The sequence below is a fragment of the Neolamprologus brichardi genome, chromosome 17 (assembly GCF_056152115.1).
Source record: "Neolamprologus brichardi isolate AB-2024 chromosome 17, ASM5615211v1, whole genome shotgun sequence".
Taxonomy (NCBI): Eukaryota; Metazoa; Chordata; class Actinopteri; order Cichliformes; family Cichlidae; genus Neolamprologus; species Neolamprologus brichardi.
In genome coordinates, this window is record NC_142120.1 from 1,436,918 (window position 1) to 1,581,096 (window position 144,179).

Below are 144,179 nucleotides of genomic sequence, written 5' to 3' on the forward strand. Positions count from 1 at the left end.
TGAAAGCAACAAGAGGATGCTGCTTTTAACACTGCAGGGGTAACGCTGCCGCACATGGATCTGGTTTCAAACCTGCAGGACCAGGATGTGGTGAAAAGTGGCACAACAGTGATGCAGCATCAGCAAAACTCACACAGGCTCTTTACTCACTCAAAGGAGACTCCTCCTCAGTCGCCTGAAAGCATTTGAGTTGAAACCAAACTGCTGGAAGAGGGCGTGCACACAACAAGTGAAATCCAGCCAAGAAATCCGTCTAAAATTAAACTTGTATTCCCTAAACTGTGGAGGAGATGTGAGAACAGCACAAGGAAACTTAAACCCTCCTCCACTTCTGCAAACGCTCGCACGTTCTACATCATGTTGCTATGACAATTTAATTATAGTCCATCATGACTGCATTTTTGTTTATGTGTCTATCTGAGGCAGTTGGAAGATTATGTGTGAATGTGAAGTGGCACTCTTTGGCAAAGTACCTAATATTCGGTTGCAGGGAAAACAGCTCTAGCTTGTGGCGAGCGAGCGTGTTGGTTTCACAGCGCGGCCAGAGCCCGTTTGTTGTGAGTCACAGCATTAACTCATTCAGCTCCAGAGGAAGGAGAATCGCACATGTCAGGGCTTCTCGCATGAATGCATATAGAATATCGACGCGCCGGTAAAACAATAGACCGCCCTGACAGCTGTAACCTTTGCAAAGTGTTTTGTTTCACGCTCGCTTCACCGAAAGCCAAGTCAAAGAAAGGGAAATTGGTGAGAATCAGAGGAGAAGTGACTCATTCCTCATACGGTCGTCTGAAACTGCTGCTTTTAAAAAGAAACATAAAACAACCGCAAACACGAGTCCCGCCGGGCAGACGGGACACATTAACGTCACACCGACTTCTCCAACGGGGGCTGTTCTCATGTCGTACAAAACCTCAGCACAGTATCTACGTCTCATCGAAGCCGCGGCGTGCACACGCAGCTCCGTGGCTCCGTTCCAGAGAGCAGGGGGTCCGGATATGAGTCCAACCCCAGATCATATGGAGAGGAAGTCGGTTATTACAGAGCGTGCTAGTGGTTTATGAGTTTGGTTTTAAAATCCAATATGAGAATTTGATCCAAGGGCAACTTTCGGTCTGCTCTGGTCAGCCCGGCGGCTGCACACGTGAACCGTCCAATAGCACCTCTTTCTCGTCAGCACCGAGCAGCAGACGAAGACAGCTGGCCTAACACGCAGCTACAATACGCTTAAGTGATCGCCGACTTATGAGCAACACTGGATATGGATGTGAAGCATGGGTTACTCGGTTTCCCATATTCAGAAAAAGGTAGAAGCCGATGTTGTTCTTCAGCGGCTGCAGTCGTTTCCCAGGATAGTCCCACTGCAGGAATGTCTGACCGCTGCAGAGAGCCCAACAGTTAATGCAGCCTGCTGACCCGAGCACCGTCTTTCTCCAAACAATCCTCGTGGGGTCACGGTTGCCAGAAAAATGTCTACATTGGTGAACTCGTGCAAATCTGTCAAATAAATGAAGACTGTACGACGCTAACAGTACGACATTACAGCTGCTCCCAGTTTCACTTTTACAGCCAAACCGGGTCATGACCTCCTCTCGTCCCGAGGATCTTGACAGACTAAACTCTGAATCACATAAAACCAAAACCATAATGAGCACCCTCATTGTTCAAGTCTGGACTCATGCAGGAGTGAAGTGCCTGCTGTTACTCCAGCGTGTTTACAAACTACCCGCATCACACACGGCGTCCTTACTGCGTTACAATTACTGCTGTTACAAACTGAGAAAAAACGTCTATATCAGAAAGCAGAAGACGACTTTGTCACATGTCGGTGAAATGACCGTGAATTCTCATTTTCCAGCTAAGGTCGTCTCTTTGCGTGAGCCCACACACTTTCTCTAATTTCTTGTTCCATCGTCCCACAGTATCTGTTACTTCACAAGAGTCTGTGCGTTTGACTCTCGCAGGAGGCCTCGGGGTCGGCACGAGACGCAGGGATCCGAAGATTAGCAGACGGGACTGGAACAGTTTAAAGGTTCACTTGCAGAAAAAAGGAATCTGCAAGTGAAAGAAGACTATTGAGGAAGACCCTGAAAGCAAACTTTCACTTCCATTTATGTACTTAGTGATAGAGCTGGGGGAAACTGCACTCAGATAAAGTGCAGTATACCTGAGCTTCATTGGAGCAGTACAAATGTGCATCCTGCGTGCGTTTATTAAGTTAGGAAATCAAAAGGCATACTCGTCCTCTCAGTGGCTGGAAACCAAAACTGCTTCTTTCTTACAGAAATGAGCTTCACTGGCATTTTGGTGCAGACATGTGTTTAAACTGAATAAAGTTAGAAGTTGTCCACGAAATGCCACGTCAGGCTTTCATTAACTCAGCAGAAAGGGAACAAATAAGTAAGCAGTTCATTTATGTTGTTAAACAGGAAATTAACAGACTGATCATTTGATCACAGCTCTATGAATCACGCACAACATTAAAGTTTTATTAATAAGTTGTGCGCACACAGGCTGAAAGTTATAAATAGAAGATCACCTACCCTCATTTTCAGATGTTGGACACGCCACCTGCACAACCAGATCAAATGTTCTTTCTGGATTCTCCCTGAAAAGAACGAAACAGTGTTTACTGAGAGGTGAGGGGGGATAAAAGCAGGTGTTACATCCACAATGCGCGCTAGGACGCACAGCCGCTGGGTCACATTCCAGTGCACAGGTATGCAGGTGTACCCACTTGTGCCATCAGAGCTTTGGATTGAAAGAAAGACGGGCTCTTTGATCTCTAACGTTATCGAGCTCAGGTCACGGCTCGTTCACGGCACCGAGCGACCGGTGTCCGCCTGCTCGGCTAGCGGAGCTGCTAATTGGTGGTCAGCTAGCAGACACGCCGACAGACTGACCCAAATGCTGAGCAGCCAGCTGGCCTCGCTGTTAAAGCCACTGCTGGAGATGATGGCTCAAATTACGCCAGACATTCCTTCGCATTTACGCACGCAGCTCCCGTTTAGCGTTATTGAAGCACGCGTTAGCCTTTAGCATAGAAACGACAGCGCAGAGGGCAAACACTCGGAGGCTCTTACTTTATCCTGCTGTCCATGGTTTGGTTACAACATCGCGGCAGCTCCGTGCTGTCGGGGGGCTTTGCTCTCAGGGCTGTCCGACAGTATTTCCACCTCCTTCTTTCAGCCTCAGCCCGTCTCTGCTTCGCGTTTATCGGACACTGCTCGGAAGGTGCCGCGTCCGCATGCCTGGAGGTGCGATATCGTGGCAGTCGGTGCCGTCTTTCCTGCCGCTTATGTGGCCTAAATCCACGATTCAGCGCCGCCGCGGCTATTTCCCACAACAAACACCATCCAGGAAGTGCTGTCAAAGATTTGGTGACGTCAGCGCGTCCGACGAGCACCTTGGCTGCTGCAGTGAGCGGCTGCTGCTCGTCTGCCTGCCGGCGGCTCCCCGCGCTTACGCTGAGTAACAAGCGCGATGTGTGATTCACGGTTTTGGTATTTTTTCATTATTATTATTATTTTAAACGGCTTTCCCCACGAGACTGTGTTATTAGTTCAATAGCTGTGGCAGCAGTAGCTTCAGCCGCGGCTCCCAAAGTGCGGCCCTAGGAGCCGCTGAGGGGGCTAAAAGTAGAAAAACAACTGATTTTGTCCAACAAACACGGACATAAGCTACAAATAGTCTCTGTTTTATTTCTAACTAAATGTGCTTAAAGATTTTTAAAAAGTCTTCAGTACCTTAAGATAATAAAAACAGTGAAATAGAGTCCAAGTTAAACACACACACGGTTAATAAATGTAAGGCTGAGAGAATAAAAAAGTCTGTTTTAAACTGACCTCAGGTCAGCGGGCAGCTTACTTCAAGACCAGGACCACCTGAAAGTAGCCTCAGCACGGAGGTGTGACTCTGAGAACAGTTCAAATCTGCACCTGATGACCTGAGATGACTCATCGAGTTATAAACTGTGAGTCAGAGATACTGCAGGGCCAGACTATTGAGAGCTTTGTGAATTAGGATTAATTCATAAATTCTGTGTTGAACTGGGAGCCAGTGGAGTGCGTTCAGTACTCGGATAATATGTTAACATTTCCACTTTTGTTTAAGGACTCAAATTGAGCGTTAACACAGTCAAACCTGCTCGATGTGAATGCACGAGCCAGATTCTCTGAATCAATTTGAGATAAGAAGAGACAGAGATGAGACAGAGAGAAATATTTCCTCAGAGAGGAAATATAACAAATATTTCTGTCTTGTTTCTGTTCAAGAAAACTTTCTAGATCTCCAACAGTGAATGTCATCAGTGCTTATTAGTTTGTGAACAAGTGTTAGATCATCAGTGGGAAGCAACAAGTGCAACGTGGTGGAATACATCATGATTCGTTACGACAGAACTGAGCAGGAACATGAGACGGTTAAAGAGTAATGGACCAAGAACTGATCCCTGTGTTGTTATGTGTGCATATCTAAAGCTACTAACTGAAGCAGTAGCTGCAGGTGTTTTGGTTCTCGAAATGTGCGCTGCTGCTGAGCTGGGACTATTCAGCATATTTACTATATTTGTAGACAAGAGTGACTTAAACCAAAACGACTCACCCAAAACCACAAAAGCCAAAAATGCTGAAACAGTCAGGAGAGCTGAGAAGACGATTCTCTGTGGGTTTGTTACATACGATAAACCTGTTTCACATCATGCATACAGTGACTGGATGCATTGTTACTGTATTATTATCACACCGTGCACTGATAAACTGTGTGCTGTGTTCATAACACCGGAAATGCTGTATGTTAGTCCAGCACAAGAATCACATGGTTCTCTAAGCTTATAATGAAGCTGCCATTTGTTGTCTGCTGTGTGACAGGATGCATACAGGACGCACAGACGGCAGCCTGTGGGTTTGGGCTCGACAGAAGCAACGTGACAATGATAACATCTTAATCTGTGCTAATGGCTCCTAAAGATCCGAACAGACTCTGAACCCTACAGCTCACTTACTGTTGGGTTCAGTCTAATCCTGCGACCCTGTCAGGAATAATTAATAGTTAAAAATGTAAAAACTAATGTTATCAGCACCATCTGCACTGCAGGCTTGTAACTTCCTACAACAACTACATCAGCAAGCATACCTTCAGCTCTCTTTACTAGGGCTGCCACAAACGATTATTTTGATAGTCGACTAGTCACCGATAATTTTTGCGATTAGTTGACTAATCAGATCATCATCCATTGGACATAAAACTTACAGCTTATTACACCAGCAGCATCTGCTCTTATATAACTATCATTAGCTTACAGCTTTAAGTGTTTAAGGTATGTGCTAACTAAAAATAAAGACAAGATGATAGTTTATCATCAGTGAGAACACCGGGAGTCCGGTGTTCTCACGGCTCTAGTGAGCCTAGCCCCCGGCTAGCTATCGAGCTAGTGGCTAACAGACGTCTCCGAAAACGTCGGAGCGCTTTTGAAAATATGTGGCGTCTTGATAAACTGAGCAGATATTTGAGGTTTACACAGCTACATTCTCGCCCGAAAACATGTAAAACGTTTATTTTGTGACCCAGAAAGAATAATAAGAGTAATATTAAAACTAACCAGCCGCCGCCATTGTTGGAAACTGAGCTGGGCCGCGCTATGAATTCTGGGACACAGCTTCTTCTTCTTCGGGGTTTAACGGCAGCTGGCATCCTTGTACATGCAGTGCTGCCATCTTCTGTTTCAGTCCATTATTACACTCTTAAATCCTACTACTTATTCCTGCGTCTTTTGGGATCTTACAAAGCTTCAAACGACGCGTCGACTATTAAATCAGTCGTCGACGATTTTGATAGTCGATGTAATCATGACTAGTCGACTAATCGTGGCAGCCCTACTCTTTACCATTTTTATCAAACCCCTACGACAGTCTGCTAATTCTCATCATACCTTCCTGCACGCAGGTCCATGTGTCCACCTCTGGAAATGCAAAAACTGCATCTTTTGAGTCTGCTGTGGAGCAGACGTATGGATTTATGGTTTATGGTCATCAAAATGTCTAAATTAGCCATCACATTGCATCAGCGATCTCTTACTTCAGGGTTTATTTCACTATTTCTTGCCAGGAGCTCTCTGTTGGTAAACCTACCGACTCTAACATGAGCACAGACACCTACGCACATGTATGTTTACAGTTAACACTGGAGCCCCGATTATTAACAGGTGACTCTTACTCAGCGTGTAAATGAATCCTTGGCTCATTAAATCCACATCCACACAGTTTTTTCTTATCTGGGTCTGTGCAGCATCACAGTGGAGTTTAACTAAAATAATTAATATGTGACCAACTTTCAGGTTTAATATGTTTTAATATGTTTTCACACAAGGTTTGCATTCACTTTAATTACAGCCTGTGGTGATGGGCTGTGTGGTAGGCAGAAAGGTGGACCCAAGAGCAGGACTCAAAACCGGGAGGTTAAACTCAAAACGCAGTTTTATTGCTAGAAAAAGATCCTCAAAATCAAACTCACAAAACTAAAACTCTGAAGATGGGAACTAAGGAGCGAAACTGAGAGACTAACAGGCAACAAACACACAGCATGCGGCGGGTCGGACACATTAACGATGCCACAGAGAGCAAAGGCAAACACAGGGCTTATAAACACAGTGGCGTAATCAGGGAACAGGAAACAGGACGGAGACACAGCTGGGACAAATTAGGGCTAACAAGACGTGGAAGTAAAGCTGACACTGACATAGGACATGGCCCTTCAAAGTAAAACAGGAAACCAGAAACAATTTACAAAGACTTGACACTGAGAGACAGACAAAGGCTATAACAGAGGGAACCAGTGAAGACGGCGATTTAATACTTGGACAAAAATCCTTTGCAGTCAACGAGTGCTGAAGTCCCACAGACATAGACATCACTTCCTCCCTTGAGATGCTCTGCCAGGCCTTTACTGCAGCCAGTTTGTGTTGCTGCTTGTTTGTGTGTCTCTCTGCATTCAGTTTTGTGTGTCTGTAAAGCTCTCCATCATCCAGGTCATTGGAGTCTAAGGGAGCATCTGGACTTCTTTGGGTTTCTAGAAGTTGAGTTTTCAAGATGCTTTTCTTTCCAAGCTCCTTGGATTCAGTTTTGAATAGAATCCTTTATTGGGCTGAGATCAGGTGACTCGACTTGGACACTGAAGGTTATCTTTGCTTGAGAATGTCTCGGGTTGCTTTTGCAGTGTGTTTTGGATCCATCTGCACTGAGACGTGGAGTCCAGTCAGTTTTGCAGCATTTGTCTGAATCTCAGCAGAGAGTACAAAGCTTTGCATGTCACAATTCATCCTGTTACTTCTATCATTAATAAACACATCAGAGCACAAACTGTTTCCCTCCTTCCCCATATTTCTCCTGCTGTTGTGGTTCAGGTTAACATTTGTTTCAATGGAAAAATGAAGAATAAAGAAAAGAATCGGAGCAGTTATGTGCCGTTCTTGGGTCTAACTATTGGTTTGAGCCTTATTTTTTTTACTTGCTGTATTTCTATTTCTGAAGGCATCTCGATTGTAGACCTTGACAGTGTTACCTCCAGAGTCTTCCTGACTTGGTTAGATGTAAAAAACTTCTTAACTATAGAAATAATTCTGTTCTCCAGTCCCGTAGTTGTCTTCTGTGGTCTTTCTGGCCCTTCGGTGTGTCGATTAGGCTGCTCATGAGGTGAGTTTCTTTTGTGTTTGTTGCTGTTGGTGGTTTTTCTTCTTCCTGATGAGCGCCTTTATCTGTCGCCCTGTTTCCTTGGGTCTAATACGTAAGATTACAATGAAAAAATCTACTTCAGATATTACGTCTGCCTCACATGAATGTGTCAGTCATTTCTCCAGTTTGATGGATTATGTGTTTTTTAAATCAATGCATCATACGCGCTGGATTCTAGCGGCAGAGAACACACGAGGACTTCTTCCGTGTTGGAGGAGGTGCTGGAAAAAGGCTTTGCCTGACGCTCTGTGGTAGCGGTGAAGTAAAAACCGTTGTTTGTATGATTGATCTGTGTGATGAACATCAAAGAGTGGTGTTTGCGCCTCCCACAACTCCACTGAAGTGTTTGTTGGTATGCAGCAGGTGCAGCGTGGGGTTTGGTGTTATTGTGGAGAAGAGGCTGCGATGACTGGACTTTCAACTGCATAATTACAGAGTGTCACAAGTATGTGCAACAGAATAATCAGTGTTGGGGAGTAACGGAATACATGTACCGCCGTTACGTATTTAAAATACAAAATATGAGTAACTGTATTCCGTTACAGTTACCGTTTAAAAAGGTGGTATTTAGAATACAGTTACTTTGTTGAAATAAATGGATTACACGGCGGTACTTCCCTGTTTCATATTGTGGCGGGTCAGGACTGTTTGGGTTTTGTTTGACAGCTACGTTCTGTTGTTCCAGGCAGCGTTACGGTTACCATGGTTACAGGGTGACGCTCTCTCTGCGTGTTTCCTGGGTGAGAGAGGGCTTTTTGTTGTTGTTGTGCTAAGCTAACAGGCAGAATGCTACAGGTATAGCTCTAAAGAATGTAGCATCATGGGCAGTGTAGTCCGTGCTGCAGGGAGAATGGACTGCCATACCCGTTATGTGTCTGTGAGCGAGGGAGGGAGAAAAAGGAAAAGTACAGCTGTCATCGAGCAGAAACGGGAGCTGGAAGCATGTAAATATAATAATAACCACTGCAGCCAAGAAGAGAGCCTGACGAGCCCAGCTGTAAGTAAGCTATTAAGACTCGACTGTACACCGTGTTCGTGTTTTCCTCTGAAACAATAAGTTCTGTTGGAGCAGCCTTTCAACGCCTCTCTCTGTCTCTGCTAGCAAAGTTGACCCAGACAACAAAGTAAAGCTAGTTTTCAGCTACGAGCCGACACAGAACCCACCGTATTAGCCAGAGGTCCCTTTACTACGGTTCGGAGCCGCGGACCTTCAGTAACAGTAATAAATCACAGCAATAGTACATTCATGTAGTTGTAAACAGCATGATAATATATTAAGTAATCCAAAGTATTCAGAATACGTTACTCTCATTGAGTCACGTAACGGAATATGTTACAGAATACATTTTGGGGCATGTAATCTGTAATCTGTAATGGAATACATTTTAAAAGTAACCTTCCCAACACTGAGAATAATATCAATGTCTCAGTGCACAATGATGTTACTGTTAAACTAGTATCAAGCTACTGAAAATGTCCTCAAAGTGCCACAGTAATATAAGCGAACCGTGTGGAGTCCCTATCCTTTTATATGACCACCATAATCTTCTCCAGAACTCTATATTAAAACAATGCTTGTGAAAGAGATGAGTCATTGTCCTCTTAAAGGGAAATGCTTCTGTAATAGCACACGAGCACTATTTTCCTTCTAATGGGACAGGGTTTGTTCGCTGCTGTAAACCTCGTGAGCTGAAGCTAATTCACTTGTAATATCTCAAACAAAGCGAGCCCTCACACTCGATCACTTACTTGTCAAAGGAGCAGCTCTTGGCACTTGATGACACAGTAAATTCAGAACTCGATGCTACTATCTAAAATCTTGAGACACGTTTAAGCCGTATTTGTCTGATGGTAACCTGGAACCAGCGGCTTAGATACACCTTCTTCTCTCCCCACGAGAGTGTGACGGGATCAGAGGCAGATATCCTCAGGCTGACTGGAAGGTAATTAAATGGCAGCAGCCTGGGCCATGCTGTTTCAGGCATCCGTATGAAATGATCGTGGAAATGGAAATGTTGCCATAACATTGTGATTTTTTTAAAAAATGCAGAAATTTGTGAACAATAAAACAATAAATGCCCAGATAATATTCATTTAAGAGTTCCTGCTACTGAAAAAAGGACCACACACAGTTTCTCTGTCCTTCAGCGATCCCAGTAATCTGTCACAGAACGTCTTCAAACATGTTTTATCTACCTGAGGAGCGAGCGATGTATCTTCTTGAATTGAAATGTCACATAGACGAAAAGAGACAAGCAGGGTTCATGTTGGGACGGTGCAGCAGGGAGTAAATGCAGCCTGCAGCAGAGTTAAGATAAAATCATTCTGGAGTCTATTGCCAAGTGAATTTATAAAGCATCTGTTACATTAATCAGGTCGCTTTTACAGCATGAGATGATGCGCCAGAACTGCCAAATATAGAAAAGGTTTCGATGGAAAACAACAGGCCTCGGAAAATCCATCATTTGTTTGGCTTTTGTTTAAATATGTCTTCCCTTCCATGCTGTGCGTGCAAATATTTTTATCAGTGATGTGTAATTGGTCTGAGGGTAAATTGACCCCACAATGTCAGTCAAAAGACACTTGTCAGGTTTCATTACCCATAATTGTGAAACAGGGGCATCATCAGAAGTGGCTTACAGCAGTGGATAACCTTGAAAGGACTCATTAATGTCCACTCACCAACCTTGCAGTTATCCGTCCAAGGCACCATGTTACGTTATTATTATGGAAAGCTGTCTGCGTTTGTTCTGCAGCGCAATCACGCAAAGAAAGACAGCATGCTTCACCACCCACATACACACAGAAGTATATGTGTGGACAAACATTTTTGTTAATGGCTACAGAAATATCTGCTGGTGGCTTTCATGCTGGTTAGCACTCACAGCAAGAAGGTCCTGGGTTCAGTTCCACCACAGACCTGTCCAGGGTGTACTCTCTGTCTTGACCTAAGACATAGGGGTTCGGGTTGGATGAGTTCTTTAATAGAAAGCTAATTGTAGTCCCAGGAAACATATGTACATAAAACATGTTGCATGTTTACCCCCATGAGGCTACAGAAAACAAGGCCTCAGTTTATCGCCACTTTTTCATTCAGTATTTGTGGGGTTTTGGTGATTTTTCTAACAGTGGACTTGTACCTCCGTGCAGTGGCAGCTTTCAACCAGCAGAGGCGCTGCATGAGCCGCTGGGTCAGAGTTACGTGACGGTCACATTGGTAGCACGTGACCAGGGGCCGACGAGGAAGTAAAACACATTTCTGTGCGGCAACATGGGGAGAGGCTGGATTTGAACAGTGTAGATAACATGAGCGGGGAAAGGCGCGTTTCTTTCCCTTTCCCACAGAACTCGCGTGTTTCCTCACTCAGTGTCACAGTTGTTCTCTTAATAAAAGCCGCTCCCTGCTTGTAACTTGCAGATGTTTTTTCGCAGAAGCATGTTTCGCAAAAACTACCCGAGTCAAGCGTTTGTCAGCAGACTCGTTCTTCTCTGTTTCCACTTGAATAAACGACTCGTGACGATGTCGATGCCAAAGCTGTCGGGAGAAAGCTCCGAGCCACCGGCGAACAGCGGCGCGTCACAGATCGACGAAGGCACGACAGCGGCAGACGTCAGCGACGCGGGGGGCGAAAACGACCCCTCCTCCGCGGGAAAGTTCACAGAGGGCGAGATGGCCATCCACAGAATCCATAGACAAGCGTGTGCGGTAAGATGCATCACTGAGACCGCCAATCGTGTCATGTAGCACAATCGGACCGCAGATCCACGGGTGATTGATTACACGCGCTTTACAGAGAAATGATGATAATTCTGGGGCTGGACGAACTGCAGAGCTGCAGAACCGACGCAGGCGCTTTACTTCAGACCAAGAACGGCAGAGTAACAGTTGCAAACTTGGTTACAAAGTACAAGTTTACAAAGTTTACAAGTGTGTGACAGGTGATCAGCACCGGATGGAATAATATGTTAGGTGATTGTAGCAGCTGATAATCTATAAACGTTTTGTCTGTTAGATGCACTTGGCTAAATTAAGATTAAAGCACCGGTTGGACGTCCTTTGCCTTTGGAACTGTCTTCATTCTTCATGGCACAGATTCAAATAATTCCTGGAAATGTTCCTCGGAGATTCTGGTCCCTGTTGACAGGATAGCTTCATGCAGTCACTGCAGATTTACCTGCACATCCTTGATGTGGCTCCTGTTGCACCACATCCTAAAGGTGCCCTGTTGGACTGAGATCTGGTGATAAGGCAGTATGGATGTTTGTGCCAAATTCCAACCCCACGATCTGAATGGCACAGCAGAAATCAAGAACGATCATTTTTCCAATCTTCCCGTTGTCACCAAAAATTCTTCAGTCACTTAAATCAACCAGTTTCTAATTCAGCAGGTCATCTCGACCACATCTACACACCTTAAATCGTGTGATTTATAACTGTTGGACAGTCCTGGGCGTTTGCTGTACTTTTCATTTCACGATGATCCAGATGTTTCCAACAGGTGAAAGGTCTGGACCCGGTCAGCTCAGGACCTAGCCTCTTCTTCTATGAAGCCTGCGGTCATAATAGATGCTGTACGTAATTCAGCAGTGTCGTATGGACGGCAAGCTGCCGCTTCCATCTGGACTAATGCCTTCCCAGACCATCAGAGATGCTTGCTTTTGAACTTAGCTCCAGTTAGTCTGGAGTTTGCAGCGTCCGTGTTTTTCAAAACGACTTTCAAATTTCATTCTTGGTCTGACAAAAGATTCCTGCTTTCCCTCAAAGTAGGAAAGTGTCACCTGCCATCCGCAAATGCAGGTGTCCAGAGAAGACGGCGGCGTTTCTGGATCATGTTCGCTTATATCTTGTTCTTTCACCTGCATTTGTGGGCGGCAGGTTGAACTGTGTTCGCAGACAGGAACTTCTGGCTGAGGGACAGAAGATGTCGGGCATCTATTATTGATTTTCAGTGTTGTACCGTGCACACAGAGATTTCTCCAAATTCTCCAAATATTCTGCAGATGATGAAATATTCACAGTTTTCGGCGTTATTCTGAAAATGTTTCACAATCTGTAAACATGTTTGTGCAGATTGATGAAACTCTGCCCGTGTTTGATTCTGAGAAACTCTGACGCTCTTTATACCCACTCACGTCACTGAGCTGGTGCCAGTTGACCTGATTACTGATAAAATGTTGTTTCTTTGACGTCAATAATCTGGAACAATACCAGCATAATGTTTTCAAACTGGCCACCGTGTGTTAACAGCACGATAACCTGGCAGCTATGATGCATCTCCTTCCTGTTCCCAGGGCGGCGCCCCCAACCCTCCTCCACGTCCCCCGAGCCCTTAACCAAGTGACATTTAGGAAGATAAAACCACTTTTGACTCAGTCTTTCCATTCTAACCCGAGATAAACATCTGAATTATTTTGCAGTGAAAGCGTAGGTATTAGAAAGAGGTACGAAACAGCGCCTGAACGTAGGAGGTGTCTGTGTCCACCTGTTATTGTTGTGAACTTTCACATAGAGGACCATACCTGCCTGCTGCCCCAAAGAAATGATGCTGATTGTTTGTGCTAGATCCATCATATTCACCAAACCTCACTTGCTCTTCCGTGGAGCAGAACCAGCGAGCTGTGCTGATGACGGCGGTGAATAGGTGTCATCTGCATGCCTTTAGGCTTATCTGTTGTAAATATTGTGCTTCGGAGTGTGGATGAAGTTGAGGCAAGTTGGCTGCGACCTGAGGAGAGCGGTAGGGCCTGGGTGGGAAAAGTACAATACAGAGGGGGCCCAGCTATGCCAGCTTCACTATGTGGCCTTGCAATGGCATGTGAAATGACAAGCCGTGTCACCAAAGGGCCTGGGGCCTTTTTCCCTTTGTGGCCTGTCAAAGCTCACCAACTAGTGGCTCTCAGTTTGAAACAGACTGAGAGATGACATTTTGGAACTTCCTAAGGGATGGCAGAGGAGTTCAGGGTTTTTCCACTTACAGAAGGTGTTTTTGTGCCCATCCAAGACGAATAACTGCACCAAATAAAACAACGACTGTCTGTAAAGTTGATTTTTCACCGTCCTGAAAATTGTCAGCCGACGTGCAGATTGCAGGGCTACCAGCGGATTAGTCATAGCGTATTCTCACCTACTGAATTGCACGCTAATTAATTAGTAATATCTTAAGAATGAGGGTGTCTTACATCTGTTTCTATGCTCAGAGGTCACCCAGTCCTTCTTCTCCTCGAACCACAGCAATCTGTCTCTGTATACGTTCTTAGGCACTATTTTTCTTGCAGGCGTTCTTGTGTTTGGGTGAGTATATGTATCGTATGTATTTCTGTGTGCACGGTTCACATCCCGCCACATGTGTTTGTGTGTCGCTCTAATTGAATGATAATGTCTTCATTATGCTCAGGCAAAGAAGCAGATGTACGTTGACCCTTCCAGCGGGTATAAGGTGTTCACAGAGTATGCCCACCTTCAGAGAGGGAAGTGCTGCGGCAGCGCGTGCAGACACGTGAGCTCTTTGTTTTTACTGGTTTTTCTCCCTGTTTATGTCCTCTGCTGTGTTTTTCCCACCCTGCACGTTTGATCCTGTCTGTTTCCAACGGTAACCGACCTCATTTGTTAACCGTGGTTCTGCCAGAGCAGTTTTGACCAACGTTCGTCATTTATTTTCAGCACAAAACATGAAACAAAAGCAGGTTTGGTGGGTTGGAGCTTCCATGGTGTTGAAGAGGATGAGCTAACAGGGCTAATGACGCTGTGTGTTCGTTTCCAGGCTGCTTTCTGTACGTGCACGTGGATGGAACAAAATAGAAATAAAACAAAATAGATCAAAATATGAAAGGGCACAAACATAGTAAGTATGTAAACTGTCTTTATAATAGCACCTTTCAAGATAAGGATCACAAAGTGCTGCACACCAACAATCAACAAAAAACACAACAGCCTATACAAAGAAGGATCGATGTTTTAAACAGTTAGTGCCGTCTAGGGCTGCCACAAACGATTATTCTGATAGTCGACTAGTCACCGATTATTTTTGCGATTAGTCGACTAATCAGATCATCATCCATTGGACGTAAAACGTACAGCTTATTGCACCAGCAGCATCTGCTCTTATATAACTATCATTAGCTTACAGCTTTAAGTGTTTAAGGTCTGTGCTAACTAAAAATAAAGACAAGATGATAGTTTATTAAATTTTAATGAAATTTGCAGATTGTTTCGGTGAAGTTGAATAAACTCCTTGCTATCTAAAATATAACAGGACACCGGAGAAAATTCTCGAGCATCTCACACTTCTGATAATCAGCTGTCTGCTTAACGTTTATTCAGCTGTGTAAAAACTATAACTTTAATCTCAGCCAAACCGATTTACTCAGGAACAAATAAAATACTGAAAAAAGCCAAACAATAACATTTTTAAGTTATCTAAGTGACTTATATATCATGTTTAACCTGAGTAGTGAAAGACGGCGGTGGGTTTGAAAACGATTAGCCGGGAGTCCGGTGTTCTCACGGCTCTAGTTAGCCTAGCCCCCGGCTAGCTATCGAGCTAGTGGCTAACAGACGTCTCCGAAAACGTCGGAGCGCTTTTGAAAATATGTGGTGTCTTGATAAACTGAGCAGATATTTGAGGTTTACACAGCTACATTCTCGCCTGAAAATATGTTAAACGTTTATTTTGTGACCCAGAAAGAATAATAAGAGTAATATTAAAACTAACTAGCTGCCGCCATTGTTGGAAACTGAGCTGGGCTGCGCTATGAATTCTGGGACACAGTTTCTTCTTCTTCGGGGTTTAACGGCAGCTGGCATCCTTGTACATGCTGTGCTGCCATCTTCTGTTTCAGTCCGTTATTACACTCTTAAATCCTACTACTTATTCCTGCGTCTTTTGGGATCTTACAAAGCTTCAAACGACGCGTCGACTATTAAATCAGTCATCGACGTAATTGTGACTAGTCGACTAATCGTGGCAGCCCTAGTGCCGTCTATAGTCACCTTCAGTCTTCAGGTTAGAGCGAAGAACCACCGACGCCGTCAAAGACCTGCGCGTTTTATATGGGACAGATCTATTTTCTCAGCATCATTTCTGACCTCTGCTGGTTTAAAGTTTCCAGACTAAGGATCGGTGATGGTGAAATGCTGAGTGGTTCATCAGTGTGTAACAAACCAACTACACAGACGTGTTGTGGGTTTTCTGACGGTGTCAGCCCCGCTCTGCTCATATCTGCTTTGCTCTGTCCCACCGAGTCTCGTTGTCCACTCTCCATCCCTGCTCTGGGTTTTGCTTTCGCCCCGTCCCATCCCATTCCGTCTTCCCCCCCGTCCTTATCCGACTCGTCCTTTTTTTTCCTTTGCTCGATCTGCTTCTCATGTGTCGTTCTCAGTGTGACTAAAGCTGTGCTCCACATGCAGCTGTTAACCGGCGCTAATTTATCTCTCGTCTCCCCCAGTGTCCATATGGCCAAGTCAACGTGAAGGACCCCGCCACGAAGAAGCGGTTCAATTCCCTGTTTTACGTGTAGACCTAACAGACTCGTGCCAAGGTAACGCACTAGCAGCCTGTTTGGAATGGAACCCACCACACGGTGCTTGTCTTCTGCCTGTCGTTATTTGGACTACTTGAGTCATTTTTTTCTTTTAGCCGTGTAATAAATGATGAAATATGGGTAGTGTCTGTGCAATACCTATCTCTTATGAATCACAACTATTCTTAGGATTATTTTCATTCTGGCAAAATGGGAAAGGAGGAGAACGGATTTGTTCACTAGACCCTCATGCAAAACAGTCTTTTATCACATTTTTGTTTTGTTCTGTTTTGCAGATCCTTGTTTTTTCCTCTCAGTGTCCAGCGAAATGCCTTTGAGCCTCATTTTTTCTTTTCTCTTCAAGAGTATTTAATATTTTGTAGTATTCGGCTCTTCTGATGCATTTACAAGGGTTGTGGGAGTATGGAGATGAAAAACTGAGAGTGCATTTTAGATCTTTGCCCTCCAGATAAAGGGCATATAAGCGAAAGTAACTGTAAGACAGTCAGATGGAGTCTTGTGCTCTTTTGCTTCGCATCGCTTGTTATTTTTTTTCCTCTCCCAAACGTACGACTGCATGAATATTAGCATCATTTACACACCACAAGTGCTTGACTGAACTGTCTACCTTTGACTGAGATGCTGTGTTGTTAAAAATAGGAAGGTGCCAGGGGTCAGCCCTCACACTTGGCTGCGCTGCTTTTACACCACTTGATGGAATCAGGCTGTTAGCAAACATGCCACGGACATCAACAGCAGCCCTCCCCACCGGACTCGCAGCTCAGCCTCCTGGCAACACTCGGCTACAGTGCAGCTCCCCGCGGCTGCTCTCCTGAGCTGCAGCCTAATGAACTCCTGGGCCCTCTCATCCCAGGACTGCAATAGATCAGCTCGGTGCTCACCAGCTCGCTTAGACGCACACATGCACAGGCAGGCTCGCTCCATCGCAACACTGCGTGGCTCCTAATAGGCCAATATAGAATAAAGGTTGCACTTGACCGTGCGCTTCGTAGCCCTGAGCGATAGCGCTAGGTAAGGTCAAGCGCTCGTATAGAGCTACCTATGCCGTGGAAAGATGCGGCGCTTGATTTGCGAGTGCATGTGGGTAGGCGGCGTGACGCCTCCGGGCACTCGCCGCAAACCCGACGCGCACGCTCGTCCTTCTCCGCCCGATTGGGCAAACGGCGTCGCCGTGAGAGGACGTGTCTTTTCCTCGGCAGGTGGGTCCCAAAGGCGAGTGCTTAGCGATCGGAGCAAAGCCCTGTGAGCGGCTACAAGGAGATCGGTGATCCAGACAGTGCTGGGGAGGACAGGTTCTGGGGACGCGTCGTCAGGCGGGATGAGAGGCGAGTTTATTTGGTGTTATTCTAAAGCGAGGCAGCGGAGCGTGCGGCAGCAACATTTCTACAGCGGGACGGCGAAGGTGTCACACTCATCAAGTACCTGGGCCCGCTCGCCTGCCGCGGCTCTGCCGGTTTTGCCTAGGGACTCGTCTGTCACATTAAAGTAGATGCATTGCCATTCAGGGCCTCGGCGGTCCCGCAGCCTGACCATGAAATAGGCCAACTTTCATGTCTGCCTCATCCCTCCACGTCTTCCCGATCCAGTGATGGCACAGTTTGAATTTTTCCCCCCTCCATCGTCTTCCAGCCCAGCAGTTTGTGACTGAGACACAAACAGCACACCTTCCACAGATTAGCAGAGAAGTGCACTCGTTTACTAATTCATCCTTAATTCATCCTTAATTCAACCTTAATTCATCCTTAATTCATCCTTAATTCAACCTTAATTCAACCTTAATTCATCCTTAATTCATCCTTAATTCAACCTTAATTCATCCTTAATTCATCCTTAATTCAACCTTAATTCATTAGCGGATTGATCGAGTAGCCTGTGAGGTGCACTGGGACAATGAGTGAGAGCGTTCAGCTAGTTTCTGTTTAATCACTGAAACAAATTAATTTATCTAACGTTGATTAAAGCCCCGCCTTTTATTTGGTTGTCTCTGGGTTGAGCTGCACCACGATCACTTTCTCTTTTACCCACAGTGCACATGTGCTCCCAGCAGCCGGTTAGACACGTGAGGCGTCTCTTTCAGGCGTTTTGGACTGAACATGTCCGACCCTCAGCTGGAGCATATGCTGTGCTGGAGCAGAGTGGCAGCTCTACGCCGCGTGCCTTTCTGCAGGATGATGGCACTAGCTGCAGAGGAAGAGCGAGCTGTCCAGTTTGGATCTGTGACCAGACGTGCTCCAGTCACAACCAGTTGACAGGCCGAGCAGCAGCCCCCACCCCCATCGCACCCCATCTCAAAGGGGCACAGCAGCCCCGCGGCCAGTGGCCCCGACCACAGTCGGTTACAGCGTCTCCATCATTGCTGGCCAGAGCAGCCAGGAACTGACACGAGGTTGGCGGGGAAAAAAACTTAAGTGTCAGCCATATGATGGCTGAAAGGAACATCAGTCTCAGCAATTGGCCGGGCACCGCTCAGTATGCCTGCCTGTGTGTGTGTGTTTGTGTGTGTGTGTGTGTGTGTCTTGATATTGAAGCAGCATTTGAGCAGCCCCTACATCAACGTCTGGTCGTTCTACACAGACAATGTCAGCTCGCCTCGGGGCAGCAGCCTCCACAGTGGTCATATGGACAACCGCATCCCTGTGGTAGAATTAGTGATAAAAAACACACATGGCCACTGAGTGACAGTCAGCACACCAGATTCCTTTGGACAGACAGGGCTGCAAATAGCACAGAGGAGCAGTTTCTCCCTCAGACCGCAACTGGTGGTCAGGCTCCTGCCAGGCCGAGCCGCGGTCGCCAGATGAGCCCGGATAAAAGGAGAGTCGGGGGCAGTCAAAGGCACTTAAGCGCCCAAGGAGCACTTTGGCCTGTTTATTTCCCTCCTGCTTTCGCATCGCCGCAGTCGTTCGCGATTTCTCATCTGCGCTTTGGACGTGTCGCCGCTTTCTTCAGCTGTCACGCCGTCTAACCTCCAGCTCGCTTCACATTACGCCGTCTTCTGACTCCGTGTCCTCGCTCACTGAAGTAGAAAGACGGCGCTTGTTTGACAGCAAAGCGATATTTACTAACCCTCTCCTGGCAAACGCTGCTCTGCCCCGTAAGGTTATGTAGTGATAAATAACATCCATCTATTATGTTTCCATGTCCTTTCTAGTGTGTCCAGATACGCACTAATACTCGCACCATTCCCCAGAAGGATACCGTGTCCCCAGAGGTGCTGGGGGCGGGTGGGGTGCATGTAGTGGTAGCTGTTCTGGAGGCAGGGAGGGGAGGCAGGCAGCAGTTGGTGTGCAGAGAGCAGCGGCTCAGGCTGGCTAGTTAAGAGCTTCTCTTTCCTATCCTCCATCTGCCAGGGACCGGGGTTGTGATTTGAGCTCCAGCAGAGCAGAGCAGGGAGGAGATCGAAGGAGGGGTGGATGGCGAGAGGGAGGGGGGGGGGGGGGGTTGCTTGGAAGAGACAGAAAAGGGAAAGTGGTAGAAGCAGGATGAGGCGGGGGAGAAATGACCAGCAGGAGGAGACGTGGAGATTCTCGTATTCTCCTCAGTGTCGTTATTTTCTTAAAATCGCCGTTCAGCATTTTGCCTCTTTACCAGACGCCGCCGGGGCGGGCAGGGGGGGCGTTTCCCCCGTTTTGTGCATTTCTGATATGGCCTCTGCTTCAATCATTACAAAGTCACGTCCACTGTGTGTTTGTAAATATTTCCAGGATGTCTCACCATCCAGCCACCCAGGCTCATGTGACTGGGATTCAGCTTCACAGTGCTTCACTCCTCCCTCTGTTCCTCCGCCTCACCCTCTCCCTTCCCTTCCCACCCCTTTCCTTCATTCTGTCAGCGTTTAGCCCGTGGTTCCCTGCACCTCACTGGATCCTGGGAGAGCCTTCCCACCGCCTCCTCCTCTTCCTTTGCTTCTCTCCTACTCCTCGCCTCCTCGCCTCCACCACCTCTCCTAGGCTCCTTTCCTGGCCATGCTTTGGGAGTGACTGAGAGCTCCCTCTGTGAGGCTGAGTGTCACTTGAGGTGACCCAGAAATGATAACTCCAGATGAACCCTGGATGTGTGGTAATCTAACCACCGTGCCCTACAGCAGAGAGGAGCCAGGCACTCGGGGAGGTGCGGGGGTGGGCGGGGGGACAACCAGGCGACCTGCTTGGCGCTGTAGCCGCGGTTTCGCCGATTTAACCAAGCGCGCTGCAGCGCCTGTCTGGGTATCGTGCTCCTAGCGCGCTGTGTGTGCGCTCCGTGTTGTGCTACGCTGTGAAATAGATCTCAGTGTTGTTGCATTATTGATGAGATACACTGTGATGTCAGCCCAGGCTGAAGGAGCAAAGCAAAGTGACTGTTAGCAGCGTGCCACGTGATCGTTTGCAGAGGTGTAATTAACTGCCACCCTTTGCTCGTTCACGCAATATTCTATCCACTCGTTTTCAATTGAAACGAGTCCATCCGTGCACGGCGCCGCTCCGTGGGGAGCACGAGCACGTTTGGGTTCTCCTGTTGTTTTTCTGGATGACCTCCGTTTCTCGTGTTAAAGATGAACGCGCACTTCAGGAGGAGCTAAGTGCTCTTTAAACGCTTTTGCACTCTCGTCCCGGTGATACCGTTTAATGCACGATTGTCAGTTTGTATTTCAGGTGCAGAATAATAAGAAATAAACCTCGCGCTCCTTGTGTTTACCTCTTAAATTGAGAAAATACGGTCTCATTAAGAGAGACACAACCAAACCGTCCTCACAACATAAACACTATTAATATTTACGAAAATCTTGACATTATTAATTATTGGTGAATTTTTCATCAGCGTTTCTTTTTTTCATTAGATGTTGCAACACAAGGCCACACAAGGCAAGTGTGTGAGTCGACTTCCTGGCTGCACACACTTATTATTGCTTTGAATTTGTATGAAGTTTGTCAGCTCAGTTCCTCAGAAAAGGATCCGGGCGTGCAGTGTGCCACACATATGTCTTTTTTTTTTTGTCTTATTTGTGTTTTTAATGAAATGCATCAATAAAATTAGACTAAAAAGTCTGGTAGGAGTCACGTGTCGTCTTGTATTAATGGATCCAAACCCTCCTGAGGTCGCACATTTTTATTATTCGTTTGTCGTCACGAAAATATGAAATCAAGGAAGTCAGAGAAGGGGGGAGGCGGGGGGAACAAAAAAAACTGCGACCTTTCCTAATAGGCAACCCTCCGCTGTTTTGGTCCAGTACCCACATGATTAAAATGCGCACAATTCGTCAATTAATGAGCACTTTTATTTTGAAAATGGCTTCGATTTGGTATTTGGTTATTCAATACCAAAACATTTTCCCCTCCAGGCGTGTGTTGCTGCGCTCCCTATCTTTGTCAGATTTGATTGATCCGGTTTGACTTTACACCCTAATTATTTATTCACACAAACCTCTCCAGCCAGTGAGACTGTAACCGCGCTCAGCTCACGTCAGTCTCCTATAATACGATCGGTGTGTGTGTTTATATTTAAAAATAAAAGGTAAAGAAGCTATGATGGGATTATAACTGTTTAGGCCCAGATGTGCTTTCGTTTCTGTGCAAACGCTGGTTTATTCATATTAGGTGCGTAAAATGAATAATAATAATGGTAACCATGCAGGAGCTGGATTCATTTACAGCACAGGCTGAGTTGGGGTGTTTAAAGGACAAATACATATTTAATTGCTACATTTTATTTTATACAGTGAGAGTTTTTTTGTTTCATTTGGCGACCACCGACTTCACCGCTTTAATTCAGAAGCACATCACAGATTATAACCTACATGCTGAGTAGGCCATTGGCTCATGGCTCCCCGTTTTCTGTGTGCTGCGGTGTGTTGAGGGCCGTCTGCCTACGAGAGAGGAATATTTAAATGTCTTGTGTTTTAATTGACGCCCGAACTAGAACTGTAAGCTCAGAAACGAGGAACAGCCCCCCATCTACCGGCAGCCTCTCCTCTGTCTCCTCTGCACACTGCGCACAGTCCGGAGCGGCTCAGTCTGCACGCTGCACAGGGATCTCACACACTGCACAGCCGCAGGTAAGACTTTTTTCCATAGCTATTTATTCTTGAGGGCAACGCTTATAATATTAATAATAACAACAACAATAATAATACTATTAGTAACACAGAGAGGGCTTTGGGGGGGAAACGAAAGGAGAAGCGGGGAGCGTGTGAAGCAATGCGCGACAGATCTGATGCGTGATAAAGACAGTGACATGGGTGATTTTGTCCAGGATAAAAGCGCAGATTTTATCGATCGGTGTGTGTTTAAAAAAAACCTTATATATATTTTTCTTATTATTAATTTTTCTGTTTGCCTAAATCAGTCTTGATTATGCACATAAATAACAGATTGGAATTTGCACGCCAGTAAAATCGTGCGAAACACAAATGTATGCGTTTTATGAAAATACAGGCAAAATGTCGCTGTGTGCGTGACTGTGATATTATTATTATTATTATTATTATTTTTATTATGTATTTGACAAACGTCAGTGGCCCACTGAGCCGACTCTCGCCATGTCAAACAGAAATGCTGACACTGTGGATTTTTGTGCTTTAGTGCTTTTCCAAAGCCTTAAAATAAATTCAATTCCTTAAAAAATAATAATAATAATAAATTAATCTTTAACTTGGATAAATCACTCTCCCTGACTAAAGCTGGAATGACACACAAAATCACTGTTTTATTTCCTACCGTTTTTTAAAGTCACTTTAAAAATACTGAAGGTGTAACAGATTTTTTAAAAAAGATATTTCAAAATAAAAGTGACTTTTTTTTCGTTTTGTAAAAAAAAATATACATTTAAATAGTTTTGGTCAAAATCCGAAGTGAAATAAAAAGACAATCAGACAAATAAAAAGCTTCAAGAATATTTTTTAAATACAGAAAAAAACAAAATAAACCAAACAGCAGCTACAAAGACCCCCCCCCCCTCGCCCCCCCAGCCCCTTGGTGTTCACTGACACATTGGTAAACGCTCTTCAGTCATATTAAATGTCACTGCTGGAGGCAACGGGCCACAACAGCGTTATTTATCGACAATAACGCTTTCATTAAAAAACAAATAATAATCATATTTTCTTTAAAAACTTCTTCATATTTAAAACACCCTTCTGCCTAATCCGCAGAGAAGACGCAGAATGGCAGGAAAACTGCAGTCAAGATTAAAAATCGCACACAGAGCTGAGCTTATCGTTCCACTCGGGGCGTCTTTGTCCAGGTGAAATGAAATCCTCGTGTCCTTTTTGAGTGGCCCTTTCCCCCACCACTCTGCGGCTGGTGCCGGGACACTGCAGAGCGCAAATGAGCGTCATGGGTTTGACAACAGCTGCACGTCCAGCCCGTCCAGGAGGGTTCAAGCCTCGTCTTATAGCGCTGCTATCAAGGGGCCTCCAATTAAAGCCAACACAACTTCGCTTGGTGCTCACGCGCGTGTGTGTGCGTGCGCGCGCGCGTGCGGTGAGGTGGATGGGTGGTGGGAGGTTCACGTGATAATGTAACACGTCTTGAGATGAAGCATCCACACCTGCAAACCTCCCCGAGCTTTGCTAAATCTATTAACGGGACTGATGTTTGTCTGTTTATGAAAATAATGCCGTCATCGATCTTACAAAGACCACAGCTCGCTGGCGTGGGTCCAGCTGGAAGGTCACGCGGCCAAAATCTCCAATTAATGAACGAATTAATTAAAAAAATATAGTTTTGTTGTCACCAAGTCTGCAAACTGGAAGCTGAGCGCGTTTTATTTCCTGGCTTTATTATTTGGGCAACAAAGCTTTCCACACCCTTTTAAAACTGACACAGATCGTTACTGCAGCCCCCACTGCGCCCTGCGTAAAGCAGACCATCTTTGGAGATAGGGATGGAATTTTAAAAAGCATGAATTTCTAAAAATATGCAATAGCTGGTTGAGGTTTCCCTGTGGCGACCACCAACTGGAGGTCTCTCTCTCATCTCGCCTTTACTTCCACGTTGCTTCTTATAAAGCCCGTAAGAAGAAAAGCGGAAAGAAAGAGAAAAACACAAACAAATGAAATGCGGAGACTACACAGTTCTCGGCTGCTGTCAGATCAACTCTCCAGCAGGTAAACAAGGTTTCGGCCTAATTCGGCAGACAGAGAAAAGACGAAGGGCCGCGTTAATGAATCCTTGACAGTGGATAATGACTGCTTCAAAAGAGCGTTTAAAAGAGGGAGAGAGAGATTTCTATACATGTAAGCGTGCTCGGCTTGTCTGAGTAAGGAGGCTGTTGTTACCTGGATACATTTGATTCATTAATTAATTCAGTTTTTAATCAAATCTCATTCATTTGGGCTGAAAACAAATCACATTGTTTCAAAAATGTTCAATTGAATCTGTCCCCGCCCTCCAGCCTATCACTGATCACTGCCCCGCCCAGACAGAATATTTATGTCACAAACACAGTGTGTGTGTGTGTGTGTGTGTGTGTGTGTGTCGGTCTGGTCCAGCTCACACTTCCCAAAAACTCTTCCAGTCTGACCAACTGAACTTTTATTAGAAAGCGTCTTTAAGCGTGAGACACGAGTTTATTCCCACTCGTGAGGCGTCCGGTGGAACCACAGAGGGCCTCGGTCGCCTGCTTGCGATGCAGATGCTTTCATAAATAAATCTAATATATTTGCACCGACTTTGCGCAGCTTACGTTCCCGTCGTCTCGCCTTTAAATGGCAGAACAAACGTAATGAAAATGTCAGTACCATAAAGCAGTGGTCCAGAGTCGCGGCTTTTTGAGGGGAGAGTGACATCTCTTTGTTGCTGAATAGAAATCAGCGGCGATGCAGGGAGAGAGAGAGGTGGGGAGAGGGAGGGAGGGAGGGAGAGAGGAACTCCTCCTACCAAATTATTCAGACTGGGCCGGCTCTGCTCTCTTCACAAATAGGACACGGTTCTCAAATCCAGGCAGTCCCAACCTGACCTCCAAGCACCGAGGAACCCCGGACTGGGAAACTGGGAGAGAGAGAGAGAGTCACCAAAAAGAAACAACAACACACAAAAAAACTTTGTGTCATTATTTTGGCCAGTGTTCACACTCCCTCCCCTCCTCCCTCCTCAAACTCCACTTCCACACCGGCCTGTCGCATCATTTGGACTATATGTTTTTTTTTTTTTGGTTTTTTTCCTGGAGGAGAGACATTCACAGGAAGAAGGAGAGCTCCTCCTGCCCCACTCATGCTGTAGTTTCTTCGTTTTGTCCTTTTTCTTCCCGTTGCTTCTGCTGAGGAGGTGATCTGAATCTCTGGGGTTGTGTCTATTTTTTTCCTTCTTCTTCCTTGTGCCTCTTTTTAGAGCCTCAGAGCCCATTTGGATGCGCTGAGAGAGCGGGGCGCAGCGCTGCAGTGCATTATATGGAAGTTGTGGGCTGCAAGACAGAGGCAGGCAGTTGCACGTTGCGTCCAGGACCTGGAGCCATGCTTTTCCACGGGATCTCCGGGGATCACATCCAAGGAATCATGGAGGAGATGGAGAGAAGGTCGAAAACGGAGTCTCGCCTGGCGAAGGGCATGCAGCTGAACGGGAGAGAGTCGGTAAGAGCCAGGCCGAGCCGTGTGTGAAATAATGGCTAAAAAGTCGCGTTAGTCTCACTTACCGCAAGACCGAAAAACGGCACGTTAACGTGCCCGGAAACGTGCCGTGGTAAGTAGGAGGCCAGTGAGGAGGAATCTCGTCTTTATCCATATTATTCTCTCGGATATGATCGATTTCATAGCAGCACTGTTCTTTTAATGGCTGCGTCTTCTTCTTCTGCAAAAATAATTGGTGAACGACAGATTTTAATTCTGCTGTCATTATTTGTAAATCGATTTAAAGCACCGTTTTAGTCTCGTCATCAAATAAAACGAACATTAATGTCGGCGTATTTTTTCTCCGACAGCGTTTTTGAATTTTTCATATTTGCAAACTGAAGCTGACCTGATTTTTTTTAATTAAAAATTATTAATTTTAGCATTTTAAATTTATTCGTAAATTTAATTTTAAAACACGAACATCATCTGTATTTTTCCTTCTCGATGCTAAAATAAATTCATACGTATAACAGGTAAATAGGCTTAATTCATAGATATAATAAGTCAGACCTATTTGCACATTAAGCTGCTGAACCATAACTGAAGCTTTCCAGGTTTAAAAAAGAAAAGTTGAATTTTATGGCCAGCATTTCGTTTTTTTGCTTTTCTTCTTTTAAGCACAATGTTCTGACCATTTTCCCAGCAGTGGTTTGAAGCGATCAGCTGCCATGAGCCTTGTTTTCCTTCTTTGTCCCAGAACATGCCTTCTATGAGCCCAGAGAAGCCAGCCCTGTGTGCCGGCTGTGGCGGCAAGATTTCGGATAGATACTACCTCCTGGCCGTGGACAAACAGTGGCACCTGCGGTGCCTCAAATGCTGTGAATGTAAACTAGCGCTGGAGTCGGAGCTAACGTGTTTTGCCAAGGATGGGAGTATCTATTGCAAGGAGGATTACTACAGGTAAGAAAACTGAAAGTTTTACGGGCTTGCTCCTAAAATCGCGTGTCCCTCTTTCCCCTCTGTAACCTAAACCCAAACCCACTGACCCAGTTAGACAGTGACCTATTTATATGTGATATTAGTTTCCAGCTCTTAAATAACCATTTCAGCAATCACTGAGCAGTCAGCGTTAATCAACAGGCTGCAGGCCTCGGACTGAAAAACATCCCAGCTGTCACTAACGTGAGCTGCCTGCTGCTAACCGGGGATAAGTTTGAACAATGAAACGGTGCTCACTCTGTAGCCTGGTGTGTAATGCAAACACGGACTTAATGCACACGTCACCTTCTTATCCAAACTCTTATTATTATTTAATTATTATTATATTAAAGTAATGCGAGTGTAGCTCCAGACAAACAGCTGGACAAAAATGTCTTATCCTACATTCTTAACGCACATTTTTACGGCACTGCTTCGGCTCAGGCTGTTAGTTACGCTCTGTAATTATTACCTGTGTATTTACCTGATAGTGTTGCTGAACATATGCTTGTATTATTCGTGTGTCGGGCTAGCGTTCGTGGGTTTATTGTGAGGTTGTGTAGCGACTCTGCGCGCACATGTACACACCCAGTTCTGGGCCAGATGTGGCTCTCAGAATGCGACCTCAAAATATAGGCCTGCGTTAGTGGACGCTGGAGCCGCGTACAGGCCGCTTAAATAAGGCAGGCCTTACTCTTAGCTCGTGACACTGCGGGTTAGATTTTAGTTTTTAGTACCCCCCCCCCCCGCCTGCTGTTTGTCCACTCTGGTCTTTACGGATGAGGAGTCTTGACTGTGTGTCTGTTCCAGAAGGTTCTCCGTGCAGAGGTGCGCGCGTTGCCACCTCGGGATATCGGCCTCGGAGATGGTGATGCGAGCGCGCGACTCCGTGTACCACCTGAGCTGCTTCACGTGCACCACTTGCAACAAGACCCTGACCACGGGCGATCATTTCGGCATGAAGGACAGCCTAGTGTACTGCCGACTCCACTTCGAGACGCTGGTGCAGGGACCGGACTACCACCCCCAGCTCAACTTCGCCGAGCTGGCAGCCAAGGGAGGCGGCCTCACTCTACCCTACTTCAACGGCACCGGCACGGCACAGAAGGGAAGGCCACGCAAGAGGAAGAGTCCGGCCATGGGGATAGATATACCGAGCTACAACACAGGTGAGACAGCTGAGCTGCTCGGAGCTTCATTTCACAACAACAACGACGACACAGACACGCTCACAATAAAATCCCCTTTTAGTTTTGGTGTGGAACGAATCGCTCACATCTGCTGGAAGTTTTAGTGCAGGGATGTTTCCAGCAGAGGAGGACAGTGAAACCAGGAAAAACACGCCGAGCTATGATGTTGTCATCACACACAAAAACCTATGAAATTAAACATTAAGCAGATTCTCGCGAACATTAACGAAACACCAGTTTAGGAAGCCTCCGCTGCACAGTGAGTGCCTGAAATGATAAAGGCTGTCAAACGGTGTTACCTTAATTCATCTTTTTCCTCTTTCCATTTATTTCCTTAAAAAAACAAACAAAAAATCGGGTGAATCAGAAAAAATCCAGAGAAATCTCACAAATTTGTTTTTTGTTTTTTTTTTGATGGGCAGTTGCATTTTTTCTGTCGCTTTCTAGTTGTAGTCGGGCCCTTCAGTATCTCCTCTATAACACCGATTATTTCAATAAATGAAATGGACGCATTCGTAACGCAGGCCTTGTTGTAAACGCACGTGAACGTCTTGCACCGGCGCTCGGAGCTGCGGGCTAATTGATCCGTCCACGCGTCTTTTACGCACCGTTTCCGCCAACAGAATGATCGAAAGTTGACCTCGCCGACAACCTGCTCATCGACTTTTATAATTAGAGCGAATTTAGGTCATAACACGTGAAAAACAATGTGTTTGAACGGAGTAAACGTAACATAGAAAAGAAATCGTGGACAAATAAACGTCCGAATATTCCGCGTGTTTCACTTTTATGGAAGGAACAAAAAAAATAAATTTAAAACACCGCTGGAAAGCAAATGAAGCCAGTGTTAAACGTGTTGAAAATGCTGCACTGGATCGTCGAGTGTTATAACCCGACCCCGGCCCTCCCTGCAGTGTCCCCATTTTGTTCTTGCTTTCTGCGAATTAGTGCGCGGTTGAGAAAGTTTGGCATTGTGCGCCAAGTTTCCTGTGTTCCCAGTGAATGGGTAGGAATAGGGGTAATCTGCGCGTTAATTGTTCTTTGTTAATTGAAGGTGACGTTGGAATCCCTGGCCTCCCGTGCGGCGGTCAGCACAGTTCTCAGGGACAGAGCAGCGGCGCGCAGAGGGGCCTGCTGCAGGGAGAGGCCGGGGGCTGAGAACGCAGCGCCGTACAGTCAGCGCTCCGGTTAAACGAGCTTCGGTTTGTTATTCCTGAACACAATTCTAGGGGATTATGCAAATTCCAGTTTCTCACTGATGCTCTAATAGGAAAAAAGCCATTGTAGTCCCGTGATTTTGTTTCTGCAGTAAGAATAAGAGATTACGCTCATTCTGCCTTATAACAGGACGAGTTCAAATAAAATAGGAATAAAATCCACGCTCGCAGAAAAAGGCCCAAAGCGCAGCTACAGTGATGTCCATGTGAATTAATTGGTATGCTCCGCAGACACAATAAAAGTCCCAGAGGGAATATAATGTGTTCATTTGGGACTCTTCAGAGAGTCGAGTGGAAACAGCATCAATTTTTAAAAGGATATTTTTGTTTTCAGCCACATGTAATTAATTTAAACATTAAAATGTTAAAATGACCTCACAAATGAGAGATTTTATTTTATTTTTTAAAATTAAATTAAAACGGCATCAACTGAAATAAATATATATGCACACATATTTATTTCAAAGCTCTTTTTCCTCCACTCTGCATCACCGACACACTTTTATAGCATCACTGTGTTGTTCGTATAAATGGCTGCACAGATCAGCAGCCTCTTATTCATAACAAATAGGAAGAGGTTTTGTTTGAGGTTTTTGTTCCTGCTTTTGCAGCACATCCATGTTTGTTTTCACCAGGGAAAGGTGTGTGAGTCTGCTGTGGATTCCACAGCAAAGCTGGGCTTGTTTGGATACAGAGACCCCTAGTGGGTAATGTCTAGTTAAACACAGCAAGACTGGAACAGAAGAGCACAAATGTCAGTGATTGTTAGAATAAAGCTGGATATTCAAACATAATTAAAGCCTTTCACACGTATCGCTGTTCTTCTTTTAAACGATGTGTAATTTAGCCCAAAAACAGCTCAACAGGAAACACTTTAAAACTGAGAAATCCTATATTTCTATATTTTTGCTGCTTTTGCAGCGACGTGAGAGATTCAGATATTTTAGACGTGCTTTCCTGAAACACTTCTTCTATGTGAGGATCAACATAAATCCATTTTCATTGTATGTTTTTAGACGAAATCTCATAAATTCTGGGATAATTAAAAAATCAAATTGTGTTTGAAAAAAGCTTTTTTCTTGCAGTGACAAGCAGCACTGCTGAGCAGCGCCTGCGTTTAATTTACTGGATCCGTTTTAAGTATTTTACACACTAAGCTACTGACAAATGAGGCCCATTAGGCCTATTAGTCTTTGCAAACACAAGCAGAAAGGATTCAGCCGCGTCCCAGCGTACAGTTAAAATTCATCATTTTGCTGTTTCTTGTTTCAGATCTGCTCACAGACACGAGCCACACACCGCGCTTTATTTCCCTTTTAGCCGCTTCAGTCAGCTTCTCGGCTTGTTGAGGATTTTAATTGTTATCAGCGCTTTGACGAAACGCCGTGACGACACAGAACAGCTGTTTCTGCCTCAGCCTGTCAGTGGAAATCTTTTGTCTCTTTTTTCATCGGCGTCAGTTGGAAATCACCGGAATGAAGCTGTTTTCTTATCGTTACAGCGGCGCTAGTGGCCTGGGGCACAGTGCAAACGAAGTCTGACACACGGGGCTGTTTATCCAAATGTAAACTGACCTGCCAAAGTTTCTTTTTCAAAGCCCGCCTCACGCTCTGCCCTCTCTCCAGGCTGTAACGAGAACGACGCCGATCACTTGGACCGGGACCAGCAGGCCTACCCTCCGACGCAGAAGACCAAACGCATGCGGACCTCCTTCAAGCACCATCAGCTGCGGACAATGAAATCCTACTTTGCCATCAACCACAACCCCGACGCCAAGGACTTAAAGCAGCTGGCCCAGAAAACAGGCCTCACTAAGAGAGTCCTACAGGTAAGCAGAGTCATCGCTACTAACGCCGCTCACCCCACGTGTGTGTCTGCACGCCACTCCTCCTCCTCATTGACACCAAAGTGATCATTGATGTCGTCATCTTTTTTAGTTTTGCTTTCTTTTGTCGGTCCATTCAGTCATTAGATGTATATCCAAGGGGTTTATCTATGTAGATGTTGTTTCTTTCTTCCTTTTTCTTTCTTTTGGAGGGAAAGAAAGGAGAAAGTAGTTAACTCTTCTATTGCTAACTTTGCTAGTAGCCAGAGTGCACTAGGTGTAATGAAACTGTCACAGTTAAAAACAACCAAATCAAACAAATCAGTAAATTGTAGCATTTTGTTTTGATTTATATAAAAATCCACATTCTTGTATTGAGTGTTCAGGACAGACTCACTGGTTCATTGTTGCCCCTTAAGCCCCGACTAATGTATCATACAGAGATTCATATACTTGAGACAACTTTGAAACAGTAACAGCTGTGATGACTTGTAAGCTAATGTACACATGATCTGATACTTTAAAAAAAGAAAAGAAAGTTCCTTAAAGCACTAAAAGTAAAAGCCACATTGGGATTGGTTTGCAGGTTTGGTTCCAAAACGCAAGAGCCAAATTCAGAAGGAACGTTTTGCGACAGGAGAATGGAGGTGTTGATAAGGCTGATGGCACCTCACTCCCTCCGCCCTCATCCGACAGTGGGGCCCTGACCCCCCCCTCCAGCGCGGCCACACTAACAGACCTGACAAACCCCTCTATCACTGTAGTGACCTCCGTCACCTCTAGTTTGGACAGCCATGATTCGGGGAGCCCTTCGCAAACTACCTTGACAAACCTTTTCTAACAAGCTAGCAGACTGATTCTGTTTGGGTTTGTTTCCCTTTTTTCTTTCTTTTGCTTTTCTTTCTTTGTTTGCTTTCTTCAGTTTCACATTTTATTTTTTTAAAGTGACACCTTTAAGTCAAGCAGAGACAGCTCCCTGGAACACAAAGTGCTGCGCTGTGCAAACAAGAGCAACAAGAGCAACGAGCAGCAGCGGCCGCATTAAGACACGAGGAAACCATTTTAATGTGTAGCATTTGAAACTGCGGATGCAGAGATTGACTCGGGACGGGACGTTTTTGGAGGCGAAGGCTTTAGGAAGGAAAAAAAAGTTTGCCTGGAAAACTTAATTTGTACATTTGTCTTGATTCTGGTTAAAAAAAGAGTGAAAACGAGCCCTCCTTAATTTATGCTTAATTGGTCAAGTTTAAAAACGTGCCGCTACTCTGCCCTCAGACCTGTACATGTATGCACTGTGTTCGCACTATCCGATTTAAATATTTTCTTTCTGTTTTGGACTCATTTGGGAAAAATAAACTTGTAGAATGTTCTGTATATGGGTAACTCCAGAAAACAGGCTTTAATTATTTCCGAATGTTTCGGTCTTAAAGACTGAGTTGGATGGAATCAGAGCTGCACGCGAGAGAAAGAAGACGAAGGAGAAAAACGTGCAGATAGGAAACTTTACTGTGACGAGGAGAGAGAAGCGAATCCCTCGATCTGTACAGTGGTAACTGTTCAACGTGCGACGTCGTCACCTTTTCGACAATTAGAAACCGGCCGCAGAAATCCTGATTGGAGAGCAGTTAACGATTGTTTTCACGACAGAGCACTTTTTGGTTTTTTGCCTTTTTTTTGTCGTCGTCTCGTCGCAGATTAACCACGGAGAAAAAGCCTGGCGAGCGTAGATCCACAGCTAAACTCGATTGCACAGTGACGATACACTGCCCAGTGAGAAGTGCATTATTGTTTTTATCATGTTGCTCAGGGTAACGAAAAAAGAACAGAGCAGGGCGAGGAGCGAAGCGGCCGCGACGTAGATTTGCAGAGCTGACATGAACATTCAGATGACCTCATAGAGGTGGAGTCGTGAGAGGCGGCCAGCGGGAAATCGCTGTCCGTGCGTTCTCCTTTTCGGCCGTATACTTCTGCTTCGTTTAACGACACTTGCCACTGAACAGACCAAAAAAAGGGAAAAAGAAAAAACCACGTTTCTTCTGGCTGAAAGGTAGAGAGCGAGAGGAAAGGAAAGGGCGAGCAAATCTTCAATGGAGTCGACGCATTTCGTCGCGAGCGGGCGTCACGGTTCGTTCCGTCGGGGGGCAAAGGTGGCGCCCCCGATCTACTCGATGAAGTAGATACCTAACTCAGTTCTTCTATGTGCCTTACGCTATAACTTGGGAGAAGTTTGTGAAATTCAGGATCTATGTGTTCTTTGTTAACTGATTCACATCCTTTTTGGCGCCTCACTAGTTTTGTACTGTTTTGCATCTTATCTCCGAAGATCTTTTTATGGTGTATCCTGTTAAAAAGGGGGCAGCGATGTCACAGGAAGCATTTGTGCACTCTTTCAGATATAGTTGGGTAATCCGAGAACCTTATATATTGATCTTCGTGTTAATAGTTGAGTACAGTAAGTGTTCTATCAAGATTGTCCATGTTTCCCTGTTTCTTGACAAAGATGGTGTATAGAAACTATTTCCCCTTAAATATTTATGGACCAAACGGTTGTTATATATCTTATTAAATTTGTGTGAATAAAAAAAAAATACTTTGCTTTAAATGGGTTTTTATTTTTCATTACACTCGCCATTTTTCTGTTCTTTCTTGGATACAGTTTTTTTTTTTTTGAGTTTTGTTTCTCACATCAACAAACGAGAACGCATTCAGTTATTAATGACCAGTTAAACGTCCTCATTTTTGCCTCCATTTTTAATTTCTACTTCCTCTTTTATGATGTTTATGGTTTTAACGTAATGCCCCATGGATTTGCATCTAAACCCTGCAGTCGAAAATATGAAATTGCTTTTTAATGCATGAACATGGCTTTAAATTTTAAATTAAAGGAATGCTGCAAAGCATATATTGATTTCTATCTATATTCGTATATATATATATTTATGCATAACATATTGGTAAACCTAAAATGAAGTAAGAGTAAATGCAGACCGCGTAAAGCCAGGTTGCTCTGTAGTTAATATATTCTTACTCTATCATTTCTTTCAGGGAGAACAAATCTTGGGGCATTACAGCCATACATCCCGACGTTTGAAAATTCCCTAAAGTATTAAGAGAAGGGGAAAACTTTGATGGGAATTCCTCACCATTGAAGACAAAGACAATATTAGCATAAGATTAGAGCGTAATGAGAGCGACAGGGCAACCGACAGCAACAACAACATAAAAGATTAAAACCCTCAAACCCTGTTTCAGTTGCAAATGTCCAACAGGTGATTTTTGTTTTGCTTAAAGTTTGTCCATCAGCGGAGGAGACCCCCCCACCCCCGACCCCCCCACGTGTATGATATTTATGATGTGAAAGCAAATCTTTCTGTGCTGGAGTGGTTCGATGCACAAAAGTGATAATAAAATGTAACATAGTGTAGAGAAAGAGAAACCGAAGAGGCAGAACGTGATTCGACGCACACACCTGCACACGCCACAGGGTCCACACTCACATGCACACGCACGTGCGCGCGCGCCGCTGCCCCCGTGCACCTCATCCAACAACCAGCTTGCTAAATAGAAGTTTTCTTTTGTCACGAGTGTCATTCGGTAAACACGCGGCCTCCTTGAAACTCGGCAGCAGCGGGATGCCCATCAAACATGACGAGTGTATGAAGAGGACTGCAGAGCTGGAGCTTTGCCATCTGGCTGCACCGAGGGAAGGAAGTGAACAGGAAAAAGAAGAGATTCTCATTTTGCATGCACCTCGTCATCTTGTTAACATTTCTTTTCCTTGAGATGTATATTATTATTATTTCCTTTGATTTACTGTATGATTTATTGTCAGCTGCAAAAATAAAGCATATGAAAATCAAGTCCCCGAAGCACATGCAGTACCTCACGTGGGAAAAAACACTCCAAATGTCACAGTGAGGACGTTGATAGCGCTGCTTCAAGCTCATTTGTTCTTGACATTCAGCTTGCTGTAAAGGGTGAAGCGTCGCTGCTTTCTCACCTCGTCGCCGTGGATATTTATGAAAGCGCCACATCTCCAGTGTCTCGCAACATTCCTAAATATTTCGCTCGGACGCCTGAGATTCCTGCTTTTCATGTGTGTATGTCTAAAAAACCCATATTTATGGTGTACTGCCGTTGTTTCAGTGATATAAAATTATTTATTCATCTGAACACGTGATTGTTTTTGTAATAAAGGATAAAAGCAACCACTCAACCTCATACTGACCAGTGTGATTTACGCCACATGAGATATCGTGTGGAGCGTCTAATATAGGCAAGAATTCCAGCTCATAGGTGTGCTGTGTGCGTACTTTGTGTAGAAGGAGGATACACACACCATATAAAGAAGGTATGTTGTGGAAAGGGGGAAAAACATGCACAAAGAAAGGAGGAGGAGGAGGAGGAGGGGAGAGACTGGAGCCACATGGGGACCAGTAAACAGGCTGGTGTTGAATTCCAACAATGTGGAAAACAGCAAACACTTCAGTCAGTCCAAGAGGAAACCTCAGTCGCTGGGGTGCCTGTGCGGCGCTGTGGCGGCGGGGCTGTGTTCCACGGCTCTGACGGGAGGACGGTGGGCGGGTTGACGCCGCAGCGCTACAGGAAGCAGGGCTGGAGCAGAAACAAACAAACACAGCCAGCCCCGCTCGGCGCTCGGAGCTGCAGGATAAAAATTCCGGACCAAATCGCGGCCCTGCCTCGACGAGAATTTCAGGGGTTTGCTGCCGGTGGCTGCGATGCATCTCATCGGTAATGTTTGTGTTTGTCAGAGCAGAGGCAGCGCTGCTGCTTCAACACGGAATATTAAAAGGTGCACATGGATATTTGCATGGAGATAAATCTATAACAGCAGTACACTGTAAGCGTTTGTGCACTAAAAGTCTTTTCTTTAAATCAGTGAATGGTTTTAAATTCAAATAAAATATCCTCAACATGCAAAGGCAAGAACGAGGTTGTGCTCGCAGCAACAGGTGATGAATGCAGGCCCTCCTGCTCTGCCTTTCTTCTGTTAAATGACAGCTGTGTGCTGTGATGATAGAAAAACAACGCTGACTACAGTGTGTGCTCCCGACATATGTGGCGGTCCAAAAAAAGGGGGAAAAGGTTCATTTACAGATGAACAGATGGGTTTCTGCTCAGCATATAGCGCTTTAGTTTCAGTGTACATCCATTTAATTCCACTTATCCAATTCAAGGTCACGGTGAGGCTGGAGCCCATCCCAGATGGTTGCAGGTTGGCCAGTCCAATGGATCATGATGCACAATGCAACAGTGCTTTGATCAAACATGTAAAGCCACAGACGCCGTCGTGATTTTAGCTGTAAAAACCTGCAGAAATGCAACTTCCTGTGGTCAGAGCCGGCTCGTTGGATTTAAAAACATGCATTTGTGCAAATTTTGAAGGCTTTGGTTTTTAACGTCGGCTTAAGCTCGTGACATTTGCAACCAAGGTTTGATATTTGATATGTCTGTCTGAAAAATATGTTACACGGAAAGGTCGAATGAGAAACCAGCTCCAAGGATGAGGATTCTGCCTGTCATCACAGGAAGTACCCGGGGAAAATCTCCAGTCCCCGCTAACCAGGTCGACGTCAGATTCAAATGAAACCAGGAAAAATAAATACTTTGCTGAGCGTGCATCAAGTGCAACAAGTGCAAAACCCAAAGTGTGTTTCTGCAAGCGCACATCGCACGAGGTCGCACATACATTATCACACATTATCGCACGCGCGGTGACGGGCGACAGGGTCGAAACAAAGTATGGAATAATCACCGAGGCACAGGGCGCACCTGCAGTTTACATGTTGCTCTGATAGTGTTGTTTCTGTTGTCACTGCTTGTGTGTGTGTGTGTGAGATATTCTGCCAGTTCCGCCTCAGTTGCCTCCTCTCATTGCTAGGCACCCATTTAACCTCACCTCGCACACCAACCACCCTGCTAACTCAGACACACACCGGCACCGTGACACACACACAGACAGATGTCAGAAGGGTGACGATGTGAATGAAACACAGCTCAACAGCTGTGTGTGTGTGAGAGCTGCACGAGTGTGAGACTGAGGCCGGCCCCTCTGGCTGCTGCAGAGCAGGCGGAGAGATCCAGCGCGCTGGGTGTTTGCCAAGAGAAAGGACCACACCAACAAACACGCAGGGAAACGCAACAGACACGGCGAGCAGACGCGCACAAACAAAAGCAGCTTTTGTAAAAGCGATATAGATAGAAATATTATGCCTGTTTCGTCCTTCACGTTATCACAAACGATCTCTCCTGTGCCTCGTTTGCACGGCGCTCTCCACACGCTGTAAATCCTCCATTTCTCTGTTGAGCTGTTATTCTATATTTACACCTGTTTGTTATGTGACGGCTCACATCTAGACAACCTTGAAAATGCTGCGATCAAGGCCGATAACTACAGGTTGCAATTGCACTTTGAAGACAAAACAACATTAATTAGCGAATAAAATGGAAATGCAGGCATCACATGCACGCTGCCTCCAAGTTCGCCTGGGTATTTGGGGAGAGAGAGAGAGACGGGGAGATACAACATTTCATACATATTTCCATCTGTAATCCCGCTCTCTTTTCCTGTGATAGCTGTGCTCTGTGAGGTACATAAACAGGATGCTCGTCTGCATTGATAAGGCATGCTTCAGCGTGTGACAGGTCATCTTTGTACTGGAGGAGTGTAACCTCTCAGTTCTTGCTAAACCTTCAGGATGCACGCAGATCCTCTCCCCTCCATCTGCTGGTCTCTATGAAGTCTGCACCCGATCACAGGAGCTTTGACTGCAGCTTCTGTCTCTACCACATTGCAGTCATACCTAACCCCTGAGCCAGATCAACAACACGCAGGAAATAAAAAGACGCCAACATTTTTTTTTCTTTTTAAGTGTTTAAAATGTGCTTTCAGCCTCTGGGTGCAAAAAAAATCTGCAAATTTAGCAGTGAAAAGCTGGAACGCACTGAAAGCTGCACACAAACAAAAACACTGTGTGGGTCTGGTTCACAGCTGATACTGCTGTTGTGCAAATTATGTGAACTTGACCATGTTTTCTTTATTGCACAATGTTTGAGTTTGGCCTAAAGTGCATCATGTTTACAAATAATCAGATGAATTATTGTCTAATTGAGTTGGTCTTTGTGTAAACGACTTCATTGTTTTAATGTAAAAAACATTGCAAGTAAACTAATTTTAAGCTTTCTGTAGTCTTACATATCTACCCTCAACAATGCAAATTTCCACATTATTTCAGGTGGGAGTGTTCGGAGTTACGTTGTGATGGCTGCACTTACAGCCACACAGTGGTAACACCCACCATGTTAGTGTAGAGGCTTATAAGTAACATCGCATTCACATTTGTCTTTCTTTAAATATAGGAATTAATTTACAGGACAATAAATAACTGGTTTTTGTTTAGAGTTAATTCACATATCCACATGACACTGCATTCTAAAATAAGTGCGCACATTTTAGTTTACACTGTTATGTGTGATTAATCTTTTGTTTTCTGAGTTACCTTAGTTGCAGCTGTTCTAGTCCCTTGATTAAGGAGCCAAGAGGTGGAAAAGGGGCGGAGCCAGCTTTAAAGGAAGACTACAAATTGGTTCATGCCATAACTCGGGACCATGGGGGGAATTGGAGTTCATTATGTTAGGTTTAGTTAGGTTTTGTGTGTTTTACCCCTTCTCCTGTTTTTGTGGGCTGATCAGCCACTATTTAAGTTTCCCCTTTGTCTCGTTAAGTTAGGTCAGTTTGTTTGAGTTATCAGTCGTGTTGTCAACTTTGAGTAGAGTTCTGTTATTTTGACCTCTTTTATGGGCCCCAGATTTTGATTCTTTTTACATGATTTAACCAATTATGTTTTTTGGGTTAAATAAAAAATCATTTTTTTGGACTTTAACCTGTGCCTAAGTTTCCTTCACTGCTCGGTCCATCACATACGTATAACTGAAATTCCACTCTTTTTTTGGGAGTGACCAGTATCTGATCTTCCCACCTTAGATCACTACTAATCTTGTTTTACATAAACGCCTTCGCAACCCGCTGCACCAGTGGTGTCACAGCTTAAGCTCTCTAACATAATAATGATACAATAAATGAGTATAAGACCACCTGTTTTAGCTAACATCCATTCCTAGCATGCTTCCCTGGAATGCTACAGGATTCATGGGCAAGTGTAAAGTACGGTCAGCAGACAGATGTTCATCCAGTGGTTCTAAAATTCCAGGTGGCGTTAAATAATATGGAATATGTTATGGATTATGGAAACTTCAGCTCATCCACTCTGTACAAAGAATTGATACAGATCAATTCAGAACTACAGCACTGTGCAAAAGTCTTGGGCCACCGCTCGTTTCCTTATATTACTTCCAAGGAGTCAGACCTTTGTAAAAAAAATGTAAGCGATATGAGTGATAGTCATCCAGGCTTTATGACGGTCTTTCAGGCTATTTTTGTTTGCAAAGCCACTTAACGCTGACTTATGAATAGAATATTATTTTATTCCAATTTCTTTAGATCTCTGCTAATCTGCCACAAGTGATCAGGCTTTTGAACTGCTGACACACCATGACACACTCACTACAACCACTGGACTCTACACTGTCACTTTAAATCTTTACTGCACAAACTGTAAATACCAAACAGTCGTCTTACGTTCTATAATATTTAATACTTTAGTATTTTGTTATTTTTATTATTATTTTCCTCTTTAATATAACTGCACGCTTCTATATGTTCATGTAAAGCTGAGGAGCACAAGCCAAAGAATTTCACGTGGCTACACTGTTTGTCTGTACGTGATAATAAAAGTTGAAAAATGCCAGTGTGGCAGACATTAAATAGTATTTTGCTTTGCAGTGTGTTCTATAAGGTAATCTGAGGAAACTGAACAGGTGGAGGACAAAAGATGAAGCGCTGTGGCTGATGAACAGTATGTGATGCAGATTTCATGTCCTATAGAAAACAAATCCAGCAAAGACCTGACACAGCGCATGCAGGAGGCATCTCGCCATTCAGCTGATCCACCTGCTGTTTGCTTCATCAGAAATGGTCAAGAAGCCATTTTTAATAAAATGCCAAATTACAGTAGAACTGGCTGAAAAGCAGCGGTAGTAGGTTTCATGGAGTGATGAATCCAAATCTAAATGACATCAATATGCAACACTCTCAGTCATGGATGGGGCTCCCCAGAGCCTAGACCTCAGCCGTGCTGAAGCAGTGTGGGATCATTTTGACAGGAAATGGAACAAAAGGCAGCCGACATCTAAAGCAGACCTTTGAATGTCTTTCAATGAGCCTGGAGAACTATTCCTGGAGACTACTTAAAGAAATGAGAAGAAAGCTTGTCTAAAAGAGTTGAGGAATAAAAGTGGTCATGCCAAATGTTGACGTTCAGAAACTCTGGTTCGGCTCTGTACTGGATTTCCATGTGTTTTTCCAGAGAAATTGGTTGTTGTTTTTATTGCCATCGCTTATGGAATATCGTAACATTCACACTGCGGCCAAATTCTTGTAAATTCAAGCTCGCTGTCATCAGATCTCATTTGTGGGAATATTGTTCAGCATGTGTGTTCAAACACATCAGAGTTAAATGTCACACTTACAGTAAAAGGTCTCTGTAAACTCAGCGATTCAACCTACTTCATTTCCCCTGGAGGAAGAACCTTTTCCATGCTGGTTACCTGCGAGCGACACCTGAAAGTTTGGAAAGGAACAGAGCGAAATAGATGAGAATGCTTCCCTTTCTAAAAAAAAATATCCCCAAATCAAAAGGAGATCCTCTCTGTTAAATAAACAATAAAAAAAGAACACAAAAAGTTTGCCATTGGTTTAAAGCGCCACATCAGTGCAGAGAGCCACTTTTAGAACAATGGAAACCCAACACGATTATTAAACAGTTTTCTACCAAACACGTGGAGGCATGCGTGTTGAACTACAGGAACTCGGGGTGCAGCTCCCCTCGCAGACTGATGCATTACTTTTCATCCATCCATCTAATTATTCCCTTAGAAACCTGAAATTTGAAGATACAAAAGACCATCCCTATCTGTCACTGAGCGGCATTGATCTTATTGAGAGAAAATGTGGGTGTAGAGGAAACCCAATATAACTCATGCCATTAAATTCCACACAGCATTATTCACATACAGAATTGACAGATTTCTGTGAGACGTTTCTTTTAATCTTCAACTGTTGTTGAAGAAAAAGGGGGAAAAAAAATCCCACACTCCAGGCATCTCTCCTTTCTCCATATTTGCAGTGAGGTTAACAAAAAAGGCGATTGAAGTAGGGAGAAAAAACACAGCCCCACCTAACTTGTTGATTATTAACAATGGGGATGGGAAGAAGACAGATGTGTTTCCTGTGTATCAGCGCTGTTTGAATTGTCAGTCTGAAATCACTGCTGAAGCTCTTATCAAAGCAAAGTAAGCTGATCAGTTCCAGTTGCGCTCGCTGTCCACGCGGCACCATTTTTTGCCAATAAATTCTCTTAATATTCCCAATTACAGACTCTGCGCGTGTCATGTGTACACGTGCAATGATGGCAAGCAAGACTGCGAGCAAATAGCCGAGAGTGTGCGTGTGGATCAGTGGATTCAGCGCAACCTGGCTGCTTCTACACACTTGAACCTTCTTACACTGCCTCAACAGATTGTCATGCAAATTCTGAGCAAAGTTGGAATACCAAATGTTTTAGTTTTGTTGCAACTTAAGAATGACATCCTAGACAGTGGTGGGCGGTATAAAGAGAAACGCAACGATTCTGAGCAAAAATTGCCATTAAAAAACAAACAAAAACAAAACCCAAGTCGAGATAATCGCGGGAGGCTTGGACAACAGGCCCACTTGAAGTGCGCCATCTTGCCCTATGAAAGCTAGGATCATCTTCTGTTCAACCACAGAAGTGAACTGGAGAGGTGGATGGAATTTGCAACACTAAGGTGCAACTTTTTGGTGTAATTCAACTTCTTTAAACTAAACACAGAGCGATAACTGTAAATCTATTTATCCATCTAAATTATTCGGGTGTGAGCTGCATAGCTTTTGAGGTGCCTGCTATAGACATACCTGTTTTTCCTATAATATAAGCAGATGATGTTTGAAAAACCCAGCAGCAATTGAAAGTGAAAAGCTCGAGAAAGAGCCGGTACATGCACCGTAAGTTGAAACAGGAAACTTCTCCTGTGTCCGTAAATAACACGATTCAAAGTAAAGACAGCGTGAGGTGGTGAACAGTGTTGCCAACTCCTCAGCAAGGAAAATCGCTATTGGTTGTCCTAAAAGTCGCTAGAAGTCGCTAAATGACGTCATCACCTAATTTGCATAATTGGTCATGCTAATGTAATTGTAACCTACGCTGCTGGAGAGAGAAATAACATCGTGGACGAGACATAAAGTGAGCAAAAAACGTCCTAAATGCATTTAGAATTTATTTAGAACTACAAATTAAATTTCTTTTAGCAGTTATTGTTTTTTGTAATGTCTTTCACGTCTTTTTTTAGCGACTTTTTTTTTTTTTTTAGAAAAAAAGTCGCTAGGGGGTCTGAAAACTCGCTAAATATAGCGACAAAGTCGCTAAGTTGGCAACACTGGTGAAGTTGCTCCTTTGAATCTCGCGGTATTTGACAGTTTGCCTTCACTCTTTGACACTCGCCCCGCCCCTGAGCTCCGGGAATGCTGGGTTGTTTACATTACAGTCACACGGGTCAGCGTTGTGGTGATGAGGGGGGCCTAGTAGTGGAGAGTCTGTCCGAAAACACGTACACATCTCGCCTGGCTGTGCGGCACAGGCGCTCTCTGCGAGACAACTTTCCAGCTCAGTCACGGTGCCACGCAGGAACAGAGGCCCACCGAGTCCACTTCTCGCAGCGACCTTGGAAAGAAAGGGAAAGGCAAAACAAAGATAACCGCCATAACCATCAGGAAAAAGCCTCAGCGTGAAGAAGGAATAGCTTAGCAACTGTCTCCCACTTCCTGGTAAGAACTGACACGGCGTTAGCTGACAGTGAACTTTTTGAAACTCAACTACTGCTAATGAACTCCTCGTAAGCTGTTGCCCTTTAAGCTTTAACTTCTTCGGAAAGTGACAGAAAAAGTTTGTAGTAGTCACCAGTTGCCCTTCAGACACAAGTTTGTCACTCATTTGAAGAAGTTTCTCGAAGTTCGCTAGCTAGGCTAGCTTGTTAGCTTCCTAGCATGTCGCTTTGCGGACTTTATCTTTGTAAAACCGGACAGTCCAAGGTGTCAGTAAACGCTTCCAGCTGCTTTGTAACGTTTATATTACAATGTGCGCAAAACGGCTTTGTGCTAAAGTGCTAAAGCGGCTAATGCGGTGCCAACATGACAGTGGACACTTGTTGCTACAATGTTACAGTCATGTTACACGTACTACACAACAGCTTTCAAACAGTAATCACACACAGTGATGTAGAAGAACACGACTGTCTTTACAGAGTTTCTTTACATCCTTGATTGTCAGTAGTTTGTGATGTGAAGCTATTTTTCATGTCAAAGGCTTATTTTGTATAATGTGTCAATAGTGATGTGTTACGTGTCTGTCAACGTCGCTTACTATACTTTGGATCTGAAGTCTCAGCTGTGGAGGAATTCCTAGTCGAGTAGTATAACATCCATGAATTTATTTATTTATTTATTTAGGACAGTGCATGTTAATGAACATAAATGTAAAAAAAAAAAATTACATGAATGTAAACATACCAGATTATAGCCAAGGGCTAATTTCCATCTGTTGTCCTTAAGCATAAAAAATAGACATAATAATTCATAAAAATTCATCATTCATAATAAAAACTCCATCACCAAACTTACACATACACACCATTCTGTTCCCAAATAAAACATTAAAACTATACAACTCATACATGATCACCATGAACATGACTGCAGCGGGGCCAAGGGTTGGATATGGAGTGGGTGCCTTTCATGAACCTCTGCTTGGCACCCATGCTCTGTAAATGTAAACCCAGTAGTTTACATACATCCATACTGTAATTTTCCCCTGGATGGAATTTTTTTTTTTATGTGTGACAACCAAAAGACATTTTGATAGAAAAAAAATTGAAATCAGGTAAATAATTTTGAGGTTTGGTCTGTTGGTCTCACATTCAATAACAATGTGTTCTGATGTTTTATAGATCTAAATCTAAATTGATTTGTCTTAGAATTAAATTAAATTAATAAATTTAATAAAAAATGAAAAATTTGAAGTGAATCTGCTTTAGTTTAGTTTCTTTTAGTTGTCATATGTGGGCTTGTGTTATTAAACTCAAGCCAAAGTAGCTGTCAGACAAATTGCAAATATGTTATTATATGGAAGTTCAAAAAACAAACCCACCTCTGCATTTTCTTTTTTTTAAATCTAGGAAAACATGTAAAGGCGTATTACAAAACACTTGTTTCTTAACCTTTTAGTAATTTTTGGGAAAGCCATACGTGCTTCCAGCTGTCTTTTTGTTCCACGCTGCCAAACACAATAAAAACTATACACTTGGTAGACGAGGTTTATTTGGAAGAGAGCTGCTAGTCGTTACAAAGAAGTAATTTATTCAAATAAAAAATAAATCGGAGATCAGGCCTTTCTCGTTTTACTTCCTTTGTTGTGAGTCACAGTAATTACTGCAAAACCTTTACACACTCATGGCGTCCACAGTTTTGTTGGAACTTTGTAATTTCTCATCTTTAATTTTGAACGTATTAATATTAAAAATACAAATTATAATAATAATGGCATGAGTAGAAAAACAAGTTGGGGGAAAAAAGGAGTGGATACAAGCCAAAGGCACAACAAACAAAACAAATACCACCAGATTTCCCTGCACAGGTATGTGGGCGGCTTCATCTCCGCTAAGCCTAATCATCTCGGGGTCAGATGTAGGTTGAAAGCAGTATCCCGTGCCACGTTGCTGTCGCTGCCTATCACAGCCAAATATTTCAGGCGTCGTACTATCACGTTTGGCTACGCTGCAGAGAGATGATTCAAACCAGAGTTAGTGGGAGCTGACATACCTTGTTGACCCAATTATTACTCACTTCTCTGTTGCCACATCCGATTATCGTCAGACAACAGGCTCGAGTCTGCCAGCGTCATCAGGTGATTGAGATGAACACTGGCTGGCTCTGTGAAGTTGACTATCAAGGAATGTGTCATGAACCGGATGATCAGAAAATGGCTGCCAAATGTTTGCATCAGTCTCTGTGATGAGGGATTTCTGCCAGTAACATCCCACTTTGAATGTGAGCTGATGAGAGGGGGATTACTTTTGACAGGCTCTGGCAAAAATCGGCTGTTTAGCCCCTTTCTGTTGTTTGGATTTAATAAAAGTGTTACTGAATGGCAGCTCGGGGGAAGTAGAAACTGAAAATTGTTCATATTAGAAATGATTTAAGTCATTATTTATTGTAAGAGGCACTGACGATGCCATAAATTGAAGAAAAAGTTTTGTTTTAGAAGCACAGACATGGATATTTGATGGCGCCCGGGGTCCCATGCATACACATTGTCTGATAGCAACACGACCTTCAGAGCGAGGACTGAAATGCCATTCATCGGTGTGGAGAAATGTGCGGCACTGCAGCGGTGATTTAGCACAGTGGAATTTACCAAATAGCTCAATCTTGTGTGAGTTTCCTGTTTTAGCCCTGAAGCCGCCGCCCCCCCCCTCCTGGATTAAAGATCAGATGAGACATTTGTCATCTGACCACTTTTAACAGTCATCTTGCCTTTGGGTTTTCACAGAGAACAAAAAAAATGTTGGCTCTTTTCTTTGCTTTCACAGAGCATATTTGAAGGAAGATGCTTCCCGAGGCCATTTCGAGCTACATTAAACGCTGTCTTTTGCATGATGTCAAAGACCTTGGCCGAGCATTGTGCAGAAAAAAAGCTGGCAAAAGTAGCAGATCACTGTATAGGTTTCTCTGCTGCTCAGGTTTTGAGATTATTTGCACATAAAAAAATAGAAATATAATATAATGGCGAATATTTCTTTAAAAAAAGAGCATTTCAGTGTTGAGTCTTTCATTTCCAGGCTTGGAGTTTAAAATAGGTTCTTTGGCAGTGAGAGTGGGATGTGTGAGCAAGCTTCACACTCCTTAAATTGCCTGCTCGTCAATATTTTTCATATCCATCTCCCCTCTTTGTTATCAGGGGTCGCTGATGTTTCGAGTATTCAAATATCCTTGGTGGATGCCTCGCAGCTCCTTACGTCACGGGAAAGTTCTCAATTTCACTGATGCCTTTTCTCATTGGGTTGTGTAGTGCTCTGGGGGAAACCCACTACAAAGACATGCAAACACAAAATTACTGACCTAGGACCTCATTCAAAGTTTCTGAAATGCTTTCAGTGCCCGTGGGTCAGCTGATGCTAGGACCGTGGAGTATCATTGAAATGAGAGGAAGGGTTGATTCACATCTTTGCTGTTCTCTTTTTTTAAACAGTCTCTGAAACGCTTTATGAAAGAACTGTGTTTTTATATAATCGCTCTATTAAAGTAATTAAGTAACTAAATGGTGCAATTATGTAAAGGTTTTTTCAGTGTACGTCGAGAAAGTTAAACAAGACCTGTTTTAAAATAATGCTCATGTGCACAGCAGACAGAGCTTTAAATGAAGACTGAATAATTTCAGCACAGTTAGCAGTTTTGATTTGGAAATTGCTTTTTAATAAAGCTGCTGCAGGAGGTAAGCGTGGCTCACGCTGCACACTCGCTTTCGTTTTGCACAGTTTTGCCAAATTAAGTAAGTTGTGCAGGATCAGTAACTGACAGCACGTTTGCATTTTAACACTCTGTTTAGATGTTGGTAGACTAGCTGCTCATGCAGATACTGCAGATGTTAAGTAGATGAACAGGTGTTTTCACAATGTATATTAGCTGGTTATCTATACACCTAGATATATTACAGTAGTCATATACAGTGCATTATTGCATTAATACTCATTTGTTTTACAGTACCCCCAAATTGTAAGCATAGTAAAATCCACTATTGATCAGGGCTTAGCCTGCAGGTTAAGTCAGTGCCAAAGCCATCTCGGCATATTGTGAACTGTGCTGTAAAGATGGTTCTCCAGCAGCACCGTCGGATTTTTATCGGTGATCACTCCGCAGTCGTCCCCTCTCCCTCTCTATCGCTTTTGATTATCCACACACAAAAATAAAAAATCCCTCAGGGTACAAATTCACTTTCACAGAATAATTACAAGATGCTATATGCCACAGTAAACAGCACATCAGTGACAGTGACAGTATGCATTTGTCATGAGATGAGACAAAAGCAGAATGAATTTGCACTTATGAACAGAAAGAGAGGAGGCTTTTTGTGTGTGTTGCATGCTGAGTGTGCTATGGGCATTTGTTCCAACCTCACCACAAATAAGCCTTAATGTTTCACACGGGATTCGCTGCCGAAGAGAGGAAATTTGTATTAGAACATTTTGTTTTGACAGATTGTCTGTTTTACCCTTCCCCTTTTTAGTGTGAAAATCTGGGGACATTTTTCGCTCTCTCTTGCAGTCTTTGTTCTTTTTTTACAGTTAGTTTTTTTCCATTTCTAGTGACGTCAGAGATAAAACTGCAGGATTCATTTTAGGGAACTTTTTTTTTTTTTTGTCGTTGTGATCAACCATAAAATAGATGATTTGCACTGTGTTCACTGCTCCAAAAGAAAGGAAGTAAATGCCCCATTCAAATGCTGATACTACCCCATTACCATGATATCGTCAGAGCAGCAAGGAAAAGGAAATTGCTGTGACCCGTTGCTCTCTGGGTCAGAAATAGGGCTGTTGGATATAACGATATAGATCGGATGACGATATGAAAACGTCTGTTTGTTTCGTGGTGTCGCAAAATAAGCTGTTTATTTGATGGTCACTGTAGAATTTCTCTCTTGTATTTAATATCACCACACTACGGACGGACAAGCATATGTTTTATGCGTTGTTGTTAGCAACAACGACGGTAACACCATCGCGTGTCCGCTTGTTTATTTTCCACATAAACCTTTCACAATAAAGCTCAAGATCCTGTTGAGATTTTTCAAAGTAAACGGAGTCACATGAAATAGTATGCAGAGTGTTTATGTATGAGAAACACAAAAAGAGCCGTCAGGTGCTTAAAAATAAACCTTAGAATAGGGCAGGGCGATATGACCAAAAATATTTATCACGATATACATTTGAAAATTTGCGATAACGATATAACTGATGATCTAATTGACACAAGACAAAATACTTTACAACTCCACAACTTTAGTGCAAAACCCCATCAATGTATTTTCACTTAAACAAGCAGCTGTTTTTTATGTGCATTAAAGTTATATAAAAATTTAAAAATGCAAATTCCTCGCTGACAGTTTAACCAAAAGGCATTTCCAGTGGAAACTGGCCGACATATCCTCAGCATAACCATGTATAACATCCACACAACTTAAAAAGAGGTTATACACACACAATACGGTAATATTATGTTGAAGCACAGTACGTATCACTCCGCGAGGCTCCGCCTACGATAGCCGTAATGCTCCGACAATCCATCAAGCGGTGCGGCTTCGTAGCTTAGCAAAGTCGTACTGAAACATTTGACAGATTTTCGAGCGCCGTGAACATAAAATCGTTTCGAGGTCAGTAAACACAACCAGAGTTCATACATAAGGCACACGGGATTATAAGGGGCGCTGTCGACTTTCAGAAAAATTAAAGGATTGATTTTAAGTGCGCCGTATTTTCCAAACAACACGGTAATAACGACGGCCCGCTAGCATGCGCTACCAAAAATAGTGCTTTGTTGTGTATCTGACGGACGAAAGCTAAACCAGTTCCACCAGTGAACCTGCAGCATTTTTACAAACCAGTTCAGGTTCATTGTTTCATTCAACGATCCACTTTCGCTCTTCTCATTCTGCGTCGCCGCCATGTGCGTACGTAAACAAAGGCACTGCGCATGCGCGTTTTACCCATATTCTATCGCCATATTTCATTTTCCTATCGTTGCCCAACATTACACCGGTATTACTGTGAACGGTATGATATAGCCCAGCCCTACCTTAGAAGAGGCTTTTCCCTGCAGCACGCCGAGTAATAAATGCTCACAAACTCCAGGTACACGACGCCCAGCTGAAAACACTTCACGCAAGTCGAGTTGTTCGAGTTTGACAGAATTTACAGAAAATGTAAAATGTTTGCGATTATATATCGTTGTTGGGACGATAAATGTCTGATATGAGATTTTAGTCATATGGCACAGCCCTATTTTAGAAATGTGTCCCTGTGCTCTGTTAAAACGCTGGAACCACCATCAAAGTATTTCTAATGAGCCGAGTTGTGTACAAATGTCTATAAAGCTGTTATATTATTTACAACTTGTAACGTAATGTATGCTTATTTTATCATGGTCAGGTGGTACATGTTGCAAATATAGACTTGTAATAATTAGGTATAGATAAATATAGGTAGGTGACAGAAATCACTTGTGTCGTAGCTAAAATGAAGAAAGGGTAAAACCATACTCTTTTATTTGAATCCCTGTTTCACGACGCTTCATTTACATGTGGGAGACATCTTTCTTCTGCCCCTCCTCCCTCTGTGTTTGTACCCTGACTCAGTCCTCTGTGGTCTCCCTGGTCTCTCGGTTTGGCTCGGGGCTTAGAGGCTGTGGTCAGTGCCTGAGGGCATCGAGAAGGAAGAGGAGTCGTAATGAAAAGGTCCCCTTAACTCCTGCTGCCAAAACTGCCCTCAAGCCCCTTTGTCTCACTCTCTTTCCACTTCCACATCACCCATTTCTTCGATTTGTCCCATATTACTGCTTCTCATTTCAGACGCTCTCCCTGACCTTGGCTTCTGTGACTCCTAAGCCTCTTCCGTTAATCCTCGTCAAGTTGCGGGCGTCCGAACATGTTGGTTTGATGGCTTTTCATAGTATTTACTCTGAGCCTGTTGCTAGTTATTATTTTAATAACACCATTTGAGAGGATTTATTATCCATTCATTTATCACATGAGTCTCTCACAGTGAGGAGAGACTCATGTGATAAATGAATGGATAACAAATCATAGCTTAATATTAGGGGTGCAATGATACACAACATTCACGGTTCGATACTTTGGTGTCACGGTTCGATATTTTTTCAATACAATTTATTAAAATTATAAATATATATTTTAACTAAAAAGTACAGTTTTTAAATTTAATGTTGCTGAAACAACAAAATAAAAAAAAAAATTATCTGATTGAGGAATCACTCATCTTTGGAAAAGAGAGTTTATTACAGAGAAATGTCTCTTTCCAAAATAAAAGCTATACTATACGCTTCTTCTGGGCTATACTCTCAGCAGCATATTAAACATATCAGGTCCCCATAAGGAGAATCATGTGCTAACGGCTGTCTAAATGACTCGGCTAAAGTTTGTAGCATGCGTGCTTGTTGTTTTTGTCTGCTTCCACTTGTCTTTGCACTAGGATGACGTCGGAGTAAATGTGCAGTCATATTCGTTGTGTTCCCACTAGTGCTGTCAGCGTTAATCTGACATGACGTTAACGCCACAACACGGCAAATCTCCCTTAACGAGTTACCGCGGATCGCCCCGTGCGTGGAGCTGGACGGTCAACACGTTAACGAGCTAACTGCGCTAACGCACTAGTTCCCACCCATGTAATTGAGCATTGCTGGCACATCGACATACTGTTTTACTTTAGTCCATGACGCGCTTACCTTCAGGGTCATACGTCACATGAAGACCAAAATAGTTCCAAACGCCAGATCTGAATGAGGGTGGGGGAGGTTCAATTTGCCATGTTGCAACGAGCTTAGCTTCTGTCTTGCTAGCTTGCGATCAGTGGATCTGCGCTCGACAGTGCAGCCTAGGCGGAGTAGTCGAACGCAGATCCACTGAGCACTCAACACAGACAGCATCGTCAGAAGAAAAGTTGATAAAATAAATTAAAAATGTTGTATTTTTCGATACATATGCTACCGAACTGAAAGCACTGTATCGAACGGTTCAATATCGATACGAGTATCATTGCACCCCTACTTAATACTGGTGTTCGGTTGGTCAAAGTCAAGGTAATTTTTTATAAAGGAGCAGTTTTGTGGCTTCAGTGAGATTAATCTGGGCAGAGTGAGACCGTGACACAAAGTCTGGAAGTGAGTTTTTGCGCCAAGACAGTTTTTTTTTTTTTTTCTTGCTCAAAGAGTTTTTATGGCATTCTTCAAAACAACTGTGGCTTTGAGTTTGTTGAGCAACTCGCGATACAGGAAAGATACAAAGTTACAATGTTTGACGTGCCCCTGTGTAACGGCGTGCTGTCAGATGTGTGCCATGTTGACAAATGTTAGCGGGTCTGACTTGGTGCAGACAATCGACTCAGGCGCACATTCAGACATGATCGGTCCGAGTGCATGCACACACAGAGACCCTGCTCTTAATGACGGTGAGAAGTACACATTTAAAAGCATGGTGGTTTCACTTCATGAGGGTTGTTAAACCACAACAAGTCCTATGCGTTTATCCTCCCCTCAAAAAGCAACCTGATGTCTGAGTAAAGCTAACCTCTGTCAGGATGTTGTCACTTTAACAGACTGATTAAGCCAGCAGTGCTACACATCTTAACTGGAAAGGTCTCAACTCTGTCCTCTTGTTCTTGCTTTACCTCTCCTGGGAGTCCTTTCTACCTGGGGCCTCGCCTCAGTCTCCTCCTTCCTGCCCTGCCTGGCCCACAGTCTGGGAGGCTCGCAGCCTGACTCCCTCAGAGCAGCAGGAAGCTGTAGCAGCAGGAGTTAGGCCTGCGTGGCACTGCCGGCTGGCTCTGTCAGAAGTCCTGCCAAGTCAAGGATGAGAGACCTTTGCCAGTGTGGTGTTGGGGCATCAAATAAAATATTTTACAGATGTCTGATGGCAGACGTCGGGAGACAGCAGAGGCTTACTCAGGCCTAGAGTACGGGGTCTTTAAAGTACAAATGATGAGTGTTAATGTATATGTGTTTAGTATTTATGATGAAGAATATGTGTTTACTTATAAATGAAGGAAAAGGCTGAATAAAGTGGTCCCTGTAGGCTGAGGCTATCAGGAAGTAGGCGTGTGGCAGGAGGAGGGAGGTAACGTGATCTGATTTTTGGTTTGGCTGCAAACAGAGTGATTGATTTGGTTTGGTTATGTTTGAAGAAGAGGAGAATCCGATGCTGCTGAACTGTGAGCGCTTGGCTGGGTTCCCAAGCAGTTCTGGCTTGACAGTTTAACAGTGAATATTTAACATTGCACCACACTGCGAGGCTTGGCTGTAAACAGCAGCCAGCAAGCAGCATAGCAGGAAAAGCTTGCGTGACGCTGGGCCTTGGTTGTGAAGCCCACCTTAAAACAACACACAAGCAGGAAGCTCATCTTGAAGTTGTGATTTTAGAAAAAGGCAGATGGCATGGGCTGGTGGTGTCAAACTGTAAAAAAACCCCACCAGGATACCCTGATGAAAGCAGCTCCCGCGTGCTTTGAACAGCGAGTCTGTCATGGTTGGTGTCTGCTGTGTGGCTCCAGGTCAAACTGTGATACGCAACTCCTGGAATTTGCGCTTTTTAAGTTTTTTTTTATGTTCAAATCATCTGAGGGAGAAAAAAAACAGGTGGGAAAAACAGGAAGTCTCATTAATATTAATATTGTAATGTGTGAAAGAAAGAGGCAGGAAAGACCTATCTGATTTAGCTGCTTTCAACCCCTGTTGGGGATCTTCTCTCTTTCCATCTCTCCCTTTTTTCCCCTCCTGCTTCAGTCTTTCTATGCAAATATCGGTAACTGACATTTTCATTTTCTGAATATTGTCAACTCTATTCTGATATAAATAAACCTGACTTTGGTAAAGTATCAGATATACTTCATGCAAAAGAGTGAAAGATTGTGCCAGATCTGCTAAACACCTACGCAATTTATACTTTTAGCTTGCTAACAAAGCTTGATTGCATTAGCAGCCCAGATGTCGCACCCATCTTTTATTTACTGTATTTTTCAGACCATAAGCTGCATTAAGCAAACCTCGTATTGTGGATGGATTATTTCAGTTGTTCTCCTGACTGATGTTTGGTCCGTTTACAGCATCCTGCCATGCGATTGCATTTGTCCCTGACCACCAGAATCCGTCACGTTAACTTTTATCGAGTGGAAAAAGGTTAGCGTTCATCCTCCAGCTTCACTGTGTTTATGCTAACATAGCTGTGTAGCTAGTGGTCACGTAGCACATCATTATATAGCAGCTAGCCCAACTTCAGTAACCCTACAAACATCTCTGCTGTTTAGTTTTCTGTCTTCATTTATGTTGAAAGTGATAGCAGAGCTGTACGTTTAATTTTTTCAGAAATCTCTCAGTCAGAACATGCTATATCATGTTTAGGTGGAAGCTAGCGAGCTAACTTCCTGCTAACTTCCTGCTAACGTCTAACTAAATTTAATACATTATGTTTTCATGGATGCCTGGATGTTAAACTTAATTGTTACACCTGGTAAAGCAGCAACGCTGATCATTTTATTAGAGATGAAAGAATTTAGACAGTTTTTAACTCTCAGTGATGCCGCAGTGATCGTTTGACTTTGGGACCTGAACCTGACGGAGTTTAGGACCCAGATTACTCCGCGAGGCTCCTGACTATGGTAGCCAATCAAGCGTTGCTGCTTTGTAGCTTAGCAAAGTTGTAAAATCGGTTCGAGGTCAGTAAGCACAACCAGAATTCATACATAAGGTCGATTTTTGAGAAAATTAAAGGATTTTAAGTGCGCCTTATAGTAGGGCTGTTCGATATAACGATATATATCGGATGACGATATAAAAACATCTATCGTTTCATTTTACGCTATCGTTTGTTTCGTGGTGTCGCAAAATAAACTGTTTACCACAATATTTTTTCATGGTTTTGATGGTCACTGTAGTGGCTATATTAATTTATTAAAGTTCTCTCTTTCTCTTATATTTAATATAACCACACTACAGACGGACAAGCGCCTGTTTTTATGCGTTGTCATTAGCAACAACGACGGTAAAACCATTTTCCACATAAACCTTTCACAATAAAGCTCAAGATCCTGTTCCAATCTAATGTTAAAGTGACCAGAGTGATGTCTGAAAGACCTCCAAACCTGGAGCTGTGTGCCTGTGGTTGTGTTTGTGCAGTTAACATACATGAATGAAAGCACTCACAGGAAATTTGCTAATAATTTGAAATGTTAGAATAAAGTGACCTTTGTCAGCCTTTGTGTAACTGTGATCCTGGACAGGACCACGAGGTGATGCTCATCAAATAATCCCAAAATACGCACATGCGCTCAGTTTTAGAAACGTTAAAGATCACATTACATATATTTATGTTGCAGTGTGATAGGACGCAGCTCTACTGGCTAGTAATTAATGTTGAGTGGAATCCCAAACAAAACAACAGGAATTCCTAATTTAATCTCCACACAGTGGTATCGTGTGCAACAGTTCATAACTCCTGCATGTGACGCTCGGTGTGAAAAGTAATCGGATACATTTGTTGCATGAAGATGAGTCGAGGGCATTTCGATTCAGCTGTCATTCTGTTAAGCTCCGCTTGGCTTTGATTTCCAGAAATGAGGCTGATTTGTGGAGTTTTACAGATGCTGGGTAAATATAGGGCACAGTCCAGCCTCCGTGTGAGGGATGGTGGAACAGGTCTGACATCTCTCATGAACTGAAAAGGGAAATCCCTTCAGGCACAGACTAGAGAGGAGGGATAAGGGAGGAGGGCGAGAACGGAGAGAGGTGCGACCCCTTAGGGGTAACGGTATTCTCCGATCGTCAGATCCTTACACATACTCGCATACAGCGATGCTCTGTCGGCGTGCCAGGTAATGCGCTCATGCAAAGAAGGACGAGTGCCTTAGGAATAAAAATAAACATCGAAATGTTTGTGTGTGTAGTTATGCTTCTGTGCATGTTTTATTCTCATGTGCAAGTTTATGTTTTTATATGATATCGGGACCAAAATTGGGAGTTTTTGCCGACTACAGTCGGTGTACTGCAGCCTGCTCACAACACGGGACAAATGGCGTTACCAGGCTTGTTTTACTTGATTGCATTGCTGCATTAAAAAAAGGACAGAACTAGGGCTGCCACAAACGATTATTTTGATAGTCGACTAGTCACCGATTATTTTTGCGATTAGTCGACTAATCAGATCATCATCCATTGGACGTAAAACGTACAGCTTATTGCACCAGCAGCATCTGCTCTTATATAACTATCATTAGCTTACAGCTTGAAGTGTTTAAGGTCTGTGCTAACTAAAAATAAAGACAAGATGATAGTTTATTAAATCTTAATGAAATTTGCAGATTGTTTCGGTGAAGTTTAATAAACTCCTTGCTATCTAAAATATAACAGGACACCGGAGTAAATTCTCAGCATCTCACACTTCTGATAATCAGCTGTCTGCTTGACGTTTATTCAGCTGTGTAAAAACTATAACTTTAATCTCAGCCAAACCGATTTACTCAGGAACAAATAAAATACTAAAAAAGCCAAACAGTAACATTTTTAAGTTATCTAAGTGACTTATATATCATGTTTAACCTGAGTAGCGAAAGACGGCGGTGGGTTTGAAAACGATTCGCCGGGAGTCCGGTGTTCTTACGGCTCTAGTTAGCCTAGCCCCCGGCTAGCTATCGAGCTAGTGGCTAACAGACGTCTCCGAAAACGTCGGAGCGCTTTTGAAAATATGTGGTGTCTTGATAAACTGAGCAGATATTTGAGGTTTACACAGCTACATTCTCGCCTGAAAATATGTTAAATGTTTATTTTGTGACCCAGAAAGAATAATAAGAGTAATATTAAAACTAACTAGCTGCCGCCATTGTTGGAAACTGAGCTGGGCTGCGCTATGAATTCTGGGACACAGCTTCTTCTTCTTCTTCGGGGTTTAACGGCAGCTGGCATCCTTGTACATGCAGTGCTGCCATCTTCTGTTTCAGTCCGTTATTACACTCTTAAATCCTACTACTTATTCCTGCGTCTTTTGTGATCTTACAAAGCTTCAAACGACGCCTCAACTATTAAATCAGTTGTCGACGATTTTGATAGTCGACGTAATCGTGACTAGACGACTAATCGTGGCAGCCCTAGACAGAACATACATGTCTTCCCTAAAATACTTGCATGTAATGGAGAAGTTGTGAGGAGAGAAATGAAACAGGGCAAAATCGCTAGCCCGACGTCCCGGGGCTAGCGATATCTCCGGTCGGGCGACCGAATCGGCGATTTTGGTCGCCCAACCGGAGATATCGCTAGCCCCGGGATGTATTTTATTTTGAGATATACACGGGCAGAAATGTGGTGCTGCTTTTATATAGTTTGATTTATTCCGATTTATTTTCTGTGCCAACTTGTTGACACGGCTGCGACCGAGTTAAACCTGGTTTTCTAACTGCATCCCCGTTTTTAATCATCTCACAGTCTACAATCGTCATATTCAGAATCTGTTGAGCTGGTAGAAGCAGCTTCAGCTTAAAGAGTCGCCCTCCCTGGCAGCTCGATAACAAAGCACTCACATGCTGGTGAAGCAACAGAGCAGTATTTGACCTCTGATTGAGGAGCAGCGCTCTGGATCTGGTTAAAGATCGCAGAAGCCACCGCAGAAGCCGCAGCGGGCTGAACCGCAGCCAGACCAAAGCTTGATTTTTGTGGAGCCGTGTTTCCTTGGGCCCACTGTTACTGCACGCTCGGTGTAGGCTTCCAGCTTCATATTCATTCTCTTTTTTTTTCTGCGTCTGTTTGCATGAGATTACGTTTATGACATTAATGTGTTGAGTGAACCACAGTTTGTGTTTGTGCGTCTCTTTCTTTCCTCATCGAGCGCCAGGATTGAGTAAAGGTTGTTGTGGGTTCAGGGTCTTAGATGTTTCCATTACAAACTGTGGAGAACAGATGCTGGTGCAGAGCATGGAAGAAGGCCTGGGCCCAGAAAAGTCCCAAACATGAGCTCTTAGCAGTCAACTATGTAATGAGACATGCCTGGGAACTGCTCCTCTCACGTTACTAATGATTTGGACATCTTGTGCTTGTCATTTCCTCTTAGACAAACTTCTTTGCTTACACAGGGTAACTGCATCAAACTATGCAAGTGAAAGGGAAAAAGCCTGCGTTGAGGGAATAAGAGAGGCTGCTGGTTTTTGTATGATGGGCAAAGTGGACTCCAGATGTTTTCTGCTAAAGTTTAGTTCTTAGGAAAACGACGACAGCCCCCATCTCCAGCTCACAGAGTCGTGCCTTGTCATCTAAGAACCAGACAGTGGCAGACTAAAAGGTAAAGATCATTTTATTATTTGGTCACATGGCTGCTCAGACACGTTAAATATGATTTAGGGCCGCTGCTCACTGATGCTGAACCAAACTGCATCTTTGTAAAATGGATTAAGGGACAGGACTGTTTCAGCTGTTTTATTGTAATTGCTAGAAGCCGAAAGTGTAATGAACATAAAGCGCGATTAATCCACGTCTTTTTATTACGTTGCTGTTTCTCGTGTTATGCTTGATTAAGAGTTTCGGCCAAAGGAAACACTACGAGGAACACTCGACTCTGTCAAAGCTAGATACTGGTATTTTATTAAAACCAGTATATTTGCCAGTTCTATTGATTGTGATCATCTTCGACTCAAACGACTCAAAAAACAAATGAGATGGGCTTAAGCAGGGTTTAAGCCTTTATTTGATAAAGTTGTGCACAGTTTCCATTGGCGTGAGTTTTATTCGTTAATGCAGGGTGCACTAAAAGGAAGTGATAAACACATAATCCTGAGTAATTGGTCCCATCGATTCTTGTGATTTAGCACATAGCAGTAGTTAGCACGGTATTCCCTTGTTTAATTTTTATTTTAAGTCCCTCGTTTGCCCCCGCTGTGTTTTCATTTCTTTATTTTTTAATGTCGGCCCCGTGGTCTGGCAGACAAACACAGCCAGAGCCCCGTGGAACAGAATGTCGCATCCAATATCCTGGTGCCAGAGGTGATGCAGCTAATTTGGTGGTCAGTCAGTGACATGGCTAACAAACAAAGCCCTCGTTGGTCCTGGAGGGCAGGAAGCTCTGCTCGGCTGCGCAATACTCTGTTCTTCATTGTGAAAGACCAGGAGTTGTTGCCACAAGGGACTAATGCAGCCTAAAGCTTTGGGATCTTCACCTTACTGCGGTCTGCAACTCTGGGTGTGGATATTTTGGTGCACATGAAGTGAGGGTGTGCTTATAAAAACAAATCTGTCCTCCATCCATTGTTTCATGGATTAAATGCTTTTTGCATTTTTAATAATATACATGTGAGATTATGGAGTCAGGTTTGATATGCAAATTTAAAAAGTTAATGATATTCAGATTAGTCAGTGTCGCTTATAAAAACAAATCTTGATGTTGTGTTACATAAGTTTTGATACGTGCACAGCCCCGCCCCCTGCGGTGATCCAAGTCACATGTTAACCTACTGTTTAAATTACACTAAATAATGGAAACTAAACTGTAAGACATTTTTATTTAGACATTTATTTCTGACTCCTTTGAGGAAACAGTCATTTTACTTTCCTCTGGTCACTTAGTGAGACTTTTGCATTTTAGTTCAGATCCAGTCTCACAATGGCATTAACTCAGCAGTAGGGCTGCCACGATTAGTCGACTATTAAAATCGTCGACGATTGATTTAATAGTCGACGCGTCGTTTGAAGCTTTGTAAGATCCCAAAAGACGCAGGAATAAGTAGTAGGATTTAAGAGTGTAATAACGGACTGAAACAGAAGATGGCAGCACTGCATGTACAAGGATGCCAGCTGCCGTTAAACCCCGAAGAAGAAGAAGCTTCGTCCCAGAATTCATAGTGCAGCCCAGCTCAGTTTCCAACAATGGCGGCAGCTAGTTAGTTTTAATATTACTCTTATTATTCTTTCTGGGTCACAAAATAAACGTTTAACATATTTTCAGGCGAGAATGTAGCTGTGTAAACCTCAAATATCTGCTCAGTTTATCAAGACACCACATATTTTCAAAAGCGCTCCGACGTTTTCGGAGACGTCTGTTAGCCACTAGCTCGATAGCTAGCCGGGGGCTAGGCTAACTAGAGCTGTGAGAACACCGGACTCCCGGCTAATCGTTTTCAAACCCACCGCCGTCTTTCGCTACTCAGGTTAAACATGATATATAAGTCACTTAGATAACTTAAAAATGTTATTGTTTGGCTTTTTTTTTAGTATTTTATTTGTTCATGAGTAAATCGGTTTGGCTGAGATTAAAGTTCTAGTTTTTACACAGCTGAATAAACGTCAAGCAGACAGCTGATTATCAGAAGTGTGAGATGCTCGAGAATTTACTCCGGTGTCCTGTTATATTTTAGATAGCAAGGAGTTTATTAAACTTCACCAAAACAATCTGCAAATTTCATTAAAATGTAATAAACTATCATCTTGTCTTTATTTTTAGTTAGCACATACCTTAAACACTTCAAGCTGTAAGCTAATGATAGTTATATAAGAGCAGATGCTGCTGGTGCAATAAGCTGTATGTTTTACGTCCAATGGATGATGATCTGATTAGTCGACTAATCGCAAAAATAATCGGTGACTAGTCGACTATCAGAATAATCGTTTGTGGCAGCCCTACTCACCAGTTGAGGCGACGTTAAAAAACACGGCGTAACTTCCTGGTGGTAAAGAGCCGTGTCCTAAAATATGCAAATAACGATTTCTATTGGCTCCAATCCGGCCACATGAGTGTTTTTAACTTTAAACGGGACTCAAAAAGTTATAATTCTCCAATTGTTTACCAGTCACACTTGGAAATATACCCATAATTAGACCATTCTTGATGCAGCGATACGAGGGGAAACGCTTGAAGATAGACAAACCAGTCTAAATGAAATCTCTTGATTTCCTTTCACACGTTATGCATTCGGTTTCTAAGTGATTTTAACCGAGGTGTGATGGCGGTGCAGCGTTTTGAAAGGCTGCGAATGTAGTGAGCGTGCGCCTAAACCCCCAGGGTCCCCTGTGCTGAACGCCTGGGGGGTTCTCTCCTTCACACAGCCTGCTCCCTGACACACTGAGCTGGTTCTGAGGGATCACACAGCTGTCTTAAATGCAGCTCTGTTTTTGCATACTTTGCCCACACGGTTTTGTCTTTCTTTACACACTCAGCAATTTGTCAATATACCTTGTTTATTCTCAGTGATTGACAGTATGAATTGGTTTTACTTTAGAATGGGGGGGGGGCAGTTTCTTTTTCTGTTGGTAGCATGAATGTCTGTCATTCTCCTTTTATCATTGAAATTGGAGTTTATCTTTTACAAGCCTGAGTGGAATGTATTTGTTTTTCAAGTGATTATTAGCATCCTCCTCGGCTGCCGTCTCCGGCTGATGAGACGAGCACATCAAACGGTGCTCTGTGCTAACGAAGCCGTGCAGGCTGGATGGCTGGCTGCCTCCTGCCTCTTACTGTAAGGCACCTGCTGAAGTGACAGACTGGCAACAAAGGGTCCCTCGCCGTCAGTACCGCTGTAGAGTGGGTAGGACAATGGAGCAGAGAGGTGGCCTGGGCTTTTAGCCGCGTGCCAACTCGTGTCCAAAGCACACGGGAGCGACGGAGCACGAAGGGGAGGAGGTGGGGAGGAGGAGGAGAGCAAGGGACATGGATAAAGAGGAGGAGAGTGGCTGACACCTGCTTGTGCTTGAGCTCTTTCCTCAATGGCGAACATCTTTAGACGGTGGTGGAAAATGAAAACGAGATGCGCGGGTATACAAACGCACAGGTGTGCGTGCGCGGGGAGACGCACAAACAGGAAGACAGAGGAGAGTCCCGCGTTGTTAATGGGATTACTGGGTCATGGAGGTGATGAAAGTGTGCTATGTAGAGGCTGAATTGTACGTGTGAAGCAGAGCGCTGGATTGTGGGGAAATAAATCAGATTAGGCCTCACATGAAGCCCGGCTAACCGTGCTGTGCTATTTACTTCTGCAGTGAAATAATCATGAGGCTATAAAAATCTGAAGGTGAGAAATGTAAAGCGTGACTATAAATAGTTAGCAAGCCGCATTATGGATCACCGGCCTTTGTAGCGTCTCGGCGGACCGACGCGCAGTTCTTCGTCTTAATTTCCTTTTTTAAATATTATTTTTCTGTCCTCGCTCCACCAGTGAGAGGGTGGAGGTTTGTAACAGCATTACAAGCACACTTTTCTACGTATAAAAAAATGAGGATTATTATTATTATGGTTGTTATTTATTTATTTTTTCCATCGATGGCTCGTAGATGTGAAGCGGAGCTTAAACCTCTGCTTGTTCTTGAACGGCGATGTGGTTGTTTTGGTTTGTTGCCTGACTGACTTTATGCTTTTGTCACCAGATATGAGGAAATGGAAATTTCTAGCATGTAATCTGTTTGGCTGCCTTTTCTCCATAGTTTTCCTTTTATCACACTGTTGATTTTTTCAGGACAATCTAATGTCCTAACTTCATTTTTTTATTCCATCGAGTCTTGGACCGTCTCACTCGAAGACCTCAAAGCCCGGCTCACACGCTGAGGTATAATTGGTCTTCTACCCCTCTCTGTCTGTCTCTCAGCTCACGGTCCAGTGAACACGAGTGCCTGCACATTTGTGCTAATGATTTTGAATAGTGATTAAAATGAATTGGAAAGTGTGCTGCTTCTGTAGTATCTGGACCCCTCCATCATTAGTGGCTCTCTTCCTCTTCTCCTCTTTCTGTGTCATCACTGTTAGTGGAGCGGGGGTTTTGAGAAGAGGCCCGGGGTGGGCTTTCATGAGCGCAGACTCAAAGGTTTCTCCATTTCTTGTAATCATGGACACCACTCTTCCAGCACTTTCGCTGTCGTCTTCTGGCTCCTCAAAGGTGCCTTTGATTCTCTCACATCGTGCACTCGGGCCGGATAGTGTCACGTTATATTTTTCCTCTTCACCCCCCCAGTCGCTTTCCTCTTCTCCTTAAACCCGAGGTCATCGGTTTGTGTTCGTATTTATTGTCCCGGGATGGAGAGCTGATTGTGCACTCTGCTCTTTGAGGCTGCTAAATCTCAGGACCCTTCCCCTTCACTTTTTCCTTCATCCCTCCTCCATCCCAGTTTGCCTTGATCCACCTTTTTATAATCATCTCCCTCCCTTTAGCTCTCTTTGTTTTCGCTGTTCTCCTGTTTTAAATGATTTATGCAGAAAGGAGGAAATGAGGATTAAAGAGGAGCTGAAGCCAGTGCCAGTGTCTGTGGCACACACCGACTCTTTCAGGACCACGAGCACATCAGGGCTAACAAGCTGCTTTTTTCTGTCTGCTGGCACTTTTCATAGTTTTGCATCTGTCCCTCTCTTTCCTGCACAATCCCGGCTTTATCCCTACTCAGTTTTCCAACTTACCCTCAGCTTCTTCCCATTTGAATGAAGATGTGCTTTTTCTTATCAAGGTTGGGAAAGTTGTTGTCAACTATGTTACAGAAGCTTTCTCTCAGCCTTTTGGTAAATGGTTTACATGGTTCATAACTCCTTTTGCACAGTTTTGCACGATTCTTCGAGACGGTCAAGCTAGGGCTGAGCGATATGGCCTAAAATCCATATTATGGTATAATTTGAAGCACGTGCAATAACGATATACATCGCAATATATTCTTTTCTTCTGTACATACATGTCAAAATGACTGAACAGTATAGGATGCCATTTTTTTTTAAACTTTTTATTTTGTACTTTTTCCAATTTTATAGTACATGCAAACAAAAATATGAAAAAGGAACACAAAAGAAACAAACGAAAAGGAATAAAGGACACCTAACCTGTGGAAGAGGAAAAAAACAACAATGAGGAGAGGTCCCTGCCTTATGGGGCTGAATGAGTCTTATAGGCTATCTATTTTGTCCACTGTTTTCGGTGTTTGTCAGATTTCAGTCTCAAAGTGTAGGTCATTTTCTCCATTATATACATGTCCTCGATTACATCAGTCCATTCTTCCAATTTTAAAGGGTCACCTTTCAGCCAGTTTTTTGTTATTACCTTTTTGCTTGACAACAACATAATTTTAAAGTAATGGTCCTCCTTTCTTATATTTTCCCATATTCCAAAATACATTACTCGTGCCTCACACGGCACGTCATACCCCAGCACTTTCTTCATTGTTACCGCAATGCTTTCCCAGTAAGGTTTGATATTTTTACACTTCCAAAACACATGAGAATGATTGGCGTCCCAGTCTTCACATAATCTCCAGCATCGTTGGGGTGTTTTCAGCTGCTTGCTTTTTATATAAGGAGTAATAAAGAACCTAATCACATTTTTCCAGCCATATTCTCTCCATCGTCTAGAGCTGGTGGGATTATGCTGTGTGAGACATACGGATCGCCAGTCATCCTCTGACAACTCAAGATGTCATTCAGATTCCCACTTTTGTTTGATATAATGTTTCATTCCTTTTCAAATTTTGCAGGCCATCATATAATTTCGATAAAATTCTTGATGGAGGATTTTTATATGCACCTGTTATTATTTCTATTATATGGCTTCCTTCTCTCAAGAACTTCTTCCTAATTTCTGTATTGTAAAAGTGTCTTAATTGAAAATACCTAAATAAATCTGATTTATCGAGTCCAAATTGTCTCTGTAGATTCTCGAAGGATTTGAATGTTTTCCCGTCTATTAATGTGCATATTATTGGATGCCATTTTAAGAACATTTACTGTGCAAAACGTTTCTTAAAAATTTGTAAAATTACAGAACTTTTCAAATAATTTTTAAGATGTAACAGATCTTTTTCCAAACAATGTAACACAAAATTCTTAAATACCAAATAAAAACGAAGATAGTCCAAGGCCTGCCCTGACTAGTATGACGTGTCTGCTTCAGAGCAGCTATTCCTTTTGTTTGTCGTGGAAACTGCATCGTCGGCATATCTGCTGAGAGTGGACACAAAGTGCTATGCATGCACATGACTTACAACAACACAATCACTCTTTAAGTATAAGCAGTAATCCAATGTTAACAGCAGGTATTGTAGCCAGTTCATCATCAGTGAAATGTGTTTGTACACGGGTTAAAAGTAGGCTGGGGCAGATCTCTGCCCCCTCTGAGCTTCCATACTGACCAGTCTTCAAGCTCCAAAATTCAGCCATGTTTGTTGACACAAAGAGTCCAAAGTAGGGCTGCCACGATTAGTCAACTAGTCATGATTACTTCAACTATCAAAATCGTCGACGACTGATTTAATAGTCGAGGCGTCGTTTGAAGCTTTGTAAGATCACAAAAGACGCAGGAATAAGTAGTAGGATTTAAGAGTGTAATAACGGACTGAAACAGAAGATGGCAGCACTGCATGTACAAGGATGCCAGCTGCCGTTAAAGACCAAAGAAGAAGAAGCAGTGTCCCAGAATTCATAGCGCAGCCCAGCTCAGTTTCCAACAATGGCGGCAGCTAGTTAGTTTTAATGTTACTCTTATTATTCTTTCTGGGTCACAAAATAAACGTTTAACATATTTTCAGGCGAGAATGTAGCTGTGTAAACCTCAAATATCTGCTCAGTTTATCAAGACACCACATATTTTCAAAAGCGCTCCGACATTTTCGGAGACGTCTGTTAGCCACTAGCTCGATAGCTAGCCGGGGGCTAGGCTAACTAGAGCCGTGAGAACACCGGATTCCCGGCTAATCGTTTTCAAACCCACCGCCGTCTTTCGATACTCAGGTTAAACATGATATATAAGTCACTTAGATAACTTAAAAATGTTATTGTTTGGCTTTTTTTTAGTATTTTATTTGTTCCTGAGTAAATCGGTTTGGCTGAGATTAAAGTTATAGTTTTTACACAGCTGAATAAACGTCAAGCAGACAGCTGATTATCAGAAGTGTGAGATGCTCGAGAATTTACTCCGGTGTCCTGTTATATTTTAGATAGCAAGGAGTTTATTAAACTTCACCGAAACAATCTGCAAATTTCATTAAACTTTAATAAACTATCATCTTGTCTTTATTTTTAGTTAGCACATACCTTAAACACTTAAAGCTGTAAGCTAATGATAGTTATATAAGAGCAGATGCTGCTGGTGCAATAAGCTGTAGTTTTACATCCAATGGATGATGATCTGATTAGTCGACTAATCGCAAAAATAATCGGTGACTAGTCGACTATCAAAATAATCGTTTGTGGCAGCCCTAGTCCAAAGCTTTTAAAAACCTGAGTGGATTCATTGTTTTTCTCCTGAAATGAACGACCTTCTTCTTGGAGCTGTGTTGATGCCACCAGGCCAATCCATGACTGATAGTGTTCCTGTTTGTCTGCTTGTTTATTTGTTTCTTCTTTCTTTGTCCTGTACAGGTGTGTGTTACTGCACTGCCAACGTGTTTGGGATCATTGTCATGCTGAAGCCTTCCCAATTAAACACCTGCCAGATGGCATTGCATGGTGGATCAAAATTTCCACCATATAATCCCATCTGGTACTTTCTGCGTTGATAATTCCATAAATTTTGACAAGATCCCAACACCACTGGCTGAAATCCTGATTTTCAGTCCAGTTCTTCTGTAATTTAGCAAAGCTTTGCTCTTTCTTCTTGTTTCCTTTCCTTAAGAATGGCTTCATGACAGCTGCATTTCCACTGAAACCTCGCTAATGAGTGAAAATTTGTTAAAAACCAGCCAGAGGACAGAGGAAAACTTTGAAAGATATTTAGAAATCTATTGCTCAAGACAAGCGTAGGAATGAAAGAAGCTAAATATAAGGAAACGAGGCGTGGCTCAAGACTATTTCACAGCAGTGGAAAAGCAGGAAACGGGGCTAAAAATGCAAAAAACAAAATCAACAAAAACAAGATTTGAGATGGGAATAAAAAAAAAAGGCAAATCTGTTGTGCTGGAAGTGTGAGAACAAATAAAACTGTTCAGTCCGCCTCGCTCTGTTTTTCCTTTCTCCTTTTTCATATAATTACCTCGGTGTGATGGGCCCACTGTGAGAACGCTGGGCTGGAGTCTCACATTAGATGGAACGCAGTCAGAAAACAGTGTTTGTTTTCATTGAGTGGTTGGTGGTCTGCGTGGAGACGAAACTGAAAACACCGTCGGTCTTTCGGATGGACTCACGGCGTCTCAGAAACAACATGTTTGTGCACATTTACATTTCATAGACGATCTATAGTGGTGAAAATGTTTGTGCGGAAATAATTGTAATAAAGTCAGCCTGACAGGATATCAGTGTAAAAGTAAAACTCTTATTCCAGGCAAACACCAGTCGTATGTGCGTCTACATATTTAGCATAAAATGTCTCTGCTCATCTGTCCTGTTGTGTATTTGCAGCTGTCTCTCACCAAAGGTCCAAATGTGACTCTGACATGCATCTATGAATAGGTAGGGGATTTAGCTTTTAGCTGTTACCAGAAAGGCAGCCACCATTTCTCACCCGCATGACAGAAATGCAAGCGAGAGTGGCACATTGAGCTTCCGTGTGTTTTGGAAGTCAGGAATTCCCGTCTGTGGTGAGCAACCTTTCGGCGATATCGAGACAGCGAGAGGAACAGTTAAGAGGAATGTGTGATGAAAGGGATTTAGGAGATTTAAGGTCGGCGTGATGAAGCCAGTTGTGTTTTTGCGCAGTCACTGTCCTCCTGATCGAGTTAGATTTGTTAATTGTGTTATTTCCTCGTGTGTGTTAATCTAACGTGGCAGTCTTAATTGATCTTGTTAACGTGGGATGTAGGAGGCGAAAGAACGTCCTCTGATGCCCTGCGGTTATTTTGACACTCAGGCGGTTAGAAACACGATGGTTAGGGAGCGAAGGAAGGGTGCCAGCCTCAATCTGACACAACGCGGGGCTGAAGTGCAAAGATTCACGGCAACAGCCGCGAAGGCCGGCCGGGCGGGTGACTCGAAAGTCCACTGTGACCGCGAAATCCAAATGTCACGACACAGAGCTCGTTCAAACGAAGAGGCCTCGACTTCACCTGGTTTTAAAATATCCTGTAATAGCTCAAAGCTCTCGAGTGATGATTTTAAAGTGTGGGTGATAGATGCACAGAGGAGCTCTTCACACGACGCTTGAACATTTTGCAAAATTAATATGGAACAACAAATGACCGTTGGATATTGATATTGGTATTTGTTCTGGGTCAATATTCTGATACCAATCAAAAAGAGCAACATATGATGTAGGGCTGATGTATGGGTGCGGCCTGAGGCTCTGTCCAGATGTTCACGGGGATCTTAGTAAATGCAGCCTTTTCTCTGTTTCGTTAATGCTCTGTTAGGACCTCCAGGGTGATTTTCACCTCCTTTTTCAAACGACCTTGAGGGCGTCTGTCTGTTTAACACCCAGTATGACCCAGTATGAACCTTCCAGATCCCTCAGGTCATCTGGATCCGGTCTTTTATCAGCTCCCAGAGTCAGAACCAGACACGGAGAAGCTGCATTCAGCTTTTATGCTCCTTATATGTGGAACAAACTCCCAGAAAGCCTCAGATCAGCTGAAACACTCAGTTTATTTAAATCCAGGTTGAAGACTCACATGTTCTCAGCTGCATTTGAATAAAGCACCAAATCCACACTTTTAAGCTTAAATTTCAAAACTTACATTTAACTTCTGATTTTATCTGTTTTGATTTTATATACTGTTTTGTTTGTTTGTTCGCTTGTTTTAATCAATTTTAAATCATGCTTTTTATTTGTTTTTGTTTCTAATGTCTCTGTGAAGCACTTTGAATCACCTTGTTGTTGAATTGTGCTATATAAATAAACTTGCCTTGCCTAACATATTGTTGCTGCACGTTTGTGGCTTGAAATGTTGACGGTCAAACAGTCAAACAACCTTTCCAGCTGGTTGTTTTCAAAAATACTTTTTCTGCAGCAGGTTTATTAACGAGTCAGGATCATTTAGCATTTAACGCTGTTCTGCATTTAAAAATGTCAACCTTATTAATAAATGATCATTAACCATTACATAAGTAAAGAGAATCATCAGTATAGCCGATGTAAAGCCGAGTAAATAATTTTGTGATCTTTCAAACTTACACGAACATCAAGAAAAAGCTAATCTGTGATTTTAGCACAGCAATAAAGTGCATAGACACACATCATAAAAGTATTAAACTGCCCAAAGAATCTGTGTATCAACCTATTAATCAGTTATATGGTTAGATAGCTATATAATTGCTCTATTGATCAGATGATTGATTGATATACACACAGAGACTGCTTTTCAGTGTTATTCTCATCTACATTACACCGGCACATTTTAATTGGCCCAGAGAGGCTCAATGCAACAGAGACGAGAGACTGTGACCAATACACGAGTGACACACCAACAGATCTGCAAACCGGCTTTAGAGGAAAAACATGCAAATGGCCCACTGTGAAGTGTGCTTTCTTTCCCTCCTGTGTGGAACTTTTCTTTTTACATGTTTGTGCGCTTGCATGTGTGTGTGTGCGTGTCTGCTTGAGTGCTATTCCTGTGAATAAGTCCCTAAGAAGACAAAACCATGGTTGAGTTGTAATTCCTGGTATTTCTTTTATCCTCTGTTCCCAATCATTAGTCATTTGCTTCCTATCAACGAGCAGTCGGCATGAGTGCACGTGTGTGTGCACGTGTGTGTGCACGTGTGCGTGCACGCTCGTCCTTGGCTACGTTTCTGTGATGCTGAAAACATACAAATATCTCACCTCATGTGTTGCCTCGTGGATGGCACATGGTTTGTGTTAAACAGGCGGGTATCTCGTGCAAATCACAAGTAATTCTGTGTTAATTTTGAAACGGGGAGTGTAGACGGGAATCATAAGCTAATTTCAAGTGTGAATATAATTGTGCATCATAATTTTTAAAGCTGTAAATTATTCATTCAGGTGATTTTTTTCTATTATTGCATTGTCTGTGACGATGAGGCAAGCAACTTGTTGTAGCTTCCTTCTAAGCCACATGCCAGGACGTGCAATTAAAGAAAAACATGACATATACACATACTGCACCTCGTCACCCTGAGGTGACTTATATTTTCTTGGAAAAGAGAAAATAAAGTGGAATTGTTTAAACCAGTAACTGGTGTAACCTGCAATTCCCGGGAAAGGTTCCTTGGGAGAATGCCAAGCAGCTTTATCTCTGCCGAAGCTCGGTCACAGCGCAACTCGAGAGGGACCCAGACAAAGAGTATCACATCCAGAGACGTGACCTAGCTGAAACTCAACACCTGCAACCGTCACTCCTCAGTTTGATGCTGCAGAACGAACATTGCTCCACATTTGAATACAATTTAATCGTACTGTTGAAGGGAAATGATTGACTTTGTTGACGATCAGCGTTGCATCGTCTAACCGCGAGTCCTGTTTTGTTTGTGTGATTCGCAGAGGTGTACGGGATCAAGCTCCTAACACCATGGATATGGACACGCAGCCACAAGGACAGCAAGCAGCTGTGCCAGTGTTTCAACCCCAGGTAACCCCACACACAGACGCACACTGCAACACCAGCCAGAAGGACTTAGGATCTGAAGTAGGATGCAGACTAAGATAAAAATGGAGTTACTCAGCCTCGGCATGCTGCGGTCAGCACCTGTCTTAGCCTTTATTTAACGGATGTGTTCAATGCCGTTTAGTTTGATTATAGATTGAAAAATGATGGGAAATCCCTTCATCTGTTGTATTCCTCCTAATTCCTGTTTCAAACTGTAAATATTTCATGCTCATCTCTTCTCTCTGCATCAATCGAGATGTATCGTTCAGCCTGATCTTCATTCAGACCTCTGTAGCCTGTGTAAGACAGACAGTGGATGAATGTCGAGTTGTTACTATTGATCAGAGATCTGGAGGCTGCCGCACCCCGGCCTTTCGGTTCGATACAACTCAAGTTTGCTCCGTGCAGATCGGGCCGTTGTTGGATTTTAATATCGTCTTCCAACTTCAGGCGCATTGATTTCTTTACAGAAGGATGTTTTTGCCTCCATAAGTATCGAATAGACTTTAAACAAAGAAGATCATCCATATGCCCCTGAGTAAACGTGGAGTCTTTTTGAGAAAGAAGCACTAAAAATAGGCTCCGTACTCGTTGTTGTTTTTGTTTCTTTTTTTTTTAGCTGTTTATTTTTTCAATGCGTATGCGAGGGCACGGCAACATTAACACTGGAACTGCCAAGGGGCTCGATTATTCTGAGATTTGTAATTGCAAAATTAAGGATAATTGGGTTGCACACAGAAGAAAGCTCTAATAATTAATTTGACTTAGGCAACCGTCCCCCCACGCACACGCACACATACAGTAGATCTCCAGCTGATCTCCCAGCAGTTCGTTAGGTGCTGTTGTTCAGTCTTAATGATCTCTTTCTCTGTGTTGTTCCATCTATTTCCAGCAGTTTACATCAGTGTTAATTCTAGGCTCACCTCTTTCACTTAGGTACTCGGGTGCACGGTGAACTTTCCATATTGCATCATTTTTTCAGTCTCACAGAACATGTTTGAACCGATTCCACATTCAGCGGGAGATGGAGTCAGATTATGCAGATGACTGTCTAACCAGCATCCAGATGGGTGTCTTTCAACAAGTCCTGTATCCGTTTCGCAGTTTTCCTAAGGTTCAGTCTCCTCGGCAGCAAAGGGAGAAAAAAACCCTACCTACTCTTCCTGGAGAAATCTGAATTGTATATGTGATGAAGGATATTCTGTATCACTTGCAATATAATTTCTCTTGGTCCCGGAGGTATGATGCATATGCATTAGTTAAACGAGATGAGCTGGTAAGATGTGCATTTTTAATGGTGCATTTGCTCTTGAGTGAGTGGGAGGGTTAGTGGGGACCCCCCCCACCCTCCACCACCATCCCCCCGGAGTTTGATCGTCACTGCAGAGTTTGACAGACACAGATCTGTCTGTAAGCGCTGAGACAAGGTGGTGTGGAAGCAGAAGAAGAAGCACCTTTGGGGTGAATCCTGCCTGCCTGGCTCGCTGGCTGACTGGCTGAGGATGAATATTGCATGGTGCCTTCTCAAGGGGGCTGGTGACTGGTGAGAGTGGGAGTCGCCCCCCCTCCCCTCACCGCAGGGCTGCTAGTTGCCGTGTCTGTCTCTTCTTGTATTCCTGGCTGTCTTATCGTATATCCGTCTCTGTCTGTTTTGGACTACAGCCGAGCTAATTCCACATATTTTGTAAACACTGTTTTCACGTGAGAACGACGTCTGTCCACAGCTCAGTCTGATAGCATTTTGGTCGAGATCTCTCGAGACCGTGTTTCTTCCTGTTTATCCAGTTTTGAGATTAAACTGACATTACTGACGACAACGCTCTGCATCACAGCCAACATCTGGACAGGGGTGAGAAAGAAAGTGTATTCGTCGAGTCTTGGATTAAACATCTGGAGAGCTTAGCTGATCATTTAGTTATTTTGATATATGCACTTTTTATTTTTGCATTGCTGTTTATAAATATCATGTTAACAAGTTTTGGTTTTATAATTGTGAACTGGTCTTCTTCTACTTTTCCACTGGTGTCCACGTCGTAGGTCATTTTCTTCTTCTTCCCTTTTTCGTCTTTGATTTTTCTGGTGTTAACTGTTAAGTCTCCACATCCACAACAAACAGACGTGCACCCACTGATTATTAACTCTGGAGTCTATTTTTGAAAACCTCTGCTGTCTAAAAAGCTGTTCACTGCAGGATAGCACGCCAGAGCAGAGTGACGAGCTTTCAACTTTAGCCTTCCTCGTACGTCTGTGCCCCGAGTTTCTCTTTCCTGGCGTCTCAGTCTCTCTCCGTGTGAGACATCACCTCTCTGCTGCCGCCGGCCTTTCTGTGGCAGCCGTCGGCACTGCTGGGCTGTCACGTCGGCCCTCTCTTCTCTGCCGCTCGTCCCCCACTGCCCCCCACCCTATCTTTATCCCGTCTTCCCTCTTCCACTCTCCATGTGTCTTGTCAGTTGTGTTTGGCAACGGTGTCATTATCGGGCAGCCCATATCACACCTCCTCCAATGAGCTGTCTGTCTGCTCCCCGTCTGTCTCTCGCTCTACTTTCCTCTCTCCTTTTCAGTCCCCCTGCTAGCTCGCGGTGGCTGTGTGTCACCTTTATACCCGAGACGTTCTGTCCCTCACCCACGTTACCCATAATGCCTTGCACAGCTGCCACTTTATCATCATGTCCTGCAGCTTGTCCTCAAGCTGGAATAATGTGAATGATGTGAGCGTGCTGTGAGAGTTGACCAGTATGTTTTATTTTATTTTATTTTTTTTAGACAACAACACTGATGTTGCTGATTGTCAGTAAGTGGAGACACTAAACGTCAATATTTGGAAACATTTACAGTTAAAAATCTTTGGGCCAAAATTTAGAAGAGCTCAAAACTTAGTTTCAGGTTTTAAATAACAACAATAGCGAGACATTCAAAGTCAGGCTGCTTTTTATTGATAACTACTGTAGTAATATATGAACTCATTGCAAAAATAGCTATTTATGATTACACTGCCGATTCTGGTTACATTGTAGTTAGGGATGCACCGATACCGGTGGTATCGGTGGTATCGGTACCGATACTGGTATCGGTATCGGTGCCGATACTGGTATCGGTATCGGGGCCGATACTGTGAAATGTGTGTGTACTCATACTCGTAAAAGTTAACCGATACCATCAACCGATACCAACTTATTTCATTAGTCAGAGGGTGGCTTGTCATTTCTGTTGTAGTTTTTTAGATTGGCCACTAGGGGGACATCCCGCGCTAAACAGGCACAGGGTTAGGCGAGTGAGACTGGCAGCTCCAGATAAAAAAGAGAAACTGGAGGCTGCTATAGCTAGGCTAAACAAAATGTCAGTAGTGTGGAACAGCCAACTTTAACTCAGGTTTTGGAAAAGCAATGAAAAATGTCAAGAGAAAATCCACGGGCAGTTTAAATAACAGAGGCTCGACTCATTTTATCGCTCTGGATGACCAGCCAATGCCGGCCGTGGAAAACAGAGGATCGCACCGTCTTCTCAGCATACTCGAGCTGCGATATGAAATATAATAAATGAACAGAAGTGTTTATTTATTATTCTGAAAGCTCGAGACAGTGCCAATAGTTCAGTGATATTTTGTTAAATTACAATGTGGAGACTCTGCAATAATTTAACAGAAGTGCTTATTTTTCACTTTAAACTTTTTTGTGGTCATTTTTATTAAGATTTTATTTTTTATCGGCAGAGAATAAAATAAAACCTGTCTTCCAATTCATTGCATTTGTGTGTGTGTGTGTGTGTGTGGTAGAAGTATCGGTTTTTGTACTCAGTATCGGCAAGTACTCAGATCCAAGTATCGGTATCGTATCGGTTTGAAAAAATTGGTATCGTTGCATCCCTAATTGTAGTAACTGTGGACCCAGATGATGATGATGATGATGATGATGTGCAGTAGCACTAAATAAAAATTTAAAAACATTTACTTTAAGTTTTTACTTGGATCTGAAGTTGTTCTATTTTGACGAGTTAATTTTCGTCTTTGTAAAACACCTCACCGTCTCTCCTGTGCACACCTTCCCCTTCGCTCTTCGTCGACTGCACCGGGTGGGAGACGTGATAAAAGAGCCTTTTCCCAAACGTGGTGACATTATGCTCTGTTTTTATTTTTAACATCCATCCTAAAGTGAGAAATATCCTCTTTCTGTTTCCTCTCATCTGACGATGACTGTGAGCGATCGGTGTGGCCGTGCGACGCACAAATGTAGCCGTGAGCCTCTGTGCACGCCCGTGTGTGTCCACATGTGTCGCTGTTACAGGTGTTTGTTGTATGTGCAGGTACAACATCAAGCTATGGCTTTGCACAGTTAATTAATAATGAATCTCAGCATAATGACTTTTTCAGTGCATCACTGAGGAAATGGGATCAAAATCGCTGCGATCGCCAAGCTGTCACCATCCCTGACGTCGTCGTCCGTCAGCACAACCCCGACACAGACTACCCAAAACAAACAGACATTCAATGACCTCCTTTATCTGCACAGACCCATGTCTGTACGACTGTGTGGGAAGAGTGTTTGACACTTTAGGCACCAGAAAGCTCCCGCCATCGAAATGTTTCGGTTCGGACAAAGTCGCGCCCTGGCGCTACGGAGAAGTGGAGTGTGAAGAGGACATTCAGAGTTCAGCAGAAAGAGTTGTATTAACTTGCAACATGTTGAGGTCGCAGGCTGTGGATTCATTATGTGACTATAACAGCTCATTATCTCACAGAGGACTGGCGACCGCTAACGTCCAACACTCCTGTAATCGTGGATTAGTGCTGACAGTTAGTGTGGGCCGGGCTGGCAGGTGCAACATTCAGGACCGTGATGGTCAGTCTGTGACGCTTTGATCCCACTTTGCACCAATAAAAATAAAATAGTAACAGACAAAAAGATAACATTGTATCTATCACACTATTTGTTCATATTAAACGTAGGGCTGCACGATTTTGCATAAAATGAGAATCACGATTTCTTTGCTTAGAATTGAGATCACGATTCTCTCACGATTTTCTTTCCCAGTATAAATATTTATTGCACTTATTAACTGCACATCAACTTCGTAACAGTTGAGACTGAACATAAAAACAATAAATAAACATAAAAACAACAAATGTCTCACGTTTTGTCGTTGCCGCAAAATGTTGTACTGCTTGAAATTGCGTCTCCACCGTTGCTCGACACTGCGTGTATAGAGCAGGTAGTGCAACAATAGAAAAATAGTTGCGGGACGGCACTGTGTAGCGTTTGTCTAGGGTGTTGATCATTTTCCTAAATCCCTCGTTTTGCACAGTGTTGATGGAGCCATATCTTTGGTCAGGTGATAAGTAACAGCCTCCGTAATTTCTTTGTGCCTGCGGGAGTTCGACGTGTATAGGGAAGCGCTGTATAAGGTTCCCGTTATTGATGTTTGGGTGGTTGACCGGGACGGATTTTCTCCTGTCACTTTCTCGTCATCCCTGACGTGCTCTCCGTTGTTTTTCCTGCTAATTTTAGCAGCTAGCTTCTGTATCACGTGGTATAAGCTCCGCCCTTGTCATTTGTTGAGCAGGAAGAGTGAGCGCTTGTTTTCATGCAGATTACGTCCCGGATCAAAATGCGGTACAATCGTCGTCTTTTTTTTTTTTTTTTTTTTTAAATCGTTGTCATTTGGAAATGAGATCGCACATAAGTATGAATCGAGATCGCGATTTTCTAACGATTAATCGTGCAGCCCTAATTAAACATATTGCAAAGTGTTTAAAGTTGCAGTAATGGCTGCTGCTTTACCTCAGTGGTTGAGGAGGCGACCACAAGCCGTAGAGCCAAATGCATCGTCTTCCACGACTCCCAGCTGTTCGGTCTCCTCTTCAACATAACTGTCGAAAAAAGGATTCCCACCTTTACTTTCACTGCAGACTCGTGACCTGCAACCTTTCACAGAGTGTGGGTCAGACATCGATCGAGAGCGGTGACTGCAGATGGAAAGAGGCAGTTGCATCAGAGCCATTTTTAATTTATTTCATCAGAAGTTTTATAAATAAGAGCGGAAGCTACTGAATCACAACTTCAACAGAGAGCCAGGCTGTCAGTGTGACTGCTGCACTTCATGATACAAAACATATATAGGAGAGAAACCTGTAAGTATATATTTTGAATGAGATGGTAACAGTATGTGTTGGATTATTGATATGTGAACTATTATTGATATAGTTCTGGGTGTGGGTAAGACGACACGGCCTCCACATGCAAAAACATTTTGGGATGATGATTTTTCAGGGGAAAAAGGAAAACTGAGTGTTTTATTTATTTTTTGCTCTTCATGTGAGTCCAAGCTGGAAAAGCACAATTTGGATTGTGATTGCGATGCAAACATTTAAATCCAGGATGTACCATGTGTGTATAAACAGAAGGATAAAGTGGTTGCATGGTGGGTCATATGGGTTCAAAATTAAATCGCAATAATCGTATTTTTGACCACATGGAAGGAAAATGCTGAAAATTTATTAATGCTTGCAGCTTGCAAGCAGCAGCATTTATAAGTGCATGTGAATCCATGGCACACTTCCTAATTCAAAGAGTGCCTGCATGGAAATTATAGTACAGTAGTCCTAAGAGCATTATATCCAGCAGCACACAATAAGTCGAGTGTAAACAGAAAAGTAGTTTTACCTGGAAATTTGACATAGAAATGTAACTTTTCAACACTTCATCATTTCTTTAGTTTACTCCAGCGGTCCCCAACCCCCGGTCCGTGAGTCGTTTGGTACCGGGCCGCGAGAGTTGAGGCTCAGGTGTGAAATGTATAGTTTTCAGGGTTTTTATTGGTTTTCAGCGTGATTTTTTTATCGTTTACTCGGTTTTCCTGGGTCTTTTCACGTGTGTTATGAATAAATCTTCTTTTTTTCGGTACCAGTACTAGTTTTATGTTGTTGTATTTATCCGCGACACCTTAAAGGCCGGTCCATGAAAATATTGTCGGGCATAAACCGGTCCGTGGCGCAAAAAAGGTTGGAGACCGCTGGTTTACTCGATGGTGTGTTAGCCTAAAGCGGCTAAACAAGTTTGTCGTTTCCATGTTGAGCAAGAACGATTTTCTTGCATATTTTGCAAAGTGCTCTGCTTTTCAAGAGGCCGTTGAAGGAGTTTCCTTTCTAAGCACTAAATTGTCACCGGAGGCTTTTGCCCTCAGACATGCCTGGGCCTGAGCGTCGCGGTGACGTTGTGTAGTGAGGTTTTTATATGTACAACTTTACAGTATTATTGCAGCTCCGGTCACATACCAATGTTTCATCGACATAATATTGGTCAGTTTTTTAGATTGAGTGTTAACAGTAAGAGAAGGATGGAGATTAATTCATTTCCCACTCCCAGTATAAACCCGCCTCTTCAGGTAAATTTCATAAACACGTAACCTGATTGTTATTGCTTTTTAAAATGATTTCTTTTTCAACGTGAATATGTGTAAAAAGAATAATGGGGGCAGTTTTTTTTAACGTGGTACTTATATTAACGTAACAGTTGCACCATTTGCATTAGAAAAACAAAAATGGACGGTGCTCAGGCGCGGTCGGGGCTCGGCTCAGTCGACCGGTCTCGGCATTCTCTAGCAGATGTTGCACTCAAACGCATAAATACGCGAGCCCTGATTAACAACCACGTTTGTGTTTGAGGTCGTGATATTCGTCCGTCACATGAACAGTCAGATTTAGATCCGTCCAAAATCCTCCTCTCCCGTTTTTGGCTAGACGGTGACCTCTGCGTCACTCGGGGACGTTCCTCTGTGACTTCCTTTGTAGGTGTGCGTGTGTGTGTGTGTGGCCTTGTCTTTCAGCTGGGAGCTCCTGATTGTGTGACACCCATGTGCGGCAGATGAGACGGCCTGTCAGTCAGCTGTGGCCTGGCTGCTCTTTGAAGGCCAGGCCAGGGGGCGAAGAGGTGCCGCAAATGGCCTGTGAAGTTTACATACACTGCCCACTGCTAAACAGATTAGCTCTAATGAAGTGTCTAATGTCGGGGCCACTGGCTGACATAATCCTGCCTGGCAGCCCGGCCCCTTGGCTGCCAGAAAAGCCGCCCTCCCTCCAGCCCTCTCTTCCGCCCTCGCATGGCCTCTGCTGCCACCCAGGGCGACTCCACACGGGGAGGTGCCCACTGTTAATCACGCTGGACAGTGTGCGATCTGACATGCAAATGTAGGTCATTGCATATGTAAATGTGTGATTACGAGGCTGGCATGCCAGGACACATTAGCGAGACTGTGCTCTCAGCAGGCGGTTGTCACAGCGCTTTAGAGGCTCATGCTAACATTTGTCAAGCTACCACGCAGCGAATGAAAGCAATGCCCTCTTGTCCTCCCAGCTCCATCCTTTGCTCTCTCTCCCTCTCTGTCCATCCAACTGCAACTTTGCATCAGTGCTTCTGTCACATTATGCGAAATCATCCCCCAATATGGTTGCATTTTCAGTGCAACACACCTTGGAGATAATAATGAGTATGTGTAGGTTTAATTTAACTAACTCTTCATAAAATGTATGGATATAGATCTTTCAGTCATCTGTCAGTGTTTTCCGTGTTGTCGTAGTGAATCCTCGTAGTCCCTCCTTCAGACGTACGGTTGTGTTGAAGGGTTTGTCGTGGATTGTGGAAGAGTGCATCATCTGTGAGTCCTGACAGCTCGGGATGACGGCGGCGTCACGCTGAAAAATGCACACACCTCAGCGGTGTTAATTGGGCAGGGCATTTGATTGGCTCGCGCCTCTTCCTTTGGCTGTCAGCTGCAGAAAAACATTGAAACGCATGAATCGGTGCACCCCCCCCTCAAAAAAAAAAAAAAAAAAAAATCATCCATTCTAGTGTTAACAATCCAGTTTGATATTGTGCTTCTCATTGTCTGAATTTCATGCCTTTTTATTCTTATTTTACTTGTTTTTTTGCAGAAATGTTATGATTTGAATAAATATTTCAGGTCATTTCTTCCTGATATATTCGTTGGCTTTAAGTGTTTTTACTTTAACGATACCTCGTGCCTCTCTCAGGTGAGTCAGCTGCATCGTGTATGTTTTTCAGTGGGTGCCCACTGTAACTTTGTAGAGCGAACAGCTGTAATGACACACCCTTCCTGTGTGTTTTAGCACCCAGCAGATTCATTTTTGACCCTCTCCACCTTTTTATTTCCCTCCCCTCGATCCCAGGTCACTCGCGCCCCGAGCTGCTCCCACAGCAGCGCTGGTGACATACAGCATTCTGATATCTGTCACCTTGTGTTTGTTCCTGCTGACGCCTTTTACAAGTTTACCAAAAGGCTGGAAAGGTCACACAGCACGCTATGTGTATTATTCACACATTATATCCAAGGGGCTCATTCTGGTTTATTTTTGAGTGTTTTTAATTGCAGAGGTGAGTGACTCAGTAGGTACAATCACTCACGCAGTGAGGAGAGGTGTGGAGCACTTTGTTCTGTGGCCCAGTGCCAGACTGTCAGTGATGGGACTCGACAGATGAAGGGAGAGGATTTCGCGGGTGCCGTTTGATCAAACACACAAACAGAAAAAACATTAAATAATATGAAGCCTATATTTATTATTTCCCCGTCGTCATGCTCTGCTCTGTTTTTGCTACAGAACAGCGTGTTAGCCTCCCTAGATGTCGCAAGGTGTAAGTGCACGCTCTAATACAATATCATGTTACTGTAGCAATAAAGCGTTACATTTGGCAACATGTTACCGTTTTGCTACCTGCAAAAAGTTGAATTGATTAAACAAAGCATTTAATGTGGCAGATCTCTGGGGATTTGTGCGTACGCGTGTAAATAAGAAAGTAAAGATTATCCTTAGTTAACCCTTTAAAACCGGTCAGAGCAGCACGCTCTGTTTTGCGTAACTATTTTTAAATCCCAGTAGCTCTGCAACCACGTGAGCTAGCGCAATAATTTTTTTTGCATATGAAACCGGAGGAGTTGTACTTACATCTTATGCCATCAGCTTGTCCTCGGTCACAGTTTCCTTCCACATATAGTTTTGCAAAAACTGCATAAAAACCACTTGCAGCAACAAAAACATAATATTCCAGAAACACGCTTTGCCGATCCGATCAGCTGTTCATAACACTTCCTACGTCCATCAGCGTGAACTATCGCATGTCCGCCATGACCTGCCCGAAACCGGAAGTGACGTCATTTTGCAGAAATGTAGTTTTTTACCATCAGGGCCTCATGAGCCTATACTGGTGTTTTTAAAAGTTATCTTTGACTTTATGACTTTCTGTGTGGTTTCTGGGATGCTTAGGACTCATATTGCACTGCTGGAAATAGTTTATTTTGATGCACATGCTGCTTTTTTGCAAATTTGCATTATAATATTTATTTTCGTTTTTCCTGCAGTATATAAAAATTGGTGTATTTCAAAAATAAAACTATGAAGACACTCAAAATAAATTTCCTGTGGTGGGAAACTATTTTGTGCAACTTTTTTGTATTTACAGTTTTGAGGGATAAGCCTCTTAAATTTCTCTAACTAGAAATATATGTTAAAAAACAAAAACGATTTTCAATTTTTTTTGTAGTTTATTGCACTTTTTTGCAATTTATGTAATTACTATGCACTTAATGCAGACATATTCTTAAAATCTGGGCTGTAATGGTTGTATTGATGTATAGCAACTTGAAATGCTCCCAAAAATGGCTCCACAGCATGTAAACATATAATATAACCTCTGGCGGACTTGGTTCTATGGTCGGTCTTAAAGGGTTAACAGTCTTCAGTGTGACTCTGCGAATGATCGTCCTTGAAGACCTTTATGAGCATCTTTGGCAGCGTCTAACCCACGTCCTCCAGCCCTCGTTTTTTTAATCTTTCAGTAATGCACAGATGGTTTCACCTCAGTGACAAACTAGCGGCAACAGCAAAAATCCTGCAAACACTTTGTTTTTTATTTGTTTTTCTCTTACACAGAGAAAGAGAGAGTGTGTGCACGTGTTCATGGACTGATATCATGCGTGAGTAGTTACTAGTTGCATTTTTCCTGTTTCCTCCAGAAACCGTTGCAGCCAGATATGGGCCATAATTCACTGGCTAACTTCCAGATTGAGAAGAAGATCGGACGCGGCCAGTTCAGCGAGGTGTACCGAGCGAGGTATCTGCTGGACAACACGTCTGTGGCCCTGAAGAAAATTCAGGTGAGGAGCGTAAAAGCAGCGACACGTTTAGTTAAATCTGTCACGAGGCCAATGCTGATATATTCACACCAGCGGGTGTTTCGGTCCTTGAAGCTCACCTCAGCCGTACACGGAGCATTTACAGTAGAAGCTCACATATAAATGCTGCGGCTGTTTCTGGACAAACACAGCTCGGCCACACTCGCTGAGCTCGACTTGTCACGATGTGGAGAAATTAAAGAGAATGTAATTGTGATTGTGTTAGTGCCGCCAGAGCGGTCAGCGTTCAACAAAGTCACATTTGTGAGTTGTTTGCCTGTGAAGTGCAGTTTGACTCACAGTGTGACTCTGCACTTGTGTGACTCTGCACTTGTGTGACTCTGCACTTGTGTGACTCTGCACTTGTGTGTATCTGCACTGGCAGTATCTGTGGTATTCACTGCCTTCTACACTCGCACACACTGATAAGAGGACACGTTGTGTACACACACACACACACACCTCAGATATGCGGGCTTGTTACTCAGATATGAAACACCTGTAGACACTCCAGCGCCACCCTCTAGATAACAGTAACCGTGTTCTCTGTTTAGTGTTTTTTTCCACCCGTAGTTTTCTGCATGTCTCCATCTTACATTTTTTGAATATGTCATAACACCTCCTCTCTGTCCTCTCTCACCCTCTCTCTCTCTCTCCCCTTTTGATCTCTTGATAGATATTCGACTTGATGGATGCCAAAGCTCGGCAAGATTGCATCAAAGAGATAGATCTCCTTAAGGTAAAGAACCAGAGAAGAGGGAGACGGCGCCATGCGCTGCGCTCTGTTCTCTTAAGGTGCCTCAGCTGAGACCTTCTACCACATGAAAACAATTGATCTGCACCAGACGGCGTGGATCTGTGTGTGCGTGCGTTTCCTCGGATTGATACAAATGCAGAGGGGTGTTGGAGCATTTGTGCACACGAGTGAGAATGTGAATAAGTGTGTGTGTGTGTGCGTGCAGAGGTACAGCAGTGTTAAATCCCCCCAGGCGCACATCGGCTCCTTTTTAATGCCAAAACTATGTTTTTTTGTGTTGTTGTTTTTTAACAATCTTTTTGTAATGTTTAAAACCAGCCAACAGCGCATCAGCACGGAGATGCAGCAGCGTCTCTCATGTGTCTCCTCACTTTGCTTAATTTAGCTTTACTGTTTTCTCTTTGTGCAATGAAGTTTTTGTGCTTATTAAACCACCTTTAACACGTGTCAGCCGGGCTGCTCTTAAGCACTAATGAACAAACTAACGACAGCTCCGATGTCTTTCCTGTCGGAGAGATCCTAGATGTGTGTCAGAATCCTGCCTGTGTTATCTGTGTGTGTGTGTGTGTGTGTGTGTGCAGCTCTGGCAGCCCTATCTGTAGCTTTCCTTCACGGACGCGTGTGCACTGCAGGCAGTTTGGGCTCATATGTACGCTCAGACGTACACATTAGACAGAAACACAAAACACAACCAATTAGTTTGTGCCACTCAGACTTCATTGGAGCTCCCGGGGCTTTTTGGGCCAATCAAAGACAACGATACTCTGATGCAGACGAGACCGGGCTGTAATCTGAGTAGCAGACTGTGGAGTCGATGGCAGAAGACAGCAGGGTTTTCCTGTTTGTAGTCCTGACCTCCTAAAAGGGGTCAGGACAGAGTTAAACGTTACACTGACCCCAGTGACCGTGTCTCTCGTTTCCTGTATGCAACGCCTACATTTCTGCTTCCCTTTAATCGTCTTTGAATCTATAGAATTTATTTCTCCCGTCTCGGCTGCTTTTGCTTTTTTTGATTTTCCATTTTCTCCTTCGCTGCCTTGTTTCCTTCATCCGTTTTCTTTCCTTCTTTTTTATCGTACGAGCTGATTCTTGGTAAACACGGAGCTGTGCCTGGCCCCGGCTGCCCAGCCAGCCTGATAATAAAGGACTGAGTGAGAGAGAGAGTCCTTCTCCCTTATCCTCCACTAGACAGGCCAACAGGAGACAGAGCCAAATCAGAATAATGAGAGGCACACTGGCATGGTTCGACTGGAGTGACGCACAGTCGCCCATGATCACGCACGCACACACACACACACTCTGCTGAGACCTTTCAACAGTATGTCTGTTTGTTTGTTTGTCTGTCTGTGTTTGTGTCTGCTCATTCATCTGTTATTTCTCGCTGTGGCATGATGACTTCAACTCGAGAATCTCACTTCTCCTTCTGTCCTTTTGTCTAAATTTTTCCTGATGGGAATGTTGGTTGTAGGAAGAGCCAGCGCTCTGCCGCTCTGATGATTTCACCATTCTTGATATCTAAGAACGGCGTATTCCTCTTACTTACGGTTACTGTCTTGGGTCGTATTCTGATTAATTGTCTTCCCTAATGAGCAGTGAAAGGCTGTTGTGATGTCAGATTTATCAGATTGTGCTGTTGGTGGACAGTTCAGTGGAGGACATGTTATCAAACCTCACGTTTAATTCTCCACCGTGTCGTGATCCAATAAGGCAAAGGCAGCTGAAGCTCTTGTGCTATACGCTGCCATATTTGAACAATATGCCCGGGTTTTATCTTGTTCTCTGTACGAGCAATAATATATTCTTTAACCCTTTAAAACCGGTCGGAGCAGCACGCTCTGTTTTGCGTAGCTACTTTTAAATCCCGGTAGCTCTGCAACCACGTGAGCTAGCGCAATAATTTTTTTTGCATATGAAACCGGAGGAGTTGTACTTACATCTTATGCCATCAGCTTGTCCTCGGTCACAGTTTCCTTCCACATATAGTTTTGCAAAAACTGCATAAAAAGCACTTGCAGCAACAAAAACATAATATTCCAGAAACACGCTTTGCTGATCCGATCAGCTGTTCATAACACTTCCTACGCTGGAATAGACGTCAGCGCGAACTTTTGCATGTCCGCCATGACCTGCCCAAAACCGGAAGTGACGTCATTTTGCGGAAATGTAGTTTTTTTTACCATCAAGGCCTCATGAGCCTATACTGGTGTTTTTAAAGGTTATCTTTGACTTTATGACTTTCTGTGTGGTTTCTGGGATGCTTAGGACTCATATTGCACTGCTGGAAAGAGTTTATTTTGATGCATATGCTGCTTTTTTGCAAATTTGCATTATAATATTTATTTTCGTTTTTCCTGCAGTGTATAAAAATTGGTGTATTTCAAAAATAAAACTATGAAGACACTCAAAATAAATTTCCTGTGGTGGGAAACTATTTTGTGCAACTTTTTTGTATTTACAGTTTTGAGGGATAAGCCTCTTAAATTTCTCTAACTAGAAATATATGTTAAAAAAACAAAAAACAATTTTCAATTTTTTGTAGTTTATTGCACTTTTTTGCAATTTATGTAATTACTATGCACTTAATGCAGACATATTATTAAAATTTAGGCTGTAATGGTTGTATTGATGTATAGCAACTTGAAATGCTCCCAAAAATGGCTCCACAGCATGTAAACATATAATATAAGCTCTGGCGGACTTGGTTCTATGGTCGGTCTTAAAGGGTTAAACATTAAAATATACTTTAAATGTGTTTTATTATGTGTGTTTCATCCACCCTTCTTCTAACAAGCTAAAGTGGATTATTTTTACATTCGGTGAAGTGGAAAACACGTTAGTGGAACGCAAACTCTTCCTTTCTGCCGGAGAGGCCGAGTAAACGCCGATTCCCATCTAAACGAAGCGTTTCCATTCCTACCAGCTGCTTTCCTGTTGGCGTCTAATTTCATTTATAATTACGCTGTTATTTAATTTGCTAGCATGCTTAATTTTGTGCCATCACGTTACATTAGTCAGCGTCTCGTTCTTCTTTGGAGCACATCACCAGCTCAACAAATATCTCACATCGAGTCGTGCATGATTAAGTAATTACACACACCGGTGGGTCTCAGCCAGCATGTGTAATTACATAATCATGCGAGACTCTATGCGATATTTCCCAACGAATGGCTGTTGCATTGCAGTAAGGTCCCATCCATCATTTACATAAACATCTGCATGCGAACATATCTGTATCCTTCGCCTGGGGTTGAAGTTGTGGGAGAGGAGCGGGGCGAGGAGGGGAGGGAGAACTTGTCATCGCTCCTCGGCTGTGCTGCAGCGCCGAGCCGTGCAGAACTGCCACTCCGAGCCAAAAATACATCTGGCGAGAGAGGACAAGGGAGGGAGAAGGAAAGATGGAGACATGAGGAAGGGAGCGGGAGAACAAATGAGAGAGGGGAATGTGGAAGGATGCAGAGATGGAGTGGAGAGTATAGCGTACTGTACTGTACTGTGCTCCTCTCAGCATCATCCAGAGCATGAACATTTCTTTAATCACAGCACAGAAAGCAGAGCGGAGGACGCGTGTCACACCACTCCGTCTGCTCACATCACCGCCGCAACTCTTCGCACAGCACCGCCGCTTCCCTCCCCCTCTGCTCCAACTCGGCTCACCGTGCCGCTCTCCTGTTCTTTCTTCCTTCCTCACCTTTGTTCTCGTTCCCTAGCTCTTCACCTTGCCCTGTCTCCATCATCCGCCTTGCTTGTCTGTGTCACTGTGTCATTTGCTTGTTCCTCTTCACTGCTCCTCCCCCCTCCCCCCTTTCCCTTCTTGCTCTGGATGGATTGAAACTTTTTGTTTACTACAAGGAATGCTGTTCCTGCCTTATTGACCAACCAACAGGAAGGAATCTCAGCTGCAGCAGAGGCTGGGATGCTTGTTTTTCTGACTGCCAGCCGTGTCAGCCTGTCAGGCGTGCGTGTGTGTGCGTGTGTGTGTGTCTGTCTCACACATGAGTTGTTGTCATCAGAGACAGGGGGCTGTTGTGACATGTCAGCCAGCTTTGTCACACTTGGGGACTAAACCTTCTCATTAGGTCCACATGTATGAATCCCATGTACGGTTTAAACAGTCTTGTTTTAATTGGCGGTCAAAGTTCATGACACAAACCTGTGTTTGTTACCGTCAGGCTCATTTTATATAAATGGTGTAATAAGTTTGCAAGACGCCTGAGGAATGTGACCATGTCGGTTCTTAATGTGACAAGTGTCACCAGCGAGTCTTATTTTTGCTTTTTATGCTTCCTGAATGACACGTCTGTCTTTTTCTTTCCCCCCTGTCAGCAATTGAACCATCCCAATGTGATAAAATACCACGCGTCTTTTATTGAGGACAATGAGCTGAACATAGTACTGGAGCTAGCAGATGCTGGAGACCTCTCTCGTATGATCAAGGTAAGAAAGTCTTTACAGCAGCTGCACGTCTAAGACAGCAGGAAGAACAGCTGATTTGCGAAATATTTTGAACATTCAGCCCAGGAGCTGTTAAGGACACAGGCTGTGTGGTTCTTCAGATGCAGCAAAAATCCTGTAGTTTTATTTTTCACGAGGGAGTGATGGTGCCAGCGCTGATTGTTTGTAGTTTTTTGGTTTTAAACGACTTTACTCGACCCGAGTCACAAATACAGCATCGACTCTTCACAGCGGTGTTTATAATTAGGAGCAGTTTCACCTTAAAGGTACAGTAATAGGATATTGTACTTTTAAATATACACTGATTAGTGTTTAGTTATATCTTCCAATAACTATTTGTAAACTTAAAAATACTGTATTTTTCGGCCCATAAGGCGCACCAGATTATAAGGCACATTAAGTGAAACAAGCGTTAGCGTTCATCCTCCAGCTTCACTGTGCTAATGTTATGCTAACATAGCTGTGTAGCTAGCGATCACGTAGCACATCATTATATACCAGCTAGCCCAACTTCAGTAACCCTACAAACATCACTGCTGTCTAGTTTTCTGTCTTCATTCATGTTGGAAGTGATAGCAGAGCTGTACGTTTGAATTTTTCAGAAATCTCTCAGTCAGAACATGCTATATCATTTTTAGGTGGAAGCTAGCGAGCTAACTTCCTGCTAGCGAGCTAACTTCCTGCTAACTTCTAACTCTGTTAAATGTTATAAACTCTGTTTTCATGGATGTCTGGATGTTAAACTTAATTGTTACACCTGGTAAAGCAGCAACGCTGATCATTTTATTAAAGATGAAAGAATTTAGACAGTTTTTAACTCTCAGTGATGCCGCAGTGTTCGTTTGACTTTGGGACCTGAGAGACGGAGTTTAGGACCCTGATTACTCCGCGAGGCTCTTGACTACAGTAGCTGTAATGCTCCAAAATCCATCAGGCGCTGCGGCTTTGTAGCAACCAAAGTCGTACTAAAACATTTTTGACAGATTTCTGAGCGCCGTGTAGCACATAAAATCAGTTCGAGGTCGGTAAGCACAACCAGAATTCATACATAAGGCGCACTGTCGATTTTTGAGATAATTAAGGATTTTAAGTGCACCTTATAGTGCAGAGAATACGGTACACATGAGTGGCACTGACTGTTGCCCTGTCATCTTAAATACAGTGGCTGAGATGGACAACGGTGCGTTTTAATTTAAAGATCATAAATAGGTGTTTCAAACTATATGTGACCATTTAACAGTTGTGCAGGTATTTATTTCATTTTGAAAGAGAGCGTTTTCAGAGTTTTACAGCCTCCTTCAGACTGTAGATGTGTTGAGGTGGACTACAGATGCACACAGCAGGAGCAGATCCACTGCAGACATTGCAGCAGTGTTGTGTTCGTGCTCTGGGTTGGGCTACAGTGCAGAGAATGACTTCAGAGATACACAACTGATCGCACAGTATGAAGTCAGGATGAATAATACCTGGTCACAATAATAGCCGGTCAAACACGGCATCGTTTGGTGTCAGAAGGAATTACCGGCAAAGAGGCAAATAAGTGCTGACTGTGCGTTATAATTACAAGATTAGCAAACGTTTTATTTGACTGAAGGAATGAAGCCAGGAAGTCTGTGGTCTCCTGTCGTTACAGGATTTGGACTTGCTGGACATTGAGTCAATGTGAATCATCCATTCCTTTCTGAAACTAAACACTAGCTAGCACCGGGCCTCCCACAGCCTCCTTTTATCTCAGCACCACATGTTGGTGTTTGCCACAGCTGTGAAATAGACATGGTTAAAAAAACAAGCAATGATTATTGGTCATAAAGGCCAAGCGAGTGCGGTTTGTAATAGGATACTGCATCAGACGTTTAGGAGAAGCTGTGTTTTAGTTATGTTTTAATGAGTTTTGATGACATTAACATTAAAATCTGCGTACAGGGTCAAGAGGTTTTAGTTCTGCGTTCAGGAAACCAAAGAAAAATTCATTATCAAATTTACAAGTCAATTCAAGTTTAATTTCAATTCATGAAAATTGAAAAAAGTTCAAATTAGGGTTCAAAACTGCGTTTTCTGAAACACTGGCTGAACGTCACCTTCGTTGTCTCTGCATCTCATGTTTGAGCCAACAGACTCTGGAAGGAAGCTAACACCAAGCAGCGTTCACAGTGACTTTAAGTTGACATAGCGGGACATTGAACAGTGTGTTGTGGTTGACTAACCTGTCAGCCTGTAACGTACGAAGTGGTTTAACTTGCAGTCGAGAGAAAGAGCGTCAAAAAAACAAGAAACGAGGTGAAGCCAGAAAAAGGCAAAAAGTTCACGGTGAACTGTTCGTCGAGTGACCACGGGAGGCTCCTGAAGCAGGTTGCTGGTTAGAACACAGAAATATGGCAGAAACACATTTTTATAGCCTCATACAAGGAAAAAAACAGTCTGTGGATGCATCTTCCTCTCCACGTTTGGAGCCTCGGTTAATCACCAGGCTCTTTATTGCATGTCTAAAAAGTCAACACAACAGCACCAACAATCGAACACTGAGGCCTCAAAACAGGGACAAACCAGCGTCGTAGTTGCCACACATAGAAATGAATCATTGGTTTTAATGTAAATGTAATGATAAAAATATTCTGTGCACAAATGTTTTTTTTGTTGTTGTTTTTTACTACACGACTACGATTTTTATGCCATGTGACCCTCCTGTCAGTCCTCCTGGATGGAGACAATTACCGGATGGATTTGTCTCCATCTGGGCTCAAACCAGTACACTATGGAAACACTCACTTTGTTAAGTGTTTACACGTCCGAGAACAAATGTCTGATTTATTTATTTATCTTTTTCATTTGCAGTTCAATTCAGTTTATTTGAGGTTTTATGCGTTTCTGCATCAGTACCTGAACGACTGTTCCCTTCACAAGCGCCGACCAATAAGCTAAATGCAGAGTGAAATTCAGATCAAATGTGTAATAGCATTAAGCACATACTGTGTTGCTTTGATCCACACCATCGTGCATTAAGCCTCAGCCTGTTAGCTTTCTCTGCGCAGGAACTGAACAGGATTGTTCAGAAGTAGCAGTGATTATATCCCAGGCTCACCCTCGTCTTTGAGCTCGACCAAACCTCCCGTTATTATAAAAACCTGCCAGTATAGCAAATTAGTGGCGTGCATGTAAAAAGCCCGGTCTTCTCCCATGCATAAATGATGCTGCAGCGTTGTATCAGCACAGCTCGACAAGCTGTTTGCAGTCATACTCAGCAGCTCCACATCCGCATAGTTCAACACAGCAAATTAGGAGAGGCGAAGATTAGTGGTACAAGAGAGTGAACATGGCAGGCTCAGCAGCACACACACGCAGATATATATCCGGTGCACATACACTCGATACATATGGCGCACTGTGTAAGCAAACAATATACGAGCATGCCACCAAATGTTCAGAGATGCACTTTACAGAGACGTAACGCGGCAGTCTGCAGAGGTGAGACGACCAACCGCGGAGCGTCACCTCTATCTTAGCTAAGCTGCCGAGGACGCTGGGAGCTGTGTCACATCCTTATGGCTGCTGACAACACACGCTCACGTGTACACGCCTCTTCTCTGCACCATTTGTCTTCTGCACCGCTCTGAATGATATGTTTTTGCAGTGTAACAGTGGCAGTCCAGAGGTGCGTGCCAGGGCTCAGTGGCCCCCCCCTGCGTGGCCATAATGTGAAGTAAACACATAAGTACAGTGTGCCATATGTAAAGCAGACGCACCCCCCATGCACGAGTTTAACATTTTTTATTCTGTTTGATTTCTCGTCCTCCACGCTGCTCTAACATATTCTCTCTCTCTCTCCCTCACTTCTCTATTACTCTCTCTCTTTCTGACCATCTCAGAATTCAAATGAAATCAAATGGTCCTTGATTTGCATGCACTTACAGAATATTGCATGTGCAGTGTTTGCTGTTAAAGGCGTGGAGAAGAGCGCGGTGGTGGTGTCGGTGGGCGTCTATGTGCTCCCCCATTGACATCAAACGGTCCTCTGATATGGAAATGGGAGGGCAAAGGAAGAATGGCTCCTCACTGAGGCTTTGTTTGGATGTAGGCCAAGGTCTATCCCTCCCTCTCTCCTTCCATCCATCTCCATCCTTCCTTTCTTCCTAACCTTAATTTTCTGCATCCCTCACCTGCATCGTTTCCTTTACTGGCTCCCATTGTGTTTACACTCTCACATCTTACATTTCCTCTTTTTTTTAAATCTCTTTTTATATTCTGCAATAATTAACAGCCCTATCCTGTGACTTGCTTCTTCTTCACTGATGATCACGTTCTTCTGTGTGGCACAAACGCAGAAACGGTCGGGATGCACAGATTGCATAATGCAGCGATATCAAACATCAGACGTTTGGCTCGCTGAAATTGTTCACGTTGACTGATTTTAACATATCGACAAACAAGATTGTTGTCACAGTGTCAGGGGCGTATTTTTAGTTGTAGCATGATTTCCACTTTGTTTGCTAAATGTTTCAGATGAAATGTGATGAAGATGGGAACGACCTTAAAACTGCAGCTTGTTACTAAATAAAGAGCCCAGCCTAAAGCTAGGTGTGACTGTGTAAACAGAAACATGTTTACAAACAGAAAATAAGGAAACAAAAGACGTTTATTGATGATCCTTTTAAGCATTGCTGTTGCCCCTGAAGTTTAGAATTATTTATAGTAACATTGTTTATGGTAACATTGTTTATAGTAACATTGTTTATAGTAACAATTTTAAAAGTAGCCACTTTTGTTACTATTTGTTCTCCCGGAATCATTAAATTTGGTCTGATTTGAAGCAGAGCAGCGGCAGCCAGTGCCACGGGCCGATACAGTCAGTTTCCACTAGTATTACTCAATCATCATATTCAATTACATATGTTATTAACCTTTGGTGGCATGTGAGCAGTGCATCAGTGTTTCAGGCAAGTAACTTACTGGAGTGTTCCACTTTGAGTTTTTCTAAATAATTTGTTCTAAATACTTAATTCTCATATGCACGCCTCTCATTCAGGCGTGCATACAAGCCAGGCTTTTTTTCCCACCCTGCAAATGGAGCCACCCCATAAAACTCTGATGTCAGCCATACTTTATGCATTTGGTTAGTCTGCACTGCTGTTTGAGGAGGAGCTCCTATCATCGGTTCTTAGTTTCAGCCATCGTAGATCAATAAGCTCTGTCATCACGAGGCCTTTTCTCGACAGGGACCAGTGTGATGAACGAGAACACTCGGCTCTCCGGAAATAAATAAATAAACTTTTTAAACTGCTGGAGCCACCGTGCCACAGAAAGCTGCACCTAACAAAAGTGCTGCGTGCCAGATGGGAGAGTTTTAGATGGTACCACAAATTTCTTCTGCCCGTCTCTGAGGATGCATGTGCTTTCTATTGTAGAGCATAGAGAAAATGAGACGGAGCTCGGTTAAGCAAATGGACAGAGCTAGACGAGAGTCTGGCTCGCATTAGGAGCGGAGTCGCAGAGCGATACTGTACAAAGACACACACTTGAAATTGTATTCTGTGCCACACGGGACTTTTTCCATTTATAATAAAAATGTTTTGTTTGTTCCTTCCTTCACTTGTATGTCATTTTTACTTTGATGTCCTGATTGTGTGTGTGTGTGTGTGTGTGTGTGTGTTTGTATTTACTTCACAGCACTTTAAGAAGCAGAGAAGGCTTATCCCAGAGAGAACAGTGTGGAAGTACTTTGTTCAGCTCTGCAGTGCGCTTGAACATATGCACTCTCGGAGAGTCATGCACAGAGGTATGCACACAACGCGCTCTTATTAACACAAACAATTAGACTTTTTCATTCATTACAAGTCTTGGACAATCCCTTAAATTTGTCGTTTATTTTAGTTTTTGGGATTCTGTGAATATTTAAGATTACTTACAAATTGGTGTGCACTGATCAGCTCTCAGCACGGGAGTGACAAGAAATGGATTTAACTACGAGACCCAGTAGAGCTCGTATAAAATCTGATGTAATCCTGAGTGTGTTATTACACAACATAAGGAAAAAGAACTTACGAGTAGTTTGTGGCGCTGGCTGTCAGTAGGTTTCCCAGACGTGGACTAAGTCTAGTCCAAGACTAAAAGAAACATTCAGAGAAGACGTCCACTTAAAAACAGTTTATGGTCTATAACTGTTAGTAAGTTGGATCCACGTCTGGCAACGTGAGCTGTTCAAGTATTTTTAGTAGCTCGCTGAACTGAAGTGAGAACGCTGGAAAATGTTCAGTGTTTTTCTGTAAAGGTGCTTTTTAGTTCAAAGTCAATGTGCTTAAAGTGAATTTTCTTTAGTGTGAATGAGCGTGTTTCATAAGGCGGGGGCTTAAGTGTAGGTGTTAAACAATACATAGACCAGAGAACACAGTGTTTATGGGCGCACGTGCTTTGAATAGGGCCCAGTCAAGTCGAGTCCTGGGTTCACACACACACACACACACACACACACACACACACAGCTACAGGTGATGTACTTCCGTTTGGACTGACTTTGATTAGGGCTCAGGGACACTAATGAACCCTGAGCTCTGAGCTTTAATGACCACTTAGCAGAGACGGCCTATTCAAAAGCCGCTTACAGTTATACGGGAGTAGTAAATTTCAAAGCCCGACGTGGGTCACATTACCAAGGTGTTTGAAACGATGTTAAAATGATATTTCCAATAATGGACTTTATGCTTCCAGTTCAGTCATGTTTATTTAGCAGAGACTAAAAGTCAAACTTTCCTGAATTAATATGAAGGAATGATCGTTTGCAAGCTGTCACTTTTCCTTCACTTTCAGATATCAAGCCAGCCAACGTATTCATCACAGCTACTGGAGTAGTTAAGCTAGGAGACTTGGGACTGGGGCGATTCTTCAGCTCTAAAACAACTGCCGCTCACTCGCTGGGTAAGTTATAGCACTGTGTGCATATGTGGATACACCAACGACCCCCACCGCTCAGTAATCTCCCAGTGTTGGATGTGTTTCATTAGGCACGGGCAGCTCAGAGCCATGTGTCATGTAGTCATTCTGCCTGCGCCGTTCTGTGCCCGGCACCTCCGCCGGCCACTTAGCTGCTTCCTGTTACCTTGACCTTTAACCCTGACACAGATGAAAACCGAGGCTGGCGACACAGAGGTCCGATTGAGACCGCGCCGCTTTACAATCGCGGTTATTGTAGAGTTGATGGGTGTTTGTGTCACAGAGGAAATAAAACGGCGTTATTTTTGTTTCAGGAAGTGAGAACTGTCATGGAAGCCGCCGCAGTAATTAAGTCTTTGTCCATTTTAATTTTAAAATGTGACACATGATATAGCCACATGACTGTTAGGATGACCTGACGGCCAATAGTTTGGTTTTTAGCACAAAAAAGGTTCTTTGCATTCAAGTTATTAGTTTTCTGCACTGTTTGGTGTTTTTAGTCCGTCTCCTCTTTGTGTGTAATAGACTGAACAGATGTGTCACTATGTTAAATCTGGAACATGTCAACAGGAGTGAGGACAGCATTGTGCTGAGTGTGTTTAATAAAGTCTCTATATTAGTATAGACACAGACGCATGCTGGCAATCTTCCCCAAGTAAGAAAAAAATTCTCTTTTTTAGAATAATTATTGGTTAAAATTCATACAAAATTCCCTTTTTTTTGTTGTGTTTAAACGCAGCATCTTAGCAACAGCACATACAAATAAGCGACGGCTGCTTATTTCATGCAAATGATTTTTGATATTTTATTGGGTGTTTTAGAAATATAGCCCAGAAACTGCACGTGTTCTTTGTTGTGCTCGTCTGTCCTTTTTCTGCACGTTCTGCATTAAAACGCTCGAGCGATGTGTTGCACTGCTTTAGTAAAATAGTCAAACGCCCAGAAAAATATAATAAAACGTGTTACTGATCATTGATGGGACTCGGTAACACCGGTTATAACTTGGCCTTTGTGCGGTACGTGAAGGTGCTATCCAGTATCCCCCGGGCAATTTCAGATACTTCATAGATTGGAAAAAGTAGGAAAAAAAGAAGAATTCCTTGGACAAATATAAGCACTGCCGTTCACACCGTCTCACTTCCCTATGTCAGACTGTTATTACCACAAACAGTGTGCTATTCTCAGCCTCGTGCAGCAGCGGCTCAGCCTTTGAGAAAGTGTGAATCACATGATCAAGTCAACAGAAGCCCTATCAGCTAAGCATCCTGCCGCGCCTGCAGAGCGGGGTGAAAGCGCCTGTGATTGCTCATTAAACGCTGAGTCCACAGCGCCCTCTTTAGGCCGACAGAGGACAAGCAGAGGGGTCAACTTGAACACCCCCATTAATCTGATGCTGTCAACATATTTCTTTAGATTAAGTATGCAAATAATTTTTTTATAATGTTTTTTTGTTAATTCTGTAATATTATTAATTAAAGTTCATACAAAGTGCAGTAAACAACAAAACTAAATTAAATCAAACCTTGGCATAAATATATTTAGTTCCATCTCTCCAGGGCTGTTTCATGGTCTTCCATGAATTTGAATAAGCTTGTGAAGGATACATGTGAGATGTTTGAAACATTAATTGCACACATGCAGATATTTATGTATGATGTCGTTCTATAGAGGCGTGTAGCGTCTGTAGGTTAGTGAGACATGTCCACATTAGGGACTCGGAGCGTGTCGTGCTTTCGCCCTCTTTCCCTTTGACACTTCCGAATCCCTGCAGATCTCCTCTCTGACTATATCTTTTCTCCATCCCTCCCTCTGGTGCTTTGACTTTAGTCAGATAAGGATGAAGGTGTAGGTGAAGGAGAGAGATGGAGAAGGTGCGAGGATACTAGAATCTGAGAGTAGAAGGGAAGCAATACTGAGAGAGTGAAGTGAGAAAGAGAGGAGAAAGCAAAATGTCACAAAAGGAAAGAAGCATAAGAAATGAAGAAAGGGTGACAAAGAAACAGAAAAAGAAGTGTACAGTGTCCCAGGTGTTAGAGAAGAGTGTGACAGAGTGACAGAAGAAGAGGAGAAAAGGAAAGAAAAGTTAGTAGGAGCAGAGTAAGAGCAGAATGTGACAAAAGTGACAGGAAAAACGGAGGAGAAGAAGGAACGCGAGAGAGAAGGATGGAAAGAAAAACTGTGAGGAAGAGGTGTGTGTGTCTGTGTGTGTGCGATCGCGTGGGTATGTAATGAGCCCAGCCACACAGCTGAACAGTAGAGCAGGGCGGTGGAGCTGAGATGGAGGTCCAGGCATACAGCCTGTCAGCTCCCAGGCTTTCAAGTCAGCTGCAGACCCCCTACACACACACACACACACACACACACACACACACACACACACACACACACACACACACACACACACACACACAGACATTTTCTCTTTACACTCTTGCCCACGCTGAGAGAGACAGTCTTTTTGTCTCATGTATGGATGTGTCTGTGCACACAGATGCACATTCATACAGTCTGAATTTATGCACACACTCATGCAGAGGTAGATAATCATGCAGAAATTTGCAATATGCGTGCACATTAATGTGCACAGCATCCAAACTTGCAGATATAATAACAACCAAAAAAATCAAATCAGCATTAAGAACAGCGAGCTGCTGAGGTTACTTAGATTTAAGGTGGATACTTGCATTTAAGCAAAAGAAAGAGCAGGACCAGGACCAGGAAGTGAATAACTACTTATTACTGCCAATTGGCAGTAATATAATATACCTGTAATTAACACCTGTAATGAGAAAGGTGTTAACGATGAGTTCTGGGGGTGAACGAGGAAAAGGAAAAAACAGAAGGAGAATGATTTTGGGATTTTACGCGTTCGTATAAAGCCTCGGTTATGTTATAAAAGCAGGCATAAACACAGGCGTAATATAAATGCAAAGAAAACCATAAAGGCTTCACTGGTGTGGGGTTGGTTCGGCTGCTAATGAGAAATGCAGCGATAGCTTTGGAGTGGCACACAGATTAGAGGAGGGTTATCCTGCTAATGTAAATGCTTTACTTAGCATTAACACGACAGAGTTACAAGCTGCAGCGAGTGCAGTCTAATCAATAGTTGTATGTAAAAGGCGACGAGCTCTGGTTGCATCTGCAGCAGATTCACGAGTGCACGGCTTTATTGTGGATGGCTTCTCACCTCCTATACAACACTTATCCTGTTAGGCAGAGGATACAGTGTTGTCATTGCTATTCACAATAATGGAAATCAATCCCAACATGACTTTCAATTTATTTGCATGAATAAGTAATGTGGCCTTAATTCAGCTCGCTGAAGGAGCCGAGCCGCCGCCGCCTTTTTTATGCCACTATTAGCATAAGAGAAGCTCATTCTTTTTAATCAACTAATAATGAATGTTAAGGGAGCCTGTTCAGACCGCACCATGAGACCTCTCACACACACACACACACACACACACACACACACTGATGACCAATTAAAACATTCCCAGTATCATGTATTCTTCCGCTGGCTCTCCGGCTTCTTCTCCGTGCAGATGCTGATTATTTTCGGACTGACAGGTAACACTTCATTATTCACAATCACACATTTAACAGAAAAACACGTTTTCTGCACCGAAATTAAAGCCGTTTGCTTTCATTTCAGTTCCCACAGACTCCAAATCTGATGCCCCCTCTGTAATCGTTTTATTAAATGCAATTACAGGATTCGAGCTTCCTCGGACCTGTTAATGTGCAGAGTAGCCCCGCACGCCAGCGTAAGAGGACGCTAAGACGACGGTTACGTTTGCACGCAGGCTGACGTTTCTCCCGAGTTCTTTCCACTCGAGCGCCGTTCCCGCCCTCCCAGCTTCCCTCAGCGTTTGTGTTTATTTTAAACTCAACAAGTCCATAAAAACTCTTCCTCCCGGCTCTGCACGCTTCCCGTGTCACGTTTTGTTTATGTGCTCGAGGCAAGACTGATCAGTTTGGATCAAACTCCATTTAATTAATACTTTTTTTTTTAAAAACACTCCTGCAATAATTTGTCTGTAACGTCAAGTAATGTTTAAGATTTAATTCTATTGGTTACACCTCAGAATATGAGGCGGGGCTTGGACTGAAGTTCAACATACTGAACCAGGTTATATGTTTTTGTTTTTTTGGCTTCACTGTGAGAGAGGAGGATGACAAAAAGGTGCTTCTGCAGTCTTGTTTTAGGATCAGCCTGTTGCAATAAATAAATGTTCCTTCTCTCATTGATGCTCCTCAACAAAAATCAAAGGGTTCAGATCTCCAACATCGAGAGCGCGTTTGACTTTGTTCTGATCTCAGAGGATTTTCTGAGTGGTGACATTATTTTCTAAGAGGATTCATGACTCAGCAGGAAGCGTTTTTGTTTAACTGGTGATGTTATTCTGAAGCGCAGTCGTCACATTAGTTACACTAAAGCTAAAATCACGCTTCGCAGAGGTCCGCCAACATCTGGGCTTAGAGGAAACAAGTTAAAGTTAAAAACTGACCGTTGAAGTGATAAAGCTTGATACAAAATAACTGCTTAGTGTCAGGTTAATAATCAACGTGGAGCCTAAAGTGCATTCAAGCTAATGTTGATTATTATTGAGCATATTTAGCTGTTTATCTTTAGCTTTATTCACATGATCTGAGGTGTTTTCAGCACAGGTTATGGTGCTGGTGAAATTTCCATCTTTTATATGTGACTAATAAAAAGCCTCTGCTGGTGTGCTAAGCTAAGGTAAAGTAAGGTAACTTTATTTATACCCATAGGCAAAGTAAATTTGCTTTACAGAAAAAATGACAGCATTTGGCATCCCTTTAAAAACACACATACCTAGTAAAGATATAAACCTCACTGTGGCACATATATAGTCATTTTAATATTTCAAATCAAAAACAGTTCTTATTTAATTCAGTGACAGCAACGGAGACAAAGCTATTTTTATAATGCTTTGTCCTGCGTCTGGGAAATAGAAACCTCCGTCCTGAGGGAAGAAGCTGAAATTCACCCCGTAGAGGATGGGAACCATTTTTAACCCTTTAAAACCGGTCAGAGCAGCACGCTCCGTTTTGCGTAACTATTTTTAAAATCCCGGTAGCTCTGCAACCACGTGAGCTAGCGCAATAATTTTTTTTGCATATGAAACTGGAGGAGTTGTACTTACATCTTATGCCATCAGCTTGTCCTCGGTCACAGTTTCCTTCCACATATAACTTTGCAAAAACTGCATAAAAAGCACTTGCAGCAACAAAAACATAATATTCCAGAAACACACTTTGCCGATCCGATCAGCTGTTCATAACACTTCCTACGTCCATCAGTGTGAACTATCGCATGTCCGCCATGACCTGCCCGAAACCGGAAGTGACGTCATTTTGCGGAAATGTAGTTTTTTACCATCAGGGCCTCATGAGCCTATACTGGTGTTTTTAAAAGTTATCTTTGACTTTATGACTTTCTGTGTGGTTTCTGGGATGCTTAGGACTCATATTGCACTGCTGGAAATAGTTTATTTTGATGCATATGCTGCTTTTTTGCAAATTTGCATTATAATATTTATTTTTGTTTTTCCTGCAGTGTATAAAAATTGGTGTATTTCAAAAATAAAACTATGAAGACACTCAAAATAAATTTCCTGTGGTGGGAAACTATTTTGTGCAACTTTTTTGTATTTACAGTTTTGAGGGATAAGCCTCTTAAATTTCTCTAACTAGAAATATATGTTAAAAAAACAAAAACGATTTTCAATTTTTTTGTAGTTTATTGCACTTTTTTGCAATTTATGTAATTTCTATGCACTTAATGCAGACATATATTATTAAAATTTAGGCTGTAATGGTTGTATTGATGTATAGCAACTTGAAATGCTCCCAAAAATGGCTCCACAGCATGTAAACATATAATATAAGCTCTGGTGGACTTGGTTCTATGGTAGGTCTTAAAGGGTTAAGGATTGATAAAGCCATCCTCTGTACCTGCTTAGAGTACAGGGAGGCTAAACAAGACTGTGGCTCAGCTATCAGACGACTGGACCATCTCACTATCTGATTTAGAGTTTTTCTCTGTGACAGAGGTCTGACTGAACCATGCCACCAAACAAAAGGATAAAACAGACTCAATAAAAGAACGATAAAACAAAGTTAGAATTTTTTGGTCAATGTGGAAATGAGCAAGTTTCCTAAGACAATAAAGGTGCTGGTGAAGCTTTTTGGTGCTTGGTAGACGTTTCCATGGGAAATCACAATAAACAGAAAGCAGATGAAAAAAATCAGCCATCAAACTCATCCTGCAGAGTCACGACTGTATGCCGAGCTGCGGCTCCTGGTTGTGTCCAGTTGGGCGACGGTCTGATTTTCTGGAGCGCTGCCATTCGCTGCGGCAGTTTGGGATTCTTGAGTTTCAAAACCAGAGACGGGCCGACCGCTCCCTGGGCGTATCCTCTGACTGCTGCTTCAGATCATTACGGAGCCCCAGTAATCAAAAGTGATTGATAAATGTGTGTGTGTGTGTGTACACAGCTGTGTGTTGTCCTGAACTTGCATGCACGGTCCTGGTATGTGTGCTGATATGTGACCTCACAGCCAAGCTTATTTCAAACGACACAGACGACACTTTGTTACAAAAACACGTTGAAGCTGCATCATGAGCCGTGTGGGCGTCGTTGTTATGTGGAGGAAAAACAAGTTTGCAAAATGTTAACGCTCATTTTGTTTTTGTCCTGTTTCCTGTTTCGTCCACTTCTCTCCCCCCTCCCTCCTCCCACCGTGTTCCAGTGGGGACTCCTTACTACATGTCACCGGAGAGGATACATGAAAACGGCTACAACTTCAAATCTGACATCTGGTCGCTAGGATGCCTGCTCTATGAGGTAAACTGGGAACGCGTGCACACACTGTCACCTCGCACTCGACGGCAGGAGTGACACGAGGACACACGAGCTGACACGTGTAAACAACCCGTTCTCATCCATCGTCGTGCAGTAATGGGAAAAATACAAACACGCACGCTTTGTTAGTGATATCATCTTCTAGATGTTGTTTTCCTCTCGTCTGGTCGTTCGGGCCTCGCCGTCTGTAGACCTGCTAAACATTGAGAGTCTGCAGAGTGAAGGGAGCTGACGCGGCCATGTGTTTTAGATGAAGCTTTCCGGTGACACTGACTAGTTTGATTAGTCGGGAGCAAACCACCACAGGGCGCTGCTGCAGACCACACTGAGCGGAGACAAGCCCGGGAGGAGCACACACAGAGGGAACAAAGGGAAAGGAGTGAGGAGCAGAACGATGATAGACACGGATGATAGCAGTCAATCTGACATCGCAGCTCGCCGGCGTTCCCGTGCAGCGCGCGCGCAGACACACACTGCGGGCTGAGGAAATGCCCACATTTTCCTCCCCTCGTCTCTCCCAACTCCCCCGAGCTGCTGATCATTTGGGCTGCATTTCAACGCACCAGTGACTACACCTTCTCTAAAGCGCCTCAGGCGCAGAGGTGGAGAACGCGTGAGGAAGAAGTTTGAGCTCAGCTTGCAGGTCATGGTTGCTCAGAGACCACAGTCCTTCATGCTAATTAGCTCCCCACAATGCACTGCGGCGGCGCACGTCTGTGGTTGGCTGAAGGATGTGGATGCTGTAGGTCACACTCGGTGTTTCTGTGTGTTTGTGCGATCGCTTGCATGGAAGCTGCTCCTGTTACTGTTAAGAAAACAGCTGCACAGGGTCGGGCACGCCTACAACAGTCCCAGCCTTTACTCTTTACACACATCAGACTCACATTAACATTTTCCAACAGGCCGCTGTCTGTCCATTTAAAACTTTCATCATGTGCTGCATCGATTGTTTTCCGCTTTTAGCTGGCACACAGCACTTTGATCTTTCATGCATTTCACTGGCGTCACAGTCTAGACCGAATACAGAGGAAGTGAGATGGAGAGCAGAGATGAGGAGAATCTGGGAGCGAGCTCGAGAGCAAAAGTGAAAAATGGATGAGACTGTTTCTCTTTGAGTAAGCCAGAAGGCGAGGAAGAAAGATGGAGGGTGAAAAAGTTTAGGAATCTATATACGAACAATATAGGAAGCTGGAGAAGGGCGGGGGAATAGGCAGGAGTCATAAGAGTGAATGAAAAGAGAGGAGATGGAAGGTTTGGGAGCAGAGGGGAAGGAGTGAAAGAGGAAAAAAGCGAGAGCGGGTTATAGATTGCTGGAGCGAGGAGAAGGATGGGGGGTGCTCGGTACTGCAGGTACGAGAGCAAAGACAGAACTCCAGCCATCAGGTCAAGGTGAGCCGTGCAAGGGGCCTGTGGAGATAAAGATTTTACAAGCTTATTGTTACCAGAGCAGCGCTCACCACGCCATGCATATTCTCTTTGAAGAGCAGTCTCTCGCCTTGCACTTTTCTCACTGAGAGGGCTCCGCGGTGGATTCGTTGTCAGGAAACTCGCCTCTCTCCAAAACTCTCTTTGCTCACATCTTCAGCTTTCTCCGAACGCCTTCCTTTTCCTCACTTAACCTTCAGGCATGAGGAATTCACACAGAAATCCACGCCTGATCCCTTCGGTGCTCATTGATTTCAGTACAATAGGAGGATCGCGCTGGTTTTCGAGCGCGCGCGTCCGCGAGCGTGCGTGCGTTTGTAACCCGGGGAGTTCGAGAGAGCCTGCGTTTTTCATCCTCGCGCCTGGGGGGTTACGTTCGGGTCCAGGGGGCCGCACGTCAATACCTGGTCATTGTATCTGCGTCCGTCTTCATCTCCCATTCTGTTTGATCCCCTTCTTGTTGTGTCCGACTTCATTACATCGTCTGGCCCCGCCCCCTCCGCCCAAACCGTCGACACCGGCGTAAACGGGGACGCTCAGCTGGGTTGTCTCCCACGGCGACATGGTCACATGGTTGCAGGGCAGGCAATGAGACTGCTGTCTGCTAGCGCTCGTTACAGTGAAACCACCTCATACTTGAATCAGTACCACACGCACACACACACACACACACACACACACACACACACACACACTCTCACACACACACACACACTCTCTCTCACACACACACACACACTGTGGGTCGCCTGCTTGCATAGATCTCTTGCGGTTTCTGTTTTGCTCTTAAAGTTGGAGGAGGAGAATATGTCGAGAAGTTTTACTGGAATGCGTCTCCTTCCTGTATGAAGCGTAACCATCCGTACCTCTGACTGTGCCCACGCCCCCTCCCCTCTTGTTTTGCTGGAGCTTTTACGAGGCCCAAAAATGCCAGGTCCTCCGAGCAGCTGGCGTTTGCATGTGATGAGCTGTGGTTAACCCTCTGTGTGGCAGTAACAGAGATTTTTGGTTTTAACCCTTTAAAGCCGGTCAGAGCAGCACGCTCTGTTTTGCGTAACTATTTTTAAATCCCGGTAGCTCTGCAACCACGTAAGTTAGCGCAAATTTTTTTTTTGCATATGAAACCGGAGGAGTTGTACTTACATCTTATGCCATCAGCTTGTCCTCGGTCACAGTTTCCTTCCACATATAACTTTGCAAAAACTGCATAAAAAGCACTTGCAGCAACAAAAACATAATATTCCAGAAACACGCTTTGCCGATCCGATCAGCTGTTTGTAACACTTCCTACATCCATCAGCGCGAACTATCAACGCATGTCCGCCATGACCTGCCCGAAACCGGAAGTGACGTCATTTTCGCAGAAATGTAGTTTTTTACCATCAGGGCCTCATGAGCCTATACTGGTGTTTTTAAAAGTTATGTTTGACTTTATGACTTTCTGTGTGGTTTCTGGGATGCTTAGGACTCATATTGCACTGCTGGAAATAGTTTATTTTGATGCATATGCTGCTTTTTTGCAAATTTGCATTATAATATTTATTTTCGTTTTTCCTGCAGTGTATAAAAATTGGTGTATTTCAAAAATAAAACTATGAAGACGCTCAAAATAAATTTCCTGTGGTGGGAAACTATTTTGTGCAACTTTTTTGTATTTACAGTTTTGAGGGATAAGCCTCTTAAATTTCTCTAACTAGAAATATATGTTAAAAAAACAAAAACGATTTTCAATTTTTTTGTAGTTTATTGCACTTTTTTGCAATTTATGTAATTACTATGCACTTAATGCAGACATATTATTAAAATTTAGGCTGTAATGGTTGTATTGATGTATATCAGCTTGAAATGCTCCCAAAAATGGCTCCACAGCATGTAAACATATAATATAAGCTCTGGCGGACTTGGTTCTATGGTCGGTCTTAAAGGGTTAATGCTTTTTTCTGTGTTGTTGAAGCTCCTCGTTTGCTCTCGGGCTGCGAGTGAAGCCTGAATAAAAGTGTCTCTACCTGCTTATCTGTCAAACTTTATTAACAAAATATTATTTGTAGATTTTAATTAGGCAGTCGATCACACACACACACACACACACACACACACACACACACACACACACACACACACACACACACACACACACACACACACACACACACACACACACACACACTCTGTGTCTAAAGGCAGGCCTGACGTTGTGATGTGAAACCAAACTAGTGCTGCAGGCGTGTAGGTGCATATGTGAGAAAGAGAGAGGATGAAAACACAAATCTAGTTTTTATTTTGATACGTTTACGGTTCGATGTGTATTTTTATTTATAACTGAGGATTTGTGAGGAGCTCTTGAGTCTCAGGCCGTAAAGGCTCGAGGGATGAAGGTGGTCGGGAGGGGGGAGGCGGGAGTCTCACGCAGCTCCTTTAATTGGCGTACAGGGAGAGGAGCTGGAGAGCGAGCGTGTGAGATCAATGTTAATTAAACTGGAAGGCCCTATGCAGACCTTTTAGGGAGGGATGCTACCTATACATGACCCGGCCTAACGCAGAGTGGGAACGTTTGACGTGAGGCTATTCTGTCATTACTTTATGATGGACTTTGAAACAGCTGCTCGAGGGTTACGAGTTGGTTTAGAGTTAGGATATAAATCAGCTAAGGTGGTGTTAAGGTGGTGGTTTGCATTGGGGTTTCCCCGTGAAGTTACATTTCAGGACGAGGGGCTGGTGTCAGCGAGGGTCCTCACAAATATAGAAGCACAAACCTACGTGTGCGTGTGTTCTGCCACCAGCAGCTCACAGCCCTCAGACAGACAGCAGGCATGCGTGTGCATTGTGTGTCTCTCGAATATCAATGAAGCATGCACACACACACACACAATCGCGCACACACACCGGGGGCTCAGGGGTCAGGGAGTGAGTCAATCATCTAAACCGTTGCGACGACACAGTCTGAAAAAAGGAGTGAGTGTGTGTTTGTGTGTGTGTGTGGGTATGCATCTTTATGGTGTGTGTGTGTGAGCAGGGGGCCGGCAGCTGTCAGGGGCTAGGAGCAGCAGGCACTAATGAAGCAGATGAATAGTGCAAAAACTCCCAAATACAAACAGGACAGTTGACATTTTTCATCTGTCAAAAGCAGAAGATGCATGAAAATACGACGGGGTCTTGTTTAACCCTTCACACGCTGCCGTGTGCAGCTTTTCTTTCTCTCCTTTCTCTCCCTCAGTCTCACTCGCTAATTGGGGAATCTGGATTTCTGGAAACTGCTAATTCTTACATGGATACCTCAAAATATAAAACCTGAACATGGACAGAAATGTGTATTTTTACACGTAGAAATGAATCGAGAAATGACGATGATGATCTTTGTCAACAAAAAGTCTTTTTTTTGTATTTTCTTTTTCTTTTTCTGTTTTTGTCCTGTTGTTTTTTAACATGGGAATGAGCAGAGCGCCTAACACTGCGAGCTTTGGCATTTTCAAGTATCGACTGTGGTTATTCAGAAGTGATTGGATTCTGAAATGAAAGGGCGAGATGTCCACTGACCTCGGTGGCAAATGACTCATAGGTTCAGCAGCCTTGCTGGGCAGATGATTTATTTACAAGCTGCAATGAATGACTAATTAGATGGTCATTTAATTGCAGGTAGTGAGCTGTTGTCTATGGAAACGCATGTTAAATAAGGGTCCATAGCAATAGCACTCTGAGTAATTAACATGTTGGAATAATGATACCTTTACTTGTTGCCACCTGTGTTAATGGTTTTTTAAATGTAGTACGGTGTGTGTGTGTGTGTGTGTGCAAACGTTCACCAATATTACTTGTTCTTGTTGAGTCCACGCGTGTGCTAACCATCAGCTGTTTAGCATCCTTCAGTCGTGCTGTGAGTGTGCACATGGCTGCTTCTGCTCGCCTTGGTAACGACAGGATCAGGTTTTAAATTGTGACTTTGCTAATAACAGAAGTGCATCATTGATGACGTGCATGAATATTCAGCACTGTCAGCTGCTGGTCTCGCAGTCGAGGCAGAGAGGTGTTCACAGACAACAGAGGGAGATTCTCTTTCACTGGATGTGTTGAACAGTAGAGCAGGGCGATATGACCAAAAATATTTATCACGATATACATTTGAAAATTTGCGATAACGATATAACTGACAATATAACTGACAGTAGACAAAATACTTTACAACTACTCAACTTTATTAGTGCAAAAAAAACAAACCATCAATGTATTTTCTCTTAAACAAGCAGCTGTTTTAAGTGCATTAAAATAAATATAAAAATGTAACAGTGCAAACGCAAATTCCTCGCTGACAGTTTAACCAAAAGGCATTTCCAGTGGAAACTGGCCGACATATCCTCAGCATAACCATGTATAATATCCACAAACCTTAAAAAGAGGTTATACACACACAATACGGTAATATTATGTTGAAGCACAGTACGTATCACTCCGCGAGGCTCCGCCTCCATCAAGCGGTGCGGCTTCGTAGCTTAGCAAAGTCGTACTGAAACGTCTGACAGATTTTCGAGCGCCGTGCACATAAAATCGTTTCCAGGTCAGTAAACACAACCAGAGTTCATACATAAGGCACACGGGATTATAAGGGGCTCTGTCGACTTTCAGACAAATCAAAGGATTGATTTTAAGTGCGCCATATTTTCCAAACAACACGGTAATAACGACGGCCCGCTAGCATGCGCTACCAAAAATAGTGCTTTGTTGTGTATCTGACGGACGAAAGCTAAACCAGTTCCACACCAGTGAAGTTGCAGCATTTTTACAAACCAGTTCTGCTTCATCCGTTTCATTTAACGATCCGCTCTCGCCCTTCTCATTCTCCGTCGCCGCCATGCTTTTTCCGCCATGTGCGTATGTAAACAAAGGCACTGCGCACGCGCGTTTTACCCATATTCTATCGCCATATTTCATTTTCTTATCTTTGCCCAACATTACACCGGTATCACTGTGAACGGTATGATATAGCCCAGCCCTAATGAACAGTATTCATGTAATAATTAATTGTAAACGCTGCTGCTGTCGTCTTGATTTCCCTCCGCGGGCTCGGACAGCCGAGATCTGGCTGATGGTTTCATTGAAGGCAGCCACGATTAAGCCAGCTACTTTTTACCGGTGCATTAGAAACACCAGCACAGAGGCACGACTGTTTCCTTGTCTCTGCAGCGCTCGACTGTACGTGTTAGCTGATGGAGACAGAAAAATAGTCTGTGAGGAAGCTGAAATAATCCAACGAGTTTGTGTGTGACACTAGATGGCCTCTTTATTCTTTTACCTCAAACACTTCCTCCTTTTTCTTTGTCGGTCCGATTCACACAGACACATTTTCCTCTGCAGCTTGAAGGTGGTTTATTCTCACTAACCTGCTGTACTCTGTGGAAGCTTTGCATTTGGATTCACGTATGGAGACTTTGTTCTCATCTGTTTTCACGCTACCAATTAGCAGATTGTCAAACACACACTGTACTTTCTCCAAGGGACACCTGAGCAACGCTTCAAATAGTAAGGTGCAATCTACCCACTGATTGGCTCGCTCTTCTTTCCAGCTGCTTTTCTGAAGTTTGGAACAAGCTCACGTACCGGTCACTAGTTTTGTTACAGACACACGATCGTCAGCCTGCAGATAGCAAACAAATGTTTCTCACAAATAGACCGTAGAGATCATGAGATCACCCAGGAGTGATTAGACTCTGATTGCACTCTTACTGCAACTCACAATTTCCTATTTAATGTTTTTGTGCTGCGTGAATACAAAGGAAGCTCTGAGCACTTTCTCACACATCGCAGTGATAATGACCGAGCACTTACACGCTGCTTGTTTGTGAAAGCACTGAATCAGAAAAGCAGTAAGCATTTGGCGGCTGCTTGTTATGCAAGTGTGCTGCAGGCTTCACCTTTCTACAAGAGGAAGTGAGTCAGTCACCGAGTCTGGGAAAGATGGCGTGCGTCTTTCATTATTCTTAGAAAGGCAGCGAGGATCCTTCACCTCCTTCCACTCACAAACAAAGGTTTCCACGCTTTCCCGTCTTCCTGCTCGTTCCCATTTGCCCTGCCTCTGCTCTGCTCGCTCGCGTTTGTTTTCTGGAAAATAGACGTGCTCGTCTGGCAGCGTCAGCATCGCGGGAAAGTCCACCAGCCTGCAGCGAGAAGCTTCCGGTGGATTTGTTTTGTTTTGGTTCGGCTGAAGTTGTGCTGATATGTACACAAAGCTCTACATATTGACTTGTTGTCTTCCTTTATTTTCTCCTGCACCCAATCCCCATAATAATCAATAGGATGCACGTCAGTAGCAGAGCTGCAGACTCTGTTAGCACAGGGTGCAGAGTGTCTGCCTGCCACCTGTTGAGAGCTTGATTGGGTTTTACTTCCCGTTTTAACTTCACTCACTGACTGCTCTCGTCTTCTTCCCACTTTCTGTCTCTCTCCACGTCTTCTTATGTCTGTGCTTCAGATGGCAGCCTTACAGAGTCCGTTCTATGGGGATAAGATGAACCTCTACTCACTTTGTAAGAAGATAGAACAGTGTGACTACCCCCCTCTTCCCTCAGATCACTATTCAGAGGAGGTAAGTACTCGTATCAGCTGCCTTTTACTTCTCAGGAACAGAGTAAATATAGACTTGTTCAGTGTTTGTAAAGCAGCCGCCATAGTCTTTAAACAAATCCCCGTCTCTTTCTCTTCATGCCACTTTGCTTTTACTTATCAAACACTTAAATGATATTTTATGGTGAAATCCACCCGTCTGCCTGAGCTGCAGCGCAGGACCGTGATCAGAAGGCTGGATACGATTTTAGCCGCGCGTATCAAAAGCATCTGGCCGCGCTCGACGGTGGGGCGAAACTGGAGTGTCGCGTTTCCCTCAGTTAACGTTAAATCGTCTGCCGTAATTCTGCGAAGACCGATCCGTGCGCCGGGCTGCGGTTAAAGATCGCCTTATCGCTGATTAGCGCTGACGTGTGCATGAATCTGCGTGTTTTTCTGCGTGCGTGCCCTCTGCGTGGGTGGCGTTCCCCCGTCTGTTTCTTTTAAACGTGCGTAGTGAAACGCTCACGCTCTGAGTCACAGGTGTACGCGCACATGCAGGTATTGGAACCTTTTTTCGGTTATTGGCGCATTTATTAGATTTGCACTGTTTAAAAAAAGTCGCCTCGTATCTGATTAAAGTCAAGAACGCCACTTTATCATGTTTGAGGCCCGGCGCTGTTAAAACGACTGCAGAATGACATCACCCCACAGCTAAGCTTGTGGTTTAGGTTTGAGTTTCCAGTTCAGATATATTTAATAAACCCAGTATGAACCATCACGGTCAGGTTTGACTTTAAAGCACGCCGATCTGTAGCCGGTGCGTCTGCAGCGCCTCATTTTAAATGTCTGCTCGTGTCTCCAGCGAGCTCGTTCACCCTGCAGAGAGAGGCTTTTGTTTGACTCTGGTATTTACCTCATTAGCCTGATAAAGGCTAATTGTGAGGTGTTTTAAGCCTCTGCGGTTGCTCTGTGTGTGTTTTAGTTCTTGCAAGTGTATATTTGTCACACGAGCTCCTTCCACGCACACACGAGCGCCACGCTGAGCCTCTGCGTTGCCCCACATGTCACCCCCATCCAGGAGAAAGGAAGACAAAGCGCAGGAGAGAGGGAATGATGGAGCGAGAGACAGGGCGATGGAGAGATGGAGATGAGGGGGGTGCCTGCAGCGCCTGTCTGGATGTAAACAATGCTCCTGAAGGATCGGCAGCAAACTGTCAGCTGCTCATCTTTGTTGTGTCATTTAACCATCTCCATCTACGCTCCCCCCACCACACGCACGCCTCCCTCCACCAGCGCCGCCACCCCCCCACACGCGCATGAATATTTTACATATCTGCATCTCGGCGCCCTCCCCATCTCCATTCTGTGCGACTAATTCTCAGACTGTCTGAATTTGCATCTTCGCCTCACTTTCTCGCTCGCACGCACACGCGCGCCGATACACAAAACTCGGCCGAGCCCGCGCGCCGCGCAACAGCGGCCGGGAAGTCGGCAGACGGTTACCATAGCGACCTCATGTAGATGTTTTTTTCCCCCCTTTCTTTCCTCGTCTTTTATTATCTTTTTTTTTTTTAATGATGGCGGTGGCTGTTCCGCCTGCGAGCCTGTCTATCTGCTCCAATCAGCCACCGCGCGCCGCTTCAAGTGGAAGCGCTGTCTCCGGATGGCAGCGGAGTGGCAGCTGTGTGCGTGTGCGTGCATATGGGGGGTGTGCTCAGGTAAAAGTGGATTCAGCAGACCAATAAATGATTAGCGCGCTACCCCAGCCACGTGCCTCCGTCTCAGTCGGCTTACCTGTTGCTCTGTTGTTGTTGCTATGACGGGAGAGGTCACCTAGAGGGCGCTGTTAGCAACTGTTAGCTTTGTCTGCTCTTGTTTCACTGCATCTCTGACGATGTTTCTCTTCTTTCTGCGCCGCCAGCTGAGGAAAGTGGTAGATATGTGCATCAACCCGGACCCGGAGAAGAGGCCGGACATCACCTACGTGTATGACATTGCCAAACACATGCAGAGCATGACGCAGGGCAGCTAAGCCCAGAGTTACGCACACGATGCCTTGCAGAACTCCACGACCTTCTTGCTTTTCAAGCTGGACTCGTCCGTCTTCATTAATAGAAAACTTGCTCCAGTTTCTTGTTTCAATAGTAACACGTTTTTTTAATTTTCAGAGTGCTCGTTCAGTCTGTAACCTTTCCTCCCCTCGAGTAAAGAATATATTATATTACCAGTGCAGCTCCTTTCCTAGACTTTAATGTGTGTTGTATCTCACCGACGTGTCGCTATGGCTTTCAAACACGTCATCCTGCTCACGTCAGACTGCTTCTCAGTATACGTACTGCTAAAGCAGAGGGCGCAATGTTCAGTATTCATCAACAGTCGATCAGCGCAAAATATCATTAAATTTGACCTCGAAAGCTCTCGATGACCTACAGTCGCCTCAGATGGCACAAAAAAATAAAATTAGTGTCTAAAAACGGAGCGAAGAGACGTTCGCTCATTGACAGCAGCTCTGCAGAGTCTAATTACGGTTGAAGTGTTGTTGTGTTGCACTTTTTACCCTGGTACTTTAAGGCTGGCAGGGTGATCATGTCTATTGAATGTATTAGAAAAGGAAGGATCGTTTAGAGGGTCGACTACAGCTGTGCTGGGGGGACACGAGCAAATGTCTCCGCAACACTTTGAATGTAAGTCATTGTGACGCCCATGTATTGTCTTTGAAAATATCACAGTGTGTCTTTTCTGACAGCCGAGCAGGTGAAGAAACCGTAACAGCAGCAGTGTTGACGTTCACTTCCTCACGATACCAACGCGCTTCCCTCCATGATTGAACTGACGAGAGATGAGCTGCAGTTTCGTTTGTGTCCGAGCCATCAAAAAGTAGATTAGTTACACAAAACTGTTAATGTTGCAGTGTGTGTGTCTTTATGTAACAAGTGAGAAGTTACTGATCCATGCTAAAAGTACAGCACAGGTAACAGCCAATCAGAGGAGAGGAAACGGTTTATATGTGGGAGAGCATCTTTATGATTTCTAGGCTTTACCAAAGATTTGTACTGAGGGGGAAACATTTAGTCGTACTGTACCTGGAAATAAACACCAAAGAATAACAAAGGAACCATTAAAATGATCCGTTTGTGCCTTTAGAGGGAGACGACTTAATTAGAAACAGGAAGTGGTTTACTTAACAGCGACGGTACAGCGAAGGTGTAGCCTGTAAACGAGGTTCGATGCTGCGTCAGACTCTGTGAGCTCACACGTCCTGTTTTTAATGTTTGTTTTTATCAACATCCTTGTGTTACGAAGTCCGAGCTTCCAGGTCCGAGACGGCGCAGGTTATTGTGTGTTCACGGAAAATGTTGCAGTTATTTTATCTGATACTTGCAAACGCAGTGTTTGCAGTTTGTGTTTGCAGTCGTCCTAGATTTTGTTCCTTCGTTGTTTTCCGTTCCCATGGCGATAAAAGTGTTTCTGCTCAGTGATTCTCTTAAATTTTCCTCATCTTCACCTGCAGTCTGTGTAGCACCAAAACATTGCAGTATTTTAGAGTTTTTAAAGGAGCTGTGGCACTGTTTTTATGAAATATTTTGCTTTGATGCTATACAGAATTCCTGCGCTCAGTGTTTTAGGGCCTTTTATGCTTTTTCTGTGAAGCATATCTAATTAAGGCACCTGATCATTTATGTTAAAGTGCGTTTCTAACAGCAGCAGAGCGCCGCAGATGTGGAACGAATGTTAATACGCAGAAACAAAGACGTTTCTTCTGTTGGTCCTCGCACGGCGCTCGTGTTGTCCTGATGCGACGCATCACGGCGCTCCACTGCGCTTCTTTTAGCTTTGCCCTGTTTATCTTCCGCGTCCTCCTCAGCATAGTATTGGCGAGTCCAGGTGTCGGCCACCATGCAAAGTACTGGTAATTGATATTTATTGTTTTGTTAGTTTTCTGAACATTTCATGTCAGAAACATACCCGTGACACGCCTTGTATGCAAACTCGATGTAATAAAGCTTTCAAATTTCATTTTTCTTCCTTTTGTCTTGTTTTTCTTGGAGAAGGTTTCGATTGTGACAAACGTGCTTTCTCTGCAAAAACACAAGCAGAGCTACAGGTCACAGGGCTCAAACATGCGGCCCGGGGGCCACTTGTGGCCCACATCACTCCTACTTGTGGCCCATAAATAAGTTCTTAAAGAGATATTTGAAATGTTAAAAAACATTTTCTGAAATATTTCTGTGTTTTCTTGTTTTTTGTACTACTTGAACACTAAAGCGACCAATGAGGCTGCAGTGTCAGCAGCTCATGGAAGTTTGAGACCCTGGTTTTAATTTCAGGTTTTAGGGGCCTGGATGGTAAAACTGGTCCTTTTTACTTCATTTCAAAGTAAGAACTGGAATATTTCCCTTGTAAGGATACCACAGTGTTCCAGCTTAAAGGTAAGTTGTAACTTTCATTGGTTTGTACTTCAGAAAACTTTCGTTCCTCATATTTGTTCAATTCAGCTCAACTCGTCATCTGTGCAGATAAATTAGGCTCATCCTGAAAACTGAACTCACTGACATCATTTCAGTGTTATTTACTGATAGAATAGCTTCATGTTATAAGAAATTGTTACACAAGTTTTATTACAAACAGGAAATCACCGTATAAATGTAACAACATGTAACAAGTATCAAGTTTGCTGTAAAAGAAGCTTTGATGTCGTCCACTGCGTTGAAGTTTTTCTACAGAATAGTTTCAGATGTAAAAGCCCAAAAATAAAATGTTAACAAATCATTTCCTCTAAAGGTATTTAGACCCTCTGCTACTTCCATGTTTACTTTTGCTTTTATTTAATAGAAGCTAGTATTTAATTTTTCTGCTTATAAAAAGCATAAAAAGAATTATAGCATGATGTCAGAATTGAAAAGGAAAAAAAAGGTCATTATTATTTATGAACTGAAAGTATACGACACGTGGATCGGCTCCATCACACTCGTCTGTCTTCTGTTAAGCGTCTGTGGCTGTTTAGTTTCTGGACTTGATGCATTTCAGATGGTCGATCGTGTGACTCCAACAACCAGGACCGAAGACGTGATGAAGGCACAGATAACAGTGATGACAGCGTTACTATTGTCTGTATAACAGAAGAACATCCAAGTGGTGACATTCAGCATGTAGAATAAGACGTATATACATTTAATGTGGTTTTATGAAAGAACAGGAAATGCTTCTGACCAGTAGGGTTATTAATATGGTTTATAGAGAGAGTCAGCTGGTGCTACAGTCAAAGAAAAAAGCATTTCCTCTCACATCCATCAGAACTGTTGAATGAATTTACACAGATCAGACTAATGACATCAACCTCTGGCAACAAGATTCGTGTGTTTTTAAATCTTACTCACACTGTGGAGGCTCAGCAGGTGTTTCCGTGGCTGCAGGACGTTCAGATCAGATGAGAAGGTAAAACAAAATCGAAATATGTTCATATGCAGCAAAAGCACGGAAATAAAAAGGATGTGCACCTATATGTACTCTACTTTTATATTTACAAAATTACAACTACAGAGTCACGATTAGACCCTCCTGATTCAACCTCCTAAGAACTGAACTCTTTCATGGCTTTTTAAATTTCTCTTTGCTATTTGGGCTGATGGGGACCTGATGGATGTAAAAACAAAGAATTACCAGATTTTTGCTTCTGAAATAATAAATAAAATCCACATATGAAGGTTTTACATTTCAATAGAACAATGGCAGCAGAGCAAAGTTTAGTATTTTTGTCTGGACAGCCCAAAATATGATGTCCACATGTGTGGGCATCAGGTCCTAGGAGGTTCAAATTCAAAGGCAAAGACCATGCGTTAAATACAGGCTGTAGAGTATGGTGAGGATATGGAAAGACTCAGTTATACAAAGTGTGTTTTTTCCTTTTTTACGTGTTTGTTGAAACACTGAACACCATATATGAGTCAGTCAAGCATAAAAAGGCACTTAAATCAAAGTAATAACCAGTTTTGTGATTCAGTCTAACAGACGACTTAACAAAGAGCCAATTTTAAATTATCTGTAGGTAGTTTAGTGAGCCCGTTGTAAAAACAAATAATTGTTCTATTTTATTTTGTTGAATCTATGAAAAAATGTCAATGATTGCACAATTCAACAGCATGAAATTGGAGCAACAAGGTGAAAAAGTAAATGGCTTAAAACTCGACATAGTTCAAAATCTGACTGAAAGACACATCTGAGCCTTCAGTCGGCCTTTCTACTATATACTGAAACCTCAGCTGGTCTCAGTGGAAAGGAAACGGTGGGAGAAAACACTCAGGTATGACACATCACACAATACCTGGACTGAAAAATCAGCGGCTACAGGTTAATAATTATAGTAATTACAGATGTCAAGCGCTGTTTTCCTGCAGACTTGTTCTGTATAACTGACCAGTAGACTCTCTGAAAACAGGCTTAGCCCACGTAGAGAAAGACTATTTTCAAACTCTTCATATATGGTCTGTGAGTACTTGTGGATTTAAACACTGATCGAGCACTCGATTAATAGCTAAGCTAAGTACTATGTGATGCTCTTTGTGGGTTCAGACGACTGAATTTAACAGGATATAAGCAGACATGTGATGAGATATACGGCTGATTTCCGACCCCTCCACACTTTAAAGCAAGAAACTGGTGAGCAAATCTAATCAGCATCATCACCTTTAACCTTCAGTCGATGTCTCCTTTCTTCTATGTGATATAACATTAACCATTACCATTACATGAATCCCATGAATGCATCGCACGGATGAGAAAAACACTGAAGGTGAAAGTGGACTATAGCACGACAAAATGTTGTTATCACTGAGCAAGTATCTCCCTGCTGCTGCTGAAGTAACCCCCGGCTACAGCACACGGAAAGTTACCTCATTAAACATGAACCTGGATTAATCTGCCCATCAAATCTAAGCTCTCGTGTTATTCTGGATCATCCCGGCTCGCTTTAAACCTCGACGAACAATCCTGCAGTTTTAACTCGCTGATAGAAACGAGGTCAGTTATTGTTGATTGGTCCTGAGACATTTCATCACTGAAACTGTAACTGTGCATGTTCTCACTTCATATAGTACAGTTGGCGTCATTTCCATTGTGTGTAGTTTATAATGATGACAAATGTCCTCACCTGCACTGTGTGTGTTCCTCTCGCCAATGAGTAGCTGCACCAAATAAACTGGCGCAGTAGGCGTTACTGTGGAGTCAGATTTGTGATGTGTTAAAATACAGAATTGTGTAAATATCAAAGGAACTTTTCCCACTTTTAAAATCATCAATCTTTTTCTCGCCTGTTGTATAAACTGTGACTGTTTTCATTGATGCTAACATTGAAAGTAGGGATGCAACGATACCAATTTTTTCAAACCGATACGATACCGATACTTGGATCTGAGTACTTGCCGATACAGAGTACAAAAACCGATACTTCTACCACACACACACACACACACACACACACACACACACAAATACAATGAATTGGAAGACAGGTTTTATTTTATTCTCTGCCAATTAAAAATAAAATCTTAATAAAAATGACCACAAAAATATTTCAAGTGAAAAATAAGCACTTCTGTTAAATTATTGCAGAGTCTCCACATTGTAATTTTACAAAATATCACTGAACTATTGGCCCTGTCTCGAGCTTTAAGAATAATAAATAAACACTTCTGTTTGGAATAAAATAAATACAAATTAGGTTTGAGAATAAAATTAACTTTTAAATTATTGCAGAGTGTCCATATTGTAAACAAACAAACAAAATGACGAAAGTATTTGGCATTGACGAACTAACTCCTCATCAGTCCACTGTGCCGTTAAACCGAGGACTGACATCGCACACACACTGCTTGTCTTTACCTCTTCAGAAAGTTTTGGCACCATTATCTCCCTGATTTTCCACGACCGGCATTGGCTGGTCATCCAGAGCGATAAAATGAGTCGAGCCTCTGTTATTTTAACTGCCCGTGGATTTTCTCTTGACATTTTTCTTTGCTTTTCCAAAACCTGAGTTAAAGTTGGCTGTTCCACACTGCTGACATTTTGTTTAGCCTAGCTACAGCAGCCTCCAGTTTCTCTTTTTTATCTGGAGCCGCCAGTCTCACTCGCCTAACCCTGTGCCTGTTTAGCGCGGGATGTCCCCCTAGTGGCCAATCTAAAAAACTACAACAGAAATGACAAGCCACCCTCTGATTAATGAAATAAGTTGGTATCGGTTCATGGTATCGTTAACTTTTACGAGTATGAGTACACACACATTTTACAGTATCGGCCCCGATACCTGATACCAGTATCGGTATCGGTGCATCCCTAATTGAAAGTAAATTGAAGGGTGATGCTGCTGCCAGGGATCCCGATGACTTGTGCATGGCTGGGGTCTGTATGGAGAAATGACAGCAAAACAGTTACTTAGTTATAAAAAAATGTGATGCATTCAAAGGCCACTGTACATTTAGTACTTATTTCATAACAATATGTACAGTAGGGGAGAGCTGTGCCAGCTTTTACCTAACATGACTTTAAAGTGAGGCCATGACAGTAATGCTTCCAACGTAAACATGTTTCAGGATGTTGTGCGTCCCTGGGAACAGTCACGGTGGATCTGATATATAGTTTTAAAGAAATATAGCTGTGCAGTGGTTAGCACTGTTGCCTCACAGCAAGAAGGTCCTGAGTTCAATTCCACCATCAGGCTGGAGTTTGCATTTTCTCCCTGTGTTTGAGAACTGCTCCGGCTTCCTCCCACAGTCCACAGACATGCAGTTTGTGGGGATAGATCAATAAATCTAAATGTTTGGCCCTATGACAGCTGGGACAGGCTTCCCCGCGAGCCTGAAAAGGAGAAGCGAATAAATGGATGAGAAATATAGCTTTGTGGAACAAAGACAAACGGTCTTGTATCACAACCTCCCCCCCGGTGCAGGGTAAGTATGAAAGTAAAACGATGTAATGTACGAAAGCTGGACAAATTCAACACAAATGACTTCTCTAAGGTTTACTTAAAGTTATTTTACAACATCAAAGGCCAATTTTACACAAATGCAAGACCCAGCAACACACGAACACATTCAGAACAAATTCAAATTCAAATGAAGATGAAATGAGCTGCAATTCTCCTCACATATCTGACCTACTCCATAACATCCTTGTTGATGGTGCCCACTGCTCCCTGTGACCAGTGTTGGCACCATCAACCTTCTCAAACAACCAGTGTGGTGGTCGGACAATCAGTTACTTTCAGATTTACACAAGTTGAAGCTTTACGCTCTAAATAAGTACCAGCTTTGTTTCCCTCTGAACTATCTGCACTTTGATAACTCATAACGAGAATTTCTGAGGAAATAATTATTAAATGAATAAATATTGATTCTAGATAAAAAGCCTTTAGGGCGTAGTTTGGTTGGGTCTGAGACGCCAGGGTTGGTTTTTGCTTTTGACACTATTACATGCAACATTTCCCACTCATCCATCCCTTCACACACCATTGTTTGTTTTTGACAGAAGGGTTTCTTTTCTGTTTTATTTGTTTTACAAGAATAAAGCAGCTTGGAAAACATTCCTGACCATGTCTGGGGTTTTCTTTGTCATGACCGTACGGCCCGGTTCGTGACAAGCGGGGGCTCGTCCATTTGCGTTTGATTTATTGGTTGGGTTTTGGGTTTGGTTGTGTGGATCTGGTCCCAGTATGGTGGGTTTGTTGATTGATTTGTGGCCTCTTAGCAGTGATTGCAGGCTTTGGGGTGATAAGTGTTTTGTGGTGAAGCAGCGTGTTCCTTTTGGACTTGCTGGTTTGTATTTTTGTGCGTAATGTGCGGTTAGAGTATTCGTCTCGGGGACACTTCCAGGGCTGTCAGGTGAGTACCCGGCTGGCTGGGGGCTTAACCGGGTTACTGGGTTGAGTGTTTAAAGAGCTCGACGCTAATCTGCACTCAGCTTTGATTAAAAGCATTGGAGATATATATACATACATATATATATACATATATATATACATATATATGTATATATATATATATATATATATATATATATATATATATATATATATATATATGTATATATATATATATATATATATATATGTATATATATATGTATGTATATATGTATGTATATATATCTCCAATGCTTTTAATCAAAGCTGAGTGGTGAAGTGGACACATTGTAAATGTTCCACTGTAAGTTATAAGTCAACGTTCTGTGTTGTGAAGTAAAGCCCGTCGTTGAGCTTGTCAAACACGATCTGTATCACAGTTTGATGTTTTATTAAAGCTCAGTAAAAGTCGCTGCTTTTGCACCTCTTGAGGTTTAGGCGGGTTCTGTTCTGAAAATTAAGATGGAAATCTGTCGCTCGTGCACCTTTTAGTTTCATGTCTTATGTTTTTTTTAAATGTTGGTACGTTTATCTCATACTTTCATCTTCAAACATCATCAAAAATGTGATTGTTTTTGTCATATTTTGTGATACCACCTTTAAATATAGAATACGTTTTTCCCCATATTATACTATAAAATACTTCATAAAATGGAAAATGCAGAGAAATTAAAAACATAGTTACTGCACCACGTTCTGCATCAGATCTGGTATCAAATAATAAACTGTGCTCAGTTTGTCACAACAATGATTCCTGCCCAGCAGGACGGAGACAGAAGGCTGCCATATTCAGCGGTTGAGCTTCATATGTGTACAGAAATAAGTGCAAACCACAGAAAGATATTCACACACTGCAACAGAAGCTGCACCTCCTCTTCATGTACATGCTGAAAAAATGAACCACTGAAACTTAAAACACTGCATCTACTTTTTTCATACGAAGCTTTGAAACATGCTGCGTGCTGTGCAGCTCAGTTTTTGTCTCAGATTAACATGTGAAGTGAAGTTTGGTGTTTGATCATAAGATTTTACTTTAATGAAAAAACTAGCATCTTTTCATTTTTAACGTTTAGGAATAAAAAATCTGCCTCCAAAAAATGTTGCCTTTTTAAAATCAGGATATTTACTGTCGCTGACTATGCATCTGTAATCGGAAGGTCGCCGGTTCGATCCCCGGGCTCTCTGTCCTAGTTATTGTGTCCTCGGGTAAGACACTTCACCTACCGCCTACTGGTGTTGGCCAGAGGGGCCGATGGCGCGATATGGCAGCCTCGCTTCTGTCAGTCTGTCCCAGGGCAGCTGTGGCTTCAACTGTAGCGTCTCAGCGTCTCTCTGTGTCTGTCTCCACGTTGGCTGAGTGCTGAGTAATTGCATATGAGAGCATGAGGGTGGGAATGGATGTTTGTATCTGTCTGTGTCTATATGTCAGGTCGGGTATCAGACGCCACCTCTCTGAGGACATCTCAGGTCCTCTAAGGTATCTCCCCCCACCACTCCCCCTGCCAGTGGCAGACGCCCTCAGACATTGGTGTGTTGGTGGTTCTTTGTGTCCAGGGTGGGCGTCCAGGTACACACCGGCTCACTCCTGGTGGCTGCTTGTCGGGGCCTGGAGCCTGGGGCTCGCTCGGGCCACTTCGGGGGTGGGGTGCTCTCGGCCTCTGGGCCTGGGGCTCGGTCACTCTGGCACAGCTGGCTGCCGGCGGGGCTCACGGGCACGTCACTGCAACCCCCCCTGGCTTCTGCTCCGCGGCTGCTGAGTGACCCCTCATCTGGGACTCTCCTCAGCTCTTTCTGGGACAGTGGTGCAGCTGCCCCTCTGTTGGTCTTCCTTGGTCTCTTGTGTTCTGAGGGCCTCTGGAGTCTTGATCTCCTCCATACCTGCTTCATGCCCTGGAGGATGGGGCTGTGGCCCCCCCACACCCTCTAGCAGATCATTACATGAAGGAACCTTTTAAAAACAGGTTTGATTGGTAGGTCTGGATGACTTTTTTCCCTTAATAAATAAAATCATCATTTAAAAAGTGAATTTCATATTTGTTTAATATTAAAATTTGTTTGATCTTAAACATGTAAGTGTGATAAATTTCCCCCCTCAAAACCCACCTCTTCGAGACAGCCAACTCTAACGTCTCCATCTTAAACTTTCTTTTATTATTGTGTTTATTTCCTGGTTTGATGCTTATTTGCTCTGTGCAGTGTCCCTGTGTGTTTTAAAGTTTTAAATACCATTATTATTATCATTATAAATACGCAAAAACTAAGAAATACTTAATACTTGACTGTCAGTTTTCACAAACTGAAACTTTGTTTACAGAAAGGCACATTTCCGCTTTGCTACCTCGAACAGGAAACTTTGATCTAAACCACAAAGTTTTCTTTTAACTTTCTATTAGTCGATGTTAACGTCAGCCTGGATACTATGTTGATGATAAAGACTCATTCAGCTGAGTTTAGTGCTTCAGTGGCTTTTAAATACAAACTGTATCACACTGTTCATGATGGTGTCCATCACTGTCACATATATTCTCTCAGCTCGTTATTATTATGACACAAGTGATTATCATAACTTTTAGACAGAACAGTTACAGCTGCTTGTTTTTTATAGAGAATTAGCTTTTTTTTGTGATTTCTATATTTCAGATCTATAACTGAAACTTCATCTTATCAACTTTATTAATGTAAAACATAAAAATATTTTAGGCTGCTGTAAAATATTATGAGTCAGAGTCATAAAAAAAAGTTTGTGTAGTGAAGCTGCTGCTGGAATAATTTAGAGTTTCTGGTGACTTCAAGGTAAATCTGAACAATGTTAAATACTCAACAACACGTTCATACATTATTATGTTATTATCTTTACATTTACCTGTAATCTAACGGTGACTGAAAACAAAACAAAAACACCCAAATATTTATATTAATTAACGTTGTACACATAATTTTTTTATAGTGCGTTTTTAATGTTTATTTCAGTAATTAATAGTTTATTTAAGAAAATGTAATGTAAACAAAATAGTTTTTTTTTTTTATTGCTAAAATGTAAAAATGACCAAATGAAGATTGAACAACGTAAATACTAAAGATATAGTTTGATGCTCGGCGATGTTCTTGGTCACTGAGCTTCTCTATGACGCCACCCAGGAGGTCGTGTGTTCATGTAAACTGTGATAAGACAAAGGAAACAACAATAAGCCTGACAAAGCATCAAACCACAGCACGATTACGAAACATAACTGCTTCTGCAACTTCTGCTGCAACCAGTTTTATTATATATTATATTAATATATTATTATACTTAATATATTATTATTATACTTACAGTAACTAAAACTAAATTTAAAAAAAATACTAGGCATGATGAAACATTTTAGTTAGTCAGTTAAAAAATTAAACCAACTAAAATAATGTTGTGACCTGTTTAAACTATTTAAAATAAAGTGAATGTGTACAGCAGGGAGGTCCAACCCGAGAGCTGCTGTCCTGCAGCTTTCAGATGCATCCCTGCTCCTACACAGCTGAATCAAATGGATGGATTATCTGTTCAGCATGTCATCAAGTTTGGCAAAGGCCTGATAACAAACCATTCATTTGATGCAGATGTGGGAACAAGGATGCATCTAAAAGCTGCAGGACAGCAGCTCTCGAGGACGAGTTGGAATCCTTTGGTTTACAGGAAATGGTCTCAGTTTGAGTCTTTGTAGTTTTGGCAAAACACAACAAACCTGACGAGGCTTTGGTGCAGATGCTTTAAGACTTGTGACATTTAGATTTATGTGAGTGACGTGCTTTCACAAAGGGTTGTGTTTTTATGGAAATATCAAATTATTTAACCTATATTTCCTAAATCTGTAATAATTAAAAAGAGAAAAATAAAAACTAAAAACTAAATTCAAACTAAATATTTTAAATCAATAAAAACGAGACTGAACGCAAAACTACTCCTGAAACTAAATGAAGGTAAAGAGGATTTAAAACAGAAGGACAAAAATATAAAATAAATACAAAATAATTAAAATATTCTAAACCAATATAAGACTCTTTACAAATACAAATAGTTACAATGTAGCAAAGTATTAACATTTACATAGTTCATGGTAACAGCAGCTAAATATCGACATACTTGCTTCTGAGGCCAGATTTTCATCCACGTCACTGTGGAGAGAAGATTTACTGTTAACATCTTACTGTGTGAAAACAGAACATAATTATCACCACAGATAAATGTCATCTATAATAAACTGAAATTTACAACAAACAGTTTTATCATTGATAACAGATGAATATAAACTAACGATGGTGGATGCGTGGCCTTTACCTCCTACACTTTCTGAGCTTCCTGTAGCTCACGCAGGCCACCAGAAGCAGAGCGGCGGATATGAGGAAGATCAAAAAACCAACGACAGCTTTGTCATTGTCTGAAAACAGGTTCAAACAACATCAAACAGTGGCTTTAATATCCTGTTACCCAGCAGAGTAAAGTTATTTATACTTTATTTCATTGTGTGAACAGTACAGCGAGTGCTGGCTCAACTTGTGTTAAAAACAGACGTGTGTGTGTGTGTGTGTGTGTGTGTGTGTGTGTGTGTGAGAGAGAACTGATTTATCTAACAAACTGTGTCATTGAATCCATACTTACAGCGAGTATGAACAGTTCTTGTGTCGGGTTTGCTTTCAAAGTGTCCGTTGAAAACAGTCACCTATAAATACAGATGTTTCAGATGTTCATTCATAAGAAATTACACCATTATAATAACATAATCATATACTAAAACAGCGGTCCCCAACCCCCGGGCCTCGAACCGGTACCGGTCCGTGAGTCGTTTGGTACCGGGCCGCGAGAGTTGAGGCTCAGGTGTGAAATGTATAGTTTTCAGGGTTTTTATCGGTTTTCAGGGTTATTTTGTTATCGTTTTATCGTTTACTCGGTTTTCCTGGGTCTTTTCACGTGTGTTATGAATAAATCTTCTTTTTTTCGGTACCGGTACTAGTTTTATTTTGTTGTATTTATCAGCGACACCTTAAAGGCCGGTCCATGAAAATAATGTCGGGCATAAACCGGTCCGTGGAGCAAAAAAGGTTGGAGACCGCTGCTCTAAAAAGTAGGATGATACAAACCTCCACTCTGTATTCTGTAGAGTAGCTCAGATCCTTGAATTCAAACTTACAATCTGTTTTATTCTGTGGTTTGTTTTCACCACCAGGATGAAGACGTGCTATGAATCTTACTATTGGTCCATTAATGTTGTCTCTATGGTTACACTCTACTTTAATCACATTATTCTCTGGCATAGTTACAGTCACTGTAGGGGAACCGCCGGGTACTGTAAGGGAATGAAAACAGGGATCATAGTTTTAAGATTCATTTTTATGTCCATCAGCAATGAAACATGTGAAAGTAAACATGTTTATGTTTGCAATGTTAAAACAATTCATAATAGAAATAAATGATTAATTATTGAAGAATTAATTGATCATTTTGTTGTCATGGAGCCCAGTTTACATTTTATTTACAGATGTGTAACTTTAAAAAACAAACTGTGTGAAAGCAGAAAACATGTGAATGAACTTCAGTTATCTCTGAACATGAAACACATTTTCCCAGCAGAATAAAATGAACGAGTAACGAAAATGAACAAACGGACACATTTCTATAAGTCCAGAGAATAAGAGTCTGAATCAGCTGCTTAAACGACTGAACGTTTCCTCACTGATGACTCAGCATGTTTTAATGTTCACTGTAACGTTTCAGAGAGTCGGATTTAGTTAAGTTGATATGAGGGATGCTCTCTGTTTCATGACATTTATCTTAGAAAGAACATCAATTATATTAGTTATGATCAAGACTGTGAAAACACACATTTGTTTCCAATCTTTCACTAAAATAAATGAGCTCTTGAGTTTATTCTTCTTCATGAAAACATCATTTTGTAACTTTATTTTCTGCTGTTCACCACCAAAGTCTTCATGTTGTGATTTAGAATGATATAAAAAATGAAGCTAAACAAAGTTTGATGTTGATGAGTGAAGGGTTCAGCTTTATTATGAGCTGTAATTCTGAATATTTAGTTTGCTAACTTACCTCCAGGAGCAGTTTTCAGTGTAACTTCCTTTTTAATGGGAGCTTCGATCTGGCCGTTGTATTTGGGTTGGACTTCACATTTATACTCAGTGAATGGTTTGAGATTAGTAATATTACACGTTCCTCCATCAGGCTGAAGCTCTCCGATTCCTGTAACATAAAGTTCATGAACTCTTTGTGGTTTAAATCAGCAGGTCCAGCTAAAGAGACGTCAGGTGACTTTGACCTGCTGGCTTTAGTAACCACGACAACGACATGAGCAGCAGACTGAACAGAACAGGTTGGAGATCTGAGTATAAGATAATAATGCAGTGACATGTCGTTATTTTGCATCATATTTCATGTGTTTAGTGATGGGGGTTAAATTTCAAGCAGTTATATTTACTAAATTATTAGCTCAAAATATAAACACTTCTGTATATTTTAATGATCAAATAAGATAAGATAAGATAACCTTTATTAGTCCCACGTGTGGGAAATTTCAATATTTAAAAAAAATAAATAAATAAAAACAAAGCAAATTGAATCAAAGTGAATCTAAATGATTGGACTTACCTGTTTTATCACCGGCAGAACAACTGCAGTCATATAAAAAATTGTGAAGGACACCATTACAGTTCTTACTGGTTGTTTTCCAGCTCAGTTCAATGGAAGTATCAGTTGTTTCCTCCTTAAAGTTTATTGTAAGATCTGTTGAAACAAACAGTAACAGTGAAGCACCTGTTAGTTTGTGTCCCTTCAAACTATCTGAGGAGGAAAAGCTTCATCAGGTAAGTTCAATATCAACACACCACAGTCAGTGTTAAGGTGGACGGGTGGAGTTGTGTAAACTGTGGGGATGTTGTTGATGACGATCAGACCAGAACATCTGTAGTTTCTGAAGGGCTCCAGCTCAGACAGCGGTTTGTTCACCTCATCAGGTTTGTCTTTTTCTGACGAGAAACAAAGACGACATCGTTTTTTGAGCCACATGCAGCAGTTCATCTTTGTTTTATATTCAGATGCAGAACACAAAATAAAACAAATTCACAAAGAGCACAAACACAGAAGAGCTTTCAGATCAAACATACTTACAGTGAAGCTGATATTCCACTTACCTGAACAGGTGTAATCGACTGAGAGGTTTTCACACTCTGGTATCGTTGGTAACGTTGGATCAATGTTTGCAGGAAGTCCAGTGGAAGGATTTTGCTGTATTTTAGTTAAATTATAGAAATCTGTGGGAAAAAACATCATTGAATTATCTTCCTGTTATAAGCATATGAACTTTAATGTAAAGGGAACTTTTTTTGTACAAACCAACAATGATGTTTTTGGTGATATCAAATGAAGTTTTCACACAGGTTTCTGAAGTGAAGGTTGTTTTATAATCAGAGCAGACGTCATTAGTCTGGACACACAGTTTATTACTGTCACTACTGCACTGATCAGCTGAAGCTACATTTGGTGCTGATATTGAAGAGCTGATGTCCCAGTTGCTCTGGTAACAAACACATCCATTTATGCTGCTTTGCCCTGTAATGTCTGTTTTACCTGAAACACAAATGATGCACAAATATATTTGATATTAAGTTTGTTAAACTACAAGAAGGTGAAACAAAAATATGAATTATTTGTACTCACTCATTTCTTTTGTTTCAGTTTTATTTCCATTGGAGGTACACTGGAGTGGTTTATTGCCATACTTGTATAAAACTTGATGCTCATATTCAGTACAGGGCTTCAGGTGTTGGATGTTGTGTTGACCAGAGTGAGTAAAGTTGAACGCCTCGTTAATCACTCGTCGACCTCCTTCAATAATACTGATGTTGTAGTCACCAGGGGGGGAGTTCATCACATCAATCTGCAGTCCAAACTCGATGGGTGTGACAGTGTAGGAACCTGAGCACAAAATCCAATAAATTGTTACATTTTGTTCATTAACATCAATCAGCTGCTGAAATGTTTCATCTCAGTCAGTTTGTTCATGCAGATGTTGGCCACAGTCCAGCGTTGGCTAAAACTGAAACACTCGATAGAAAAAGAAACTTTCACTAAGTAAGAAACGCTCGACAGCATCACCGGTGTTTGAAACCAGACGACATATTATCTTTAAACTGACACTCACACTTTGGAGGCTCAGGAGTCGTCTCGGCGGCTGAAACGATGCATTTAAATGAGATCAGAAAAGAAGAAAAGAATTAGTTTGTGATTACGTAGCATGAATGTACAACAGCTCAGAGCACCTCACAGGTACTTGTAACTCAGCAGCGCCGTGTTCTTAGTTTATATTCACATCAATGTCATCACAGGCCTGTATGATAAAGAAACGTCCAACCTTCAGTGGTAGCTGTCACTGTGGTGTCTGTAGGTGAGGCCTGAGAGTCAGAGGAGCTGCTGGGTGGAGTGGGTGGGGGTGAGGTCTCATTTGAGGTGCTTGCAGGAGGAGCTGTGGTTGCTGTGTGAGAGCAGGCTGGAGGTCAACTTCAGGCAGAAATACCTAACAGCTAGCAGACTGGTTGTACCTGACACGATGCTAAACTACAAATGTAGGATTTTATCACACAGCTGTGCCAAAAATCCATGAAACTATAAACTCTGAATACATTACCAGACGTGGCAGTTGAATCCACTGATGGACTAACTACTGTAGCATTTGGGGCCATAGATGAAGGTGAGGAGTCAGACAACATGGCTACTGTAGGACTGGTGGAAATGCGTGGAGGTGAGGAGGCTGTTGAATTGGTTATTGTAGCATTTGGGGCCGTGGATGAAGGTGAGGAGTCGGACGACGTGGCTACTGTAGCATTTGGGGCCGTGGATGAAGGTGAGACGTCAAACGACGTGGCTACTGTAGCATTTGTGGCCGTGCGTGGAGGTGAGGAGGCTGAAACAATTTTCATTCCAAGAAAAAGAAATCAGCATGACGTAAAAATGTTAGCTGTAACTGTAGCAAATGTAAAATGTTCTCAGTGTAACATTTTCACTCTAACAGTCGTGTTTCATGTTGTTAGAAAGATGCTGTGCTACTTGTCACTGCTATCCCATTTCCTATGCTAGCAAATTAAATATAGTCCTATTAATACTAATTATTGTTTACAAAACACAAAATGATCTAAGGATGAGAGTAAGATGGATCAATGGTAAGTTTTTATAGACAATAAAAGACTAACTGTTGTGTTGGATAATCAGTGACTTCATGTTACTTTCATGTGAATTGGATCTAAATCCCAACAACAGAGCTGCTGCTCTGATTTAACTGTTATGCTCTAATTTTTCCACACTCACGCGCTTGAACTCAAACGCATCAAAATTAAATGACAAAGAAACTGGTCAAATTCAATGTGCAGGGACTTCAGGCAAAAGAAAGTATGGAAAAGATACATTATGTGCAAAGCTATGAATTATTACATTTATAATTCTAATGTATTTAATTATAATATGAGCAAAGCGAGCCTGCCCACATTGAGGGTCTATACCCAGATTCATGGCATGTAGCTAGAGTTGCACCAGCGTGTTAGTCTGCTTTAGTGCAGCTTAAAAACAGGCTGTCTTTGTCCCAGTATTCTGAATTTTGTGTTGCTCTTGTAGTTTATTTTGTTTTCAGGTTGAAGTCCTGTATTTGTTAGTACTTCTTTGTGTCTCTGAGTTTTAATTATTTATATTTCCAGTCCTTGGATCTTTCTTGCATAGTTCCCTTTTTGTGTCCAGTATGTTCCCAGTCTCATGTCAGTCTCATGTCAGTGTCCCCGTGTTTGTCATGAGTCATGTCTCCGTATCTGTCTGGTCTTTCTGCGTTTCCACTCCATGGCTGGTCTTTTATTCTCTGTCTTGTCAAGTTAATACATTTGTAGTCCAGTCCCTCTGTTTTCTCCCTACATGTTCCTGCATCCATCTCTCTGTGTTGTCTCTCCAATCTGACATATCTCCACGTGTATTTATCCCCAGTCTCAATGTCAACTTCACATGTCTTAATCCAGCGCTCCCCAACCTTTGTTTGCACCACGGACCAGTTTAATGTCAGACAATATTTTCACGGCCTTTAAGGTGTCGTGGATAAATACAACAAAATGATACGACCAAGACAAAAACTTTTGTAAATATAATCATAAACGCAAATTCACTGTGTAACTTTATCAGCAGCGTCCTCCTGAAATGTACCAACAACATTGAGAGCAACATCCTCCTCTCTGCCCCTTAATGCTCTCTGGTCGCTATGGTAACGCGTAAATATTTCTTTCAAAATAAGACACAACTACAACACAGGAAACCAAGTTAACGATAAAAACCCTGAAAACTAGCAGTTTCACACCTGAGCCTCAACTCTCGCGGCCCGGTACCAAACGACTCCAGTCCGTGGCCCGGGGGCTGGGGACCGCTGTCTTAATCTGAGGATCATTGTGTTACTTCCTGTTTTATTTTAATAGTCTTGTGTGTGATGTTTTGCTTCCTCTGTCTTTATACTTATGATTCAGTGCAGCTGCGTTCCCACGTGTCTCCACGTCCCTTAATCGTCCTCCTGTGTGTATAATGTCTGTTAGCCTCTGTTTGTGTGTTTCCCCTCATTGTGTGATTTCTGTCAGTCAGCTCATATAAGTACATAAATTGTATAACATAAAATACATTGGCACTCACGTAGGAGCAGTGTTGGGACTAACGCGTTATTAAGTAACGTGTTACAGTAACTAGGTTATTATTGTGGTAACGAGCACGGTGACTAGTTATTATGCCAAAATCAGGAACGCGTTACTGGGATTTAGATTTAGGCTCGTTATTTGTTACTTCATGTGGTGGAGCGGAGCTTCCACAGATTCAGTAACATTAGCAAGTGGTGGAGGCAGCAGGTGGATGAGAGAAAGGGGACGCAGAAGGAAAAGAGACCCGAGGCGGCCGCAGGTCTGAGTGTCAGGTGAACTGAACTTCTTCAGGTAAGAAGTTATGAGCTGCAGTCTATCTGGGTCAGATATAAACCAAGTTTAGGTGGAGTTTATTTTCGTTATTCTGACTTTTTCGTACTGCGTGCTAGCTAGCATGATGGAGTTTCTATACAGCTGGGTGGTGCTATGATGTTATTGATGTTGAACTTTATTTTATTCATAAGGTTAGTTAGTAGAGTTTCCAACCGTCTCGTAAAAAAACGGAACAGTCTCGTTTTCAGAGAAAATATTACGCGTTTCGTGTTGAGCTGAAAAAGAACAGTTTGTCCTGGACTTCAGCTACAATGAAAAAGACACAAAGTTGGAGTTATTCTGTCTTTCCTGCACAGCTGCCTCTTCTTCTTTCATTCTCCCCCCCTCCCTCTCCTGTTTCTACTTCAATCATGAAACTGATCAATGATCAGCTGATCGTCTCTCGTGTTTGTTTATCGCCCACTTTGCGCCAGAAACAGGAAACCAGCCGATGTCGCGTTAAACAACAGCAGCACGTTTAAGCTTGATCAGCTGTTGTTAGAATTTATTTAATATCAATTTCTAGTATCAGCTGATGTTTGCTGGAGCCACAGCTGTAAAGCTGCTGGTCATGATGGTTTGGTTATCTGGTGAGAGGGAAACATGAAGATGAAACCAGGAGACGTCCTTACTGAATCATCAGAGCTGAACAGGTGATGGAGAAACAGGTTTACCTTTTAGGTGACATGAATGAGTTGAAGTTATGAACTGTTTCTGAGAGACAAATAACACCAGGATCCTTTTCTGTGTAGCTGACAGCTGGTAACTGTGCAGGGGCGGATCTAGCAAAGTGTTGCCAGGGGGGCAGGTAGGTCATTAACGGGGAGAGGGGGGCACAAAGAAATACTTTTCTTTCTTATTCTCATTTAAAATGTCTCGCTTTTATTAAATAATTATCTGAATCTTACAACAAACGATTGATAGATTGATGCATATATACCATCAGAACAGTGAACATCACTGTCACAACAGCGTTTGTTTTCATTCAAAGGCTTTATGATTTTTCCTATAATGGCGGCCAGTCTCTAGTCAACATGCCCGGGCCAATTTTTTGTCCCCGTCCAGCCCTGTATGCAGCTCATCTGCAGTCTGCTGTTACCTACATCTTCCTATTCAGAAGGCAGAATTTCCGAGTTCTGAGTACAATCAAAGCACCACGACTGCAGTTTTTGTGTTGGATGTAAAAAGTGCACGTGACGCTGTGACGTAGGCTAGAATCATGGCGGCGGTCAACGACGGCCCAGGCGTGGGATTTCTCTCGTGGAAATATGCACATTATCTTTTCCTTTCTATTGGTAGGTGGCACAGTGCACTGTGGCAAGTAAGCAAGCTAGAAGACTGGCAAAGTTATGGAAGCAACACATTAACAAGAGAATTCTGAGTAAAACCAAAGTTACTTTCCCTAGTAACTAGTTACTTTGAAAGTAACGAGTAACTTAAAGTAACTGAGTTACTTTTGATGGAAGTAACTAGTAATGTAACTAAGTTACTAATTTAAAGTAACTTACCCAACACTGTGTAGGAGTGAATGGTGGTAGGACCACCTGGAATTAACATGAAATGTAAAGATAAATATATTTTGCTCATGAAAGCGTTTTATATGCAGAAAAAACAAACATAAAAGCATTATTAATGATGTTGCATGAAGACAATGAAACGAGATAAACTAAATAACATGAAAAAATACATTGGCACTGACTTTTCTTGATCTGAAATTACACGAGGAAAAAAAGTCAGTTTAATTAAAGCATTTATTGTATATGCAAAAAACAAAAAAAACTCGGGATAAGATTAAAATGTTTTCAGGAAACTTGTTTTCGAGACAAAAGCAGGTTCAACATTTTTTCCCCTCACTGATGACAGCAGTGAAACCTGCCGTCATCTTACTTTGGTGGGAAATAAGTGTAACCTTTGCAAATGTATTTAAATCTTATTAACAGTCCACAGAACTGCTGCTCTTATTTAAATCTTCTATAATTTCTCTGGAGGATGAGAGCCTAAAATTATCTAAATCACAGTCTGAGGGAAGAAGTCATTGGATTTTAGTCTAAAGTCAAACTCAGTGTGCAAATTTATTTGATTTTTCATGATCAAATAAATTTCTGTTATATCTCATGACTGTCGCACTCAGCTATTTTATTTTAATTTAACTGTTAATTATTAGTTGGAAAGGACTCCATGCATTTATGTTATTATTTGAAATAATTAAAAAAAATCTTTTAAAAAATGTCTAGAAATAAAAATAAAAAAAAAACTCCCCTGTTTGACCGAGCCTGTATATCTGTATAAATCCTACTTTCATTTGAAAATACAGTATGCACAAAATATATATCAGTCAAGTAAATTTAATTTAACTAAATTTAATGTTTTACATTGTACTTGAAAATTTGTTATTAAAGGAAACTAAAAGATTAGAAATAAGAGAAATCTCATGTGTCCTGTGCGGGAACACTTGCAGTGAGGACGTTGATTATGTGTAACAAAAATGTAATTAATGTATTATTACTGTGTGTTACTTTTGTATTTTCACATTCATTTAATCATGTGTTTTATATCATTTCTGCTATTAAATACTCTTTTAATAGCAAACAAACCTGTTACTTAGAGGTAAACGACGAGTTTTCACAGTAAGTAAAATTATATGCAAACTAAAAGTCACAAGAAACCAAAAGCATAAGTAATATCTGCTATTAAAAAAACAAACTGATGAGCAGAGATCTAAAGTTTATTACAGAACAAATGTCCTGAATATCCATACAGAAATATAACAAAGACTTTATTTGATGTTTTTGCATTTTGAAATAATTTAATATCAGTAAAATACTTAAAAGTAAATTTGTTGTACATGTGCATCTTATGTCTTAACTTAATATGTTCCTTACACATCTTTAATTTTCTAAAAGTAAGTTTTTTAAAAAAATAAAAATAAACAAATAATTAAAACGGATAAAATATTTTACATTCAATTTTTAGTTTGACTGTAAATGGGATTTTTTTTTTTTTTTTTAAAAAAAACAGCCAAATAAAAAATAATGCAACTAAAATGTCAAATGTGCTTCCTTACCGTCTGCATCAGACCTGATTTTAGAACAAATGTAAATTTACTTACATCTGGCCGAAGCGATGATCCCAGCCCAGAACAGCAGAGTGCTGAGACTGCACAGCTCTGCCATCTTCAGCAGTCGAGGCACAAATGTGTGGAGACCAAAGAAAGATAATCAAATATGACAAAGATGTTATTTCCTCTTAGCACTAACCTCAAACATTATAACAGGAAGCGTTTCACATCTGATAAAATAAAGGAAGGTTTAATAATAAATGCAACATGAGGAAGTTAGCATCTGGTAGCTTTACAGTCACCACAGTTTTTACAGTCTTATTATAAAACTCTGACTGAACTTTGATCAGAAACATCTTCCATTTAAGGATTGAAACAAAGCTCAGGCCACCGCTCGTTTAACCTCAGAAAGCTTCGAGGTCCTTTCAGGATGTATTGCCCTGGTTACTGTTTTTAAATTACACGCTCGTTTACAGGAGCCTCGAACATCATTAATGTACTGCAACAACGTTGCAGTACATTAATGACTAACCTCGTATTGTGGATGAATAATCTCAGTTCTTCTCCTGACTGAAGTTTGGCCCGTGTACAGCATCCTGCCATGCGATTGCATTTGTCCCTGACCACCAGAATCCCTCACGTTAACTTTTATCGAGTGGAAAAAAGTTGGCGTTCATCCTCCAGCTTCACTGTGCTAATGTTATGCTAGCATAGCTGTGTTGCTAGCAATCACGTAGCACAACATTATATACCAGCTAGCCCAACTTCAGTAACCCTGCAAACGTCACTGCTGTTTATTTTTCTGTCTTCATTTATGTTGGAAGTGGTAGCAGAGCTGTACGTTTGAATTAGTTTCAAAAATCTCTCAGTCAGAACATGATATGAAATGTTTAGGTGTAAACTAGCGAGCTAACTTTCTGTTAACCCCTAACTCCGTTAAATGTAATAAATTCTGTTTTCATGGATGCATGGATGTAAAACTTAATTGTTACACCTGATAAAGCAGCAACGCTGATGATTTTAGTAAAGATGAAAGAATTTAGACCGTTTTTAACTCTTAGTGTTTGTTTGACTTTGGGACCTGAATCTGACGGAGTTTTGGACCCAGATCACTCCGTGAAGCTCCTCACTACGGCAGCCGTAATGCTCTGACGATCCATCAAAACATTTTTAACAGATTTCTGCCAAAATCGGTTCGAGGTCAGTAAGCACAACCAGAAATCATACATAAGGCACACTCGATTTTTGAGAAAATTAAAGGATTTTAAGTGTGCCTTATAGTGTGGAAAATACGTTATACAGAAGAAAAGAATATATCGCGATATATATCGTTACCGCACGTGCTTCAAATTATATCACGATATGGATTTTAGGCCATATCGCTCAGCCCTAGTTCATGATGTCATTTGATTGCATCACTTGGTACAACCAAGTGAAGGTTTTTTATTTTTTGTACAGTGTTGTTTATTTTCTTTAAAGACCTTTTGAGTTGTGCTGTATGAAGTGTTTTACTTTTTAAAGTCGTGTAAGTGAGTTTGTAAATTAGATGAATAATCTTATTCCTGTTTCTTTGTTTAGATGTTGTTTTCTGATCTAACCTGTTTCTTAATGGTAGAGACTAATGAGGTTCAGATGTGTGCCTGAAATCCTGTATAAAACCAGTAAGACTGTGGCAACTGGGGGGTTAAGATGGCTGGACCAGTCTGCTGATACTGTCGACTTATCACCTTCCTCATCGATTGAGCGGCATTACCTCACAGATGAGTAACTTTATTTATACGGATCAATACCGGGCATTTGCCTGGTGGGCCGATGGTGATTTTTCGTTTTTATGGGCCGATGATTTATTTATTTTTTTGTAACTGTATAAACAGTGAAAGGTGGTGGATTGGCCAGATGCTGGTCGATGTGTAAAAATAACTCAGTTGTTTGGTGGTGGCTATGGCGGAGCTTCCACAGAGGCCAGCAGGTGGAGCAGAGACCCGAGGTGGCCGCCGGTCCGAGTGTGAGGTGAACTGAACTTCAGGTAAGAACTTATGTCCTGCAGTCTATCTGGTCAGATATAAACCAAGTTTAGGTGGAGTTTATTTTCGTTATGCTGACTTTTTACAGTCAGTTACAATAACTCGTACTGCTACTAGCTAGCAAGTTTCTATACAGCTGGGTGGGTGCTATGATGTTACTGATAGTGAACTTTATTTTATTCATAAGGTTAGTTAGTAAAGTTGCCAACCATCCCGTAAAAAATGGAATGTTAAATTTTACGCAGCTCAGTTTAGACCTCTTGTTTGTTGGTGTAGACCAGAATATGAAGCACGGTGGAAGGAAACTGAGAAAGAAATTGAGGGAAAATAAATTCTAATTTTTATCTTTGACATACAACTAATGACCTCTTATAAAAGTAGAATGAATCAAATTGTGGAATTCACATTAGACATATGGCACACAGTAAGAGAAAAACCTCAGTTAAAACAACAAATATTTTTGCTGAGATGGTTCAGACACGACAAAAAATGTAAGCCGGGACAATTGGACCAAACATTGAAACATTACAGCAGTTTGTACTCTAATGAAAAATGGAACATTAATGAGTTTCCAACAACTAAAAAATAAATACAAATTGGAAAATAGAGATTTTTTTAGATACTTGCAAGTAAGGGAAGCAAATAGAGACCGACTGGTTTGAAAAACCATTGGGTGTAATTGGACTAGTAAATAATTTCCACCTTCTACAGATCATTAGAAGAAGATAGACAGGATGCAACATTTTACCTTAAAAAGAAATGTGAAGCTGAACTGACCATAACTATAACAGAGAAGGGATGGGTTAGTATGTGTGAAATACAACACAGCACAAGGAATTCGCCGTTGTGGAGGGAATTCTGCTGGAAGAATTTGACGCGTTTTTTCATCACACCCAAAATTAAAAGTAAACAGATCTCAAGTCCACAGAAATGTTGGCGACTGTGTGGAGAAACAGAAGCTGATCACTCATGTATTTTGGAAGTGCATAAAAATAAAAAAGTATTGGGAAGACCTTAAAATGACCATGGATTATATTCTGGGTGATGCGCTCCCAAAGTAACAGTAAGCCTGTTTCTGTGGTCAGCACTAAACTTTTAACAAACAGAAGATCATAACAACGAAAAAGGACAAAAAGCAGGAATTCACAAGACAAAATAAAACGATTCAAATTAAAACGATGCTCTTTTGTGCTTATAAGGTAAAAAAAATTGTAAAATGAAAAATGTGATGAGCTGAAGAAGACTGAGAGAAACCACAGACAACTACGTGGGAGATAAGAAGCGATTTGTTGGGTAGGAGATACAGGAACTAATGCACACCTCTCTGCACCACAGTGTCATCAAATACAGGCTTAAATGACTGAATGTAAAGCTTTAACCTTAAAGCCGCCCTCGGCTAAAATCCTCTGAGACGAACGACTCAATGCAACAGCTGCAAATTTAAAAAGCAGCAGAGCCAGAAATGCGCAATAACTCTGTTTTCAATCTAGGACAGCTTCATCAGATGAAGAAGAAGAGAAATTAACTTCACCTTCACGACTTTGACCGTGAACAATATTTAAGAACTATTATGATTTTATGTTTTATTAAAGGACAGTAAAAGTCAGTTTGTGGTTCATATCTGAGGTTTGTGCAGGAACAAAAGTTCTCAAACTCCATACAGAAAGTGAGTCACTTTATTTATGTGCTTTAAAACAAATAAATTAGGTGTTTAAAAAAAGTTGTCTTTTATTTTTACATTCAAACATCACTTTGTTTCAAATGATTGCATTTTATTAAAAGAATGAATTTGCAACAATTTAAAGAAAACTTAAAGAAATAAAATATAAATGTACTCATTATATACCATAAATCTAAATATGCAGACAAACACCTTAAAATGTTATCATATTCATCTCTTTCATTATTGCACCATTCAGCATCAGATCTGATATTAGCGTGAAAGAAATAATAAATGTGCTCGCAGAAACAAGGATTTGTGCCCAGAAGAGCAGCGCTGTGAGACTGCACAGGTCTGCACAGAAAGATGTTCACACGTCGCAACAGAAGCTGCATTTCCTCTTAATATGAGTGTTTAAAAAAACCACTCAATAAAGGGAAATTCACTCTGTGGTTCTAATAGTTTTTTCCTCTAAAACTCTTGAACCTTGACGACTCGTTACATCTACTTTGAGGTTTAGAAACAAATCTTCGGTGCTCAGATAATCAGCTTTTAGCCTCAAATTAAGACGAAGGAAAAGGTTTTGTGTTGGACTTTAGCTCTGACCAGCAAACTTGTACTTTAAAAAAAAACAAAAACAAACTGGTCTTTTTTAATTTGGCAGAGTTAAAGAGCAAAATCTGCTTTTCACTCTACAAATCACTTTATTTATTTTGAAAGTCCAGTGGTATTCATATCATATGCTGTCTGCTTAGCAGGTTAATTCATTACATTTACAGAAAGGGGTTTTCAACCCGCCCATGCCAAAGCGCAAAGATCAACTGTGCATATGCTAAAAGCTGATTGGCTGACAAGTGGAACAGAGCAGGGAAGGCAGTGGCAAATAGAGATCACCAGATTGGACGAAACGTAACGACTATGTACAAGATGGAAATATTTTGAATATATTTATTTGTATATCTTTAAATATATTATTATATAGTGACAACAAAATTGGATCATAAGGAGGAATCCTGGAACCAGACAAACCAGCGACTAATCTGTCTAAATACAGTTTTATTTATATAGCACATTTAAAAACACAGGTATGTCAAAGTGTTTCACAGAATGAGTTAAGAGCAGTAATAAATACAAATATGAAGCACAAAATACAAATAAAATATACTAACAGGCGGGTGACATAACTAACCAATAATACACCAGGCGTAGTAGGCACCAGTGAAGTCCACACACAATGCTGAAGGTTAAAACATTATAAACATTAACAAAGTGATAAAGATAAGTTCCAGTACAGTAAAAATGTGAACTCTAGGAGGCGGGGAAAGCAAGGCTAAACAAATAAGTTTTTAATCGAGATTTAAAAAAGATTGAATTGAATCAGACGCCCGAATAGCTAGGGGGAGGTTATTCCAGAGGTAGGATGCGACAGCGGCGAATGCGCGGTCACCTCTGGTCTTGAGCCGAGATCTAGGTCACACCAGGAGCATTTGGCCTGCTGATCTAAGCGCTCTCCTGGGGGTATAACAGCTGAGGAGATCCGTAAGATAGCTGGGTTATTTATGATTTTAAAAGTGAGCAATAAGATTTTAAAATCAATACGAAATTTAATAGGGAGCCAGTGCAGGTCGGAAAGAACTGGAGTAATAGACTCAAACCTGCCAGTTCCAGTTAAGAGACGTGCAGCCGCATTTTGAACGAGCTGCAGTTTGTGAACGAGGGCAGAATGGAGACCAGTGTAAAGAGAATTACAGTAATCTAACCCTGATGTAACAAAGGCATAGATACGTTTCTCCAGGTCCTTACGTGGTCAGATGTAACTGTTGTGGAAACAGTTTACAGCTGATCATTAACATCTTTGCAGAATGAGGTAGGATCAGGGTTGGACCAGTAATCTGGCATACTGGCTGTTTTCCTGGTCGCCCCACTCACTTTTGAGCGACTGGGTTGCCCAATCAAATCTCTTAACGCCGCTGGCCCCTCCCCTGCCTTTGCTGTGCGCTCACGCAGCTTGTAGAAAAACGTTATTGTGGAAGAAGGAGTGAAAAGGTGGAGCCGGAAAGCTGAAAGAAAACAATAAAAAGAAACTAATGAGTCAAGTTAACCGACATAACTGCCGAGCTGCAGCACTGTGAACAGTAACAACTGGTAACCAGGCCTCACAGTCACTGCTGCTAGCACCAGCTGTGGGGAAGTGAGGAAGAGTCAGAGGAAGGTGGAATTCACATAGTAAGAAAATCGATGGAGGGACCCAATTAGCAGTGCTGTGTGATACCTGCTTTTATCTATAAAGTTGTGTAGAGGAGAAGAGTTTGTCATAACACAACAGAGAGAGACAATCGTCAACCCGACTCGCTGCATGTTGTTAGCAGGAAGCCACAGTGGAGAACATGCAAACTCCACATATAAAACAGACTGTGGATTAGTTAGCCTGGTGTGGGACTTCAGTAAATCTAAACGTGGAGATGATAACATTAAATCATGCACAGACATGTCCTGTTTTTTAAGCAGATGTTTTTTTAAAGTATAATAATTTTTGTATTGGCTAATTTTCACATGCAAAATCTTTGAGCTTCATCTCCACTGATCTGCTGGCAACAGGAGACCTGCTACTATGTAAACCACACTTTTCTTTGATGTTTTTGTTGGTCAATTTGTTAATATTCTCGATACATTTAACAGTATTTAAATCAAATTTTCTGCAGACATACAAATGTGTGAAAGACACATGAACAAAAACTAAAAGCATCAATTCACCTGCTGATGGACACATGTCGATCAGCTGTAACTGGGAACGTTACAGCTGCTAATTTGTGTTTAATTTTTTAAATATATTTTCAGAGTGCCGTGCTGTGTGAACAATTAGGAAAATGAACAGTACGATTAAATTGGAGCTCTTATGTTAATGCAGCAAAATACTTTTTTTCTTTTGCTGCTGGAATGGAAACAAAAAACATACCAAACAATGAAGAGTTAACGGTGACTGACTGTGCTGCTCCATCATGTCTTATTTGATCAGTGAGCTTCTTTATGACGCCATCCAGGAGGTTGTCTGTTCTCATAAACTATGACAAGAAACAGGAAACAACAATAAAGGGCTGCGAACACTGTTATAGCACAATAATCTGAGGCGCTTGGAAAGAAAGGCGACTAAACCTCTTTAAGAGTCTTGATAACATTTCACCCTCAGCTGAGGAGCTTCTTTAGCTCTAAGAGCAACTGGTGGTGACTCCCAGATTTAAGCTCTGTTGGAAGTGTCCTTAAGAGGGTCGTTGACCCACTATTGATCATCTGCCCAATCACATGAGCCAAGGTGTGAAAATGGGTGTGGTTCATTATCGCCCAAGGTTTCAGGTGAACCCATTGTGAGACCTTGCCCACCGATCATGTGACTTACTGAGGTCAAATGACCCGAGATGTGAGTGTTCATTAAGGCGTTAACGCACTCACACATGTGGCTGTGGGTCAATTGTGTTCAGTGTTTTTATTGTAATAATTATTCTGATTTTTATTCATCTTGGTCCTTGTAAATAGCCGTGTAACTCATTATTATCAGGACGTGTCACGATCCTGGTCTTATGACCCAGCGTTTTGAGTTTTAGTTCATTTTGATGTTTATAGTTTATGTTTAAGCTCATTAGATTTCTATGTTCATTTGCTGATTATATTCCCCTTGTGTTTTCAACCCTTGTGTTAAGTCTCCCTTATCCTTCATGTGTTTCATGTCTGTTTCTTATGTTGTCAAGTTCATGTAGTCATGTCAGTGTTTCATTGTTTCCTATTTTATTTTGAAAGAGGTCCTGTGTTTCGGTGCTCTGTTTTGCTCTTTCCCTGTGGGCGTCGTTATGTTCATGTTGTGTCTACTTTGCCTTTCTGTCCCATGTTTCAGCTCCCTATGTTCTGTCTCAGTTGCTGTTAAGTTTACATGTTTTGAGTTCAGTCAGTGTGTTTCCTGTTTTACTTTGAAGGTCCACGTCTCATGTGAGTGTTTCTAGTTTTGCTTCCCTTGTCTCGTCCAGCCTGATTACTCCCAGCTGTGCTGTCCTTCTGTGTCTCATTCCCTCGTTATCCCTCTGTGTATTTAAGCCCTGTGTTTCTCTTTGTCAGTGTCGTAGTCTCCCTCATGGCTGTGTTTCCCTGTGTGTCAGTTATCCACGTCCCAGTTTAGTTTAGTTTTATTTTTCGTGCCATTCTGCAATAAAGCAGCTTTTTGAGTTTAATTCCAGTGTGGTGAGTTTTGCGTTTGGGTCCTTCTCCTGCCTGGACACAGCCGAAACATGACAGAACGCCTTAAAAACTCTCATAAAAGCCGCTGGTTGATCCAAAATACTGACTTGAATACGGATTTGAAAGAGAGCATTTCTCCCCCGAATTGGCTTCTTTTCATCGGCTTCCTGTGAAATCCACAATTAAGTTTAAAATTCTTCGTATAAGATGTAAGGAACAATCAGGCCTCACAGTGCTGTTTTCCCTTTACTTGTTGTTGTAATCAAGTCCCATCTTATCTTAATGACCTTGTAGTACCATATCACCCTATTAGAGCACTTCGCTCTCGCTCTGCAGGCCTACTTGTTGTTCCTAGAGTATTTAAAAGTAGAATGGGAGGCAGAGCCTTCAGTTTTCAGGCCCCTCTTCTGTGGAACCAGCTTCCAGTTTGGATTCGGGAGACAGACACTATCTCTACTTTCAAGATTAGGCTTCAAACTTTCCTTTTTGCTAAAGCATATAGTTAGGGCTGGACCAGGTGACCCTGAATCCTCCCTTAGTGATGCTGCAATAGGTTTATACTGAGTGTTTCTTTTTCACTCACTAAATATCACTCTGCATGTAATCATTAGTCATTATTAACCTCTGGCTCTCTTCCACAGTGTGTCTTCGTCCTGTCGTCCTCTCCTCACAATAAAAGGTCCTGGAGGCAACTGTTCTCAGCACTTTGTGAATAAAATCTAATTGAATGGTAAAAGTCACTAAATGTTTGGTTTACTCACTTGCTTCAAGTTCCATGTCGTCATTCACGTCACTGTGGAGGAAAGATAAGAAAGGATTGTTTATAATAGATGCATCACTGTGCCTCTGCTCTGCAGTAAACATAAACTAATAATGACATTAGGCTTTACTAGTAATGAAAAATAAAGTGGAAGTCAGAGATGTGTAGAAAAAGCACTCGTGGACTTTACTTTGTGGACGTTCTGAGCTTCTGAACGTAGAACTTGTAGGTGAGAAAAAGAAAAGCCAGAACAACAACGACGATGAAGACGAAGACACGAAACCCAATAACAGCTTTGTTGTTGTCTGTGAAATAATATTAAAAATTACATTTAAGTGAAAGATAACATTTATAGAAAACATTTATAGAAATATTATATATATATAGAAATTTATAGAAATATATGTATATATATATATATGAACAGTACAGCGAGTGCTGGCTCAACTTGTGTGTTTAAAAACAGACACGTGTGTGTGTGTGTGTGTGTGTGTGTGTGTGTGTGTGTGTGTGTGTGTGAACTGATTTATCCAACAAACTGTGTCATTGAATCCATACTTACAGCGAGTATGAACAGTTCTTGTGCCGAGTTTGCTTTCAAAGAATCCGTTGAAAACAGTCACCTATAAATACAGATGTTTCAGATGTTCATTCATAAGAAATTACACCATTATAATAAAATAGTCATATACTAAAAAGTAGGATGATACAAACCTCCACTCTGTATTCTGTAGAGTAGCTCAGATCCTTGAATTCAAACTTACAATCTGTTTTATTCTGTGGTTTGTTTTCACCACCAGGATGAACACGTGCTATGAATCTTTTTTTTACTATTGGTCCATTAATGTTGTCTCTATGGTTACACTCTACTTTAATCACATTATTCTCTGGCATAGTTACAGTCACTGCACGGGAACCGCCGGGTACTGTAAGGGAATGAAAACAGGGATCATAGTTTTAAGATTCATTTTTATGTCCATCAGCAATGAAACATGTGAAAGTAAACATGTTTATGTTTGCATGTTAAAACAATTCATAATAGAAATGAATGATTAATTATTGAAGAATTAATTGATCATTTTGTTGTCATGGAGCCCAGTTTACATTTTATTTACAGATGTGTAACTTTAAAAAACAAACTGTGTGAAAGCAGAAAACATGTGAATGAACTTCAGTTATCTCTGAACATTAAACACATTTTCCCAGCAGAATAAAATGAACGAGTAACAAAAATGAACAAACGGACACATTTCTATAAGTCCAGAGAATAAGAGTCTGAATCAGCTGCTTAAACGACTGAACGTTTCCTCACTGATGACTCAGCATGTTTTAATGTTCACTGTAACGTTTCAGAGTCGGATTTAGTTAAGTTGATATGAGGGATGCTCTCTGTTTCATGACATTTATCTTAGAAAGAACATCAATTATATTAGTTATGATCAAGACTGTGAAAACACACATTTGTTTCCAATCTTTCACTAAAATAAATGAGCTCTTGAGTTTATTCTTCTTTATGAAAACATCATTTTGTAACTTTATTTTCTGCTGTTCACCACCAAAGTCTTCATGTTGTGATTTAGAATGATATAAAAAATAAAGATAAACAAAGTTTGATGTTGATGAGTGAAGGGTTCAGCTTTATTATGAGCTGTAATTCTGAATATTTCGTTTGCTAACTTACCTCCAGGAGCAGTTTTCAGTTGAACTTCCTTTTTAATGGGAACTATCTTGTCTTTGTATTTGGGTTGGACTCCACATTTATAAACAGTGAATGGTGTGAGATCAGTAATATCACACGTTCCTCCATCAGACTGAAGCTTTGTGATTCCTGTAACATAAAGTTCATGAACTCTTTGTGGTTTAAATCAGCAGGTCCAGCTAAAGAGACTTCAGGTGACTTTGACCTGCTGGCTTTAGTAACCACGACAACGACATGAGCAGCAGACTGAACAGAACAGGTTGGAGATCTGAGTACAAGATAATAATGCAGTGACATGTCGTTATTTTGCATCATATTTCATGTGTTTACTGATGGGGGTTAAATTTCAAGCAGTTATATTTACTAAATTATTAGCTCAAAATATAAACACTTCTGTATATTTTAATGATCAAATAAGATAAGATAAGATAACCTTTATTAGTCCCACGTGTGGGAAATTTCAATATTAAAAAAAATAATAAAGAAAAACAAAGCAAATTGAATCAAAGTGAATCTAAATGATTGGACTTACCTGTTTTATCACCGGCAGAACAACTGCAGTCATATGAAAAATTGTGAAGGACACCATTACAGTTCTTACTGGTTGTTTTCCAGCTCAGTTCAATGGAAGTATCAGTTGTTTCCTCCTTAAAGTTTATTGTAAGATCTGTTGAAACAAACAGTAACAGTGAAGCACCTGTTAGTTTGTGTCCCTTCAAACTATCTGAGGAGGAAAAGCTTCATCAGGTAAGTTCAATATCAACACACCACAGTCAGTGTTAAGGTGGACGGGTGGAGTTGTGTAAACTGTGGGGATGTTGTTGATGACGATCAGACCAGAACATCTGTAGTTTCTGAAGGGCTCCAGCTCAGACAGCGGTTTGTTCACCTCATCAGGTTTGTCTTTTTCTGAGGAGAAACGAGGACGACAATAATGTTTTGTACCAAAATGCATGCAGCAGTTATTCTTTGGTTTTATATTCAAATACAGAATAAAAATAGATTCACAAAGAGCACAAAACACTCAGTCCTCTGATGGCAGAAGAGCTTTCAGATCAACTCTACTCATAATGAAGCAGATATTCCACTTACCTGAACAGGTGTAATTAACTGAGAGGTTTTCACACTCTGACACGTTTGGTAACGTTGGCTTTATCACTGCAGGAAGTCCAGTGGAAGGACTTTGCTGTATTTCGCTTGAATTATATAAATCTGTGGAAATTTAAAAAAAGCAAAAGCATAAAACATTATTAATTTAGCTCTAAAAGAAAATGAATTTCAATTTAAGGTAAAAGTTTTTGTACGAACCAACAATGATGTTTGTGGTGATATCAAATGAAGAATTCACACAGTTTCCTGAAGTGAAGGTTGTTTTATAATCAGAGCAAATGTCTCTGTGTTTGACGCAGAAGCTTTTACTGTCACTGCTGCACTGATCAGCTGAAGTTATATTTGGTGCTGATATTGAAGAGCTGATGTCCCAGTTACTCTGGTAACAAACACATCCATTTATGCTGCTTTGCACTGTAATGTCTGTTTTACCTGAAACACACAAATGATGCACAAATATATTTGATATTAAGTTTGTTAAACTACAAGAAGGTGAAACACAAAAAATATGAATTATTTGTGCTCACTCATTTTATTTGTTTCAGTTTTATTTCCATTGTAGGTACACTGGAGTGGTTTATTGCCATCACTGTGAATAAATGCAACTTGATGCTCATATTCAGTACAGGGCTTCAGGCGTTGGATGTCGTGTTGACCAGAGTGAGTAAAGTTGAACGTCTCGTTAATCACTCGTCGACCTCCTTCAATAATACTGATGTTGTATTGACCAGGGGGGGAGTTCATCACATCAATCTGCAGTCCAAACTCGATGGGTGTGACATTGTAGGAACCTGAGCACAAAATCCAATAAATTGTTACATTTTGTTCATTAACATCAATCAGCTGCTGAAATGTTTCATCTCAGTCAGTTTGTTCATGCAGATGTTGACCACAGTCCAGCGTTGGCTAAAACTGAAACACTCGATAGAAAAAGAAACTTTCACTAAGTAAGAAACGCTCGACAGCATCACCGGTGTTTGAAATCAGACGACATATTATCTTTAAACTGACACTCACACTTTGGAGGCTCAGGAGTCGTCTCGGCGGCTGAAACGATGCATTTAAATGAGATCAGAAAAGAAGAAAAGAATTAGTTTGTGATTATGTAGCATGAATGTACAACAGCTCA

At 42.3% G+C, this 144,179-nt stretch overlaps 6 protein-coding genes across 10 annotated transcripts in view; 3 read left to right on the top strand and 3 right to left on the bottom strand.

Moving 5' to 3' along the window:
• dennd1b (DENN/MADD domain containing 1B) overlaps nt 1–3,363 on the bottom strand; it is a 103,345-nt gene extending 99,982 nt beyond the window's left edge. For both annotated transcript variants that reach the window (XM_087830461.1, XM_087830460.1), the window contains exons 1-2: nt 3,084–3,363; nt 2,544–2,608 (exon numbers count right to left, since the gene is read on the bottom strand). In XM_087830461.1, the coding sequence (XP_087686587.1) occupies nt 2,544–2,608; nt 3,084–3,100 (82 nt within the window). In that variant the 5' untranslated portion in view covers nt 3,101–3,363. The remainder of the gene's footprint in view (nt 1–2,543; nt 2,609–3,083) is intronic.
• Nucleotides 3,364–11,054: 7,691 nt separating this feature from the next.
• Nucleotides 11,055–16,659, top strand: c17h1orf53 (chromosome 17 C1orf53 homolog). The gene is made up of 3 exons (XM_087830552.1): nt 11,055–11,433; nt 14,123–14,224; nt 16,173–16,659. The coding sequence occupies exons 1-3, from the start codon at nt 11,146–11,148 to the stop codon at nt 16,242–16,244; spliced, it is 462 nt and encodes a 153-aa protein (XP_087686678.1). The 5' UTR covers nt 11,055–11,145; the 3' UTR covers nt 16,245–16,659.
• Nucleotides 16,660–21,941: 5,282 nt separating this feature from the next.
• On the top strand, nt 21,942–35,213 carry lhx9 (LIM homeobox 9). 4 transcript variants are annotated; one of them, XM_035911578.2, is made up of 6 exons: nt 21,942–22,299; nt 25,167–25,812; nt 26,549–26,751; nt 27,580–27,938; nt 30,802–31,004; nt 34,047–35,213. In XM_035911578.2, the coding sequence occupies exons 2-6, from the start codon at nt 25,633–25,635 to the stop codon at nt 34,101–34,103; spliced, it is 1,002 nt and encodes a 333-aa protein (XP_035767471.1). In that variant the 5' UTR covers nt 21,942–22,299; nt 25,167–25,632; the 3' UTR covers nt 34,104–35,213. The 4 variants fall into 4 exon arrangements, with proteins under 4 accessions (XP_035767471.1, XP_035767470.1, XP_035767468.1 ...); XM_035911577.2 differs by lacking the exon at nt 34,047–35,213 and adding an exon at nt 31,588–33,602 and having other exon boundaries at nt 27,583–27,938; XM_035911575.2 differs by lacking the exon at nt 34,047–35,213 and adding an exon at nt 31,588–33,601.
• A 7,470-nt stretch (nt 35,214–42,683) lies between these two features.
• On the top strand, nt 42,684–111,636 carry nek7 (NIMA-related kinase 7). Its single transcript, XM_087830441.1, has 10 exons — nt 42,684–42,984; nt 69,354–69,441; nt 80,479–80,619; nt 81,314–81,376; nt 85,718–85,828; nt 91,508–91,616; nt 92,645–92,752; nt 99,548–99,642; nt 107,546–107,659; nt 109,541–111,636. The coding sequence occupies exons 2-10, from the start codon at nt 69,382–69,384 to the stop codon at nt 109,649–109,651; spliced, it is 912 nt and encodes a 303-aa protein (XP_087686567.1). The 5' UTR covers nt 42,684–42,984; nt 69,354–69,381; the 3' UTR covers nt 109,652–111,636.
• Nucleotides 111,637–121,819: 10,183 nt separating this feature from the next.
• Nucleotides 121,820–126,469, bottom strand: LOC102779482 (uncharacterized). Its single transcript, XM_087831017.1, has 12 exons — nt 126,178–126,469; nt 125,905–126,024; nt 125,695–125,724; nt 125,211–125,468; nt 124,887–125,120; nt 124,685–124,804; nt 124,379–124,519; nt 124,143–124,277; nt 123,588–123,737; nt 122,624–122,829; nt 122,145–122,205; nt 121,820–121,923 (listed from the first exon to the last, which is right to left on the bottom strand). The coding sequence occupies exons 1-12, from the start codon at nt 126,467–126,469 to the stop codon at nt 121,820–121,822; spliced, it is 1,851 nt and encodes a 616-aa protein (XP_087687143.1).
• A 10,181-nt stretch (nt 126,470–136,650) lies between these two features.
• On the bottom strand, nt 136,651–143,477 carry LOC148097838 (receptor-type tyrosine-protein phosphatase C-like; the record flags this gene model as incomplete). Its single annotated transcript, XM_087831018.1, has 10 exons — nt 136,651–136,784; nt 140,243–140,274; nt 140,432–140,546; nt 140,804–140,864; nt 140,956–141,167; nt 141,923–142,069; nt 142,473–142,607; nt 142,709–142,849; nt 143,033–143,152; nt 143,249–143,477. Coding segments are annotated over 10 exons (1,326 nt in total), but the record flags the coding sequence as incomplete, so codon positions are not given.
• Nucleotides 143,478–144,179: the final 702 nt, after the last annotated feature.

Excerpts from the sequence above, each read along its gene's own strand:
- c17h1orf53 (XM_087830552.1), top strand. The coding sequence starts at position 11,146 with ATGTTTTTTCGCAGAAGCATGTTTCGCAAAAACTACCCGAGTCAAGCG. Across the intron at positions 11,434-14,122 it reads TCCATAGACAAGCGTGTGCG|GCAAAGAAGCAGATGTACGT; the intron begins GTAAGATGCATC and ends CATTATGCTCAG. Across the intron at positions 14,225-16,172 it reads GCGGCAGCGCGTGCAGACAC|TGTCCATATGGCCAAGTCAA; the intron begins GTGAGCTCTTTG and ends CGTCTCCCCCAG.
- lhx9 (XM_035911575.2), top strand. The coding sequence starts at position 25,633 with ATGGAAGTTGTGGGCTGCAAGACAGAGGCAGGCAGTTGCACGTTGCGT. Across the intron at positions 26,752-27,579 it reads TGCAAGGAGGATTACTACAG|AAGGTTCTCCGTGCAGAGGT; the intron begins GTAAGAAAACTG and ends TGTCTGTTCCAG. Across the intron at positions 27,939-30,801 it reads TATACCGAGCTACAACACAG|GCTGTAACGAGAACGACGCC; the intron begins GTGAGACAGCTG and ends CCCTCTCTCCAG.
- nek7 (XM_087830441.1), top strand. The coding sequence starts at position 69,382 with ATGGATATGGACACGCAGCCACAAGGACAGCAAGCAGCTGTGCCAGTG. Across the intron at positions 81,377-85,717 it reads AAGAGATAGATCTCCTTAAG|CAATTGAACCATCCCAATGT; the intron begins GTAAAGAACCAG and ends CCCCCCTGTCAG. Across the intron at positions 85,829-91,507 it reads ACCTCTCTCGTATGATCAAG|CACTTTAAGAAGCAGAGAAG; the intron begins GTAAGAAAGTCT and ends TTTACTTCACAG.
- LOC102779482 (XM_087831017.1), bottom strand. The coding sequence starts at position 126,469 with ATGAAAATTGTTTCAGCCTCCTCACCTCCACGCACGGCCACAAATGCT. Across the intron at positions 126,025-126,177 it reads GGATTCAACTGCCACGTCTG|CAACCACAGCTCCTCCTGCA; the intron begins GTAATGTATTCA and ends GCTCTCACACAG. Across the intron at positions 125,121-125,210 it reads AACTGAAACAAAAGAAATGA|GTAAAACAGACATTACAGGG; the intron begins GTGAGTACAAAT and ends TTTGTGTTTCAG.